The sequence below is a fragment of the Malania oleifera genome, chromosome 6 (assembly GCF_029873635.1).
Source record: "Malania oleifera isolate guangnan ecotype guangnan chromosome 6, ASM2987363v1, whole genome shotgun sequence".
In the NCBI taxonomy this organism is placed as follows: domain Eukaryota; kingdom Viridiplantae; phylum Streptophyta; class Magnoliopsida; order Santalales; family Ximeniaceae; genus Malania; species Malania oleifera.
In genome coordinates, this window is record NC_080422.1 from 45,173,909 (window position 1) to 45,318,087 (window position 144,179).

General features: G+C 37.5%; 2 protein-coding genes across 4 annotated transcripts; both read left to right on the plus strand.

The window, feature by feature from the left end:
• Window positions 1-3,602: 3,602 nt before the first annotated feature.
• LOC131158578 (serine/threonine-protein phosphatase 7 long form homolog) lies at window positions 3,603-6,563 on the plus strand. The gene is made up of 2 exons (XM_058113447.1): window positions 3,603-3,757; window positions 6,188-6,563. Exons 1-2 carry the CDS (start codon window positions 3,603-3,605, stop codon window positions 6,561-6,563), a joined length of 531 nt encoding a protein of 176 aa, XP_057969430.1.
• A 7,300-nt stretch (window positions 6,564-13,863) lies between these two features.
• LOC131158256 (cycloartenol synthase-like) lies at window positions 13,864-116,319 on the plus strand. Of its 3 annotated transcripts, none has more exons than XM_058112995.1 (18): window positions 13,864-14,445; window positions 70,934-71,119; window positions 71,312-71,401; window positions 71,684-71,878; window positions 71,973-72,057; window positions 72,667-72,833; window positions 81,731-81,919; window positions 82,293-82,406; window positions 89,878-90,000; window positions 90,098-90,220; window positions 90,294-90,392; window positions 108,010-108,066; window positions 109,442-109,488; window positions 109,744-109,887; window positions 111,222-111,399; window positions 111,710-111,790; window positions 114,915-114,998; window positions 115,878-116,319. In XM_058112995.1, the coding sequence occupies exons 1-18, from the start codon at window positions 14,236-14,238 to the stop codon at window positions 115,989-115,991; spliced, it is 2,286 nt and encodes a 761-aa protein (XP_057968978.1). In that variant the 5' UTR covers window positions 13,864-14,235; the 3' UTR covers window positions 115,992-116,319. The 3 variants fall into 3 exon arrangements, with proteins under 3 accessions (XP_057968978.1, XP_057968977.1, XP_057968979.1); XM_058112994.1 differs by lacking the exon at window positions 13,864-14,445 and adding an exon at window positions 26,747-27,187; XM_058112996.1 differs by lacking the exon at window positions 13,864-14,445 and adding an exon at window positions 26,753-27,187 and having other exon boundaries at window positions 115,778-116,319.
• Window positions 116,320-144,179: the final 27,860 nt, after the last annotated feature.

Consider the following 144,179-nt stretch of genomic DNA (forward strand, 5'->3'; position numbering starts at 1 on the left):
CGGATTATCTTTTTTTTTTAAATATATATTAAATAATACCTCTTTCTGGGAAATATTTCCTAGAATGACTCTAACGTAATCTCGCTACTCCAAGTAGCGAGATTTACTTTTGACTGAAGGGCTCGTGTCGACACGTGGAAAATCTCGCTACTTAGAGTAGCGGGATTTTCTTCGAATACTTAATGCTAGGCCACCTGCCGTTTGACACGTGGCAAATCTCGCTACTTGGAGTAGCGAGATTTGCTTCGAATTTGAATGCCCATCCACCCGGCTATCGATGGGTGGCAAATCTCGCTATTCCAAGTAGCGAGATTTGCTTCAGACTAACCTCGATCGTTCTTCCACCTTCCTTGCGCGAACAGAGCAGTTTCTTTGCAGAGGAGGAGCGCAAGTTACCTTTGAAGGACTCCGGAGCGTAGGTGACTGTTGCGGGCTTCAAACCGTTGAGGGCTATATAAACTCAAGAGGGGGTGAGTTACATTTTCAATGTTTGGTTCATAAATTTTTAAATTAATTTTATTTGATCCAAAGCCTATGATAATCGGAGAGTCTAAGTTTAGAGTGCTGAAAGATTCGTGGATAAGCGCTTTTCTTAAGGTTAGTATTTCTTTTTTTGTATTTGAATTTGATTTTTTGCCGAGAATATGTAATTTTTTCCATTCAAACTGTTATTTAATATTTTTTTTTTTTTTGGGATTGTTTTTCCCATTGTACAATGCATTGAATTTCTTGTTTTTCATCTTTCCTATTGGCAAAATTTAATTGTTTTTCTTGGTTTGCAATGTATTGATTCTCGTATCATAAATTAAAAAAAATTCTACTTAAGCTTTTGTCTTTAAAAAAAAAAAAAGGTACCCATGATTCCCCAATTTATGATTTACATTAATGTTTTTTGTTAGCGTTTTATAGTGTGTTCATCTTTATTGATGGGATAGCTAAGTAGATTTTTTCCAATCACTAAACTTTTGATCATGGAGAAATAATAATTTTACAGAATATATTTTTCTATTAGTTAAAATTTTTTCTAAAATGTGGTACATTTTCATTTCTGATGCTAAATTCAATAATCCTAAGATTCAATTCAATATTTTTTACAGAATATATTTTTCTATTAGTTAAGATAGAGAATTATAACATTATATTTCCATCCTAATTTGTTTTTTTTTTATGTATTATGAGCACTTGTCAACCTAAGCAATGAAAAATTAAGCACTTCCTTTTTTTAAGAAAAAAATGTTTAGCACTTTTCCATAAGTGGTTCTAGACTATAGTTACCAGAAAGTGTGAGTGAACCATGTACTAGAACAAACGTTATAAAACATGGTACATTTTCATTTTGGGATGCTAAATTCAACAATCCTAAGTTTTGTTTAATATTTTTGCACATAACTTATCGAGTTAAAATGAAGAATTATAACATTATAATTTAAACCTAATTTGTTATTCATGTATTTCACAAAAGAAAATCTATTATATTTTCAAACACTTCAACATCCTCCCCAAATTTATGCATTTTTCACCAATATATCGATATAAATGTACCCCTAGTGTTCACATTTTAAAGCACTTGCCATAACACGATCCCATTCCCATTTCATGAATCGAAATGTTATGCGTCTTAGGTAACATTTTTCCAAAAGATCCCTTCAACTCCTTTGAGGATGGATGTTCGGATCAGCAATGAATCCCTAAAAGGCTACTGAACAAAATTGAACTTCAAATTAAGTGGCAACCCAACCCACAATGAGGCAAAATATGAGGTACTCATCATAGAGCTAGAAATATCAAAGAAAGAATGGGAAACTTTTCTTTTAATATTCTCTATATTTTTACTTTTTATCCTATGTATCAAGCAACTTGGATATTTGATTTGGATTTGTATATATTTAAATAAAATATATTTAAAAATTTTATTCAATTTCTTTCAAAACCATACCAGACCAGACCCAATCCCAAGCTTTAAGTTCCTAGATACTATTTTATATATTCTTGTAAAAAAATTGACAAACAAGTTTTCCTCATCGTAATTTTTTTTTTCAAATCAACAGAAATATTATTTTACATAAATAAACAACTCTTTAAAATTTCTAATAAAAAATCTTGAAAAAAAAAAAAGAAGCAAGCTAGAGTTTTTATTAGTTTATAAAATTGAAAAATGAAAAATAAAAATAGTTTTCCCTTCTTGCATTGGATGTTGCAATGGACTTGTTTGAGTTGCTCCTTATCATTGCATCTTCACTCTTATGTTGTACGTAGAAATGTTATTGATAGTCATAGTGTGTTTGATAGTGGGGGTAATTAAGCAATCATATAAAGTTTTCTCTTTTCTCATTCTGCATAGGAATAGTATGCCGCGCTCCAAGTCATTCCTTTACACACAGATCGTAAAAATTTTCGTAGCATCTGCGTCATTGATTGTTCTAATTTTTTCTAGGCCATTTATCCCAGCCGCTGTAACTCTCACTTTTCCATTTATGCAAGAATCCTAAGTATATGTCATATGGGGAAAATCAATACACATTTTGGAAAAATCCTAAGTATATGTCATATGGCGAAAAGCAACAATTAATCTTTCTTTCGTAAAATTCCTTAAGAGCACCATTTCATAGTTCTTTGGATTCTAAGTTGAAGTACCATTTTGGAAAAATCTTAAGTATATGTCATATGGGGAAAATCAATACACATTAATGTTTCAATAGTTTATTCATTAGACTTTTCAATTAATCTATTTGCTTTCTTGGTGAAAATTGAAGTTAGCTCCAAACTCTAGAGTTTGTTTATTCATAGACTTTTAATTCATCTATTTATTTTCTTGGTGGGAAAGTTAGCTCCAAACTCTAAGTTCATTGATTCATTAGAATTTGTATACATCTATTTGGTTTATAGTTATTTCGTTAAGCTATAAGTAACACATACCACTTATACATACAATTTTGTCTTGCGTAGGTTTTTTTTATTTCCCGATCGCCGATCTAAATGGCAGGATGTTCAAGCAGTGCTCCGGTGACGGTATTATTATATCTAGGGGGAACATCATAACCAGATTAGATGGTGTTAGGTATAGTAGTCTTCCAGTTCGACCTATTCGAATTGGCCGTAGGTGTAAATTAAATAAATTATATACGAAGATATATAAATATTTGCATATTGATCTAGATCAATATGTATTGCTGGTGACCGCAAGATACCCTATGCGAGGGTTAAATAATACAACCTTCTACGAGGTTGTTCCCATATCAGATGATTATGGGCTATGCATTGTATTGGACGCACACTGTGTTGGTGAGACATATTTAACGGTGCAATTGTATATCGAGACCATTCCTCAAATGGGTATAATCGCGGTTAGGCAGCCAAACGCGCCCGCGGAGCAATTGGATGAAGTCGGTGAAAACACCGAACAAACACATCACCTCGATGTTGGTGTGGAGGTTCGTGCTATGTCTACCGTTGATTTTAACGAATATCTAGGATCGTCATTCTAGCCATTGGCGTACGAAGCACCTGTTCCTGATACGTTTCCATAGGGAGGTTGCGAAAACATCTTGAGTGTGGGACCAGCATCGTTGTTCGCCATTGCGAACGACGCATTGGATGAGGGCATGAACATTACGAATGATGTTCATCTTGAAGACAAACACATGCACGAGCAGGAAATGGATGAAGGGTTAAATGATGTCCCCAATGATGTGAACTTACCCCACCATGACACGTACGACACAACATTTGACGCCCAATTCATGGGCGAGCTTTCGATGTACGGTCATATTGACCTAGATGCTGCAGATTTAACTGTAGTCGATGAGCTTCCTATACGCGTGACTCGTTGGGAAGAATCCTCTGAGTTGAGTAAGGGGATGCTCTTCAGATCGAAGGATCAGTTGATCGTCGCAGTGCGAATATATCACGCTCGCACCTACCATGACTTCCACGTCGTGCGATCTACCCCTGAGTTGTGGGTTGCTAGGTGTAAGGACCATGATTGCGCGTGGAGATTGCGTGCCATGTATCGGATGATACATCGTTTATTCGAAATCACCCAATATAGTGGTCCGCACACATGTCTGAATGAACTTCTATCGCAGGACCATAACCAAATCACGTCATCCCTCATTGCTGGGGAGATAGTGAATATGATCAGGGGAGATGCATCGATGTCGATCGCTACATTGAAGGAGTTCATAGATCGTCGATTCGGGTATTCAATCTCTTATAAGAAGGTTTGGTTGGGCAAATAGAAGGCAATACCCCAAGTATTCGGTGATTGGGAGAAATCCTATGAAACGTTACCGAAGTGGATGGAAGCGATGCGCGCGTACAATCCTAGGACTATAGTCAGGTGTAGGTTGACTCCTATTCCAGGTAGCGAGAACAGCGCAACCTTTGTATCTGTATTTTGGTCATTTGTAGCATCTATTCAGGATTTTCATCACTGCCCTCCCGTTATATGTGTGGACGAAATACACTTGTATGGTAAGTACAAGGGAAAACTTCTTATTGCGATGTGCCCGGATGCAAATAGGCAAATATTTCCCCTTGCATTTGCTATTGTGCAATAGGAAAGCCTTGACACATGGAATTGGTTTCTGTGTTGTCTACGTTCCATTACCGATAGGGACGACATTTGCCTCATATTAGATCGGCATCCAGGAATTATCACTGCGGTGCAACGCAATCCTGATTGGCAACCACCACATGTGCACCACTGATTCTACCTTCGACATGTGGTGAGCAACTTTAATACAAAAGTGCGGAGTGTCAATCTGAAGCGAACGACTGAGCGAGCGGGAAGGGAGCATTAGGTGAGAAAATTTGACAAGTGGATGGAGAGAATATTCAATGAGGGTGGAGAGCCAGCCAAGTCGTTCTTCAATTAGATCCTTCCTCATATGTGGACTCAGTGCCACGACGGTGGAAAGAGGTATGGGAACATGACCACTAACCTAGTCGGATGTTTCAATGCCGTCCTAAAAGGTGCTCGTCGCCTTCCCATAACGGCCCTCGTGCAACTAACATTTTATCGCGTTGCACATTATTTTAATAACCGACAGGAGGCTGCTCGTAACGCAATATCTGGAGGAAATACGTTGACTTCGGATATATTGCTAGCGATGGAAAGAAGGAAGCTGAAGGCGACCGGACATCGAGTCACAACGTTCAACCAGCCTAGGGGTACTTTTAGCATCACGACCGCGCAGCTGGGACCCCATAAAGGAAACAATGTCCAAACTTTGAGTATCTAGAGGCGCGAATGCTCCTGCGAGAAGTGGCAATCTTTACACTATCCCTGCTCTCACCTTCTCGCAGCCTGTGCCGAGACACGGCTAAATGCAAGCCAGTATGTTGAGCCATATTGGAGCAATATCGAGCACTATGCAACATATGCAGTGAAATTTCATCCGATTATGCATGAGGCATATTGGCCAGCTTCCTCGTTGCTAAATTTGCAAGCAAATCCTGCATATGCTCGACATAAAGGTCGGTCTAGGAGCTTACATATACATAACGAGATGGATGCCCACGAAGGTAGGAAAAATTTCACTTGTATCATTTGTCATCAAGAAGAACATAACAGCACGAGATGTCTTAGAAGGACACAACCTGGGGATGTAGTTGGACCTTTGCACTGACCTATTACTTATAGGTTGAATAACGTGTCCTACACATTTGATTGCCATAAGAGGGGCGAAAGAATGAGTATAGGTGCTGCCATACTAATTCTATCACTTTGTTTCACACACGTTCCATATGCAATATATGAAGAAATTTGCCTATTCGTAGTCCTCGAGTCATGACAAGTTTTCAACTACCATACTACTTCCTCTTTCTAAACAAGGCGATTATAAATAAGTCAGCCGCATCCATTTACGCGAAGATTCATGAACTTGGGCTTGGGTAAGGAGAGCCTTATTCCTAGATTCCAAATCTAAGATCCCTAGGCCGCCTTCCTTTTTGGTGAACACATCTCCTTCCATGCTCAATTTTCCTTTGAGCAATTGAGTCACTGTGTTCATTAATGGGGAATGATGCATCTTGAGAAAAAAAGCAGGTGGGATATTTTCAGTTGTACACATTTAGGATAAAACTTGAGATTTCCGTTCAGTTCGACTGTACAAAGCAACCGTGATAGATACTCAATTCTGATGATTTTTATGTTTATGCTTTAAATATGCTGTCTTGTTTGCAGGATCGTTCCAGGGCCATCCGATCCTAGTGTACTGACTATGGGTGATTGTCACCGGTCCAGTCGAGCGTGGACCGATTCGCATGTTGACGTGTTATATTGCCGAGGGGGCAGTCAGAGCGTACACAAGAGGATAGGCGCAAACCCCCGCATTGTTGATTGGATACGGGACGCGGGCTTTTATGGGATATATCAGATTGGCCATATCCAGTTGGATTGGCATCTAGTGGCCGCGTTGGTGGAGCGATGGATGCCAGAGACACACACGTTCCACTTGCCGCACAGGGAGGCGACTATCACCCTACAAGATGTCGCGGTGTTGTTTGGGCTGCCGATTGATGGGTTGCTCGTCATTGGTCGTACTGCTGGACCAGTATAGGAGGGAGGTGCCAATCAGGGGGGAGCACTTTGCTGCATGTCCGAGAGATTGTTAGGAGTGGTGCCTCTAGATGGTGAGCTTGTTGGTGCCCGCATTCGCATGCGGTTTCTCGAGGGCGAGTTGTTTCGCCAGCTCCTGGCAGCTGCTGATGATCACATAGTAGCGTGTCACGCACGTGCCCATATGCTGCGATTGATATGTGGGATGCTGTTCTGCTACCTCTCGGGGAGTTACGCACACTTGATATTCCTTCCACTCCTCGTGGAGCGAGTAGAGATACGCCATTATAGTTGGGGCTCCGCGATGTTAGCGTGGCTGTACCAGGAGATGTGTCGCGCTTCTGATGTTTCCCACTCACAGATCGGAGGAGCACTCCACTTATAGTAGGTTTGGGTATGGGAGAGATTCACGTTGTTAGCTTCTACGCACTGCGGTCTCTGGCATCTTATTCAGAGGGACGAGGACGGACGCCCAATTGACCCAGTTCCACTTGCGTGGAGGTTAGTAACTCCACTTACAATCCTTTCCTTGTATAAGTGGTACGAATATTGAGTCGTACTACGTACTAGTCGTTACACCTTGTTAACTTATGTTTTATTTTGTACAGGTGGAGGGATCAGTTGTTGGCGCCTAATGTTGCGCAACACACGCTGCCCTGGTACAGATTTGAGATGGACATGCACCGGGAGCACAAGGTAGTCTCGGTTATGTGTATTGACAATATTTTGCATTCTTTGCAGATATCCCTACCCACCTCTTACATTTACCATATGTTTACACGCAGTTCGTATGGGCGCCATACACGGATGACATTGTAGCCGATCTACCGACTGACTATGCAGTTGGGTTGGACCTCTGGGTTGGCCGAGTGCCACTCATATGTTTTCATATTGTCGAGTGGCATCTCCTAGACCGAGTGATGCGCCAGTTTGGCTTTCGACAGGGCATCCCAGACCGCTTCTGTACTTCGGGGGTCGATGTACATGCCAAGGACCTGCACGAGATTGATGGTCGCGGTTGGGGGAACACGGATTGGGCTACCGAGCACGTTATGTACGTGAGTATGTGGGGACATAGGCGGGAGTACATCGTAGAGGGAGTGCGGGCGGACTGCCCGATGGGTCCGGAAGATCCGTATTACACGTGGTACAGGTCGATCACACATCGCTTCGTAGATAGGACCGCGGCAGTCTACATGAGCCTCGTACGCATACTCAAATGCATACCTAATTTGTTACTGTTTACATTAATAGTTCAATGTCGTAACCACTATTTTCGTATGCTGCAGGCTGATGTATTACACTAGGTCGACATACTATCATCAGACCCCGCTGTGATCGATTTAGCAAGAGTTGGTTTGGACATTGTCTACGAGGATGAACGACAGATCCCTACTCCACGCCGGCCCCTGGCACCATAAGGTGGTCGAGCAGCTCCAATACGAGGTGGTCGAGCAACTACCTCCAGCTGTCCATCGAGTCCGGCCTTCTCACCGCCCATTGTACATGAGGATTATGTATTCGGGCCGTCCGCACCGTATGCTCCATCGACAGCCGCTAATATTGCAAGACCCTCCAGTAGACCGATAGATTATCGATCTGACTCTGCCGCGACCCCGTTGATGTCGTACCTACTAGACGACCCTCTTGATGCGGAGGAGGTGGACGCACCCGAGTTGCCACCTCGGACTCGTCCAGAGACTACATATGACATAACTCCCAGTCCGCTTCACCTAGAAATAGATTATCCAGTATCTATGGGCGGAGACGACAGACATGCAGCCCATCGACGTGACCGGACGCCAGACGCGGACGAGCAGCCAGGTGAGGGCAGACATAGACAGCACCCACCCCGACACCGGAGACGACCTCCCTGCGGCACCGAGTAGGCGATATATGTATTTGTTCATTACTTTATTCTTTCATTTGTACATTAGATATATGATTACAACTTCATTTGTACATAATGTATTTGTTCATTACTTCATTTGTACATAATGTATTTATTCATTACTTCATTTGTACATAATGTATTTATTCATTACTTCATTTGTACATCATGTATTTGTTTAGAATATATCATTTGTACATAATGTATTTGTTTAGAATATATCATTTGTACATAATGTATTTCTTTGCATAGGTGCGTGGATAAATATGCTCAATTTGTAAACAGGACACTGCCAAAATTAGTATACTGTTTTGATAGGTTGAATGTATACGAATCTCGTAAATGTAACGTTGTAAACATACTGGTATCAATTGTATTTGAAGAATATTTTCTTTGATAGGTACGTGGATGGATATGCTCAATTTGTAAACAGGACTTTGCCGAATTAGTATAGTGTTTTGATAGGTTGAATGTATACGAATATCGTGAATGTAACATTGTGAACAAACTGGTTACAATAAATTTGAAGAATGTTTTCTTTGCACAGGTGCGTGGATGGATATGCTCAATTTGTAAACAGGACTTTGCCGAAATTAGTATACATTTTTTATAGGTTGAATGTATACAAATCTCGTAAATGTAACGTTGTGAACATACTAGTATCAATTGTATTTGAAGAATGTTTTCTTTGCATAGGTGCATGGATGGATATGCTCAATTTGTAAACAGGACTCTGCCGAAATTAGTATAGTGTTTTGATAGGTTGAATGTACATGAATATCGTGAATGTAACATTGTGAAATATAATTTAGTCTCTCTATTTATGCTTTTTAGGTTTTATTTCTACTTTTTATTTTCACAGTTTTGAAAGTAACACCAAACGGGCCCTGAGGAAAAAGAAAAGAATTCAATTAGGTGCAATTCAACTTGAATAGGGTGGAAATGTATACTCAGTAAAAGAGGTGTATGATATGATGATTTATCTTTAAAACTACCCAAAAAAAAAAAATTCTAAAAAGTGCATACCGAGCCATTTGTATTTCTACAACATTTGGTTTGTGGCATCATTGTGTCCTTCCACTTTGTGATGCTTGAGAATTGTGTTGCTCAAGATACAAAATTTTCATGAATATAAGAATTTTAATGTTTTGATCACAAACATATTGCTAATAGATTCTTTGGCATGGAGCATTAATCTTTTCTTGATAATAAGATTGATATGGAAAGGAGGGTATTTCTTATTTTTTGAAATATAATTTAAGATTTTTTGTAACTTCGTAATTTTTGTTAATTATTACCAAGTTGCGAATCTAGATATGAATGAATAGCTTCAATGAAAAATCTTTATTCTCGAGAATGGAATTCGAACAAAACGAGGGCAAACATTGGAATATTTTGGAATCATTGAATTCACAAACCAAATGCCAAGCAAAGGCACAATTGAACCAATCATAAAATCAGAAATCTAAAGACAATCCAAAATGTAGAAAGTTAAACTTGAGCAGGAAGGAAATAATAACCTGTGATCTGTAAAGGAGGAAGTTCTATCAACTCCTATCGATAATGGAGGAATATATGATGTAGAAATCAAAGTTAAAAAACATAAAATGTAGTACAGTGTTCTCCCAACTCTATATGCTAGAACATGTTAATAGCATAGAAGAAGAAAATAATTTAAAAATCTCTAAATTTTGTAGGATTCATTTGGTGAAAGGGTTTTAACAGCCGGAAATGTAAAGACAATCCAAGGGGGGAAGAGAAACAAGCCTTCAATTTCCCATCTCAAATTTTTAATTTCAAATTTCAAATTCGAATGCAGTCATCATCTGAAGATAGGTGTGCAAGCCTAGCCTTCTTCTTCTTGGTCTTGTCCGAAATCAGAATCATTAGAGGCCTAATCACTCTCAGAATCACTGAGAACATACTTGGCCTGTGTGCGGTTAGCTCTCTGTGGCCTAGCCCTTGCAGGCACAACATTCATTTCTTTGGTAATGTCGTTTGAAGGAGAAGCAGAATCAAAATCCATCTTCTCTCCGCCACTCGCTGCCTTCTCTTCATTACCACCTATCTTGCCCAACACTAAACTACTCTTCTTGTTAAATGGGGATGCTCTCATCTTTCTCACCTTCTTCTCTAGTGAAATCCTTGGATTCTCTACAGGCTTCAAAATGTTAGTTAGCAGCTTCTGGCCTACTAGCTGAGGCTGCTGCTTATTATCTTGTCCTCTCTTCTTTGATGCTGCTGGCGTTGCCGACTTGGCGTTTGTTGCTGCTTGTTTTCTTCTACCCCCATTCTTTCCCACTTTTGGGGCAGCACCTGCCACCTCCACCTTAACATCTTCATCGTTGAAATCATCGTTCTCATCTTCCCCATCAGATATCTCTGTTACAGTTAATGACTTTTCTATGCTGCAGCCCTTGATACTTTCTTCCTCGCTGGCACTTAGGGAATTTCATGGTAATTCCCAACATCGAGAACAATAAGTTTTGAAATGAGCAGAAGACTCGATAAGTATAATTCAAGTAGTCATTGGAGGAGTAATGAAGAAAATGTTAAGATTTAAAGGTGATGGTCAAAATTCAAAATAAATGTCACAGATCACACGATTTCAATCCTAGGCAACTTATAAATTTAGTAATTATAAGCTATTAGGAATTAATCGAACAAGTTATTTTCACCAAAACATACCATAGTAATTCTTTGGCATGGAGCATTAATCTTTTCTTGAAATAGGCCTTAAAAGCAGGCCTTAAAATGGAGTTTCTAACCTCATGAGAAGGAATAAACTAGATGTCATAGGCATTATAGAAACTTAGATGTCTATTGAAAACCTAAATGAAATGATGAGAAAAAGATCCAGGAGCTGGAAGTAGATCAACAACTTTGATCTCCATAAGGCAGGGAGAATTCTTGTGATGTGGAACCCTTAGAAAGTTATTATTCAGATGATTGACATGAACCCCCAAGTTATCCACTGTTGCATTGAATGTTTAGTAACTTCTAACAAATTCAATGTTAGCTTTGTGTATGGCTTCAATACAATCATGGCCAGATGAGCTTTGTGGCATAGCATCTATCAACTTAGTAAGCTCCCCTCCCCTTGGCTTCTACTGGGGGATTTCAATTGTGTCCTTTCAGTTGCTGAGAAGGAGAATGGTCGGCCTGTCTCTGATTATGATACTAGAGATATGGGTGATTGCTTCTTCAACTCTGGTCTATCTGATCTGAGATCATCAGGGTGTTTTCTTACTTGGACAAATGGTACGGTTTGGAGCAAATTGGACAGGGTGATTGCTAATCAGAGATGGATTCTGGAGGGTCTGAGGGCTAAGGTTGAATTCCTTTTCCCTGGGATTCTCTCTGATCACTCGGTGTGCCTCATTTCCCTGTTTGAAGAGGGGTCTCTGGGAAGGCAATCTTTAAAATTTTTCAACATGTGGACTCTAAACCATAATTTTCTGGACATTATCAAATAAGGTTGGGATGCGCAAGTCTAGGGCTTTGAGCAATTCAAATTGGTGAGGAGACTTCAGGGTCTGAAAAAACCTCTAAAGGCTCTTAATGCATCCCATTTCTCCCACATTTCGGCTAGAGCAGAGAAGGCTGGCAATGATGTGATCGAGCTACAACAGAAACTGCACGACAATCCCTTGGATGGTGACCTGCAACTACTTCTGAATGAAAAAAAAATCAGAAGCTGTTAGACTTGCATCGGTAAGAATGTTCGTCACTCAGATTGCCAAATTTAGATACTTAAAGGAAAGTGACAAAGGCACTGCTTTCTTCCATGGCCTGATGAGAAGTCGAAGGAATATGAATTACATCTCAGTAGTTACAAAATTAAATGGGGACCAGACCAGTTCCCAAGCTTAAGTAGCTGAGGAGTTCTTGAATTTTTACAACCAGCTGCTAGGAAATGAGAGGGATTGTGGAATGATAGATGGGAAAGGAGAGGGACTGTGAAATGATAGGTGGTCTGGGGGTGCCAGATCTGAAAGCTTGGAATCTTTCCTTGCTCACAAAAACCCTCTAGAATATCCATTCTAAAAAAGACTCTCTCTGGTCCAAATGGGTCAATCAAATCTACCTGAAAGGTTCAAGTCTTTGGGAGGCCAGGATAAAAAATGATGACTCCCCACTATACAAAAAGCTCATTGGAATTAAGAAACATATTATGTCAAGATGTGCCAACCACCTGGATGCAGTGCTTCAACTTTTTGAGGAATGGGACCTCGACCATTCTAGCTCTTCCATTTGCTATAACTTCTGGAGAACTAAAGGAACTACGATTCCTTGGTCCATGGTGGTTTGGAAGAGTGGAAGTACCCCTATACATGCTTTCACTCTTTGGCTGGGAATTATAAGGAAACTACCTACTTATGATAGGCTTATTGGTTTTGAAGGAGACCTGTATTGTTCCTTTTGGTTGGTAAGAGAGTTGGCCTGACCTCTAATGTTTATCTCATATGGAATGCCAGAAATAGGAAAAAGGTTTGAAGGAAAATCCATATCCCCAATGGAGCTGATTGTGACCATTCAGAAACATATATACACAGTGGTATATGACAGATTTGGGCTACACACAGATGGTGGAGTTTAACCTCATTTTGGATCTTATTGTATGAGTTTTGGATTGTAGTAATAGGTCAAAAGGCCCCTAGATTGCTCTGGCTCTCTTAAGATCCTGAGTGTTGACTTATTGCTTGTAATTTTGATGGGGCTCATTTCCCCCCTATATCTGGGTATGCCCAGTGTTCCATGTAAATACTCATTTTGATTAATACATTTACTCTTCGATCAAAAAAACAGTATGATAAATTGATGGATCATCAACTCTCTTTGTGCTAGAGATAGTGGCAATAAATGGAACATATTAATATTTAAATATTTCTTACTCAATAATAAAATATATAAAGATTTTCCTATTTAATTAAATATAATTAATGTATATTTATAGTGTATGTCTGTTATATTACATTTTTAACTAAATTACAAACTGTAAATTATAAGTGAAAATTTTAATTAATAATTGATTTTTCACTCAAATAATTCAGAAAACAATTTAATTAATAATGAAAATCTGGTGGACAGAAAATCTCACTACTCCAAGTAGCGAGATTTAACTAAATTATATAAGTGAAAATTTAAATTAATAATTAATTATTTACTAAAATAATTCAGAAAACAAAATTAGGCGTTCAACACAGAAAATCTCGCTACTCGGAGTAGCGAGATTTAAACGCCAGATCGATTTTCGGCGAGATGCGTGGCAGCCAAATCTCACTACTCCAAGTAGCGAGACTACGTCAGAGTCATATTATCTTTTTTTTTTAAATATATTAAATAATACCTCATTCGGGGAAATATGAGAAAAAACTCGCGAGAAAGGGTATGGGAGAAGGGGACTGCTGTTACTTCCCGCTATGCTCATCGTGACATTCCAATCTAATAAGAAAAAGAAAAAAAGTGCGAACGAGGACGCGAACAGGCGCGAGTTTCAATTTTAAATAAGAACCAAACAGACCTCGGTCGGTCACGAGAAGACAGTCCAATAAAATTTGGGCCATGACCAGAAATTTAAAATATTATTAACAATAAATTATTACTTGTGATAAGATCATTTTCATATTTTTTATTTCAATTATTATTTTTCAAATGAAAATGGCGCAGAGGCATGGCTAGAAAAATGCAGCGGCGGAGATGGAGGAAAGCAGTGTTCAAGCGCAGTGAATGCGAGTGATTTAGGACAGCAGTGGGTTCAGTGTAGAAGTGGGAAGTGGTAATGTGGAAGCTGAAGATCGGAGGGGAAGGAGGGAGTGGGAATGATCCATGGCTTCGAACTGTCAACAATCACGTCGGACGACAGATCTGGGAGTTCGATCCGCGCTCGGGAACTATAGAAGAGCTGGCGCAGATCGAGAAGGCTCGCGAGGATTTCTCCCTTCATCGCTTCGACAAGAAGCACAGCGCGGATTTGCTCATGCGGTATCAGGTGAGTTCTCTTGACTCTTCACTCTTGACTCTTCTTTTCTTTCCATGTTACTATCTTTCCTAGACAAAAAAAATTGTTTCTTTCCGGGGATTTTCTCGTTGAACCAAATGGGTTTTTTTATGGACTTTTAATGTTGCCTCCGTGTTTGCCTTGGGTCATGAATGTCGGTAATGGTTCTCCTCTTTGTTCTGTTTGAGTGGAAAAACTAGGTCCTCCCAGTGTCATCTGGTCAGCCCTCTCCATTGAATGAATCACTCCAAATAATGAGTCTTACCAGATTATAAGTGGAACCTAAAGAAGAAAGTAATTTGGTATATTTATTACACAATGATACATGGCTATGCATTGCTTTTTATACATCTTCATATGGATATATACACGGTAAATGTAGCATGATTGCAGCCGAGGTTCAAAGAGAGAATTGAGGCTTGATTGGAGGAGTGATTGACGGCTTGACCGGAGGAGCAATGGTAGGTGTTGATCACGAACAAAGTGGAAGTCGATGGTGATGTGTTTCATACGAGAATGGAAGACTGGATTGGCACATACATAAGTAGCACTCATGTTGTCATTGTAACTGACCGGAGTAGGGGATACAGGTACACGCAGCTCTTGAAGGAGATTCATTAGCCAATTTACTTCTGCTGCAATAGAGGCAATTGCTCGGTATTCGGCCTTTGTGGAGGAGCGAGCGATAGTCATTTGCTTTTTAGAACTCCAAGAGATGGGATTGGTACCAAGAAAAAGAATATAAGTAGAGGTTGAAGTCCGGTCATTAGGATCACCATCCCAATTAGCATCGGCAAATGCATGAAGTTTCCGAGGTGAGTTTTTGCGAAGCATGATGCCATAGTCAAGAATTCCAACCAGATAGTGGAGTAAGCATTTAATTGTCGACCAATGAAGGGTGGAAGGAGAGTGCATGAATTGAGACAACTTGTTAATGGCAAAGGACACGTGCTGGAGAGGTATTGCAACGACCCAAGAGTTTGACGATACAAGGTAGCATCAGTTGATGGAGAACCATCCGACAATGTGAGAGCTTCAATAGTTGCAAGAGGCGTAGAAACATGCTTGGCATCGTCCATGTTGGCTCGATGTAGGAGATCTTGGAAATATTTCCTTTGAGACAGAAACAAACCATTAGAGGTAAAGTGAGCTTCAACCCCAAGAAAATATGAGCAATTACCAAGATCCTTAAGAGAGAATCATTTGGAGAGAAAAGTGATGAAGGCAGTCACATAAGTAGCAAAGGATCCAGTGACGATGATGTCATCTACATAAACTAATAGATAAAGAACCGTGTTGGAAGTGTGGAGCATAAACAATGAGGTATCCGATTGAGAGTTAGTGAAGCCTTTCGAGATAAGAAAATTGCTAAGTTCATGGTACCATGCGCGAGGGGCTTGTTGAAGCCCATATACGGCCTTGCGTAAGCAACATACATGATTAGGAAGATCGGAGTTGGTGAAGCCAGGGGGCTGGCCCATGAAAACTACCTCAGATAAAGAGCCCTGCAAGAACACATTATTCACATCTAGTTGGTGAAGAGACCAACCGTTAGTCATAGCAAGAGTAAGTAATAACCGAACAGTAGCAAGTTTGACAACTGGGCTGTAGGTTTTAAAAAAATCTATCCTTGGTCATTGATGAAAACCTTTGGCCACTAAGCGAGCTTTATAACGACCTATGGACCTATCAGGATTCCTTTTAATCCTATAGACCCACCTACACCCAATAACATTTTGTGTAGGAGTATGTGGAACAAGAGACCATGTGTGATTGGAGAGTAGGGCATTGTATTCCTTGCTTATGGCTTGTCGCCATAAGAGGTGTTGCTGGGCCTGTTTGAAGGTGCCAAGGTGGAAGGTTCAATAGTGGAGGCAGTGGTGGTGGTGTGAAGGTAAAAAATGCGCTTTGGCTTTGTAATGTTATTACGTAGCTGGTATTATAAGGGTGAGGTTCTGCTGGAATTGTGGATGGAGAGGATATCGGAGATGAGATACTTACCTGGGAAGGATTGGATGCATCCGATGGTGGAGGCGTGGAGGAGGATCTCGAGAATGGAATGGCCTGGTGTAGAGATTCAGTCCTGCAAGAAGAAGACTCACTGTGCAAAGTAGAAGTAAGAGGAGATATAGACTCAACTTGAAGGGTAGAGGTAACCGGCGGGCAACTAGAAGTGAGCAGGAGAAGATGCAGGAATGGACACTTGAGTTGAATTAGATAGCCAATCGGTGGAGGAAGGTAAGATGAAAGGTGATGTAGTAAGAGATTTGTTATTTTGAAGGGGAAATGTGTGTTCCACAAATACGACATGTCTAGAGATGTGAAGTTTATTAGTGGTGGGATCAAGGCACATATAGGCATGATGTGAAATTGAGTAGCCAACGAATATACAAGGATGGGACCGTGGTTGGAGTTTGTGAGAGTTGTAGGGTCGTAACCATGGATAACAGAGATAGACAAATGTTTTTAAGGATAAATAATTAGGTGACTGCTTAAAGAGATGAGAAAAGGGAGATTGATGACTTGTTACCGAATAAGGCATTTGGTTGATGAGGTAAACGACGTCTTGAAATGCTAAGGACCAGTATTTGAGTGGGACAGACGCATGATGTAACAAGGCTAGTGTAGTTTCAACAACATGGCGATGTTTACACTCAGCTGTGCCAACATGTTCTGGGGTATGAGGAGGAAATTTGAGATGTTGAATACCAACCCAAGAGAGAAAATGTCCAAGACTAGTGGCTTCGCCACTTCCATCTGTATAAACAGTTTTAATTGTTGTAGAAAAATAAATTTCAACAAGAGATTTGAACCGTTCAAATACGGAAGTAACATCTAATTTCTTTTTGATAGGATAAAGCCAAGTATATTTGGTAAAGTAATCTACAGAAATAACGTAATAGTGAAAGTTATCAAAGGAAGAAAGAGGAGCAGGTCCCCAAACATCCATAAATAGAGTTTCCAAAGGTCTAGAACAAATTAAGGACAAAACACCAAAAGGGAGTTTGTGGCTTTTATTACATTAACATGCATTACAAGAATGAGACAAGGAACTGGACTTAGAGAAAGGTAGTTTATTAGATGCAATGATTTGATGAAGAATTTTGGAGGACGGATGACCAAGATGATTGTGCCAGAGACTGACTGTTAGGAGGGAAGGTCTGGACAAGGTTGTTGTGAGAGCTGATTGTTTTGGTGAAGAGGATGTTCTGCTAATTGAAGTCGGCCACTCATAGACATTTCCTTTATTCCGGCCTTGCACCAAGGATGCCCCCGTGGTTAGATCCTGTGCAAGAAAAAAATCAGGAAAGAATTCAATAGAGGTGTTATTGTGAGAGCAAAATTAAGAGACAGAAAGAAGATTTTTCTTAATGTTGGGTACACACAAAACATTGTTGAGTTTGAAAGTGGAATCACAGGAATTAAGAGTGGTAAATCCAATATAAGTAATAGGAGTAGTATTACCATTTCCAACCATGACATCATCATTGCCACCATACTAGTGAATAGATAGGTTATGCAAATATGATGTGATGTGATGAGATGCCCCAGAGTCAACTATCCAACCCGCTTGATTACTCGGAGTTTCGTGAGCTGTGAAATTGGCTTGCGGCCAGTTGATGGGTAAGGAACGTGATCTGCATACTTTGGCAACATGACCAAGCTTGTCACACAATTGATAGACGACTCGAGGTTGATTCCCATTGAAATTAGGCCGTCAATTCTGATTTGAGTAGTTGATGAGAGTCTTTGATTTTGGAAACTGTCGGAAAAATTTTGGTTGCCATGATTTCTATAGGAATTCTGTTGGAGCTGATTGTTGTTGTTCCCTGGGCAGCCATTATAATTTCATACGAATCGTGACTGTTTTTGAAAGGTATTGAAGTTACCGTTTCTGCCTTTCTTGTTGTGTTGCTTTTGTGAATATTGGGCAGTGATGTGAGAGTGTGTCGAGTGTAATTGCTTGATACTTGTTTCATAGTCCATAAGTTTTTCCACTAATTCTTCAAAGGAGATTGATGATTCTCGTGCACGTAAGGCAGCTTTGAGTTCTTTGTAATCATCGGTAAGACCATTGAGCGTATGTACCACTATTTCTCCATCACTCATATTGTGCCCAATCATAGCAAGATCATCAATAATAGTTTTAACAGTTTGCATAAATTCGAAAATGCTCTTTCCTGCTTGAGTAACCTTGGTGATGGAGTTAATTAGACTAACCATCCGAGTATTGGACTTATTGGCATAGGTGGTTTTGAGTTTGCGCTAGGCTTACTTAGCATTTTTACATCGAGAGGCAATCAGTCCTACTAGTCCAGTGACAACTATTTGGATAGCAAGAGGCAGTAGTCGATCTTGACGTATCCAAGTTTTGTACTTTGGATCATCGACTAGTGGGCATGGATGTGTTCCATCTACAAATCCCATGAGATCAAACCCAAGAAGAAGATTTGTTTTCTGTGAGTTCCACATTGAATAGTTTCCTCCACTGGAAAATTTGTGAGGAATAAGTGTGGATGTATTGATGGAGACAACATGAGTATTACTACCTATAGATATAACCGTGGCTTGACTTGATTTAGTCATGATTAAAAAGGGTAAAACGAGATACAGGAAGATAATTTAGCTAGTTGAGTGTTGGAGTTAGAGAAAGAGAAGTTTATTTTCAGGATACATGAGAGTGGAATTTATTAAGAGAAAAAAAAAATTCTGAATGGCAGAGAATGGGACAAATGGATGGGAATCTGTTGAAAGTGGAAGAGAAAACGGGGAAAAGATGTGTTGAGGGCTTGGGGTGTGCTGACGGGAATTAGATGTACATCACGGATCTTTTTGGATTGCAACTGGTGACCAGAGGGCCAATGCTGTCACCGGGAATAAGCGTGACAGCACGAGGAGCGCACTGTCGCCGGGTCAGGGTGGGTCTCCGGACGTCTTGCAGGGTGTCCGACTGGCAGAGGAATTGAAGCTTGGGGAATCACTGTGGCAGGGTCTGAGAAGTGGAATGAAGATCAGTAGAGGCTGATGGTGGGTCTCTTGGCGTCCATGACGGCTGCGGATGTCTTGCAGGGTGTCCGGCTGGCAGAGGAATTGAAGCCTGGGGATTATTTGAGAAAAGCAGAGGAAGATGATCTGGGTTTCGAGGAAGGGGAGGTCTCCGACTATGGCGGGGATTTGGCCAGAAAAAAAAAAAAAAATCGTGAGGGTGGTGATGCAACTGGTGTTTGGAGCGGAGACGAGAGAGAGAGGCTTAGGCAGCTTTGCGTTTGGCAATCTTTGATTGTTGATTTCAAGAATCAATAAGCTCTGATACCATAAAGAAGAAAGTAATGTGGTATATTTATTACACAATGATACATGGCTATGCATTGTTTTTTACACATGTTCAGATGGATTTATGCACGGTAAATGTAGCGTGATTGCAGCTAAGACTCAAGGAGAGTATTGAGGCTTGATTGGGGGAGTGATTGACGACTTGACCGCAGGAGCAATGGTAGGTGTTGACACCGGAGGAGAGATGGTAGGTGCTGACTTATCAGAACCTACCAGATGAGGCTCACATAAGACTTATTATATGGAGTGATTTCATTGGGCAAAAGGACTTCACCGTTGGTCCACGCTGGTCTTCCAGAAAGACCTAATTTTTTCTTGTACCTCAGGGGACATTTGGTTTGCAGCATTGAAAATAATCTCATGGAATGACATTTCCAAAAATCTCATTCTTGGGAATGGATGCCTTCCTCATGGGAATGTATTTGTATTGTTTGCATTGTAAGATTCTCAAAAGTGTATATAAGATTTTCGTGTTAATGCTTGATTAAACATGGGAATCTTAGCAAGCATTCAAGAAGATGACCATTATACCCTTAACATGGTATACCCAATATATGAAGAATTATTATTAACATAAAAAATTCTTAATAATATGTATTTAATTGAATCCATGTCATAAAATTCTCAACAATTATAAATTTTAAAAAACAACAGTTAAATAATTCAATTAATCAAAATAATTGAGGTAATATGATGTCTAAATAATAATAATAAAATTATATTATTATAACACTAATAATATTACGTTCCTTTTATTAATAATTTATTATTTTAAATATAATAATAGTGTCATAGTACTAGATTATAGGCGTATTGTGTTCAACTTTCCAAATTAACAAGGGCAATTTGGTCCAAAAAACCTATACAACATGCCTACTATGGGGGTTGGGGACTTAGGGTGGAGGGGGAGGGCGGATGTGAATGAGATGCCCATGTTTTCTGGGAATCTTTCATTCTCATGAACATAAAGATGCCTTTCACAAAGGATTCCCATGCTCAACAAATATGCGAAATAAGATGCCACGGGGCATCACATTCTGAGGAATGTCGTAAAACACTTCCTTAATTTTTTCAACTACTGCCATACTACTACCAAAAGTGCCCTTTTCAATTAGTAAGTCAAAGAAGATTTCTCTCCACCTCGCTCTCTCTCTCTCTCTTTGGGGGGGGGGGGGGAGTAAATTATGCCATAATTCCCGAAACTTTATTAAATTACTTTTGCCTTTTTGAAGCTTTAGTAATAGTTTGATTCTTAAAATTTTAAGTTTATCTTTGATAAGGTACATTATTTTGCTTGAGTATGGTATTTCAAGAACTAAATTGTTACAATTTAAATTTTAGGTAGTGAAGCCCACAAAGATTTGTGGTTGAGTGATTTACCCTTTTCTATAGACCCCTTTGTGGAATAGTGTGAAAGTATTTAAATTTTAAAGTGAATAACACAGTGTGACAAAACAAGATAGGGGAATAGATGATTGGATCACATAATGGGAACAAAAGATCTAAATTTCCAATACTAGTTGTATTACAATTTATGTTGGCATCATCATCGCTATTTAGTTTTGAGTTTGATTTTGACAAGAATACCTAGAGTCTAAAGTGTTTTTGTTTTCGTCAAAATTTATTGGACTAATCCGCAAGCTTAATTTCTTGAAAAGAGAGCTGAAAAAGCTTGGAGGACATATATTGTTCTCTAGGGGATTTATCTAATGCTTTAGTTAGGGACGGAAGAAGTAAGAGTAGAATGGCAATAGTGTTGGGATGCGCCCTCCCCATAGCTTCCCCAAGAGTCCCTTTAATAGGTGATGCACCCTTCTTGGCATTCAATGCTAAGGGCCTGTAACTCTTAGGGAGTTACATGACCTTAAAGGGTTATATCCCTTCATTTCCCTCCTTTAGTTAGGAGTTACCCTCCTTAATTCTCCTCCTTAATTAGATCTTAGGTTGCATCCTTTAATGCCAATGTGTCTTTTGCCTCCTTCATTCTAGATATTATTTTATCCCTATCAATTGTGTCAGTTCCCAATTTTTGGCACGTGATTGGTTGCGACTCCATCAAACATCTGATGGTCGCATTAAGCCTAGGCAAGAATTTGTTTCTATCATTTGAAAGCAAATTAGAAGCTAATTAGGAGTTAATACTCAAAACATAAGATACATATATTTTATAATGAAATTTTTTTTGTTTTTTTTAAACTTTCATTGGCAAGCTCTTTACATTGGGTTCTACTTTACATACAACATTTTTCAAACTCCTTAGACTAAATATGTTCACCAACATGATATATGTTAAGTATCTTTATATCTTCCTGCCAACATGTAGTACATGTCAAAATGGCAATCTTTGGGAGAACTTAATTAGTGGAGCTCTCCTTCAGTTTGAGCCTGAAATTGTCAAAGGAGTAGGGTGAGCAACCACGAGCTCAATAGACATTCTTAATTCCCTCTTATTCAAATAATGATTTTAATGCATTAAGATATGATTTTGTATGTGATGCATGAACACACTATTCTAAGCAATATGTGTGAACACACTCTTTATTCTGAGCAATCTCTTTATCGAAATTTGCCATCATAAAGCATTCAAGTAGCATGCATATCGGCATTTTTTTCAACATAGCAGTACTGTTCCAATTAAAAGATAAAAGTAAATTTGAGCTTATATACAATAATTTAGGCATAGCACCAATTGAAGACAAGATAAAGGAGGGGTGGTTTAAATGGTTTGGGCATTTGAAACGCAGACCTAGTAGAACACTTGTGAGGAGGAGTGAGTTGGTTATTATTTCTAGCATGAAAAGGGGTAGGGGTAGGCCTAAAATAACTTGGAATGAAGTAGTGAGGAAGGATTTAATAGCCCTTAATTTAATAGAGGAAAACACTGTCGATCAGGTGAATTGGTGAAAAAGGATTCATGTAGATGACCCCACATAGTGAGACTAAAGGCTTGTTGTTATTGTTGTTAGCAGTGCTGTCCCAACCAAGTGCAATTTTTATCTCAAATTAGTGCCAATTTCCAGTTATGCCATAGCAGGTAAAACCATCATCCTTATGAGATGAATATCTATTACATGAAAATTTTTCAACTAAACAAAATATGTGGTTATGATAACCAAAGGGAACATATGTAGTCATATCAAACAATTAGAGATAACAAGCTTAAATCTTCCTTATTAAGATTTAATTTAATGGAAGTTTCTACCCCTATTTCCTTTGAAACCCCAGATCCCTAGATGAATAAACAAAAATTAGGAACACCTGCCTTGATTTTCTGCATCTCCAAATTATTTTAAGTTTCTTCAGAATTTTTTGTATTTCCTCCTGATCTTCCTGAAGTTCCCTGACTTCCTACAGAGTTTTTCCTCTTCCCTTGCTTCTCTCTCTCTCTCTCTCTCTCTCTCTCTCTAGAATTAGGGTTCACAGCAGGAATTTATGTTATGGTTATTGCTGGAAACAGATGAGAACAGCACCCACTACAGCATTGCCAGCTGTGTGACATGTGTCTGCTGCTGGTGTGCGGTGCCTGCCAGGTGTTTGCTGCTGATCTGAGGTGCAACCAGGTGGCTTTTGCTGGTCTGTAGTCTGTGCGCTAAGTGTTGGCTGCTGGTCTGTAAAGCGGTTAGGTGGCTGTTACTGGTTTGCATTGTTGCCAGGTGTCATACCTGGTTTCAGCATGCCTCTTGTTTGCTTGTTTGTTTTTTTTTTTTGTCTTTTTTTTCTTGCCCCTACACTTATGTTATTTAAGCTTTAGCATGGGCCTTGCAATTTCCTGTGTACAAAAACAAAGGCGATATTGAAAACTGTAATAACTATCGTGGAATTAAGATATAGAGTCATATGATGAAATATAGGAAAAGGTAATTGAACATAGGATAAGATTATAAACGAAGATTTCAGAAAATCATTTTGGTTTTATGCCTGGGAGATCAACAACAGAAGCTATTTATCTTTTAAGAAGTTCAATGGAAAAGTTTAGGGAAAAGAAGAGGGATTTGCATATGGTTTTTATTGATCTAGAGAAAGCTTATGATAGAGTACCTTGAGAAGTTCTTTGGTGGTTTTAGAAAAGAAGGGATTTTGTAGTAGATATAAGGAGGTTATAAAGGACATGTATGATAGAGTAGTGACTAGCATTAGGACTGTAGGAGGTGAATCTAGAGATTTTTTCCAATCACAATAGGTGTACATCAAGGTTCTTCTTTGAGTCTTTATCTTTTTACTTTAGTAATTGATGAACTAACTAAGAATATCCAAAATGAGATCCCTTGGTGTATGTTGTTTGCAAATGATATCATGTTGATTGATGATAGTAGGAGCAGAGTGGAATCTAAGTTAGAACTTTGGAGAGCCACATTAGAGTCTAAAGGGTTCAGGATAAGTAGGAATAAGATAGAATATATGAAATGTAATTTTAGTAATACAAGGAGTAGCAATAGAGAGAAGATTAAACTTGATAATCAAGAGATTAGTAGCACTGATAGATTTAGATATCTTGGATCTATTTTGCAAGTTGAAGGGGAAATTGAAGATGTAGTACATAGAATTAAAACAGGTTGGGTAAAGTGGAGTAGTGTGTTATGTGTGTTGTGTGATTGTAGAATACCTTTAAATTAGAAGGAAAGTTTTATAAAACGACTATAAGGCTAGCTATGCTTTATGGTTCAGAAAGTTTAGCAACTAAGAAACAACATGTACAAAAAATAAAAGTTGCTTAGATGCTAATGTTAAGGTGGATGAGTGGTTTAACATTAAGGAGGGGCTACTTGGATGGTTTGGGCATTTAAAACATAGGCCTAGTATTACACCTATAACGAGGAGTGAGTTATTGTGTCTGACATGAAATGGGTTAGGCGTAGACCCAAACTAACTTGGAATGAGGTAGTGAGGAAGGATTTAATAGCCCTTAATCCAATAGATGAAAATGCCCTTGATCGAGTGAATTGACAGATGAGTGTTCATGTAGCTGACCCCACCTAGTGGGACTTAAGGCTTGTTGTTGTTGTAAGCCCCCCTCCTCTACCACTAATAGGTTGAATGAAATTTCCATAACTTAATTGATGAGCAATATGGCTAGTATGAACTTGTTCAATACAAAACAAAGCAAAATCATGCAAATTACTACCGTGGCCTAAATGGTTATTACAAGTTGGCCCCACTTCTAGGCCTTGTAATTATTTTCAGGCTTAGGAGTATCTTAAAAACGTAGAATAATCTTTTCACAAAGTTAAATACTAAGTTGAATGAACCCTTTTGAGATGGACAAGGTTGGCCAAAGCCGAGAAAAACTCATTGAGCCAAGGAGGGCACTACTAAGTTAAGTCATCCAACAACACTGAGTCGAGCTGATCAGCTTTAGCTGAGCCTATCTGTCCATCTGAGCCAAGCAACCCAAGTCAAGTTCACAAGACCGAGCCAATCTACACAGCCGAGCTGACCAGGTCAAGCTGCATATTTGCATTTCCAACTTTTTTTTCTAAGTTGAGTAGGCTTTCGCCATTTTTCGTTTGTCTCCTTGTAGCTGAGTCCAAAAGACCCCCTTTTTTGTATGTCTTTTTGCCTCCTTATAGCTCAGTAGTCTCCTTTTTTTTTTCTTCGTTTGGATCACCCCAACTGTCTTCAATTTTTTATATTGATGGCCAATAATTGTTTATTGCCTTGCTCACAAACCATAGCAAAATACCTTTTTTAGTTGTTACTTTGGGTAATACCTAGAACAATTAGACATATGCATAGTCTATGTATTATATGTCCTATATCTCTAGTGGCTAGTTCCTTTTTATCAATTTGTATAAGAAAAGCTTGTCTTTGCATGCATACATATATAGGTTAATCAAATTTTATGGGCAAAGCTCCTTTATCATCCTTATGAGCAAAGCTCATGCGTTAAAATGTAAGCAAAGTGTTTTTTTTTTTTTTTTTTGTCAATTTTCATTAGCAGAGCTTATTTGCTTATGAGTAGAGCTCATCTGTTTCTTTGAGTAGAGCTCATCTGTTTCTCTAAGTAGAGCTTGTTTGTTTCTATGAGTAGATCTCATCTATCAATTTGGGTAAAGCTCAATTGCTAATAGGAGAAGAGCTCATTTGTTTGTGAGTAAAGTGAGCAAAACTCATTTGTTGATATGAGCAGAGCTCATTTGTTTATATGAGTAGAGCTTCTGTGTCAATATGAGTAGAGATCATTTTTCCTTGGTCATTTTACCAAGCAGGCCTATTTGGTCTTTTGAGCTAGTTTTGTAGCCTTTTTATGCTATTCTTTGGAACATTATTTTTTTTGTGTTCATATATCACTTAAAAGAGAATGACTTATCACATTATAATTGGGCTATATGATGTACTAAATTACAAACTGTAATTTTTCCTTGGTTATATTACATTTTTAACTAAATTACAAACTGTAAATTATAAATGAAAATTTTAATTAATAATTGATTTTTCACTCAAATAATTCAGAAAACAATTTAATTAATAATGAAAACCTGGTAGACAGAAAATCTCACTACTCCAAGTAGCGAGATTTAACTAAATTATATTAGTGAAAATTTAAATTAATAATTAATTATTCACTAAAATAATTTAGAAAACAAAATTAGGTGTACAACACAGAAAATATCGCTACTCGGAGTAGCGAGATTTAAACGCCAGACTGATTCTCGGTGAGATGCGTGGCAGCCAAATCTCGCTATTTCAAGTAGCGAAATTACGTCAGAGTTATTATGGGAAATATTTCTTAGAAAGAGGTATTATTTAATATATTTAAAAAAAAAAAGATAATATGGAAAAAAACTCGTTAGAAAGGGTATGGGAGAAGGGGACTGCTGTTACTTCCCGCTATGCTCATCGCGACATTCCAATCTATTAAGAAAAAGAAAAAATGTGCGAACGAGGACGCGAACAGGCGCAATTTTCAATTTTAAATAAGAAACAAACAGACCTCGGTCGGTCACGAGAAGACAGTCCAATAAAATTTGGGCCATGACCAGAAATTTAAAATATTATTAACAATAAATTATTACTTGTGATAAGATCATTTTCATATTTTTTATTTCAATTATTATTTTTCAAATGAAAATGGCGCAGAGGCATGGCTAGAAAAATGCAGCGGCGGAGATGGAGGAAAGCAGTGTTCAAGCGCAGTGAATGCGAGTGATTTAGGACAGCAGTGGGTTCAGTGTAGAAGTGGGAAGTGGTAATGTGGAAGCTGAAGATCGGAGGGGAAGGAGGGAGTGGAAATGATCCATGGCTTCGAACTGTCAACAATCACGTCGGACGACAGATCTGGGAGTTCGATCCGCGCTCGGGAACTATAGAAGAGCTGGCGCAGATCGAGAAGGCTCGCGAGGATTTCTCCCTTCATCGCTTCGACAAGAAGCACAGCGCGGATTTGCTCATGCGGTATCAGGTGAGTTCTCTTGACTCTTCACTCTTTACTCTTCTTTTCTTTCCATGTTACTATCTTTCCTAGAAAAAAAAATTGTTTCTTTCCGGGATTTTCTCGTTGAATGAAATGGGTTTTTTTTTTGACTTTTAATGTTGCCTCCGTGTTTGCCTTGGGTCATGAATGTCGTTAATGGTTCTCATTTTTGTTCTGTTTGAGTGGAAAAACTAGGTCCTCCTAGTGTCATCCGGTCAGTCCTCTCCATTGAATAAATCACTCCAAATAATGAGTCTTACCAGATTATAAGTGGAACCTAAAGAAGAAAGTAATTTGGTATATTTATTACACAATGATACATGGTTATGTGTCACGGTCCGCCTCTTTTCGCACCGTTGTGAAGGGCCGTGCGGCGCTAGCTAAAGCACTCTTGCTTAACTAGCTAGCCTATCGTTTACCAACATTCATCCACGAAGCACTTTCATTAACATTCAATCAAATAGCAGCGGAAATAATAATCAATTCATGAAAGTCGTGGCAACCAAGCAGTAAACATTGAAGCAAACGTAATTCATTAACAAATCCTCCGTTGACATGTTGTACTTAGCGAGGGAGGTAAGTAGGCTAAGCACGTTGACAATTGCTAGTGAGTTTTACAATGACTGATGAACACTCACCCTCCCCTAAAGAGGTTTTTATGTAATTATCATCCTGACACTAGGAAACATCAAAGTGACCGAGGAGTCATACTGTCTTATTTGGCTTACAAAGACTCTACTAGCAGAAATTAACCCTACACTAGTATTGACATGATGGAAACCCATCCTAAGGACACGAGATAAGTGGTCACAGGCAAGCATAATGCCTTGAACAAGCTTAGCTCGTGACATTCTCCCCCACTTATGCGGTCGACGTCCTCGTAGACTTTTGGCGGTAGGTACACTTCAACTTTGTCCACGAATGGTTTCAAATCTTCCGCAGAAATCCAGCTGACTTCTTTGTCATCAAGGCACTTCCACTTCACTAGGAACTTCTGCCACTTCTTCCTTGAGGATATGAACTTTCTTTCTGCAAGGATCTCTTCAACTTCATGTCTGTCAAGTTGCACTATCTTCAACTCTGCGTTGTTTGACTGACTCCTGCTCAGGTTGTTGGTGTTGGCGTTGAATGGCTTGAGGCAGTTGACATGAAACTGCGGTCTTCTCTCCTGTTCTGCTCACTTCTTCATCTGCTTAGAAGCTTTCTCTAGATAGGCTTGGGCAAAGTCTGCATTCTGTCTCCCTTCACTAGTGAAGATGTATGCCCTAGGACTCTTCCGTCTGTATGGCTCGCCCACTGTGAGAGGTAACAGTGGCAGCTGGCTTGTAACAAGCTTAAAAGGGCTCTTGTTGGTTGTTGAGCGCCTTTGGGCGTTGCCACAGAATGGAGCCACGTCAAGTAGTTGCACGCCATTCTTCTGGTTGTCGATGACAAAATGGCACAAGTACTTATCTAGCAGCTCTCTGAATCTCTTCATAACTCGAAGAGATGTCAAGGTGTGACCTGAATATCCTGAAAAACTCTGTTAAGAAGTTGTCAGTGAACATTAAATCTTGGTCACAAATAATAACTTGGGGAACACCCCAATATCTCACAATAGTCACAAGGAACAATTGTGTCGTCCCCTCTGCCGAACAATACTTTGGTGCGGCCATGAAAGTACCATACTTCTTCCGCTCCCCTTTGTCTTGTTGGCAAGTGAGACAAGTTTTGGTATAATTAACCACATCATCCCGCGTGTGCGGCCAATAATACCTCCCCAGTAGTCCTGTCCTTGGAGTCATTCTCCGCGAATACCCCTCAACGAACTTCCTGTAGTATAAGGCCAAGAAAGGAACGCAACTCCTTCACTGTCCTGGGGATCTTCCATTCTTGAATCATCCTTACCTTCTCCATACCCCTCCGGATATGACCTTGTTCAACGACTTGACCAAGGAATTTGTTGCTCCGCCGAGCGAAAGAGAAATTCTCCTTCTTCACATTCAGACTGTTTCCCTTTAGTCTGTCGAACACCTTCCGTAGATGCTCTTCATGTTTCCTCTGAAACGACACCGATGCTCCCAACGGTGTTTTGGACGGGCGAACACATCCCGCTTCCACTTCATCAAGTTGCTTCCCCAACTCTACTATCTCTCTAGGCGCAATCCAACATGGCCCTTTAGCAGGTGGTTTCACTCCTGATAACAACTCGATTTCTTGCTCCACAGTCCGTCGTGAAGGCAAATTTTGAGGCAGCTTATCTGGCAACACCTCTTTATCCTCATCCAACACTACTTGGATGGTCATAGGCTCCAGCTCTTGGCCTACTTCTTTGTCTACCACCACCGTGGCTAGACGTGTCTGCTCACCCTGACCCAATCCTTCATTAAGTTGTATGGCTGAAAGGGACTTCCCGTTGTCTCCTTTCGTTGCAACGACTTGCACCATGCACGAGTGATCTCCCATCAGACACAGGGAACCAGCTGAAGGCATCAGCACTGCCCTCGTCCCCATTAGGAACTCCATTCCTAGAATGACTGGATAGTCATCCAATGGCACCGCTGTGAAATTCGCATGACCTTCCCACTGTCCAAGCTTTATAGCGACTTGCTTGGCTACTCCCAGAGTAGGTTGGGCTACAGAATTAACTGCTTTCATGCGTCCTGTATCCTTCTCTAAGGATAAGTTGAGTCTCCCTACTTCCAACTGCGAAACAAAATTATGAGTAGCTCCCGTATCCACCATAGCGCGAGTACTCTTCCCATTTATCCTCAAGTCCACAAACATTAACCCTCTTGCTCGTGTAACTTTTGGTGTTTTTGTCTGCTTTTCCAATGCGATCACCAACCACACTGAACCCACCCTCGGGGCATCATCTTCTTCCCCATTGTCTTCCACTACCTGTTCTACAATGGAAGCCTGTAAGGCATTAAGTGATGCTTTGTGAGGGCACTCAAAAACTCTATGAGGACCTCGACACAAGAAACACTCAATTTTACTTTTCCCCTTTCCATTGGGTGTGTTGAACCCTTGAGACGATGAAGCTTCCTGTGAGGTTGATGATTTAGAGTCGGTTCCCCCACTCTTGGGTTTGCCATTTTTGAAAGACTTTCCACTGTTTCCCTCTCCGCCAAACTGTTTGGACGAAGTGGTCTCATCACCAGCGTAGTCTGTCAAGCGTTCTGCAGCCGCTTGTGCAGTTGACAAGTCTTGAACCCTTTGCCTATGAAGTTCAGTTCTTGCCCACGGTTTCATCCCCTCTAGAAAATAGAACAACTTGTCCTTCTCCGACATATCCCGAATATCCAACATTAAAGCAGAAAATTGTTTCACATATTCGCTGATTGACCCCGTATGCTTGAGATCTCTCAGTTTTCTCCTTGCATTATACTCAACGTTCTCAAGAAAGAATTGGGCCTTGAGCTCTCTCCTCAAGTCTGCCCAACTATCAATTACACAGTTTCTATTTTCAATTTCTCTGTACTTGGTACGCCACCACAGTTTGGCATCACCAACCAAGTACATGGTCGTAGTATCCACCTTTGCCTGTTCTGAGGCCATCCTCACAACGCAAAAGTACTGCTCCACATCAAACAAGAAGTTCTCTAACTCCTTGGCATCTCGGGCACCCCCATACGTCCTGGGTTCTGGCACCTTGGTTTTGCTAACTCCCGGAGTGTTGGAGTTCCCCATAGCAAGAACCATCACATTCATCTTTGCATCCAGATCTGCCATCCGGGCCTGCAAAGCTTCCACTGTGTGGCGAAAGTCCTATGACAAGTCGCCTAGCAAACCTATTTGATGTTTTTGTGATCCCATCACCTCATCAACAAGTTCTTTCGCCCACCTCCGCGGCCATAGTTTTGGTCGTCTCTTCAACCTGTGCTTCCAGCACGCTGATCCTCTCAGCAGTGTTTGGTGCCATGGTCACTTACCAAAGCTTCCCAAATCCAACAACGAAGGAAATCGAATTCACATAGCAACTCAACCTTGGGTTCTCACCAAGTGTCACCGACTTGGCTCTGATACCAAATGTCACGGTCTGCCTCTTTTCACACCGTTGTGAAGGGCCGTGCGGCGCTAGCTAAAGCACTCTTGCTTAACTAGCCAGCCTATCATTTACCAACATTCATCCACGAAGCACTTTCATTAACATTCAATCAGATAGCAGCGGAAATAATAATCAATTCATGAAAGCCGTGGCAACCAAGAGTTCCAACCAGATAGCGGAGTAAGCATTTAATTGTCGACCAATGAAGGGTGGAAGGAGAGTGCATGAACTGAGACAACTTGTTAATGGCAAAGGACACGTCCTGGAGAGGTATTGCAACAACCCAAGAGTTTGACGATACAAGGTAGCATCAGTTGATGGAGAACCATCCGACAATGTGAGAGCTTCAGTAGTTGCAAGAGGAGTAGAAACATGCTTGGCATCGTCCATGTTGACTCGATGTAGGAGATCTTGGATATATTTCCTTTGAGACAGAAACAAACCATTAGAGGTAAAGTGAGCTTCAACCCCAAAAAAATATGAGAGATTACCAAGATCCTTAAGAGAGAATCGTTTGGAGAGAACAGTGATGAAGGCAGTCACAAAAGTAGCGAAGGATCCAATGACGATGATGTCATCTACATATACTAATAGATAAAGAACTATGTTGGAAGTGTGGAGCATAAAGTCATAGCAAGAGTAAGTAATAATTGAACAATAGCAGGTTTGACTTTGGGCTGTAGGTTTCAAAATAATTTATCCCTGGTCATTGATGAAAACCTTTGGCCACTAAGCGAACTTTATAACGACCTATGGACCTATCAGGATTCCTTTTAATTCTATAGACCCACCTACACCCAATAACATTTTGTGTAGGAGTACGTGGAACAAGAGACCATGTGTGATTGGAGAGTAAGGCATTGTATTCCTTGCTCATGGCTTGTCGCCATGAGAGGTGTTGCTGGGCCTGTTTGAAGGTGGAAGGTTCAATAGTGGAGGCAGTGGTGGTGGTGTGAAGGTAAAAAATGCGCTTTGGCTTTGTAATGTTATTATGTAGTTGGTATTATAAGGGTGAGGTTCTGCTAGAATTGTGGATGGAGAGGATATCGGAGATGAGATACTTACCTGGGAAGGATTGGATGCATCCGATGGTGGAGGCGTGGAGGAGGATCTCGAGAATGGAATGGCCTTGTGTAGAGATTTAGTCTTGCAAGAAGAAGACTCACCATGCAAAGTAGGAGTAAGAGGAGATATAGACTCAACTTGAAGGGTAGAGGTAACGGGCAACTGGAAGTGAGTAGGAGAAGATGCAGGAATGGACACTTGAGTTGAATTAGATAGCCAATCAGTGGAGGAAGGTAAGATGAAAGGTGATGTTGTAAGAGATTTGTTATTTTGAAGGGGAAATGTGTGTTCCACAAATACGACATGTCTAGAGATGTAAAGTTTATTAGTGGTGGGATCAAGGCACATATAGGCATGATGTGGAATTGAGTAGCCAACGAATATACAAGGATGGGACCGTGGTTGGAGTTTGTGAGAGGTGTAGGGTCGTAACCATGGATAACAGAGACAGACAAATGTTTTAAAGGATAAATAATTAGGTGACTGCTTAAAGAGATGAGAAAAGGGAGATTGATGACTTGTTACCGAAGAAGGCATTTGGTTGATGAGGTAAACGACGACTTGAAATGATAAGGACCAGTATTTGAGTGGGACAGATGCATGATGTAAGAAGGCTAGTGCAGTTTCAACAACATGGCGTGCCAACATGTTTTGGGGTATGAGGAGGAGATTTGAGATGTTGAATACCAACCCGAGAGAGAAAATGTCCAAGACTAGTGGCTTTGCCACTTCTATCTGTATAAACAGTTTTAATTGTTGTAGAAAAATAATTTTCAACAAGTGATTTGAATCGTTCAAATATGGAAGTAACATTTGATTTCTTTTTGATAGGATAAAGCTAGTATATTTGGTAAAGTAATCTACAAAAATAACGTAATAGTGAAAGTTATCAAAGGAAGGAAGAGGAGCAGGTCCCCAAACATCCATAAATAAAGTTTCCGAAAGTCTAGAACAAATTAAGGACAAAACACCAAAAGGGAGTTTGTGGCTTTTATTACATAAACATGCATTACAAGAATGAGACAAGGAACTAGACTTAAAGAAAGGTAGTTTATTAGATGCAATGATTTAATGAAGAATTTAGGAGGACGGATGACCAAGATGATTGTGCCAAAGATTGACCGTTAGGAGGGAAGGTCTGGACAAGGTTGTTGTGAGAGTTGATTGTTTTGGTGAAGTGGATGTTCTACTAAATGAAGTCGCCACTCATAGACGTTTCTTCTATTCTGACCTTGCACCAAGGATGCCCCCGTGGTTAGATCCTGCACAAGAAAAAAGTCAGGAAAAAATTCAATAGAGGTGTTATTGTGTGAGCAAAATTGAGAGACAGAAAGAAGATATTTCTTAATGTTGGGTGCACACAAAACATTGTTGAGTTTGAAAGTGGAATCACAGGAATTAAGAGTGGTAAATCCAATGTAAGTAATAGGAGTAGTATTACCATTCCCAACCATGACATCATCAGTGCCACCATACTAGTGAATAGATAGGTTATGCAAATCTAATGTGATGTGATGAGATGCCCCGAAGTTAACTATCCAACCCAATTGATTACTCGGAGTTTTGTGAGCTGTGAAGTTGGCTTGCGGCCAGTTGATGGGTAAGGAACGTGATCTGCATACTTTGGCAACATGACCAGGCTTGTCACACAATTGATAGATGATTCGAGGTTGATTCCCATTGAAATTAGGCCACCAATTTTGATTTGAGTAGTTGACGAGAGTCCTTGATTTTGGAAACTGTTAGAAAAATTTTGGTTGCCATGATTTCTATAGGAATTCTGTTGGAGCTGATTGTTGTTCCCTGGGCAGCCATTAAAATTTCCTCCAAATCGTGACTGTTTTTGAAAGGTATTGAAGTTACCGTTTTTGCCTTTCTTGCTGTGTTGCTTTTGTGAATATTGGGCAGTGATGTGAGAGTCTGTCGAGTGTAATTGCTTGATACTCGTTTCATAGTCCATAAGTTTTTCCACTAATTCTTCAAAGGAGATTGATGATTCTCGTGCACGTAAGGCAGCTTTGAGTTCTTTGTAATCATTGGTAAGACCATTGAGCGTATGTACCACTATTTCCCCATCACTCATGTTGTGCCCAATCATTGCAAGATCATCAATAATAGTTTTAACAGTTTGCATAAATTCAGAAATGCTTTTTCCTTGTTGACTAACCTTGGTGAAGGAGTTAATTAGACTAACCATTCGAGTATTGGATTTATTGGCAGAGGTGGTTTTGAGTTTGCGCTAGGCTTACTTAGCATTTTTACATCGAGAGGCAATCAGTCTTACTAGTCCAGTGACAACTATTTGGATAGCAAGCGGCAGTAGTCGATCTTGATGAATCCAAGTTTTGTACTTTGGATCATCGGCTGGTGGGCATGGATGTGTTCCATCTACAAATCCCATGAGATCAAACCCAAGAAGAAGATTTGTCATTTGTGAGTTCCACATTGAATAGTTTCCTCCACTGGAAAGTTTGTGAGGAATAAGTGTGGATGTATTGATGGAGACAACATGAGTATTGCTACCTGTAGATATAACCGTGGCTTGACTTGATTCAGTCATAATTAAAAAGGGTAAAACGAGATACAAGAAGATAATTTAGTTGGTTGAGTGTTGGATTTAGAGAAAGAGAAGTTTATTTTCAAGATACATGAGAGTGGAATTTATTAAGAGAAATTTTTTTTTTTTTGAATGGCAGAGAATGGGACAAATGGATGGGAATCTGTCGAAAGTGGAAAAGAAAACGGTAAAGAGACGTGTTGAGGGCTTGGGGTGTGCTGACGGGAATTAGTTGTACATCACGGATCTTTTTGGATTGCAACTGGTGACCAGAGGGCCAATGCCGTCACCGGGAATAAGCGTCACAGCACGGGGAGCGCTGTCGCCAGGTCGGGGTGGGTCTCCGGACGTCTTGCAGGGAGGCCGCCTGGCGGAGGAATTGAAGCTTGGAGAATCACTGTGGCAGGGTCTGAGAAGTGGAATGAAGATCAGTAGAGGCTGATGGTGGGTCTCTTGGCGTCCATGACGGCTACGGATGTCTTCGAGAGTGTTCGGTTGGCAGAGGAATTGAAGCCTGGAGATTATTTGAGAAAAGGAGGGGAAGATGATTTGGGTTTCGAGGAAGGGCAGGTCTCTGACTTCGGCAGGGATTTGGCCAGAAAAAAAAAGAAAAAAAAATTTGTGAGGGTGGTGATGTGACTAGTGTTTGGAGTGTAGATGAGAGAGAGAGGCTCAGGCAGCTTTGCGTTTGGCAATCATTGATTGTCGATTTCAAGAATCAATAGGCTCTAATACCATAAAGAAGAAAGTAATTTGGTATATTTATTACACAATGATACATGGCTATGCATTGTTTTTTATACATGTTCAAATGGATTTATACACGGTAAATGTAGCGTGATTGCAGCCAAGACTCAAGCAGAGTATTGAGGCTTGATTGGAGGAGTGATTGACGGCTTGACCGGAGGAGCAATGGTAGGTCTTGACACCGGAGGAGAGATGGTAGTTGCCGACTTACCAGAACCTACCAGATGAGGCTCACATAAGACTGATTATATGGAGTGATTTCATTGGACAAAAGGACTTCACCATTGGTCCACGCTGGTCTTCCAAAAAGACCTAATTTTTTCTTGTACCGTAGGGGACATTTGGTTTGCTGCGTTGAAAATAATCTCATGGAATGACGTTTCCAAAAATCTCATTCTTGGGAATGGATGCCTTCCTCATGGGAATGTATTTGTATTGTTTGCATTGTAAGATTCTCAAAAGTGTATATAAGATTTTCATGTTAATGCTTGATTAAACATGGGAATCTTAGCAAGCATTCAAGAAGATGACCATTATACCCTTAACATGGTATGCCCAATATATGAAGAATTATTATTAACATAAAAAATTCTTAATAATATGTATTTAATTGAATCCATGTCATAAAATTCTCAACAATTATAAATTTTAAAAAACAACAGTTAAATAATTCAATTAATCAAAATAATTGAGGTAATATGATGTCTAAATATTAATAATTAAATTATATTATTATAACACTAATAATATTATGTTCCTTTTATTAATAATTTATTATTTTAAATATAATAATAGAGTGTAATAGTACTAGATTATAGGCGTATTGTGTTCAACTTTCCAAATTAACAAGGGCAATTTGGTCCAAAAAACCTATACAACTTGCCTACTGTCGGGGGTTGAGGGTTTAGGGGGGAGGGGGAGGGGGAGAGGGAGGGCAGATGTGAATGAGATGCCTATGTTTTCTGGGAATCTCTCATTCTCATGAACATTAAGATGCCTTTCACAAAGGATTCCCATGCTCAACAAATATGCGAAATAAGATGCCACGGGCATCACATTCCGAGGAATGTTGTAAGATGCCACAAACCAAACACTTCCTTAATTTTTTCAACTACTGCCATGCTACTACCAAAAGTGTCCTTTTCAATTAGTAAGTCAAAGAAGATGTCTCTCCACCTCTCTCTCTCTCTCTCTGTCTCTCTCTCTCTTTCTTTGGGGGGGGGGGGGGGGGGGGAGTAAATTATGGCATAATTCCCGAAATTTTATTAAATTGCTTTTCCCTTTTTGAAGCTTTAGTAATAGTTTGATTCTTAAAATTTTAAGTTCATCTTTGATAAGGTACTTTATTTTGCTTGAGTATGGTATTTCAAGAACTAAATTGTTACAATTTAAATTTTAGGTAGTGAAGCCCAAAAAGATTTGTGGTTGAGTGATTTACCCTTTTCTATAGACCCCTTTGTGGAATAGTGTGAAAGTGTTTAAATTTTAAAGTGAATAATACAATGTGATAGAACAAGATAGGGAATAGATGCTTGGATCACATAATGCGAACAAAAGATTTTAATTTCCAATACTAGTTGTATTACAATTTATGTTGGCATCATCATCGCTATTTAGTTTTGAGTTTGATTTTGACAAGAATACCTAGAGTTTGAAGTGTTTTTGTTTTCGTCAAAATTTATTAGACTAATCCGCAAGCTTAATTTCTTGAAAAGAGAGCAGAAAAAGCTTTGAGGACATATATTGTTCTCTAGGGGATTTATCCAATGCTTTAGTTAGGGACGGAAGAAGTTAGAGTAGAATGGCAATAGTGTAGGGATGAGCCCTCCCCATAGCTTCCCCAAGAGTCCCTTCAATAGGTGATGCACCCTTCTTGGCATTCAATGCTAAGGGCCTTTAACTCTTAGGGAGTTACATGACCTTAAAGGGTTATATCCCTTCATTTCCCTCCTTTAGTTAGGAGTTACCCTCATTAATTCTCCTCCTTAATTAGATCTTAGGTTGCATCCTTTAATGCCAATGTGTCTTTTGCCTCCTTCATTCTAGATATTATTTTATCCCCATCAGTTGTGTCAGTTCCCAATTTTTGGCACGTGATAAGCCTAGGCAAGAATTTGTTTCTATCATTTGAAAGCAAATTAGAAGCTAATTAAGAGTTAATACTCAAAACATAAGATACATATATTTTATAAAGAATTTTTTTTTGTTTTTTTAAACTTTCACTGGCAAGCTCTTTACATTGGGTTGTACTTTACATACAACATTTTTCAAACTCCTTGAACTAAATATGTTCACCAACATGATATATGTTTAGTATCTCTATATCTTCCTGCCAACATGTAGTACATGTCAAAATGGCAATCTTTGGGAGAACTTAATTAGTGGAGCTCTCCTTCAGTTTGTGCTTGAAATTGTCAAAGGAGTAGGGTGAGCAACCACGAGCTCAGCAGACATTCTTAATTCCCTCTTATTCAAATAATGATTTTAATGCATTAAGATATGATTTTGTATGTGATGCATGAACACACTATTCTAAGCAATATGTGTGAACACACTCTTTATTCTGAGCAATCTCTTTATCGAAATTTGCCATCATAAAGCATTCAAGTAGCATGCATATTGGCCTTTTTTTAAACATAACAGTACTGTTCCAATTAAAAGATAAAGTAAATTTGAGCATATATGCAATAATTTAGGCATAGCACCAATTGAAGACAAGATAAAGGAGGGGTGGTTTAAATGGTTTGGGCATTTGAAACGCAGACCTAGTAGAACACTTGTGAGGAGGAGTGAGCTAGTTAATGTTTTTGGCATGAAAAGGGGCAGGGGTAGGCCTAAAATAACTAGGAATGAAGTAGTGAGGAAGGATTTAATAGCCCTTAATTTAATAGAGGAAAACACTATCGATAAGGTGAATTGGTGAAAAAGGATTCATGTAGATGACCCCACGTAGTGAGACTAAAGGCTTGTTGTTATTGTTGTTAGCAGTGCTGTCCCAACCAAGTGCAATTTTTATCTCAAATTAGTGCCAATTTCCAGTTATGCCATAGCAGGTAAAACCATCATCCTTATGAGATGAATATCTATTACTTGAAATTTTTCCAACTAAACAAAATATGTGGTTATGATAACCAAAGGGAACATATGTAGTCATATCAAACAATTAGAGATAACAAGCTTAAATCTTATTAAGATTTAATTTAATGCAAGTTTCTACCCCTATTTCCTTTGAAACCCCAGATCCCTAGATGAATAAACAAAAATTAGGAACACCTTCCTTGATTTTCAGCATTTCCAAATTATTTTAAGTTTCTTCAGAATTTTTTGTATTTCCTTCTGATCTTCCTGAAGTTCCCTGACTTCCTACAGAGTTTTTCCTCTTCCCTTGCTTCTCTCTCTCTCTAGAATTAGGGTTCACAGCAGGAATTTATGTTATGGTTATTGCTGGAAACAGATGAGAACAGCACCCACTACAGCGTTGCCAGCTGTGTGACATGTGTCTGCTGCTGGTGTGCGGTGCTTGCCAGGTGTTTGCTGCTGATCCGATGTGCAACCAGGTGGCTTTTTCTGGTCTGTAGTCTGTGCGCTAAGTGTTGGATGCTGGTCTGTAAAGCGGTTAGGTGGCTGTTACTGGTTTCAGCATGCCTCTTCTTTGTTTGTTTGTTTTTTTTGTTTTTGTTTTTCTTGCCCCTACACTTATGTTATTAAGTTTTAGCATGGGCCTCGCAATTTCCTGTGTACAAAAACAAAGGCGATATTGAAAACTATAATAACTATCGCGGAATTAAGATATAGAGTCATATGATGAAATTATAGGAAAGGGTAATTGAACATAGGATAAGATTATAAACGAAGATTTCAGAAAATCATTTTGGTTTTGTGCCTGGGAGATCAACAACAGAAGCTATTTATCTTTTAAGAAGTTCAATGGAAAAGTTTAGGGAAAAGAAGAGGGATTTGCATATGGTTTTTATTGATCTAGAGAAAGCTTATGATAGAGTACCTTGTGAAGTTCTTTGGTGGTCTTAGAAAAGAAGGGATTTTGTAGTAGATATAAGGAGGTTATTAAGGACATGTATGATAGAGTAGTGACTAGCGTTAGGACTGTAGGAGATGAATCTAGGGATTTTTTCCAATCACAATAGGTGTACATCAAGGTTCTACTTTGAGTCTTTATCTTTTTACTTTAGTAATTGATGAACTAACTAAGAATATCCAAAATGAGATCCCTTGGTGTATGTTGTTTGCAGATGATATCATGTTGATTGATGATAGTAGGAGCAGAGTGGAATCTAAGTAAGAACTTTGGAGAGCCACATTAGAGTCTAAAGGGTTCAGGATAAGTAGGAATAAGATAGAATATATGAAATTAAATTTTAGTAATGCAAGGATTAGCAATAAAGAGAAGATTAAACTTGATAATCAAGAGATTAGTAGCACTGATAGATTTAGATATTTTGGATCTATTTTGCAAGTTGAAGGGGAAATTGAAGATGTAGTACATAGAATTAAAATAGGTTGGGTAAAATGGAGGAGTCTGTCTGGTGTGTTGTGTGATCGTAGGATACCCTTAAAAATAGAAGGAAAGTTTTATAAAATGACTATAAGGTTAGCTATGCTTTATGGTTCAGAATGTTCAGCAACTAAGAAACAACATGTACAAAAAGTAAAAGTTGCTTAGATGCGAATGTTAAGGTGGATGAGTGGTTTAACATTAAGTAGGGGCGACTTGGATGGTTTGGGCATTTAAAACATAGGCCCAGTATTACACCTATAAGGAGGAGTGAGTTATTGTGTCTGACATGAAAAGGGTTAGGGGTAGACCCAAACTAACTTGGAATGAGGTAGTGAGGAAGGATTTAATAGCCCTTAATCCAATAGAGGAAAACGCTCTTGATCGGGTGAATTGACAGAAAATTGTTCATGTAGCTGTCCCCACCTAGTGGGACTTAAGGCTTGTTGTTGTTGTTGTTGTAAGCCCCCCTCCTCTACCACTAATAGGTTGAATGGAATTTCCATAACTTAATTGATGAGCAATATGGCTAATATGAACTTGTTCAATACAAAACAAAGCAAAATCATGCAAATTACTACTGTGGCCTAAATGGTTATTGCAAGTTGGCATCACTTCTAAGCCTTGTAATTATTTTTAGGCTTAGTAGTATCTTAAAAACGTAGGATAATCTTTTCACAAAGTTAAATTACTAAGTTGAATGAACCCTTTTGAGATGGACAAGGTTGGCCAAAGCCGAGCAAAACTCATTGAGCCAAGGAGGGCACTACTAAGTCGAGTCATCCAGCAACACTGAGTCGAGCTGATCAGCTTTAGTTGAGCCTATCTGTCCATCTGAGCCAAGCAACCCAAGTCGAGTTCACAAGACCGAGCCAATCTACACAGCCGAGCCGACTAGGTCAAGCTGCATATCTGCATTTCCAACATTTTTTTTCTAAGTTGAGTAGGCTTTCGCCATTTTTCGTTTGTCTCCTTGTAGCTGAGTCCAAAAGACCCCCTTTTTTGTTTGTCGTTTTGCCTCCTTATAGCTCAGTAGTCTCCTTTTTTTTTTTATTCGTTTGGAACCCCCCAACTGTCTTCAATTTTTTATATTGATGGCCAATAATTGTTTACTGCCATGCTCACAAACCATAGAAAAATACCTTTTTTAGTTGTTACTTTGGAAAATACGTAGAACCGTTAGATAGATGCATAGTCTATGTATTATATGTCCTATATCTCTGGTGGCTAGTTCCTTTTTATCAATTTGTATAAGTAAAGCTTGTCTTTGCATGCATACATATATAGGTCAATCAAATTTTATGAGCAAAGCTCCTTTATCATCCTTATGAGCAAAGCTCATGCGTTAAAATGTAAGCAAATTTTTTTTTTTTTTCAATTTTCATTAGCATAGCTCATTTGCCTATGAGCAGCGCTCATCTGTTTCTTTGAGTAGAGCTCATCTGTTTCTCTGAGTTGAGCTTGTTTGTTTTAATGAGCAAATTTCATCTATCAATTTGGGTAAAGCTCAATTGCTAATAGGAGAAGAGCTCATTTGTTTATATGAGTAGAGCTTCTGTGTCAATATGAGTAGAGATCGTTCGTCCTTGGTCATTTTACCAACTAGGCCTATTTGGTCTTTTGAGCTAGTTTTGCGACCTTTTTATGCTATTCTTTGAAACATTATTTTTTGTGTTCATATATCACTTAAAAGAGAATGACTTATCACATTATAATTGGGCTATATGATGTACTTTTATCAATTAACTTTTTATATTTTCTTAAGATCCGATCATGCTATTGTGGAGATTCAAGTTTGTGGTGAAAAAATATCAATTCTATGATTGAGCCATCTAGAATACTAGAAAAGACTAAGGTCCTTGATTATTTGACCTCTTTAGACCTTGGAACCAAGATGCTCTTGGATTTGTGGCTAATTAAGTCGCCCCCACTTCTGCTCTTTTGTTTTGTTTTGTTTTAAAGAACCGTGTAACCATGAAACACACTCTGGATGTGTACTGTAAGTACATCTCACCGTAGTGCAGTATTTCTTAAACCCTTTATTTCAAAATGCTTTTGTTTTATTTAGTTCCTCTTCTCTCCTTTGTTCCTCTTGGTTGTCATCATCTCATCCAGGTTGATGTATTTTTGTGCTTGAGTAATCAATTCACTCATATCCACAAAGTGTTTCTTGCCAATACCAAGAACACCCCAATCCCTAGGACGAAGAGCTTTGTTAAAGCTGACATAACCATCCCATGGTCTAGATTCCTGAAATCCTTTAATGACTTCTCCTTATCTTGGACCAAGCTTACGAGGTGAGTTGAGGTCTTGGCTGTCTTTTGATTGTTGATGAAATGTCCTATGAATTGCACTTAGGTCAAAAGTCCTTATTGACCTAAATTTTTATGCTTGATACTAAGATCTGGCATGCCCTTTCAGCATTGTTATGTTGTGCCGGGCACCCCACTTGTGCCAAACACCAATACTACAACTATTGCTATTGAATATGTAATCAAAACTAAAGCAATGCAGAAACTAATAATAAAAGACAACAATAAAGAACAACACAAGAATTTACGAGGTTCGGTACAGAATTACCTACGTTCTCATGCGTCGACGATCAATCCACTACTTCTAGAAAAATTACAACTTGGCCAAATTTCAAATTACCAATAGTAATTAGAAATACCCTAAGAGTACAAATACTATTTGTAACTCTACAAATTTGAGGTGTGATTACAAATGGTGAGGGAAGCTCTTTATATAGCTTCAACCTAAAGTTTAATAAACATTTCCCACCAATGTGGGACAAAAACCAACAAATCTCCACCTTGATGATAAATTCAACAAATTTTTCAATCACGGACACTCTTTGGAGTCCCACATCATCGGTTCCTTCCAAAAATATTCAAACTTGCAGGATATTGATCAAGTCTAAACAATGTTTGAACTTGATTGTTGTCACAATCTTGGTCAACATATCTGCGGCATTCTCAGCTATATCAATCTTCTGAAGAAGTATTTTGCCTTCATCAATTATATCCCGCATAAAGTGAAAACGAATGTCGATGTGCTTCGTTCGTGCATGGTAGACTTTGTTCTTTTCCAAATGAATCGCACTCTGGCTATCATAGAACACAGTAATGTGCTTCTGAACAACTCCCAAATTTTCAAGTAAACCGTGCAACCAAATAGCTTTCTTAATAGCTTTTGAAGATGCCATATACTCTACTTATGTCGTAGACGAGGCAATCGTAGACTATAAGGTAGACCTCCAACTCACTGGACCATTACCAAATGTAAATAAATATCCAGTAGTTGATTGAAGTTTATCCAAATCACCTACAAAATTAGAATCTACAATTTAGCAATACATTGATCAATAGTATTATTTTTCTCAAATACTATACGAACATCAATAGTATTCATAATGTATCATAAAATCCATTTCACAGCTTGCCAATGTCCTTTACTCGGATCATGCATATATCTGCTCACCATACTAACAGCTTGTGAAATATGAGGTCTTGTACAAACTTTTGCATACATCAGACTACCAACTGCACTTGCATAAGGAACTTGTGACATATACTTACGTTCCTCATCTAAATCAGGAGATAAAGATGCACTAAGTTTGAAGTGAGGAGCAAGAGGAGTGCTAACTGGTTTTGAATGCTCAGACATGCCAAAACTTTGTACTACCTTCTTCAAATACTATTTTTGAGTCAAGCTGACTCTTCCTCTCACTCCGTCTTTGTATATCTCCATGCCGAGTATCTTCTTTGCTTCACCAATATCTTTCATCTCAAACTCTTGATTTAACTAACTTTTCAGTTTGTTGATTTCTTCCATGTTCTGTGAAGCTATCAACATATCATCAACATACAAGAGTAAATATATAAAAGATCCATTTTTTAGTTTGCGACAATAAACACAATGATTATGCTTATTTTTAATGTACTTGTGACCAATCATAAATTGATGAAATTGTTTGTACCACTGTCTTGGAGACTGTCTTAAACAATACAACGATTTTCTTAGTTTGCATACCTAATTTTCTTTTTCAGCAATCTTAAATCCGTCTGACTGAGTCATATAGATTTTTTCTTCCAAATCACCATGTAAAAATGCAGTTTTTACATCGAGTTGAACTAGTTCAAGATCAAATTGTGCTACCAAAACCAACAAAATTCGAATGGAAGAATGTTTAACAATTGTAGAAAATACCTCATTATAATCAATACCTTCCTTCTGTGTGTAGCCCATTTGCTACCAATCTTGCTTTGAAGCGAACATGTTTTGCATCTAGAAATCCTTCTTTCTTTACATAAACTCATTTGCAACCAATTGCTTTCTTACCTTTGGGCAGCTAGGCTAGCTCCCAAGTCTGTTTCTAATGAAGAGACTACATTTCTTCATTCATCGCTCTTTTTCATTTGTTTGATTTAGAGTTCCTCATTGCTTCTTTGAAAGTGCAAGGACCATCATCATCTACAACTGGAAGTGCATAGCCCACCATGTCATTATACCAAGCAGGTTTTCGAACTTCTCTTCTTGGCCTCTGAGAAACAATTAATTATTGTTGCTATGAAGATTCTAGGATTGAAATCTCCTCTTCTTATACACTGTTCCCCACTGTAACTGGGGAGTTAGATCGTGTAGCTGGGTTCCCAAAATTGTCTCAAACTCCACTTGTTATTGAGTACCATTGGTTTTTTCTTCAACTAGTGACTCCTTACGTATTGTTTTCTTTATCATTGCAAGTTCATCAAAAGTCACATCCCTTCTTATAATCATTTTTTTTTTGTCTTTAGACACCAAAGACGGTATCCTTTGACTCTTGCTACTCCTGCACTAATCCCCAAGAATATTTGCTTTCCTGGCTCTAGGATCCAACTTAAATTCTTTAACATAATAATAAGCAACAGTACCAAATACATGTATAAAATAATAATCATTAGCAGGTTCACCAGACCATACCTCATAGGGTGTTTTTCCCCCAATAGTAGATGATGATAGGCGGTTGATGAGATGACATGTTGTTGGAAAGTTTCAATTCTGTTTAGTCAACTTTCTTATTTTTCTAAGAGAATCTTGGCTGTAAATGTGTGAATATCCTAGAATATTTAGTTTGCTTAGAAGTTAGCATCTTTGGTTCTTTCCTTTTATTCTTCTGTTGTACATCTATTTGTACAGACCTGTACCTATGTTATGATTAATGAGAGTTATTTCCACAAGAAGCTATCTCATTCTAGATCGTATCAGAGCTAGGTCTGGCTCTTGGCCTTGTGTAAACCCTACTTTTCCCTTGGCGGCTCCAATCTGACCCTAATCTCTATGGGGTTTTCTTCCTTGTTCAACTTTACCATAATCTCTTTTGTTACTGTAGCCATGGCTGAAACTTCAAACAAAGCTAAACTCGAAACCAAACCTAAAACCAGACCTACCCATTTTGAACCTTGCTCTGGCCAAATTACCTATATACAATTGAATGAGGCCAACTTCTTGCAGTGGTCATAATTTGACAAGATGTATATTCGTGGAAGAGGGAAGATAGGGTACTTGACTAGTGAAGCTAAGGAGCCCGAGAAGACGGACCCATCTTATGCTATATGGGATGCTGAAAATTCCATGGTGATGGCATGACTCGTGAATGCTATGGATGAAGAGATTAGTGCTAATTACATGTGCTGTTCTACTGCAAAGGAACTCTAGGACAATGTGAGTCAGATGTACTCTAACCTTGGGAATTACTCTCAAATTTATTAACTGCAGCAGAAGATCAACCATACTTATCAAGGAACCTGCAGTGTAACAAGGTATTTCAATGTTTTTAAGGGCCTATGGCAAGATCTGGATTTAATCAATGATTATGAATGGAAAAATCCTGCTGATTGCAATCACAATAAGAAGATGGTGGAGAATGCAAGAATTTTTAAATTCTTGGCTGGACTTAATGATGAGTTTGATGAAGTAAGGGGAAGAATCCTAGGGAGACGGCCTCTACCCCCACTCGGGGAAGTATTTTGTGAAGTACGACGAGAATATTGTCGAAGGTGTGTGATGATGAATAAAAAGGAGGATGAGACTGGAAAATTCTGCTCTACTTGCTGCCAATAATCCTGCTCCTCATGCTGCTGGTAACACAGATTTGGCTATTGCCAATGTTTCTGCACATCGGCCTTACTCTAATCAAAGGAGGTTGGAAGATAAACCTTGAGTATGGTGTGACTATTGCTATAAGCCACGCCACACTCGAGAAAATTGCTGGAAACTCCATGGAAAGTCAGCAAACTGGAAGAGCAACAAATCTGGACCCTCTGGCAGCACTCATGCAGTCCCTAAAGCCAATGAAGCTAGTTTCCTAAGTGTCGAATAGGTGGATCATCTTCTTCAACTGTTGAAATTTACTTCTGCCTTTGGTCTTCCTACTGGTTCATTGACCCAAACGGGTGATAACTCTAGTGCCTACCCTTGTTGCTTAAATCTTGCAACATGGATTATTGATTCAGGTGCATCTGATCACATGACCAGTACCTCACAATTGTTTCAATCTTAAGCTCCTTGTTTTGGTAATAAAAAGATTAGAATTGCAGATGGAAGTTTTTCATCCATTGTTGGAACATGTTTTGTCTGAATCTCTGAAAAAATAGAAATCAAATCTGTCCTTCTCATCCCTAAACTTGCTTGTAACCTGCTGTCTATTAGTAAACTCTCATGGGATTCTAATTGTTGTGTCATTTTCTTTGATTCCCATTGTGAATTTCAGGACCAACTCTTGGGGAGGATGATTGGCAGTGCTGGGATGATTGATGGACTCTACTACTTTGATGAGACTTTATTCAGCAATAAACAAGCTCAGGGTTTTAGTAGTAGTACTAGTTCTGTTTCTGTACGTGAACAAATAATGCTTTGGCATCTTAGACTAGGACATCCTAGTTTTCTCTATTTAAGACATTTGTTTCCTAGCTTATTTTAAAAAATCGGATTGCAATTCTCTTCATTGTGATGTTTGCCACATATCCAAAAGTCACTGAAGCACCTATCAATCAAAAGCTTATCGTTCTTCCAAACCTTTTTATTTAATTCATAGTGATGTTTGGGGTCCCTCAAAAATCACTACTACTTCTGGTAAGAAATGGTTTGTTACGTTTAGTGATGATCATACACGTTTGTGTTGGGTGTTTTTATTGAGTTAACAATTTGAGGTTGAATTTTTTTTTAGGATTTTTATAATATGGTCGAAACCCAGTTCTGAACGAAAATCAGTATCCTTAGAACTGATAATGGTACTGGATATTTTAACAAATGTTTAGGAACGTTTCTTTCAACAAAGGATATTCAACATAAATCTACTTGTCATGACACCCCACAAAAAACTAGCATTGCTGAGAGAAAAAATCGCCATTTGTTAGAGGTTGCACGGGTCCAAATTTTTTCAATGCTAGTTTCTAAATATCTATGGGGTGATGCTATTTTAACTTCATGTTATCTCATTAATAGGATTCCTACTCGAGTGCTAAAATACATCACTCCCTTAGATTGCCCAAAAAAATTGTTTCCTACATGTCGGATAACATCAGATGTGCCACTAAAAGTGTTTGGATGCACTGTTTTTCTTCATATACCTACCAATCTTTGATCCAAGCTTGATCGTAGGGCAGAAAAATGTGTTTTCCTTGGATATGCTTCTAATAAAAAAGGTACAAATGTTTTAACCCTTTGACCAGAAAAGTTCATATTCAGTATGGATGTTGTTTTTATTGAAAACTAGCCCTTTTTTGGCCATAACTATCTTCAGGGGGAGAAAAAGGAAACTGAAGATAAGTTTTGGCAAACCTCTAAGCCTCTTCCAAATGTTTTCCTTGACATTGACATCCACTCTTTAAAGGGTCAAGAAACTGATACTTTAACTTGCAAAAATAATGGAAATCCTAGTCTACCTATACAAGGCATACCTAATTCACAAACTGGGGGAGAAGTACTATCAAATATTCCCTCATTTGAGCTTCATGTTTATACCAGAAGAAGAAAGCATCAGAATAACATAGCTCTTTCTTCAAATCTAGAGCAAGGCCAATCATCATCACCTACATAGGTTGGTCCTCCTTCACATACTCTAGGTACTTTTTCTTCTCCAGATCCTTGTTTTGATAATTCTTTTGATCTTGACCTGCCCATTGCCCTTAGGAAAGGAGTTAGAACCTATACCACACATCCTATTTCCAACCATCTATCCTATCATAGACTCTCCGATTCTCATAAGGCCTTTACTTAAAATGTTTCTCATTTGTTTATTCTAGGAACCATTCAGGAAGCACTAGATCAACCGGAATAGATGAATGCACTAATTGCTAACATTACTTGCAAAATTGGTGACCTACCGGAGGGGAAGAAGACTGTTGGTTGGAAACGGGTATTTATTGTAAAATTCAAGGTTGATGGGAGTATAGAAAGGTACAAAGCAAGACTTGTGGCGAAGGGGTTCACCCAAACATATGATATTGACTAGCAGGAAACATTTGCTTTTGTAGCCAAGATGAACTCAATCCGTGTGTTGCTCTCTCTAGCAGCTCACTCTAACTGGCCCTTATATCAACTAGATGTGAAGAATGCCTTCTTAAATGGAGACTTAGAGGAGGAAGTCTTTATGGATCTACCGCCAGGATTTGAAGGGAAAGGTGGCAAAGGCAAGGTGTGCAGATTGAGTAAATCATTGAATGGACTGAAACAATCTCCTAGAGCTTGGTTTGAACACTTTGGGAACGTAGAAAAGAGTCATGGCATCATGGCTAAAGCCAAGGTCAAGCTGATCATACTATGTTCTATAGACACACGAGTGAAGGCAAAATGGCTATCCTTATTGTCTATGCAGATGATATAATTCTGACAGGTGATGATAGCAATGAGCTAGAGAGGTTAAAGAAGATCCTTGCTCAGGAATTTGAGATCAAATACTTAGGCAACTTGAAGTATTTTCTTGGTATGGAATTTGCAAGGTCAAAGAAAGGAATTTTTTTTTCCTAACGTAAGTATGTGCTTGATTTACTTTGAGAAATAGGTCTGCTAGGATGCAAAGCAACAAAAACACCTATAGAGCCAAACATAAAACTCCAACCAGCTAAGGTTGAAGAAGTGATCAATAGAATACCAAAGATTGGTAGGAAAACTCCTTTATCTCTCTCATACACGTCTTGACATAGCCTTTGCAACAAACATGGTACGTCAATTTATGCACTCACCAGGACCTGAGCATTTTGACACTGTGTACAGGATTCTAAGGTACCTAAAAGGGACTCCAGGTAAAGGTTTATTATTTGGAGGATGTGAGAATTTATAGGTTGAAGTATACATTGATGTAGATTGGTATGGAAGTATTACTGATAGAAGATCAACTTTTGGCTATTGCACCTTTGTTGGAGGAAGACTAGTAACATGGCGCAGCAAGAAACAAAATGCGGTGGCAAGGAGTAGTGCAGAGGCATAATTTACGGCTATTGCTCGTGGAATTTGTGTAGCACTATGGATCAAAAGGTTGCTGGAAGAATTAAAGATTAATAATTCACTACCAATGAAACTGTATTGTGACAATAAAGCCAATAGCTATTGCTTACAATCCAATTCTTCATGATAGAACTAAACATGTGGAGGTAGACAAGGATTTTATCAAGGAATAAATAGATGGGGGAGTAATCTGTCTGGCATATATCTCGACAACTTAGCAAGTAGCAGACATATTGACAGGGACTGTCGAAGAAACAGTTTGAAAACTTCATTAGCAAGTTGGCCATGGAAGATATCTTCAAGCTAGCTTGAGGGGGAGTGTTGAAAAGTTTCAAATCTGTTTAGTGTAGTTTCCTATTTTTCTAAGAGAATCTTAGCTGTAAATGTGTGCATATCCTAGAATATTTAGTTTCCTTAGAAGTTAGCATCTTTGGTTCTTTCCTTCTAATTCTTCTGTACATCTATTTATATAGACCTGTACCTATATTACGTTTAATGAGAATTATTTCCACAAGAAGCTATCTCATTCTAAACACGCATACCTAACAGTCTCAACCCAAAACCTTTTGTCCAACCTAGTATTAGACAATATACATCGAACTTTCTCCAGCAAAGTCCAATTTATGCGCTTTACCAGCCCATTCGGTTTTGGTGTATTTCTAACAATAAAGTGTCAAGAAATACTTTCATCTTGACATACTTTTACAAATTGATCACTCGTGTATTCACCACCATTATTTGATCTAAAGCCGTTTGATCTTTCTGCTAGTTTGAGTTTCAACCAATTTTTTTCACTAAGGAAAATACCACACACTTCATTTTTATTCTTTGTAGTATCCACCCAAACTCTTGTGGAAAAATCATCAACAAAAGTGACAAAATAATGCATACTGCCCAATGAAGCAGTTTTGGTAGGCCCCCATACATCTGTGTGGATGTAGTCTAAAATACCTTTAGTCCGGTGGGTTGTAGTGCCAAATTTCACTTTTGTGTGTTTTCCCAGAGTACAATGTTCACAAAACTCAAGCTTACCGACCTTTGCACCCTCTAATAAACCTTGCTTATCCAATTGTTGCAAAGATTTTTCACCCGCATGTGCCAATCGCATATCCCATAACCTGTTTGTATCTAAACCTGCATCTTTCTCAGAAACAATAGCTGTTTAGCCAATAATTGTACTACCTTGAAAATAATATAAGTTATTTTTCCTAGTACCTTTCATCACCACAAGCGCACCTGATTTAACCTTTAAGGTTCCATCTTTCAAAATAATAGTGAATCCTTTAGATTTTAAAGCACCCAATGAGATCATATTTTTCTTAGGCTTGGAACATATCTAACATGAGTCAAGGTTTTAACAGTTTCATCTTGACATTTCAATTGTATTGAACTTATTCCAGTAGTTTTACATGTATTATCATTTCCCATAAAAACAACCCCACCATCTAATTTTTCAAAATTTGAAAACCATGCCCTATTGGGACACATATGATAGGAACAACTAGAATCCAAAATCCACTCACCACAGTAATGTGTCAAAGATGTTCCAACAAAAGAAAAATCTAACTCACTTCCATCACGTTTGGCTATATTGACATTAGAATGTACTTTTACCTTATTCTTTTGCTGCAATTTAGGGCAATCTTTCTTCCAATGTCCTTTCTCATGACAAAAGGTGCATTCATCTTTAGCAGGTCTCCCTCGAGATTAATTCCTTTAAGGTTTACGACGCTGAGAACGTCCGCTTATTGTCAGTGCTTCTGCTACTGTTTCCTTATGGACCCTTTGATCTTTTTTTCTGCATTCAGTATTAATCAATGTGGTACAATTCAGTTACTATAAGGCCTTTTCCTTATCTTTGACCTTTTCATCCAAATTCAACAAATTAGCCAAAATTTTATTGAAAACATTTATGTGGTCACTTATAGAAATTCCTGGTTCATACTGGAGCGAAACAATTTCTTTGTCAAATAGAGCTGATTTTCTAGACTCTTGGTCATAAATGTATCTTCCAATGTCTTCCACAATTTCTTTGTAGATGTCTCCCTCATAACACAATATTTTTGATTTTTAGCGAAACACAAATGAATTGTACCACATGCCTAACAATTGATCTTTTCCCAATCTTTGTCGCCCATGTCCTCTGGTTTATCATCCAGAGCGATATCTAATTCTTGCTGGTATCGGATGTCCATCACCTCACATTGCCACATACCAAAATTATTGGTACCATCAAATTTTTCTACCTCAAACCGAGCATTAGCTATCGTGTTTGAAGATGATGATGAAGCTGTTGGGGTTGTAGTTTCTGCCATATTCCAAACTATATATCCCAATAGCAAACCAACATAATATAAGGCCTAGGATGAATAGTACCCCACTTATCCCAACTATGTCTACTCATTATAACCTATGAAATTCCACTTTGAATAGGCCGACCTCTAGGGAGCGACTGAGCCGCAATGACCTCTGAGCACTCGCTTAGATAAGGTCTTTCTTAGACATAAAAATGGAATCAAGGATCATAATAGAGAAACACCTCCGTATCGACACTATTCAACTTGGCTCTGATACCAATTGTTGTGCCGGGCATCCCACTTGTGCCAAACACCAATACTACAATTATTGCTATTGAATATATAATCAAAACTAAAGCAATGCAAAAACTAATATTAAAAGACAACAATAAAGAATAACACAAGAATTTATGAGGTTTGGTACAAAATGACCTATGTCCTCGGGCGCCGACGATCAATCCACTACTAGTAATTGGAAATATCTTAGAGTACAAATACGATTTGTAACTCTACAAATTTGAGGTGTAAGTACAAATGGTGAGGGAAGCTCTTTATTTGGCTTCAACCTAGTTCAATAAGCATTTCCCACCAATGTGGGACAAATCCAACAGTTATGAATGTCTACACATAACAGCATCAGATTTTCCTTGTAGCTGCATTAGCATTTTACTGGATCCGAGGTATCATTGTACTTTTCAAAACTTTGCATCTTGAACTTTGAAGGTAATGGAACCTCCATTGTTTCCTTAGTGAAGAAAGGGTCTAAAATCTTGAAGGATTGCATACCCTTTGATAATTGATCTCGGACTTCATCATCTGCTCTGGTCAATCATCAATGCTTTTAAACTTCTCTTTATATGCTAGGGGACAATATTTGTCAACATCCAGTGATGTGGCCAAAGGAGGTGATGCTTGGTTCTTCTTTTGCGGAAAAATCTCCCCAAGATGGCCCGATCCTCCTCTGAAAAGCTAGAAACTGCTCCACTAGAACCATTCCATTTTGTGGTGAAATTCTAGGCTATGATGATTAGCTTGACAAGGGAGAATTGTTTCCATTTTAATGAATGGAATTGGAATTATGTGAGGTCGGCATGATCTTGTGTTAGCCATACTTCTTTTGGACCCACACTGGGTTTCAGATTGTTGCTGCTAAATTTGTTGGACCCATCTGCAAGCTCAACTCCCTAAAAAGAGAGTAAAAAAAGCTTGGAGGATCTGGGGTGTACTCTAGGGAATCTCTTTGATGCTTTAGTCAGGGATGGAATAAGTGACAACAGTGTAAGGATAATTCATTGAGTCCTCCTTACTTTCCTCAGGAATTCCTTTTATAAGTGAGGCATGCTTCTTGGCATTCAATGTTATGGGCCTTTAATTCTTAGGGAGTTACATGCCCTTAAAGGGTCATGTCCTTTCCCTTCCCCCCTTTAGTTAGGAGTAAGCTCCTTTACTTCTCCCATGTATTTAGATCTTAGGTTACATCCTTTAATGCCAAGGTAGTCTATTGGTCTCCCTTGTTCTAGATACTATTTTATCCCCATCAGTTTCAATTAAATATTTTTAATCTATAATATCGAAACTTCACTGAACTTTGATATAATATTTGAAAATAAGCTTGGTGAATCTATTTTGTGGGTGAATAAATCTATATCTTGTACATGACTATTTGTGGTAACACTTGCATGTAATTATCTTGAGTATTGGACATACTGATTGATCTTCTAAGATCATCTACTTGTGAAAATGAACCATTAATGCTCAAAAACATCTATCTAATTAATTTATGGGTTCTGCTTAGAATAGGAATGGGCATGAGAATTTGAATTAAGAGATATTGTCTCATTGGCTTCCATATTCTTTCCTATGACCATTTCATACTATCATGCAATCAAACAACCATTTTGCCAATTAAAGTTTGCTTTCTGTTTTTCTATTTTTTTTAATAAACAAAGAAATTATTAGAAGACAGAAGAATATGCAGCAGAAAAAGAAAGATAGGAAGAAGGAAAAAGATAAAAACAAGGAAAATGAAAATCCTCCCTTTACGTCTAGAGAAACTAGTTAAAATATTATAGTCTAAACCCAAGAACCAAACTCATTGTGGCAGAGCCAACCAATCCCTTTGCAAGTTTTCCAAAGAAACATGATGAAAAAGTCCATTTTCCAACACCCACAACGACACAAGATAAACCACTTTACTCCAAAGAAAATTGTTAGCAGAAGCCACACTTTGAATATTCTAGTGTTCTTTCCAGCCACACACATCAAATAATAGCCATAACAATGCATAGCCATAAAGCTGTCCTATACTTTCCTTTGTAGAGCTCCTAAACATAATGGTACAAAATGCCGTCAATGTGGAGGAACAAACCCAGTTTTCACCAAATATACCAAATAATCTATTCCAAATAGCAACATGAAAGGATAATGAAGAAAAAGATGTGTGCAAGTCTCTCCACTCCTTTAACAAAGGACACAAACACAGGTGGCAGAGCATTATTAGGTCTTCCCTTCCAAAGCAAATCATTGGTGTTGATTCTTTCAACTATGGCAATCCAAATAAAAGGTTTTATTCTTGAGAGAGCTTTAGCTTTCCAAATCAATGGATACAAATTAGAAGTATCAGTAGTAGAGTCACAAGTCAAGTAGGAGACAAAAGATTTACAAGAGAATTCCTAGAAGGAGCTAAGCTCTAAACCTTTTTATCACTCTCCACATGAACATGAAAAGAATTGATCAATCTAGTCAACAGAGCCAACTCATTAATCTATGTCACTAAGGGCCCATTTAGTTGTGGAAGACATTTTTTATTTTCCAATTTCTAGTTTTCCAAAGAATTATAAAAATTTTAGATTATTTAAAATTTTTTTTTTTTACGATTAAAGTGTAGAAAATAAAGGGTTTGTTTAAATGTGCAAAATAATTTTTCATTTTTTATTTTTAGTTTTTAAAATAATCACATAAAAGACGACTTGTTTTCCAATTTTCCAAATTTTACCATATTTGGAATCATGGATTTTGGGGGTTTAATTTGGATTTGTGTTTAGAAGAAACTATATACATAATCTGCACAAATTGAAGTCCTAGATCCAAATTCCATGCTCTCATATGCAAAGTTAGAAAAGTGGAAAACAAGGTGGCATTTTTTTAATTGTTTAAAAAATTAGAAATGAAAAAAAAAATTATTTTCACAAACAAATAGTGTCCGAATTGTCTATTGTTGTTCATTTATTTCATACAAATTTAGTGAAAATGAAAAATTAGCTAACTTTTTTATAATTTTTTGAAAAACTAAAATGAAAATTGTAATGTTTTCCAAAACTAAATGTGCCCTAAGATCTCTCCTGAAATGGAAGTTTGAAGAATGCCTATCCTCTTGCAGAAGAAAAAAAAGGGCTTCCCCAAACCACTAGGCTCCCCACCTTGTGACAGTAGGGGAGGGTTGTCAGATTGTATGCAGCCTTATACTTTTATATAGAGAGGTTGTTTCCTTGGACTCGAACCCATGACCAACCAGTCATAAAGAAGCAACCTTACCATTGATCCAAGGTTCGCCCTCCTACTTGCGAAAGAAGAAAATTAGAAATAGGGGCATCATGAATCTTAGATAACTAAAAATAATGAGGAAATGTAATAGACAAAGGCATCTCCCCACCCAATGGTCTTCCTAAAAGTCTATTTGCTCCTTGTTACCCACTGAGTACTGGAATTCAGGAGGGAAATAGTCATAAATCATAAATCTAAGATACAAACTTCCAAGTACTCAAATATCTTTTTACATGTATAAATATCTTTAATTTAATTTTATTTAAATTTAAATTATTTTGACCAGCATTTTCCTATATTCACATGCAATTTGTTCATTTGTAGGGTATATCTATAATTTAACAAGTGATACCCATGAAATTAATGTTATTAAATATTTTTAAAAAGCCATCATGCAGTGATGGTGCTGCCTACAGTGATGGTACTGCCTAGGGTGCTCCAGGTGAGGCTGATCTGGCTATGGTCTTAGCATTTTTACCTTGTTTGAAATGGATGTTCAAAGCAGTTTTCCCCTATATTTATTTATTTGGACAGCCAAAGTCCCCCCAAAAATTAAGGCTTTCATTTGGTTGACTGTGCTTAATAAAATCAATACTAATAACCTGTGTCAGATCAGGAGACCTTTGAAAGCCCTATCTTTAGATATTTGCATGCTCTTTTGTTTGAATTCTGAAACAGCACCTCATCTGTTTTTACACTGAGTATGCTTGGAGAATCTGGAATAAATTATTTGGTGTGATGGGAGAATCTTGGGTTTGTCCCATGTCGGTGGAAGAATTGTTGTCTATTTCTTTTGAGGGGTTTGGAAGAAGGAAGGAGAGGGCTGCACTTTGGAAATGCAGCATTTTTGCAGTGTTGTGGGGATTATGGTTGGAGCTTAATGCACGTAGTTTTTCAGGGAGAAAATTGCATTGACAGCTGGTCTGGGAGAAGTTTTATTACTTGGCCTCTTTATGGTTTGTTGGCTTTGGTTGCTTCAAGTTAGTTAGTTTTTTGGAGGTTCAGCAAGAATGGAGTAATCTTTTGCTCTGATTTTGGCTTCTTCCGATTTTTTGTTTTATTAATTTATTGTTTTCTGGATTAGTCCCGAATTTTGAAGGGAGAAGTCTATTTCTCCTTCGTGTAAATTCTTCTCTTATCAATGAAATCTCTTATTTTGCTATAAGAAAAAAATGAGCCAAGGCCTGAACTTGTGCCTTTGCATCAGTGCCACTGGCAGCTAATATTAAAGGATCATTCTAAACTGATGCTTTCTAAAATGTGAAAAATCAACACCGTGTTGTCGTTTATTGACACGAGTGCAAGAGGCATAAAAAAGGTGGTTTTAGAAAATTCATTCTTTTTTGGGTTTTAAAAGGAAGTGTAAGTGACATGAAAGGATGTTTTTTGAAATGAAAAAGTGATGAAAATTCAAGGTTTGAGAGCAGAAGATTTGAAAAGTTCAAGAGGCTGTTTTGATGTATACAGAAAAGGTTAAGTAGGGGTGTCCTTGTTATTAGTTTTGTGATCGATCATAATTATAATTTTATTGATCACTTATTGGTACATGCACCACATGATCACATGGGTTCCACCAGGAAGATTTTAGGCCAAAATTCTATCGTGGTTGAGTTGTTGAGTTTTCATCCTCTTTTCTAAAATTTAGTGATGCAAACCATTTACTGAAACTTTTATGAAAAAGTTCTGAATTTAATAAGGTTTATAATAAGTTTTGAAAGCCGTGTGAGGTTGATTGTGTCTAAAAGTGCTGATTAAATAAGTGGTGTTTGGATATTGACTTTTATTATGAGCATTGTAAGATCCTAGAAAAAGGCAAAAGTTCAGATTCTTCAAAAAGAAGTTTCGACAAGGACATGATAAGTCTCCTTGCTGTTTCATTTGCAAGAGAAAAGGCCACTATGCAAAGTGTCACGGTCCGCCTTTTTCACACCGTTGTGAAGGGCCGTGCGGCGCTAGCTAAAGCACTCTTGCTTAACTAGCCAGCCTTTTGTTTACCAACATTCATCCACGAAGCACTTTCATTAACATTCAATCAGATAGCAGCGGAAATTATAATCAATTCATGAAAGCCGTGGCAACCAAGCAGTAAATATTGAAGCAAAGGTAATTCATTAACAAATCCTCCGTTGACATGTTGTACTTAGCGAGGGAGGCAAGTAGGCTAAGCACGTTGACAATTGCTAGTGAGTTTTACAATGATTGATGAACACTCACCCTCCCCTAAAGAGCTTTCTAGGCCATTCTCACTCTAGCACTAGGAAACATCAAAGTGACCGAGGAGTCATACTGCCTTATTTGGCTTACCATGAAAGAAATACTAGAAAATAACCCTACACTAGTATTTACATGATGGAAACCCATCCCAAACACACGAGATAAGCGGTCATAGGCAAGCATAATGCCCTGAACAAGCTTAGCCCGTGACATTCTCCCCCACTTATGCGGTCAACGTCCTCGTAGACTTTTGGCGGTAGGTACACTTCAAATTTGTCCACGAACAGTTGAATATCTTCCGCAGAAATCCAGCTGATTTCTTTGTCATCAAGGCGCTTCCACTTCACTAGGAACTTCTTCCGCTTCTTCCTTGAGGATATGAACTTTCTGCCTGCAAGGATCTCTTCAACATCATGTTTGTCAGGTTGCACTGTCTTCAACTCTGCGCAGTTTGACTGACTTCTGCTCAGGTCGTTGGTGTTGGCGTTGAATGGCTTGAGGCAATTGACATGAAATTGCGGTTTTCTCTGTTGATCTGCCCCCTTCTTCATCTGCTTAGAAGCTTTCTCCAGATAGGCTTGGGCAAAGTCTGCATTCTGTCTCCCTTCACCGGTGAAGATGTATGCCTTAGGACTCTTTCGTCTGTACGGCTCGCCCACTGTGTGAGGTAACAGCGGCAGCTGGCCTGTAACAAGCGCAAAAGGACTCTTGTTGGTTGTTGAGCGCCTTTGGGCATTGCCACAGAATGGAGCCACATCAAGTAGTTGCACGCCATTCTTCTGGTTGTCATTGACAAAATGGCACAAGTACTCATCTAGCAGCTCTCTGAATCTCTTCATCTGTTCGTCTGTCTGTCGATGATAACTCGAAGAGATGTCAAGGTGTGACCTGAATATCCTGAAAAATTCTGTTAAGAAGTTGTCAGTGAACATTAAATCTTGGTCACAAATAATAACTTGGGGAAAACCCCAATGTTTCACAACAGTCACAAGGAACAATTGTGTCGTCCCCTCTGCCGAACAGTACTTTGGTGCGGCCATGAAAGTACCATACTTCTTCCGCTCCCCCTTGTCTTGTTGGCAAGTGAGACAAGTTTTGGTATAATCAACCACATCATCCCGCGTGTGCGGCCAATAATACCTTCCCAGTAGTCCTGTCATTGGAGTCATTCTCCGCGAATACCCCTTAACGAACTTCCTGCAGTAACTAGTAAGGCCAAGAAAGGAACGCAACTCCTTCACTGTTGTGGGGATCTTCCGTTCTTGAACCATCCTTACCTTCTCCATACCCCTCCGGATACGACCTTGTTCAACGACTTGACCAAGGAATTTGTTGCTCCGCCGAGCGAAAGAGAAATTCTCCTTCTTCAAAGTCAGACTGTTTCCCTTCAGCCTGTCGAACACCTTCCGTAGATGCTCTTCATGTTTCCTCTGAAACAACACCGATACTCCCAACGGTGTTTTGGAAGGGCAAACACATCCCGCTTCCACTTCATCAAGCTGTTTCCCCAACTCTACTATCTCTCTAGGCGCAATCCAACATGGCCTTTTAGCAGGTGGTTTCACTCCTGATAACAACTTGATCTCTTGCTTCACAGTCCGTCGTGAAGGCAAATTTTGAGGCAGCTTATCCGGCAACACCTCCTTATCCTCATCCAACACCGCTTGGATGGGCGTAGGCTCCAGCTCTTGGCCTACTTCTTTGTCTACCACCACCGTGGCTAGACGTGTCTGCTCACCCTGACCCAATCCTTCATTGAGTTGTATGGCTGAAAGGGACTTCCCTTCGTCTCCTTTCGTTGCAACGACTTGCACCATGCACGAGTGATCTCCCATCAGACACAGGGAACCAGCCGAAGGCATCAGCACTGCCCTCGTCCCCATTAGGAACTCCATTCCAAGAATGACTGGATAGTCATCCAATGGCACCACTGTGAAATTCGCATGACCTTCCCACTGTCCAAGCTTTATAGCCACTTGCTTGGCTACTCCCAGAGTAGGCTGGGCTACAGAGTTAACTGCTTTCACGCGTCCTGTATCCTTCTCTAAGGATAAGTTGAGTCTTCCTGCTTCCAACTGCGAAACAAAATTATGAGTAGCCCCCGTATCCACCATAGCGCGAGTACTCTTCCCATTTATCCTCAAGTCCACAAACATTAACCCTTTTGCTCGTGTAACTTTCGGTATTTTGGCCTGCTTTTCCAATGCGTTCACTAACCGCACTGAACCCACCCTCGGGGCTTCATCCTCTTCCCCATCGTCTTCCACTGCCTGTTCTACAATAGAAGCCTGTAAGGCATTAAGTGATGCTTTGTGAGGGCACTCAAAAACTCTATGAGGACCTCGACACAAGAAACACTCAATTTTACTCTTCCCCTTTCCATTGGGTGTGTTGAACCCTCGAGACGACGAAGCTTCCTGTGAGGTTGATGAATTAGGGTCGGCTCCCCCACTCTTGGGTTTGCCATTCTTGAAAGACTTTCCACCGTTTCCCTCTCCGCCAAACCATTTGGACGAAGTGGTCTCATCACCAGCGTAGTCTGTCAAGCGTTCTGCAGCCGCTTGTGCAGTTGACAAGTCTTGAACCCTTTGTCTATGAAGTTCAGTTCTTGCCCACGGTTTCATCCCCTCTAGAAAATAGAACAACTTGTCCTTCTCCGACATATCCCGAATATCCAACATTAAAGCAGAAAATTGTTTCACATATTCACTGATTGACCCCGTATGCTTGAGATCTCTCAGTTTTCTCCTTGCATTATACTCAACGTTCTCAGGAAAGAATTGGGCCTTGAGCTCTCTCCTCAAGTCTGCCCAACTATCAATCACACAGCTTCCATTTTCAATTTCTCTGTACTTGGTACGCCACCACAGTTTGGCATCTCCAACCAAGTACATGGTCGCAGTATCCACCTTTGCCTGTTCTGAGGCCATCCTCACAACGCGAAAGTACTGCTCCACATCAAACAAGAAGTTCTCCAACTCCTTGGCATCTCGGGCACCCCCATACGTCCTGGGTTCTGGCACCTTGGTCTTGCTAACTCCCGGAGTGTTGGAGTTCCCCATAGCAAGAACCATCACATTTACCTTTGCATCCGGATCTGCCATCCGGGCTTGCAAAGTTTCCACAGTGTGGCGAAAGTCCTCTGACATGTCGCCTATCAAACCTGCTTGATGTTTTTGTGATCCCCTCACTTCATCAACAAGTTCTCTCATCTGGGCCACCTCCGCGGCCATAGTGTTGGTTGACTCTTCAACCTGTGCTTCCAGCACGCTGATCCTCTCAGCATTGTTTGGTGCCATGGTCACTTACCAAAGCTTTCCAAACCCAACAACGAAGGCAATCGAATTCACGTAGCAACTCAACCTTGGGCTTTCACCAAGTGTCACCGACTTGGGCTCTGATACCAAATGTCACGGTCCGCCTTTTTCACACCGTTGTGAAGGGCCGTGCGGCGCTAGCTAAAGCACTCTTGCTTAACTAGCCAGCCTTTTGTTTACCAACATTCATCCACGAAGCACTTTCATTAACATTCAATCAGATAGCAGCGGAAATTATAATCAATTCATGAAAGCCGTGGCAACCAAGCAGTAAATATTGAAGCAAAGGTAATTCATTAACAAATCCTCCGTTGACATGTTGTACTTAGCGAGGGAGGCAAGTAGGCTAAGCACGTTGACAATTGCTAGTGAGTTTTACAATGATTGATGAACACTCACCCTCCCCTAAAGAGCTTTCTAGGCCATTCTCACTCTAGCACTAGGAAACATCAAAGTGACCGAGGAGTCATACTGCCTTATTTGGCTTACCATGAAAGAAATACTAGAAAATAACCCTACACTAGTATTTACATGATGGAAACCCATCCCAAACACACGAGATAAGCGGTCATAGGCAAGCATAATGCCCTGAACAAGCTTAGCCCGTGACACAAAGCAATGCCCGATGAACAGGACAAAATCTGCAAAGCTTGCCCAGCAGTTACAGAATGAAGAACTCGATGCAGATACTGAATTTGTTCTTTTAGAACAAGAAGAGATGACCGAAGAAACTATTCTCGTCCTTATTGATTCGGAAAATTCTGACTTAGAAGATGACTATCATTCAGATGAAACTCTTCAAGTCCAACCTATTCTCTCTTCTCAAGATTCTCAGATAAGTCCTCATGTTCAAATTCAGCTCCTCCCTGAAAAATATGGTAAACCCATTCCTGTTGTTGCATTCATTGATACGGGATCCCATAAGACCATGATTAATCCAAAAGTTCTACCATCAAATTGTTGGTCTTCCCATACTCAATTCTTTAGAGTCGCCAATGATCAGATTTTTACTACCACTTTGATTTCCAAAAAGAAAATTGGAATTAAACTCCTTCCTAATTGCATCATTTGGACTTATGTCATCGGCAGTCCACTGCCTCAAAAAGATGTTTTATTAGGATGGGATGTTTATTGTCTTTCAAAATCCTTGAGGATTCTTCCCACTGGAATTAAGTACAAAAGAGAATTCAAGCCTTTTACCCAGACAAACAAGATCTATTCTGTTTCATATTCTCCTCCAGATTTCCAGCCCATTCAAAACAAACTCCTCAAGTTGTGTGCAGAAAGTCATGATCAGTTCATCCATGATCATCCACTCTGGAAAACCCAGACTTTTTCATTCACATTCCCTTCAAGCTTAATGAAGATGTTAGTCCGACCAAGGCTACCCATCCGGGAATGTCTCCATTAGACCTTAAGTTAGCCAGAGAAGAATGTTATTTTTTATTAAAGCAAGGTCTAATCGAACCAAGCAATTCCTCTTGGGCATGTCAAGCATTTTATGTTGAAAAAAGATCAGAGAAAATTAGAGGAAAGAAGAGATTAGTTATTGACTACAAGCCATTGAATGTGTTCATCAGGGATGATAAGTTTCCTATTCCAAAAGTCAGAACACAATTTATCCATCTTGTCGAAGCAGAAATATTTTTCAAATTTGACCTGAAAGGTGCTTTTTGGCAACTCGGAATTTATCCAAATGACAGATACAAGACAGCTTTCTGTATTCTGAATGAACAGTTCCAATGGACTGTTTTGCCCTTCGGTTTAAAGATCGCGCCATCACTGTTTCAAAAGGCGATGACTAGGATTTTCAATCCTATCCTGCACAGTACCCTGATTTATATTGATGATATTTTATTATTCTCAAAGAGTCTTGCAGATCATCATCACCTTCTTGAACATTTCCACCAGCTGGCATCACAGTACGGGATAATGCTGTCAGAAAAGAAAAGCATGATTGGACAACAAGAAATTGATTTTCTAGGGATGAAAATATCCTATGGAACTATCTGTCCAGGTCCTCATCTTGCAGAACAATTATTACAGTTTCCTGATGATAATCTTTCTGTCAAAGAAATACAGCAATTTCTTGGCATTATTAATTACATCAGAGACTTTATCCCACACGCAAGTCACTACACTAGTGCCCTGTCACAGCTGTTGAAGAAAAAACCACCTCCATGGGGCCCTAATCAGACACAGGCTGTCAAATATCTCAAAAAAGCTGCAAAGGATCCACCGCCTCTGACTATTCCATCCACAGGAAATCTTATCCTCCAGTCAGACGCAAGTGACCATTATTGGGGTGCCTTACTGCTTGAAGATGAGGATAATAAGAGGTCCTATTGTGGACACGCTAGTGGAGAATTCAAAGATTCTCAAAAGCACTATCACATTGTGTTCAAGGAAATTATTGCAGTAAAAAAATGGAATTCAGAAATTTGACTTCTACGTCAGATCAAAGCACTTCACTGTTGAAATGGACAACTCATCTTTCCCAAAGATGCTTGAATTCCGGAACAAGATTCTCCCTGATCCACAGATTCTCAGACTGAAAGACTGGTTTTCTAGATATGACTTCTTCGTGAAGCATATAAAAGGTGATCACAATATCCTCGTTGATATGTTATCTCGCCCTCGGAAAACATCCTTCCTCATATCCAAACACCGAGCCATGCCATTCCATTAATCCTCATGGCCTCATCCTCTTCCTCACCTCCAGATATCCTCTACCTTGGTGCCTTTACCCAGATACATTTCCTGCCAGAATTACCTCCAGAAACCACTGATGTCTCCAAAATCAAATTCTATGCAAAACCCTTCTGTTACCACTATGCTAACCTGATAGGCCATCACCAAACTTTCTTAGCATACCCTTTCCTCAATCCTTAAGTCATCAAGCCATCCTCCTTTAATACTCATGTATTATGGTATCTATGGTATCTCTCTGTTTTGCAGGTACATGCTGTATTCCTCCCTCTCCAAGAGACATACACCCATCTTAATGATCCAGCCAACCAGAAATCCCTGCTTTGGACCTTCCTCTAGCTTTTTGATCCGCTGAGAAAGAAGCTGACTACTCTCATAGGTAATCACAATCTTTGGAAGATGGACCCAGCTAATGTAGCCGTAGTACACAGTATCTTCATTCTGCATAGACTGTATTTCTACAATCCAAATAGGAACCTCCTATGGTCCTAGAATCAAGTCTACGAATGGGATACGCTGTACAACTTTCCCAGTACATGGCCAAGCTACAAACCTTCACTTCTGAATCACCTCTGTGAAATGAATGACCTGAAGTTCTGTTCTGAGCTCGTCAAGGCCGTTCCAGACGAGATTCTTGCTCCCAAGCCACTTGACAAGCCACCCGACAATGACCCTCCTGATCAAGATCCAATGGATACAGATGAAGACAATCCTTGGAAGCAAAAGACTTACTACCATCCGATCCATGGAGAGATCACGGATGAGGATTATGTCAACCTCAACCTCTCGCCATCTCACCGAAGTCCATAATGGCAGGCCACGTCTACTTTATGTATTATTGTCACCAAAGTCCACAATGGTGGGCCGTCTTATGTCTGCTTGTATGATAAGTTTGTATGTAGAGTCAAGAGTTGTTACATGATTAAAGGTGGTGGGTCACTCCCGCACAAATGCAGCCGCCCATGTGCTGTCACCTTTTAATTATGTCTGTTGTCAGTTGTTAGGTCGTCTTTGTCAATAGTCAGTCGACGCGACAAAAGTCTTCACTCACTTTACTTTATGTCGTCGTCTACTATTGTGTTTACTTTATGTCCCTTTCAATGTTGGCTTAGCGTGTAAGCTTTGGGGTCTCAGACCTCTATATAAGGGACTGCGTTCCCTTTTGTAAGGCAGAGCTAGAACGGAGTTAGACGAAAACTAAATAAAATTCCTCCTAGTGTTCTTCCATGGCTTTCTAAATTCTCTCTTCCCCTAAATACTATTTGTCCAAAGGGCTTCTATCTTCTACTTCTATGAGCTTGTAATGTCTTTATGCAATGAGGTTGCCAAACTTTTAATTTATGCGCATGGGTCACTCCCCTTACCAAAATGTTACGATCTACCTTTTTTCTGTCCAGGAGTAACAAGCCTTTGATAGAAATGCTTATGTGGAAGGTCCTTTTTTGTGTGCGTGGCTGTTAGGGTCCCACCTTGGTTGATGCCGCTAACTTTCCATCCAAAAACATGTTCCCCATGATTCCTATAATTGTAGAGTCAGGTGGAAGGTTGTTTGTAAACCTCTAAATGAAGGAGGTCCTGGCATTAAATTACTTAGTGAATGGAGTGTTGTTGCTGCTGTAAAGTTGCTATGATATATTTGTTCCTCCAAATATTTTCTAAGGATTGTACGGGTTCATACTTTAAGTTGAAAGGGAGTATCTGGGCTATAAAAGGTCTTCAGGGAATTCTTGGATTTAGAAGAGTATTCATAGGGTAAGGTAGTTGGCTTATCCTCGTATTAAATACAAAATTGGAGATGGTAAAATGGTAAATCTTTGTTATGATAATTGGCATGTCAATTTTCCTATTATAGAGCATTATGGCCCTCATTTTCCCTTTGACTTGGGAGTTCATAATAATTCTAAGGTATTTGATTTCATTGCTGATAATTCTTGGAAATGGCCATGAAGACTGACAGTTATGTTTCTGTTTTTAAGGCCTCTTTGCATTTCTTACCAAGCAGCAGCACAGCTGATTTAGTGTTTCGGGACTTAACCGCAAATAGCTCATTCTCTTTCCGTTCAGCCTGGGATCACATTAGACAAAGAAAGAGTCCATTGCTGTTGACTAAAGTTGTTTGGCAGAAGATCAGTATCTTAAAACATTCATTTGTTACATGGCTGGCAGTGTTGAACAGATTGAACATGAAATAGAATTTTTGTCTTGGGGCAAATGTAGTGATACTAAATGCATTCTGTGTGGAGATGGTATTGAGCAAAGATACCATGTATTCTTTGAATGCTCTGTTGAACTGGAATGATAACCTGAGACATTCTGAATAGACTTTTAGTTATGGGTGATTTGAAGCTGGAAATAGTTGGTAAAATGATATGGTTTGCAACAATCTATCATTTTTGGAGAGGTAGGGATCAGTTAATTTTTGAAGGAATACCAGTTTATCCTGATTTGATTGTGAGCTAGGTTGTTTATGATGTTAAAACTGTATGTGCTGGTCTGAAAGGCTATGCATTTTAGTAGATGAGGGTGGTCTTTGATTATCTGTTGGAAGTTTTCTGAGTTCTGGTCTATTGGCAGGTTGAAGGTGGCCTTGGTCCTTGCTGGAAGTTCTTTATTCTGATGTGTAAGTGTTCTTTGAAGCTGAGAGCAGTTTTGTTCTTTTGCTGGGGTGTTCAGACCTTTATCCCTTGTATCAGTTGAACTTTTGTATTAGCCAGTTAATCAGCTTAATTAATAAATGAACTTATTCTTCCCAAAAGAACAACTCTTTCATGTACATGTTTTAGGGCTTGCTATGTTACAGTTTTGAAACTTTGCAGAAGAATAAAAAAATTGCTTTCTATTTGAGCTACCCAATGGCCATCATGAGCTCCAATGCAGCTTTTGTTTCGTGCTACTGTAACTTAGCAGCACAATTGAGGATATCTTGGATGGAGGCCAACCTTGTTTGGTTGTCAAACGTCCAACCCAGGTAGGTTGTCAAAAGTATGTGGTAAGATATTTTGATCACTGCTGCTCAGTCGAATGCATGTGGATTCTGATGGTTAGAAACTCCTCCCTCCACACCCCCCCAGCGTGTGTGGTGCTAAATTGTTCCCAGTTTGTGATTGATGGATTGCTGAGAAAACACAGAAGGCTGGAGAGGAATCAGAGGCTAAGGGGGGTTTCTATGTTTTTGTTTGGGATATTGTGTATTAAAGTCATCTTCATAGTGTGGTACTTCAGGAATGATTTGTGGAATTTCAATGGAAGGAAATTCTGCACTTTAGTGGGATCTCTTATTGTGCCCTTCCCGCCCAAACACTGTGCATGTCATCTTTACTCCATGCTTTGACTGATTCCTTGCATTCTGCAACTCATATTTCTCCTCTTTGTTTTCTTCCTTTCTGCAAGTTGTGTCAACGTGGGGCTGCGGTGAGTTCAAAGTTGTCGGTGGCCACAAGTTTGCCCATTGACTGGGTTTATTACATGCCCATAAATTCTCAAAGGTATCAACCCTGTAGCAGTTGATAACAAATGATTCACATGATTCGTACAAGAGATTGCATGAAGAGAGGGGATACCAGTGAGGTCCCACTTCCTGCAACTGCATGTGTTGGGTTCTAGGTCAACAGAAAACTGTCCAACTACTGAAGTGGAGCCCCACCTAATCATTCTGGAATGTATCTTGTTGATGCCTCCTTACCCTTATCCAACTTTTTTTGCACTTTATGGAAAAATATCGCACCAAACTTCATTGCATCTCTCCTTACATGCAATCTTCTCACAAAACCAGAACACCTGACCATCTCCAACAATGTGAGTATAGGCTTCTCTCTAGCATCCAATATACATAATTAAATCACTCACAGAAGTTGTGGTCCGCCCCTTCCCCGGACCCCGCATACGTGGAAGCTTTGTGCACCAGGCTGCCTTTTTTTTTTTTTTTAATCCAACCTTGACATTAAGAAAAAAACATTAAAATGAAAACACTAGCTAAAATCACTTACAAAGTCGGCGTATTCAATCATGTATCAAAAAATAAATCAAAGTACTCACACATGTATCAAAACATTCTCATCAATTCAATGTAATAACCAACATAGAGTGCGATAGTCACTTAAGAAGCCATGGCAGTCACTCATGCATCACAAAATAATTAGCCCAAAGGCTGCGCACTCAATTAAAAAATAGATCAAAGACTTAAAAAAATTGGACACCAACTTAAAAATTTGTCCCATGACCTATCTTTCTTCCCTCGAAGTACTCATTTATAGAAACCCTATACCTAATTGTTGAGATTCACGTACCATAGTTGGGTGGATCATTGTTGGCCCTCTTAATAAGTTTAGAGTCATCGCTCCTTGCCTTTGTTCTAAACAATCTTTCTCCCTCTTCTACCCTACCCCTTGTATCGCTACTAACATGAACTAGCTCACTTCTCCTCATGGATGCATTATGTGGCCTGCGTTGTAGTTGCCCAAACCATCTCAGCCACCCCTCGCTTATATCATCTTTTATCTGCCTAACTTGTCATGTCCCTATTTTTGGCTTGTGACCGGCTATCACTCCATCTAAAAATTAATGGAGTCACTAGGCTTAGGCAAAAATTTCTTTTGCAAAATCATCATTTGAAAACAAGTTAGAAACTAAATAATAGTGCATATTTTTGAAAACACAAGATACATACATATATTTCATAAATCAACTAAAAATGTTTACTTTCAGTGACAAGCTTTTTACATTGGTTTGTACTTTACATACAACTTTTTTCATACTTCTTAGTCTACATACGTGACTGCCAACCGATTACATTCTTAGTATCCCTATCATCTTCCTGCCAACTTGTAGTACATGTCAAGAATGACAATCTCTTGGAGAACTTAATAAGTGGGGCTCTCCTTTAGTTCGAACCTAAAATTATTCAGGAATAGGGTGAGCAACCACGAGCTTAGTAGACATTCTCAATTCCCTCTTATTCAAATAAGGATTTCAAAACTTTTAACATATGATTTCTTATATGCATGCATAATCATAAGGTGCATGAACACACTTTATTTTGAGCAATATGCATGAATACATTTTTTATTCTAAGCAACATCTTCATCTAAAGTTGCCATCACAAAACATCCAAATAGCATGCATTTTCACATTTTTTTTTAACATAGCAGCGCTGCCCCTAGTAAGTGCACATTTTATGTTAAGCAAGTGCCAAATTCCTGCTTGGCCAACCACTGCTTAATGCGGATTTGTCAACAAGTGCCAAATTCCAGCTTGGCTAACAACCGCTTAACATGTAAATACCCTCCAAAGATTAGGGCCTTTCATCCAAGGGAGACACAATACCTGCTTGCTCAAATCCCACAAAATCTCAGCCATAAAACCATACACAAAGTGCCAGCTATTTTACATAATAGCAATTAGCGATTCAATTCCATGCAAGACTCCACCTCTATTTACCATCATCCTTATGAGATGAATGTTTATCACATGAAAATTTTCCAATTAAACAAAATCTGAATCTACGAAAACCAAAAGGAACGTACATGTAGCCATATCAAGTAATTAGAAATAACAAATTTAAATCTTTTTAACTAGTGATCCAATTCCATGCAAGATTTTACCTCTATTTCCTTTGAATACCCAAAATCCCTAGCTGAATAAATGAAAATTAGGAACGCCAACCTTGATTTTCAGCCTCTTCAACTTAATTTAAGTTTCCCTCTGCTTTTCCTTTATTTTCTCCTGATTTTCTCTGAATTTCCATGATTTTCTGCAGAGTTCTCTCTCTCTCTCTCTCTCTCTCTAGAACTAGGGTTTACAGCAAGAGCTTGCGGTATTCTTTTCTGTGATGAGTCTGCTTTTGCAGGGCTGGAAAGGTCAAGACAGCAGCTACTTGCTGCCAGCTGCTTGGCCCGAGTGTTTCTTGCTAGACTGGAAACATTGCAGGACTGCAGCAGCTGGTGGCAACAAGGGTCCTACAGTGCTGCCATCTGTGCGCTAGGTGCCGGCTGCTGGTTTGTTGTGCTGCCAGGCGTCACACTTGGTTTCAGCATGCCCCATCCTCTTCTCTCTCTCTCAGCCCCAACTCTTATGTTGTTTATGTTTTAGCATATCCCTCATAATTTGTTTTCATCTAAGCCCCTCCTACCAATTTACCACTAATAAGTCCAATGGAATTCCCAATATTAATTAGCAGAGCTCAATTAATGAATTAACATGGATAGTATGAACTTGTTTAATGCAATACAAAGCAAATCATGCTAATTTGTCAAAGTAGTTTCAATTTACGGTGGCCTAAAGGGTATGGTTATCACATAGCTTGCCCTGAATGTATTCATTCCTTAATTTATCTTTTGCAATTGTATCATTGATCCACCTTAGCATTTGATAAGGAGTCATATCATAGAGATTTAACAAGATTTACTCCGGCTGTTAGCTACCTAATGCAAGTCTCCTCCTTTACCCTTGGAACATGCCAAACACCACTATTTTGTAATTAACTACCAAGCAATATCTTAGTTAACTAGTTTCTTGTTATTTAATCTTAGTGGTGGGACCTATTTGTGGCCTTCAATATATGTCATGTTCTTACTTTAAGATGCTATGCAAGAACTGTATTTAACAGAAGGGAGATGTCATGCCTTGTGTTTTAGTTATCGTAGTGGGAAAAAAATAGAAATAGAGTGAGTATTTTGTATAGTCATACACATGTCTTGAATTCTTTTTAGAATCTGATATTAAAATTGAAGTATCACTTTTACTGTTGATTTTTACATGAAGAAATCATATAATCCTTTTAGTCCATTTTTAATTTATTCAAGCCAACTGCTGCTGTTGTCCTATCGGGTTGTTTGGAAAGTCCTGTAATGCTTCAAGCTCAGGGATACTATTAACTGGTTATAAAGTTTCAAGTTTATGGTGTCTTTGTGTGTGGGTGTGTATGCATATGGAAGCATGGAAATTTCTTTTGGCAAATTGCATTGAAAAGTCCATGAAGTTAAATCAGAATTACCTTGTTCTTTCTCATTCTAAACAGTGGGATTGCAGATAAAATAATTCATAACTTTTGAGAGAATAATATTGTGTTGCTTTTCATATATGCCCACATTATTTTTTTGACAGTGTTCATTCACAGAGAAAAGTATTTTTATAATTTCTTTTTGGTTTACAGCTAACAATGTGATGAATTGATTATAATTTTTCAATTTTCATTGACTAAAATTAGTCAACAATTCAGATTATGCTTTGAAGTTTGTGGCTTCTTTTTATAAACGTAGCTCACCAAGGAAAACCCATGTGCTGTGGACTTAAAACAAGTCAAAGTTAGAGATATAGAAGATGTGACAGAGGAGGCAGTAACAACTACCCTACGAAGAGCTATCAGTTTCTATTCCACCATCCAGGCACATGATGGCCATTGGCCAGGTGATTATGGGGGTCCTATGTTTCTACTTCCAGGTTTGGTAAGAGCTAAAATTGTGAAAAAGTATGTTATTCAATTTTTCTATAATAATAAACATGAATTCTGTATACTATGGTGTATTCATGTTGAAGCTTCCAGAATATAATTTAATAATTCATTTTGATTTTTAAGGCAGTTGCAAGAATAAACTGTGATAGTCCTGTTATTGCTATCATCTTATAACCTGCAACAGGTCATCACTCTATCTATTACTGGAGCTCTAAATTCTGTGCTATCAAGAGAACATAAACATGAGATGTGCAGATATATTTACAATCACCAGGCAAGTCTCTTATTTGAGATGTTGGCACTTTTTATCTTTTGGGCTCTTTTTCCACCTTTGTGTTCTTGCACACCTGCAGTGTGCATGTGTCCTGTGTGTGCCCATGTGATTCTAGTTATCCACGTATTAAGAATAGATAGTTGTGTTTAGAAAATTTGTTCTATTGATATGTTTTTGAGGGGGCATGTGTTTCCTCAATTATTTGCATTCCAAAATCCGTAGCATAAACCTCTCATTCTGGATAGAAAACCAAAGAACCTGAAGTCACATGTTTTATTGCAGAATGAAGATGGAGGTTGGGGTCTTCATATTGAAGGTCCAAGCACCATGTTTGGTACAGCCCTAAATTATGTTACCCTTAGGTTGCTTGATGAGAAGCCTGAGGATGGACAAGGGGCAATTGAAAAAGGGCGTGTATGGATCTTAGACCATGGTGGTGCAACTGCAATAACTTCATGGGGCAAAATGTGGCTTACAGTATGATTCAGCCTTTATTTTGCAGCCTTAAACCAGAAAAATTAATGTTCTCTGAATAACAGTTAACATTTGATTAATATTTTGGTGTTGATAGGTACTTGGAGTTTTTGAGTGGTCTGGGAATAATCCACTGCCCCCAGAAGTATGGCTGTGTCCTTACCTTTTTCCATGTCATCCAGGTCTAACTAATAATTTGATCTTATCTTGTATTTATTCCAAAACTTGACATTTTGTTGAGAAGAAAAAAATGTGAAGAAACCTATATTTGTTCTATTTTCCAACTATATAAATTTTATTACTTTTTTCCTTACCAATAAAAAGGAGGGGGGAAGGGGGATGGGATAGTCTTTATAAGGATATAATGGGGCATGATCAGCATCGAAACAAATCAATCATTTAATTTAAGGTATTGCTAGATTCAGGTTCAGCATTGGAGATTGTGATTGGAGTTTCTAAATAAATATGAGAGGGAAGGGGTATGATTTATTATGGCAGAACAGAAAATTACAATTGGATTCAAAAGCTAGAACAAGAATTTTATGTCAAGAGGAAGCAAAAATCTTTTTGTTATAAAAAAAGAAAGTGATGCAATGGGAATTCCTTTAAGCAGATTTCTGATTGTTGTTTTAGATCTTTCCATTGAAGAAATTTACTTCTTTTATTTCCTTATCACCAATGTTTAACTGTTTGCTCATTCTGTTGAAAATTTTCCTTCTTGATTCTGTTAACAGGAGTCCTTAGTGCCCCCTTAACTGCCTTTAATATTCTTTTTAATTTCTTATTCATAGGAAGGATGTGGTGTCACTGCCGGATGGTTTATTTGCCCATGTCATATTTATATGCGAAGAGGTTTGTTGGTCCAATTACTCCGATAATTCTTTCTTTGAGAAAGGAGCTTTATACAGTCCCGTATCATGAAATAAATTGGAATCTAGCTCGCAACCAATGTGCAAAGGTTAGCAGGACATCTACCACGCTTGGTTCTTGCAATGTTTATGCAATTAGTTATTTTTTCTCATTGTTTTTTGTTTCTGCATTAAATGCTGTTCCTGTAATCAATATCCTGCATATGAATAATATCTAAATATTCCTTTATATAGGTAGTAATTACCAGTATGAAATTAACTTATGCAGAAACACTTGGTAATATATAAGATGATAAAATTCTTGCAGAAACTAGGCGTTATTTTTTGAATTGCATCTAATTTCACTGTCTTGTTACTTATCCCCAAGTTCGGGTGAATTATTACCCAGTATTAGAAAAGAATGTTGATTTCTTACAACAACCCAGGTTAGGATTGTTTTAAATACACTGTCATATATATGATGCAGAACTTATGTAATTATGGAATGTTGATGTGTTTTTGTGTCAGCTTTATGTCCAAGTCCGCTTTTTTTTTTTCTTTTCCTTCCTGTTGTTTACTGTTCCTCTTTTATTAGTTAGTCAATCAAATTCTTTTTTCTTTTGCATGCCCTCGTTATATGACATACATAAGCACATGCATATGCATTTTCATATCAAATGGGGCATTTTCCTTTTATTTGTACAGGATAATAATCATGCCCACGTATAGACAACAAAATTATTGTTTTTGGGACTTTGATAATTGTTTGGCTGGAGAAGGGCAATATTGGAAGACTTCCACAAAAAGCCAAACCATCTATAAGCTCTGTTTTGCCTTAGATGTATCACTCTTCCTCTCTTTTCTTTTCGTCCTTCTCCCTCCTCCATCCTTCGTATAAAATCATCCAGGGCAAGAGAGAGTGAGGTTCCAACCCCTTGATTTGGCCACTGCAAAGTCACGAGTTCTCAGTTCTCTTGTCTCATGCTCCCATTTTTGAAAGCTTGGAGTCTGGACCTTGGATTTGAATGTGTTGATTTGGATAAAATATAATACAAAATTATACTTGTCTAAGCACACAAAAATCCAGAGGTATTGTCACTCCCAGTAATATGCTTTGGAGCAGAATGATCTTCTTGGTGTCCCTTTGGTGTTCAGCAAATGGATTCTCCCGACGTTGTTTCTTTGGAAGACATGCAGCAGGATTGGTTGGCTTTACTTTATTTATTTGTCTTGTATTTAGTTTTTCTTAGCTGCTTTTCTTTTGTAATGGGAGGACATCTTTGTTTCCCTGGTTTTTCTTTTTTCTTTCTGTCTTTTTCATGATTGTACTCCTTTCTTACTTTAATACAGTTTTTGTTTATCAAAAAGAATTTTGGTTCCAAACACAGCCTAGGGACATTTTGTTCACTAGACATTTATTTTAAGTCACGAAACTGTTTAAGGGTGTTTTAGTCATTTTCATGTTTTAGTTTCTGTTATGCAGATTTACGGCCCTTATATTAAGTTTAAAGAGGGGCTTAGATGTTTTTTTTGTTTTTGCTAGGCGCCTAACAATCTTTCAAAATAATTCTTCCAAATATGTTCAGCAGTTCTTGGATGAGTTAAATTGTACTTTCAGCCTGTTACCACTGGTTTCTTGCTCTCCTTTTCTTTTAGTGATTGAGGTGGCGATGTTCTACTTCTAGATCTCTTTCCTTTTTATTTTCTTGGCATGTGTATAATGAGGCTGCATGAAGAGAGCAGTCCACATTATATAAATTATTCAAAACTTAATGTTTCATGCATGATACATCTGATGGAGTAGACCGTCTACACCCTACAGGCTGCCCATTTGGCATACCTATTTTAGGTGTAGATTTAGAAAATTATGCTTGTATTATGATCTCTTTTTTATTGTTTATTGACTTTCTTTGGCGTTTTGAAATTATGTGTTTAGTTGGGGTTCTTTTGTAAATATGTGTTAGTAGTACTTGTGGGTATAAGCTGGACATGCAAGTTAATGTTCAATTATCATTTGAAATCAGAATTTCTTTGATACCATGTTATAAATCTGAAATTGTTGGAAAGTTTCAAATCTGTTTAGTCAACTTTCCTATTTTTTTAATAGAATCTCGGCTGTAAATGTGTGAATATCCTATAATATTTAGTTTCCTTAGAAGTTAGCATCTTTGGTTCTTTCCTTCTATTCTTTTGTTGTACCCCTATTATACAGACCTGTACCTATGTTACGATTAATGAGAATTATTTCCACAAGAAGCTATCTCATTCTAGATGGTATCAGAGCTACGTCTGGCTCTTGGCCTCATGTAAACCCTAGTTTGCCTTGGCGGCTCCAATCTGACCCGAATCTCTATAGGGTTTTCTTCCTTGTTCAACTCTACCCGAATCTCTTCTATTGCTGTAGCCATGGCTGAAACTTCAAATGATGAGTTTGATGAAGTAAGGGGAAGAATCCTATGGAGACAGCCTCTACTCCCACTTGGGGAAGTTTTTTTTGAAGTACGACGAGAAGATTGTCGAAGGTGTGTGATGATGAATAAAAAGGAGGATGAGACTGGAAAATTCTGCTCTACTTGCTGCCAATAATCATGCTCCTCATACTGCTGGTAACATAGATTTGGCTACTGCCAATATTTCTGCACAACGGCCTTACTCTAATCAAAGGAGGTTGGAATATAAGCCTCGAGTATGGTGTGACTATTGCAATAAGCCACACCACACTCGAGAAACTTGTTGGAAACTCCATGGAAAGCCAGAAAACTGGAAGAATAACAAATCTAGACACTCTGGTAGCAATCATGCAGTCCCCTAAAGCCAATGAAGCTAATTTCCTAAGTGCAGAGCAGGTGGATCATCTTCTTCAACTGCTGAAATCTACTTCTGCCTTTAGTCTTCCTACTAGTTCATTGGCCCAAACAGGTGATAACTCTAGTGCCTACCCTTGTTGCTTAAATCTTGCACCTTGGATTATTGATTCTGGTGCATTTGATCACATGACCAGTACCTCACAATTGTTTCAATCTTATTCTCCTTGTTTTGGTAATAAAAAAATTAGAATTGCAGATGGAAGTCTTTCATCCATTGCTGGAATAGGTTCTGTCCAAATCTCTGAAAAAATAAGACTCAGATCTGCCCTTCATGTCCCTAAACTTGCTTATAACCTGCTATCTATTAGTAAACTCTCATGGGATTCTAATTGTTGTGTCATTTTCTTTGATTCCCATTGTGAATTTCAGGACCAACTCTCTGGGAGGATGATTGGCATTGCTAGGATGATTGATGGACTCAACTACTTCGATGAGACTTTATTCAACAATAAACAAGCTCAGGGATTGAGTAGTAGTACTAGTTCCATTTCAGTACGTGAACAAATAATGCTTTGGCATCTTAGACTAGGACATCCTAGTTGTCTCTATTTAAGACATTTGTTTCCTAGCTTATTTTAAAAATTGGATTGCAATTCTCTTCATGTGATGTTTGCCACATATCCAAAACTCACCGAAGCACCTATCAATCAAAAGCTTATCATTCTTCCAAACCTTTTTATTTAATTCATAGTGATGTTTGGGGTCCCTAAAAAATCACTACTACTTCTAGTAAGAAATGGTTTGTTACGTTTATTGATGATCATACACGTTTGTGTTGGATGTACTTATTGAGTTAACAATTTGAGGTTGAAAATTTTTTTTAGGATTTTTATACTATGGTTGAAACCCAGTTCCAAACGAAAATCAGTATCCTTAGAACTAATAATGGTACTAAATATTTTAAGAAATGTTTAGGAACGTTTCTTTCAACAAAGGGTATTCAACATCAATCTACTTGTTGTGACACCCCGCAACAAAATGGTATTCCTGAGAGAAAAAATCGCCATTTGTTAGAGGTTGCACGGGCCCTAATGTTTTCAATGCAAGTTCCTAAATATCTATGGGGTGATGCTATTTTAACTGCATGTTATCTCATTAGTAGGATGCCCACTCGAGTGCAAAAATACATCACTCCCCTAGATTGCCTAAAAAAATTGTTTCCTTTATGTCAGATAACACCAGATGTGCCACTAAGAGTGTTTGGATGTGATGAGTCCCTAAAATGCATGATTTTAGGCCCTCATTTACCTTTGTTTTGTCTTCTTTTATTATGTATATGCCCTTTGTTATCATATTTCAGAGTTATACAAGGTTTGCTCGTGTTTAAGGAAAAATAGGTTAAAACCGAGGAGTTAAGCAATATGAGAAGTGAAGGGAGTATTTGGGATACTTAAAGCTCAAATCAGCTGTCTAGCCAAACTCCTAATGTCTCAACACACATAAAAAAGAAAAAGACTCTGTTCGATCATGTGGTGCGATCAACTATTGCAAGGGGCGACCAGGGCAAAAGCTGTAGACTCTAAGGTTTAGATTGAAGAAGAAATGCTGCAAGGTTCAACCAAGTGTTCGATCATGTGACCCTCAAGGGCGACCAAGTCGAGATACGGAAGCTTATTGAGCCCAAAAATACCGAAAGTCTCGACCATGAAGACCTTGAGGGGCGACCAGGTCGAGTTCCTGAGCTGAATTGAAAATTGAAATACTGAGAGTCTCGACCAAGTGCTCAACCAACAGGACCTTAAAGGGCGACAAGGTATAGATCTCGACCAGCAGCTTGACTAGAAAAAATAGGGGTGCAACCTGGTCTCCAGCGACGATCTTCTGCGCGAGATTTTGTGCTAAACTTTCCTATTTCAAAATTCAAACCTTGTAAACTCTAATGGGTATAAATTTTAGCTACAAATATGTTCTAGGGGTTCCTCTTTGGCTGATTTTAGGTTAGTGATAGACCTAGAACACCATTAAGAGCCAATGTACTTTAGTTAGATTAGATTTCAATTTCAGTTCTGGATTGTGCAAAAAGTGTTCGATGGCTTGTGAAAATTGGCGGTGCTCTCGTATTTTCCGAGTAGATTAGATGGTCATTCCGTTGCAAGGACAGTTGTTTGTGAGAGACAATTCAAATACCAAGGGATGATTTTTACATGCTTTCAATTTTCTGCTATCATTTATATGCTTTTTTTTAATCACTTTCATTTAATGCTTTCAATTTACTGCTTTGATTCTAATGAAAGATTGCAGATAAGGATAAGCACTACTACAGTCTCTACCAGATAAAAGTAGTTGGCTACAGAACCACGGAGGTGTTCGTGATCGTTGAGAAAGGGTATACTCCGGTTCTCGACCGTGCTCCGGATGGTTGGTGCACCCTTGAATGACCCTCTCCCGCTTGGCCTGAGATTCTCTGATTAGTACTTTTATGGATAGTTGGTGCAGTGTAGTCAGAGGCAAGGCGTCCAACATCTGATTCAAGTCGAAGCATCGCTTTGTAGGAGTAGGGTACTTTAGATTTTACATGCTTTCCATTAGTTGTTAGAGACATCACAAAAATCCCGCCTTTAACACTTCTTTTTATACAAAGCTTTAATAAACTAATCTGGAAAAGGTTGAAAATTGCACTCTAATCCCCGTGGATCGATACCCGACTTACCCACCTTCTATTGAACTTGGGAATAGTTAGGTTTTATAAATATTATTTTTGGTAATTAAGAACCCAAGCCTCGGCGAGCCTATCGGGATGCACTGTTTTTGTTTATATACCTACCAATCTTCGATCCAAGCTTGATCCTAGGGTAGAAAAATGTGTTTTCCTTGGATATGCTTCTAATAAAAAAGGGTACTAATGTTTTAACCCTCTGACTAGAAAAATTCATATGAGTATGGATGTTGTTTTTATTGAAAACCAGCCCTTTTTTGGCCATAACTATCTTCAGGGGGGAGAAGAAGGAAATTGAAGATGAGTTCTGGAAAACCTCTAAGCCTCGTCCAAATGTTTTCCTTGACATTGACATCCACTCTTTAAAGGGTCAGGAAACCGATACTTTAACTAACGAAAATAGTGGAAATCCTAGTCTACCTATACAAGGCATACCTAATTCACAAACAGGGGGAAAAGTACAATCAAATATTCCCTCATTTGAGCTTCGTGTTTGTACCAGAAGAAGAAATCATCAGAATAATAAAGCTCTTTCTTCACATCTAGAGCAAAGGCCAATCATCATCACCTACACACGTTGGTCCTCCTTCACATACTCCAGGTACTTTTTCTTCTCTAGATCCTTGTTTTGATAATTCTTCTGATCTTGACCTGCCCATTGCCCTTAGGAAAGGAGTTAGAACCTGTACCACACATCCTATTTCCAAGCATCTATCCTATTATAGACTCTCTGATTCTCATAAGGCCTTTACTTCAAATGTTTCTCATCTGTTTATCCCAAGAACCATTCAGGAAGCACTAGATCACCCGAAGTGGAGATTGACGGTTCAAGAAGAGATGAATGCACTAATTGCTAACGACACTTGGGAAATTGGTGACCTATCGGAGGGGAAGAAGATTGTTGGCTGTAAATGGGTATTTACAGTAAAATTCAAGGCTGATGGGAGTATAGAAAGGTACAAAGCAAGACTTGTGGCGAATGGGTTCACTCAGACATATGGAATTGACTACCAGGAAACATTTGCTTTTGTAGCCAAGATGAACTCAATCCGTGTGTTGCTCTCTCTAGCAGCTCACTCTATTTGGCTTATATATCAACTAGATGTGAAGAATGCCTTCTTAAATGGAGACTTAGAGGAGGAAGTCTTTATGAATCTACCGCCAGGATTTGAAGGGAAAGGTGGCAAAGGCAAGGTGTGCAGATTGAGGAAATCATATTATGGACTCAAACAATCTCCTAGAGCTTGGTTTGAATGCTTTGGGAAGGTAGTAAAGAGTCATGGCTACAGCTAAGGTCAAGCTGATCATACTATGTTCTATAGACACATGAGTGAAGGTAAAATGGCTGTCCTTATTGTCTACGTAGATGATATAATTCAGACGGGTGATGACAACAATGAGCTAGAGAGGTTAAAGAAGATCCTTGCTCAGGAATTTGAGATCAAAAGCTTAGGCAACTTGAAGTATTTTCTTGGTATGGAATTTACAAGGTCAAAGAAAGGAATTCTATTTTCCCAATGCAAGTATGTGCTTGATTTACTTGGCGAAATAGGTCTGCTTGGGTGCAAAGCAGCAGAAACACCTATAGAGCCGAACATAAAACTCCAACCAGCTAAGGTTGAAGAAGTGATCAACAGAGAGCAATACCAAAGATTGGTAGGGAAACTCTTTTATCTTTCTCATACATGTCCTGACATAGCCTTTGCAACAAGCATGGTAAGTCAATTTATGCACTCACTAGGACCTGAGCATTTTAATGCTGTGTACAGGATTCTAAGGTACCTAAAAGGGACTCCAGGTAAAGGTTTATTATTTGGAGGACATGGGAATTTACAGGTTGAAGCATACACTGATGCCGCTTGGGCTAGAAGTATCACTGATAGAAGATCAACTTTTGGCTATTGCACCTTTATTCAAGGAAACCTAGTAACATGACGCAGCAAGAAACAAAATGCGGTGGTGAGGAGTAGTGTAGAGGCAGAATTTAGGGCTGTTGCTCATGGAATTTGTGAATCGCTATGGATCAAAAGGTTGCTGGAAGAATAAAAAATTACTAATTCACTACCAATGAAACTGTATTGTGACAATAAAGCTGCAATAGCTATTGCTCACAATCCAGTTCTTCATGATAGAACTAAACATGTGGAGGTAGACAAGCATTTTATCATGGAGAAAATAGATGAGGGAGTAATCTGTCTGCCATATATCTCGACAACTTAGCAAGTAGCAGACATACTGACAAAGGGACTGCCGAAGAAGCGGTTTGAAAACTTCATTAGCAAGCTGGCCATGGAAGATATCTTCAAGTCAGCTTGAGGGGGAGTGTTGGAAAGTTTCAAATCTGTTTAGTTAACTTTCCTATTTTTCTAAGAGAATCTCAGCTGTAAATTTGTGAATATCCTAGAATATTTTGTTTCCTTAAAAGTTAGCATCTTTGGTTCTTTCCTTCTATTCTTCTGCTGTACATCTATTTATACAGACTTGTACCTATGTTATGATTAATGGGAATTATTTCCACAAGAAGCTATCTCATTCCAAAGAAATAAATTGAAGAATCAAAGAATAAAATATATCATTTACGGTTAGAGATGAAGAGAAGAAGAGGAGAAGAAAAAACCAGTCGGCAGTTTTCCTGGAGCCTTACATACAGCTCTAGGTCTGTCCTCTTATTTATTAATAATAAAAAGAAAATTATGGACAAAAAGACTCCCATTCATAGAACCTAATTGCTGAAATAACATATTTTCTTCGAACATAACTATTTGAAATCTTTAGGTGGGTTTCTTCTCAGAAAAAGTGGTGTGGTTAGTGCCTTCTACTGTTTTTGTCAAAAATGAGTTTTTTAGGGTGATCTATATTTATAAAATAGTATAATAATTGTGGGCATCTTTACTGCTTGGACATGATTTTAAATTGGTGATGTAATTTTAACTCTCTTTTGTTCTCTTATGGGGGCTGAAGCAGGTAATGTTCACAAAAGTCCTGGGGCTGTTAAAAGAATGAACAGGGAAATTTGTTTCCAAGCATTAAAGTTCTTGGAGAGCTGTCCCTCTTGTATAATTTAAGCATTGCAAAGAATGTAATAGGACAATTGAGAATGTGGAAATACTCGCATGTGCTTAACTTCTTCTTGTCTACTTCATTTAGATGGGTCTTTTCTTCCATTTTTTTCCCCTCTTATGGTCTTTTGTAGATATTCTGGAGCATCTTGATTTTGGCCCCTGATCTGGTTTTTATTGAACCATTTATGTGCATTAGTTGAGTTCTCTCCGGCTGCTTTCAATGTATGTTTTAAATTCCCAAAAATAATTTTTATTTTTACCCTCTTCATTCCTTTTGTTTTCATTGGTGATGGCGGCCTCATTAAGAGCTTGGCGAGATTTGAAACTTACATACAAAAATAATTATCTGTCATGCTTTGGACCCCTACCCCTTGCTTCTTTCCTGATGTTGACGTGACATTTTTTCAAAACACAATTGCCAGGAAGATCTGTACTACCCACACCCGCTGGTTCAGGATGTTCTCTGGGCATTTCTTCATAAGATACTTGAGCCTGTTCTAATGTACTGGCCTGGAAAAAGATTGAGAGAGAAGGCTATGCTCACTGTTATGCAGCATATACACTATGAAGATGAGAACACTCGATATTTATGCATAGGACCTGTGAACAAGGTACGCATGGGAAATTGTCATGATGTTTGTTCTCATTTATTATAGGATAATGTCATGTTTGTTTCTTTCTGGTCTTCCCTAGTAAGTTATAGGCTGACAGGTGATTTTTTAAGATTGTCTTTAACTCGCATGCAATGGGACTGGAAGGCTTTATTTTTCTGTTTACTTTTCCTTGTGTCCTTTCTTTGTTGTACTTCCTTCCTTTTTATTGTACTCAGCATTTGTTCCTTCCTTCACTAAATTTTCTTCTTCTATATAAAATGCTGAGGTGAGGTTACTTTCTTAACACTGCAACTATGCTTGAGTTCGCTCAGCATATTTTCTGTTCGTATCTCAACAGTGCTCTTGATCACCTCATTCCTGAATTATGCAGGTGCTAAATATGCTTTGTTGTTGGGTGGAGGAGCCAAACTCAGAGGCATTCAAATTGCACCTCCCTAGAATATTTGATTATTTGTGGATTGCTGAAGATGGCATGAAAATGCAGGTCTCAATTTTCTCTGTTAATCTAACAATTGTATTTTCTTTCCTTTTCTCTGCTGTGCAATGCTTTTATGCTTTTTGGAGCCTATTAATATGAAATGGCATGCAGTGTAACCTACAATTGTGTTATTGTCCCTGTCAAAGCAAATTGTATAATTAACCTGTAATGTGCCTAAACCAAAGCATGACTAATTGTGAACCCATCCAAGCTAGGGGTGGAGACTTGAGGTTTACGAGGTGCATGAGCCCTACTCCATGCTCTAAATTTCAAACTAAACTTTATTTGGTGAAATCGTTCATTCAGTTAAGTTTTGTTTTTAATAGAAAAAAATTTCATTAATAAGGATGGGAAAAAATTACAGAGAAAGGAGGAGAAGATATCCTCCTAAATAAAATCAAAATCAAAGAAACAAAAAAAAAAAATTTACATCAAAGCACCTTTCCAGTTCCTCTGAAGATCCAACAGCAAAATTCCTCGAATGAAAATCAAAGAGCAAGCCCAAAAAGAATCCAAGGAAGTAACTGTATCCCAATAAAATGCAAGGAGTTAGTTTTGCCATTGAAAATCCTTGCATTCCTATCAATCTACAAGGTCAAAAAAATTCCAAAAACTGCACATCTCCATAAATCTATTCCCCTCTTACTCCTCCCAAAACTTTTGTACTACTGCACCCGCACAAAAACATTAGCAGTCTGGGGAGCACCAAGGCCTCCTCAAAAACCGAGAAAAGAAAAACCTGAAGCTGCCTAGCCACCTCAAGATGGAGAAACAAATGATCACTGGTCTCACTCACTCCAGACACATGATATGTATATCTGGACTTATGGCCTTGTAAGGTCTCCTCATTTGTGAAAAATCATTAGTATTTAAGCCTATTACAAACCAGAGTCTGCATAAAATCCTTTTTCTTAAAAGGAACATTGGCTTTCCAAATAAAATGGTCCAAAGCAAAAACTGAATGGCTCACCCTTTTCAACAGCTGGACAAGAAAATATTTTGTGGAAATGAACAAGAAGAGTCCCCAATGCAAATCCTCGAATCACCACCCATTTAAGGAGCAAAAGAATCCAACACTTGCAACAACATGGTCATATCCTTGTCCTCTCTCTCATTAAGGTTCCTAAGCAAATGAAAATCCCAAGAAAGAGAGCTCCCTTAAGAAGAATAAAAAGCATTAATGGAGGCATTGTGCAAGAGAGACAATGTGGAAAGATGAGGAAACAAAAATTCCAATGAAACCTCACCCACCCAACATTCTTTGTCACGCCCTGATTTTCCTACCATTTTTTTTTTTAAATACAATAATAAACAATAATAATCGATCATCTAATAAACATCTCTGATACCATATATCAACATGACCCGACCCGAAGTGGGGTACCGGGAAATCTGTCCATCAAAACATACTATCCATGCAGCGGAATACATAAAGTGTCTGAGTCCCATATACAATACCAGAGTGCTATACCCTCCACACATATGCATATATATCCCTAGAAATCCATAAAATACTCTAGGGCTATACAGAACATATTCCCAACTCTAAAACACTTACCCTAAATACTAGGGTACTATATCTCCACTATCTCGGAGCTCGCTCCACGTTCTTGTCCTGATTTCCTGAAATGTTTAAATTCTGGGTGAGACACCTCTCAGTAAGACGAAATAAATTATTGACAGTGTGTGACAACATGAGTTTTGATATATCATAACACATTCATTTAAATAATTATATCAATTGAGAAAAACATACAGATATGTACTCATAATCACACACACACACACACACACACACACACACACATATATATATATATATATAAACATAGTTTCATAAGCTTTCATTTCCCATATTCAAGTTCTTACTCTTGAGTATCCACTAGTATACAACACTACGTGTTTGTAACTCATGGCTGTTCATATTTTATTTAATTTATATATATATATATATATATATATATATATATATATATATATATATAAACATAGTTTCATAAGCTTTCATTTCCCATATTCAAGTTCTAGCTTATGAGTATCCACCAGTATACAACACTACGCGTTTGTAACTCATGACTGTTCATCTTTCATTTCATTTCTCATTGTCATATTCTAGCCTGTGGGTATCCACCAGCATATAGCACAACACGTCTGTAACTTATGTCTGTTCATCATATTGTAATACATAATTATCGTGTCTGTAATGAGAAAGTCATCCTGAGGATGTTCATGTCACATCGTCATGTATTCACCTCACATGACTGGGTTGTGTGGCCCAAAGGCGGGACCTAACCATAGTTGGCCTACCAGGTTAAATCAAAACTAAACGCGTGTATAGTACGATTGGCCTACACAATCCTGGTTTGGACTCCAGGGGGTAACTCTACTCTTCACAGGCCCAATTGATTGTCTTTGCCGCACTCTATCCAAGACGTGTGGTTGCACTAACACATATGCTAGCAACAGTACCATGCTCTCTGTATATCTCTGGTCCATCAAGGTTCTCATTTCCACATTTCTTTATTCATTTTTCATCATGTCTGTATATCTTATCATATTTATATAATTCTCATCATATTTGTATATATCTCATTTCATGTCTATATATATCTCATTTCATCATTTCTGTATAAAACATCTCTGTGTATATCACATATCATCATTTCTATATAAACACATCTGTGTATATCACGTATCATCATTTCAATATAAAACATATATATATATTTCTCATATCATCATATCTACATAAAACATATCAGTATATCTCATATTATCATATCTGTATAAAAACATATTTGTATATCTCATAATTTCATTATTGTATAAAATCATATTTGTGGTTTTCATAACATCATTTCTTAGTGCAAATCATATATTTTAGTATCAATCACATTCCCAGTATAAAACTATTATTTCATATTCCTCATGCCGCACAATTTTAGACTGATAATCATATTATAATAATCACAGGGAAAGTATCCATATCATAGTTTTTCCAAAACCATATACAGTATTCTCAATTTCACATATTTTAAGTCAACCAGTTAATTTTCCAAAAATATCTGTTATAATTTATTCCCCTTACCTGCTTACTGAGAGGGTGCCTGCTAAGATCTCTAAACCAACGCCCATGGTGTTCGGAGTTCAAAACCCTGAAATCATATTTTCCTAGTTTAATCAGCTCAACCCCAGAATTACAATTATCTTAATATTCCTAGGCTCACATGCTCTCATTAACCGGTTAAATTCTAAAAAAAACGTGGGTATGATCCACTTCCTATATTTAAATTTAATTTCTAACATATTATCAAAAACCTAATCTGATCAAATCTCTGCAGTTTAATTTTACTCCAAAGATACTCCCAAAAATCTGTTATAATTAATCCCTGCAGTTTAATTTAATTCCAAAGTATTCCCAAAAATCTAATTTAATCTAATCCCTGCAATTTAACTTAATTCCAAAATATTCCCAAAAATTTTATTTATTCGAATAATACAATTTAATAAATAAACCGTAATTTTCATACCCATAAAATTACTCAGAAATCCATATACAATATTCCAATAATTATATACCATGATTTTATCGGGTGAATTTATTAAATAACTGACATAATTTGTACTTCTCACCTTGGCCCTGGAGTGGTGCCTAGGGTTTCCAAATCAAAAATCTGCTCCGATTAACTTGCTAAGAATCGAAGCTGGGACCCCGCGGTGGTGTTCGTTTTTTGATTTGGCCGAATACCGCCGCAAAATCTAGAGAGAAAGAAAGGCGGAGGAGAGAGAGAGAGAATTGGCGTGAGGGGGGGGAGTTCTCTGGATGTGTTGAAATCCTGAAGCTTCTTTTTGAAGCTTCAGGTTGTAATCTTATATATATATATATATATATTATTATAATATTATATTATATTATATTATTGTATTAATATTAATTAATTTAATTTAATTTTAATTTTTAAATTGTAAATTTTTTTAATTTGGGAATCACTTCATTCTCCCCTCCTTATAAAAATTTTGTCGTTAAGATTTGTACTAGTGATAGATAGCAAATTTCGTCCTTGAAATTTGCTATCTATCACTAGTACCAATCTTAACGAAAAACATTATAATTTTATTAACTACCCTCACTTACGGCGGAGGAATACCGTAGTTACAAGGAAGGATCTTGGGAGATTATATTCAATCACATAAAAGAAAACTCTCCCAAAACCATTCATAACCAAAACTAAAAACACTCACTACCCTACGCTGTACAAGCCCATAAACAAAACCATCAATCTTAACTTTGAGCCCCGTTGAACAGGTATGCATATCTCTGGCACATCTTAGCCTCCAATTCCTATGAAGCTTCTTCAACTGCGTGATTGCGCCAGAGTACTTTTACTAGGGGAATCCTTTTAGTGTGTAATTCCTGTTCATTTTGATTCAGAATCTGTGCTAGCACTTCTTCATATGTCAGGGTATCTCTAAGTTCTAGTGCCTTATAACTGATCACATGAGAGGGATCTGGGACGTACTTCCTCAACATAGATACATGGAATATGTCATGGATTTTGGACAGTACCGGTGACAATGCTAACCTGTAAGCAACTGGACCCACTCTTTTCAATATCTCAAATGGTCTAATGAATCTAGGGCTTAGCTTATCCTTTTTCCTAAGTCTCATAATTCCTTTCATCGGTGCAACTTTCAAGAACACATGGTCCCTCACACCAAACTCTAGCTCTCATCGGCGAGTGTCTGCATAACTTTTCTAGTCGACTTTGAGTAGTTTTGATTCGGTCTTGGATTAGTCTGATTTTCTCTGAAGTCTGCTGAACCATCTCTGGCCCCAAAACTTGCCTTTCACCAATTTCATCCCAATATAACGGAGATCGGCGCCTCCTACCATACAATGCTTCATATGGTGCAATCCCAATACTAGTCTGGTAGCTATTATTATAAGCAAATTCAATCAATGGCAAAAATTGTATCCAAATATCCCGAAGTCTAGCACACAAGTTCGTAACATATCCTCCAGTATCTGTATGCTCTTCTCTGTTTGTCCATCAGTCTGAGGATGAAATGCTGTGCTGAATGTCAGCTATGAACCCATGACTCTTTTGCAAACTCTTCCAAAATTGAGATGTGAACCGTGGGTCTTGGTCCAATACAATGGACACTGGCATGCCATGCAGTCTAACTATCTCCTGTATGTACAACTTTGCCCATCTACTGATGGAGTAGTTAACTCTGATTGGAAGGGAATGGGCAGTCTTCGTCAATTGGTCAACGACTACCTTGATGGCGTCTTGTCGATGAAGTGCCAGCAGTAATCCTGTGACGAAATCTATCGAAATGTGCTTCCTACTCCCATTCGGGGATGTGAAATGGCTGCAACGATTCCATCAGTCTCTGATACTCAGCTTTCACCTGCTGGCATGTCAAACATTGCTCCACATATTCAGCGATTTCTCTTTTCATATTACTCCACCAAAAAGACTCACGTAGATCCCTATACATCTTAGTGCTTCCAGGGTGCACTGTATAAAGAGATCGATTTGCTTCCTCCAGGATAATCCTTTTAATTTCAGCATTAGCAGGCACACAAAGTATGGTACAGAACCTCAAAGTTCCATTATCTGAGATATTAACCTTTGCTCCTTGATCATTCTGCACTTTATCCATAATTTTCATTAATTCCACATCTTTCATCTGAGTAGCTTTAATTCTTTCTTGTAAGGTGGGCTGAAGTACCAGATTAGCAATGAGTGCCTAGTGATTTCCCTTTACTAATTTCACACCAAGCCTTTCTAAATCTATCTGGATTGGATGTTGAGTCACCACTGTTGATACTGTTGATTCCACTGATTTCTGGCTCAAAGCATCAACTACCACATTAGCTTTTCCTAGGTGGTAACTGATGGTGCAGTCGTAATCTCTAATAAGCTCTAACCACCTCTTCTGCCTCATATTTAATTCCTTCTGTGTGAAAAAGTACTTCAAACTCTTGTGATTTGTGAAGATCTCGCACCTACCCCCATACAAATAATGTCTCCAAATTTTCAAAGCATAAACCACCGCTGCTAACTCCAGATCATGGGTAGGATAATTCTTTTCATATTTTTTGAGCTGCCGTGAAGCATAAACTACAACTCTCCCCCGCTACATCAGAACACACCTGAGTCAGAAATGAGTAAGAAACAGCTGAACTACTAAAACAATACTGCTTTCCAATTCCATCGAATGTCAACCAATGACAATCATCTAGCAACTCCTAAAGCTGAAGACCATAGAGAAGACAATAAAACATTGTTCTGCATGAATATTATGGGCTAAGATTGATATTCAAAAATTCTAGTATTCCTGTATCCAAATACACCAATCTGCTCTATTGTGCTCCTCCTAAGGATCTTACCTTTCTTCTCTCTTTCAAAGTCCCTGAAATAGGTCAAAAACATAACCTCCATAGTTCTAGAACAAACTTAAGGCCGAGTTCAGGTGTGGGAAACAGTTTTTTATTTTCCATTCCTAGTTTTTCAAATAATTACATGAATGCACCTTGTTTTAGAATTCTCCAAATTTGCGTAGAAAAGTTGGGGAACATTCTTTTTGTTGTTTTCTAGATTTCCTGTATTATTTTTGCAAAGCTGGAAAAGAAGGTGGCGTTTTGGTTATTACTTGAAAATCTGAAAGTGGAAAATGAAAACTGTTTTCAGCTAAACAGGCCCAAAAATACTAAAAAGACATTATTGATGATTCCATGAGAGTATAGAGTAAAAAAATGGTGGCTAGTTGCTCCATTTCTATCGTAACATAAAACACAAATTCTTAGGTCTATGAATCTGAAATAGGCTAATGGTGTTAAATTTACTAATGTCTGGCTGCACGACAAAATCATTAAACTTGGAACTCACTTTAGCCTTTCAAATGTTGTTGGGCAAGGAATTATTTGAATTAGGACCCTAAACTTGAAAATTATAAAAGGAGTAACAAGATAAAACACTAGATATTCAAAAACTGAATTTTTTGTGCCAAACCTGAAGGGAGGTGTCGTTTGAACAGAATTATGGATGTCAAACAGAATCATGGACATCAGTCAAAGAGATAACATCCGTTGGCTCCCTGTAATTAGGATTCCTGAAAAAAAATGTAGATTCTAATTTTGAAGACACCAACCAGCCATCAGTATGCTGGAAGCTACAAACACAAGCATTATGAAGATTAGAGACCATAAAAAAAAGGAAATACTCAAAAAAAAAAAAAAAAAATTCTGCTTCGTACTTCTGTTCATTCAAGCCCCTCCTACCTCATTTGAAATTAAATCACATGCTTTGGTTATTAGTTTGAGGAATACACAATAATTTTTTCTTAAAAGAAATACCAGAAAAGGAAGTAGTTTTAACCATATGGAGGATGCAATTTAAATTGGATTAGCTTTAATTTTTATCTTGGCCATCAGTTAACTTGTTGCCCCTGTATAAGCTTACTGCAGGGCTATAATGGAAGTCAATTATGGGACACTGCTTTTGCTGTTCAAGCAATTGTTTCAACTAACCTTGGAGATGAATACGGTCCAACGTTAAGGAAGGCACATGAATACATAAAAAATTCCCAGGTTCTCCTTACTGCAGAATCCTCCTGAGTTGACTATTAGATCTTAAATAGACATCCTTATTGTTCATATTTGACTAATTCTAGTGGCATTTTTGAAGGTCTTGGAAGACTGTCCCGGAGACCTAAATTTATGGTATCGTCACATTTCTAAAGGCGCTTGGCCATTCTCCACGGCAGATCATGGATGGCCCATCTCTGACTGCTCAGCAGAAGGATTGAAGGTAACGGATGCATGTACCAAAGAGCCTGTTGAAGACTGTAATGCTTGATAGTGATTTTATTGTTCTTGGGCAGGCTATTCTACTGTTGTCTAAATTTTCATCAGACAATGTCGGCGAACCATTAGAGACGAAGGGGTTGTATGATGCTGTAAATGTTCTCCTTTCTTTGCAGGTAATTGCTGGCCATATTGAATTTGTATAAGATATGTTTTAGAATTTATGGAGGAAATATTTTCTGGATAGAAAAAAAAAATTTAAAGGATTAGTGGACACTATAGATGTCAATATATTTCAATCATATGGTAGCTTAAACAACTAATGTGCATTCACACATGTGCATATATGTAGTAATGATTAAATAACATACATATGTGATAATAATTCATTTTTATATTGCACCTTTTATTTGTGGGAAATCTCTTTATGATCATATTGTTTACATGGAACTCTAAAAACAAACAAATATTGTTCATGTTTGATTAGTGATTGCAAATTATGCAAGGCTTTTGGGAGTCTAAAAAACAACTAACATTATTCATGTATTTAATGCAAATAATTCAAGGGCTTTTGAAAAAGTTTATGATTTTCTTATTAGCGTCAGAATCAAACAGTTCAGTACTGAAGTTAGCACAGCGAGAACTTCCTGTGCAATGGCAAGCTTCAAGGTTTCATTTTTGTGGTCATTTTTGGTTGTTTTATGAATTAATATGTTTCCAAAATTCTCTATACATGGAAAAAGGGAGGGGGGGGGGGGGGAATATCAGTAATTTTAGAACTTAACATTGCATGTTTAATTGTGGTCTTAATTCTCAAGTTATAGTAATGGGAAAACAACATAATGTATTTCAGAAGGCCCTGCTTTTAAAGAGACGACACCTGGAGCAAACAAGACTATTAAGGCTGAAATGAGAAAGTTGAAGTGGTTGAGCAGCAATCAAGACAATTATAAAATATTCTACAAAAGACCCCACTCACATGAAGTGTAGCTGAATGAGAATGTTGAAATAAAATGAGAAAAATCAATCATGTTTACTAGGATGAATGTTGTTAGGTCAATACATGTACTAGTAAGAATAAGTGACATGAGTCATATGGCCGGGCAATCCTTCAGGCTAAGAGGAAGACTAAGAAGAACAGCAGCAATAAAAGAAGTAAAATTGGAACATATGGCGCAGAAGTTGGGGGTTTGGGGAGGCATGGTGTATTCAACCTTCCATTTTTTTAAGGAACGATAAAAAAGATGTTCATTAGAATCTATTGGTAAGGAAGGCAACTATGATAAGTTCAGGAGCCAAAAGGTTTATGCTTATCAGAAGGAGGTGCTTAAGGGAATTGAAATGAGGAAATGATTTAAAGAGAAATAAGATTATTCTGGTAGGATAAAAACAAAAAATTTAAGGAGAGATACAATTGGTACTTTACATATTATGGAAGATCCAAATGTTTAGGAGGGCGCTACAAGTGAGAGGGTAAGGAAAAGAGATAGGGAGATGTCTTGGACAATGATGTGCAGTAAATAGTGAGTTTTATTGTGATGGGGGATTGCCTTTGGGTGATATTTTGGAATAATATGGATATGTGTTTGACTCATCTGATTTGCTTAGGGGATAAACCAAATGTGCCACCATCTCCGTTGGAAGGATTGGAGGGGTCTATTCTTGAGCACGAGGAGCTAGATAAAAAGAAAACATGAAAGGATCTGCGCACCCCTGTTGAGGAGATTATTAGAAGGATTTTGAATATCAACAATTGATGCATAAGATGGGTTAGGGTTGTTGATCTTGGAGCAGATGGTGTTGTTCTAGATGGCGGTATAAGTAAGGTGAAGAAGGGCTAGAAATAAGTAGCAAATTTGAAGTGCTTGGTGAACTACAATAAAAAGGGTTTAAAGAGGGGTTTTTGTGGCTAATTCTTTTTCATTTTATTTAATTATTTTTACTTTTTTTTTCACTGTTTTTTATTTTTATTTTTATTTATTTATTTATTTTCATTAAATCTTGATATGCATGGTTGGCCAATAGTTTAACAACTTAAGTATTTAGTAAAGTGGTAGTCAAACAATTTTCTTTTGAGGACGACCCACAACTCAATGCTCTCCTCCCGGCGGTCCCATTCTTGGCCCGTGTCTCCTTCCTCGATTCATCTCCTAGACCCCTTTTCCATAGTAAAGTCTACTTTCCTCCATTGTATTTGTACCTGCATCCTTATTGTCACCCTTGCCTTGAGTTCAAGCCTCACCCGACACCCAACCCTATATGACTTTCCTCTTCTTTCTCTGGGAAAGATCGAAATTTAAAATTGACTGCAGAGGATGTCATGGTGATCGTAACTTCATCCTTGACTCTTAGAAGGGTCACGAAACTCGCGAAACCTATATTCACGTCAGTCATTGATTCGAAACTTCATCTTTGCTAACCAGAGCAGTCATCCTTTATTACCCTGTGTCACCCTCTTCTCCCCAATCCATTCCCTTTCCGTTGATACCCTAATACAGATTCGAACCACAATATTAACAAGCAACTGAATCATTTATTCATCTCTCTAGTCACTTGTGCTCATTTTGGAAATCCTCCTTGGCTATTGGAATCGCACACAAGCAATGCCCTAGCTATTCCCGTATCCTTCTTGCCTCACATTTGAGCTTCCTTTGCTTTTTCCTCTCGTTGTCTTCAGTCAATCCTGAGGCTTGGGGCTCAAAGATGGTTGAGTTTTCCTCTGTTAAAATTGATAGGAAGGTGTTTAGCTTGATTTGGATAGACTCTTCAACTTTTTGAATAACGAAATATGTTGGGTGGCATACTTCTTACATTGTACTGAAGAAACAAGACTTTATTTGGGTATGGAAGGTGGTGGGAGTTCTTTGCGAAGGGCTGGGAGGAGTAGATATGGCTAGAGGAGTTCGATCCTTCTCCGAGAAAGAAAGGGAAATCACTTTTTAGGCCTCTTGCAAATGAGAGGGGCAATTTTATCCTGCTAAAGAAGGAGACTAGAAGAGGGAGATGGTCAGACATTAGAATTCCAAATGGGGGAATGTGTATGGGTTGGAAATCCTTTCTTGTAGCTTTTCTGGATTTATGAAGGTGAACAGGATTGAAGCAGATAGTTTTGAGGGGAAACTAGATGTCTAGACTGCAGGTTGCTAAATGTATGAAGAGAAAGGCATACATATAGGAGGTTGGATGAAGCCTCGGTAAGCCCGTCTTTCACCGACATTATTAGGGTTGTTCAGCAAAGGACACCAAGGAAGAAAATGATGAAGTCTGGGATCACAAGCATTCAAAGAGTTTTTTCCCGTTTTATCCCTCCTTTTTTTAAATATATTAAATAATACCTTTTCTAGGAAAATATTTTCCGGAATAAACCTGACGTAATCTCGCTACTTGGAGTAGCGAGATTTAAGCAAATCTCGCTACTTCAAGTAGCAAGATTTGCTATGTGTCATTTCCATAAAAAAAAAATTATTTAATATATTTTTTAAAAAAATAATAAATCGGGAAATAAATTATTCTGCGTAATAAATTATTTCCCGATTTATTACGCAAAAGAATTTTTTTAAAAAATATATTTTTATATTAAATATAAAGATAAATATATATATTTTTGAACAAATCTCAAAATTTTAATATATATATTTTTATATTTTTCACTAAATCTCAAAAATACTATCTTTTGTTTAAAATTTTAAATTAAAGCAATTTACATATTATTTTGATACCACAATTTAATTTTTAAAAGTTGCTAACAAATGATCCTAGTTTAAATGTCTTGTTGATAATTAGGCGGAATTATATTTAATAAATAATAAATTAACAAAATGTAAAGAGAATTATTTAGAGCATGGTTTTAAATAAAGGCCGCGACCGTTACGTAACGCCGTTACGTAAAGGTTTTTTGGGTTATCGATACTGTTACACACCGCGAAATCGGTGGGAAGAAAAATCACCGTCGTAGCGGCCGTTACAGATTGCGACCGTTACGTAAAGGCCGCTACAGGCGTTACGTAACCGCTACAAGACTGTTACACCAAAAAAATATTTCATTTTTTACTTTTTCCTCTCACTTTTTCTCTCTTTCATATATAATTCTCAATATACCAAGTGGCAAGAGGTAGGAAAAGATTATAATGAGGATGACAATGATACAAAATTTACTATTTCTTTAAATACTCACAATAGATGCATTAATTATCAATTTCAATCTTGTTAGGAATTTTTTTTTTTTTAATAATATTAGTAATGTGATATTTATGTTCTTTATTTTTCAACTTCAACCTTCTTTCTTTTCTAGCTATTTTATGTTTATATTATTCATATGTCTTATGTGTCTAATAGATTAATGGAGTGTATAATGTATTTTATTTTATTAATTCATTTAGCACACATAAGAATTTATCACAAATAAGAACAATAAGAAGTATAAATACGCGCACACACGTAATTTTCTATCAATGATGGTTTAAAACAAATGTAAACTTGTTGCCCTTACCAAATAACTTAGTTACTCGAACTAAAGGGTCCAAAATACACTAAAACCCTTTCTAAGAATGGCCAAAAGCTTAAAACATGCAAGTACGCTAATATGCACGAGGTTGTGCGTGCTTCAAAAAAACTCACGACCGTTACACCCGCTTCCCATTATGTAACATCTGCTACTCCTGCTTCCCGTTACACCTGTTACCGTTACGTTACGGTACCCGTTACCGCAATTTAAAACCATGATTTAGAGTTTGAAATGATTTTTATTTACCGTCCCGCGACAAATCCCCAAAACTGTCACCGATTTTCTCTCCTCTCTAGAAAATCGTCGCCGATTTTTCTCCTTTCTCAGCCAAAAATCTATTGTTTCCAATTTCTTTTATTTATTATATTTTCTAGGTATTTACACCCAATTTTATACCTTTTTTATATGTATATTCAAAATATTTTTTAAAAAAAGCTAAATTTTATAGCTTTTTAAAATTTTAAATATTAGAAATAAAAAATATCTTCCACAACTAAACGAGTCTTTAACATTTTTTTTTTCTCATCTCTTATAATAAAGATAATCCATCTTTACTTTGAATAGTAAATGCATACATAATTATCATATCTTAATCTTCTCTCATTTATTTTTATTAATTGAACAAAACAATAAGTGGAAACACCTAAGTAGTCTTAGAAAGTGTATCCCACATAATTAGAATCCACAAATAAATACATTAATTACACAAATCTTTGACTTAAGAATATTTAACCCCAAAAAAGCTAACACACTTTTTTTTTTTTGTCTCTTAAAAAGAATCAACTTTTTACTTTGATTTTTTCTATTCATCGATCATAAAAAATCAGTTAATAATTAAAATAAAAAATTATATTTGGGAATTTGAATTCGAGAGTCAAATTTAAATTTGGGTAAAATTATAAAAAAAATATTTATTTTTTGTACAAATACATAAAAATCATATTCATAATTTAAATTTCAAACTCTAAATATATATTATTATTTTTAAACATTTTTAAAAATAAATAATATTTTTGAATGTTATAATTTCTGTCCCTTTAACAAACTGTCAGTGCATATATATAGATATGTTGTGTCAAACTCTAAATAATATTTGTTGTGTCAATATATATATATATATATATATATATATAAATTTTAGGTACAATTAAAATTGACAATTTAAAATAAAGTTCAAAATTTTAATTTATTATACAATAAATTTTTTAATATATTTAAAAAAAAAAGAAGATAAATTGGGAAATAAATTATTCTGCGTATTAAATTATTTCCTGATTTATTACGCAGAATAATTTATTTCCCGATTTATCATTTTTAAAAAATATATATTAAATAAATTTTTATGGAAATGACACGTGGCAAATCTTGCTACTTCAAATAGCGAGATTTGTTTAAATCTCGCTACTCCAAGTAGCGAGATTACGTCAGGGTTATTCCGGGAAATATTTTCCCAGAAAAGGTATTATTTAATATATTTAAAAAAAAGAGTGATAAAACAGGAAAAAACTCGGGATTCAAAGGTGTTATCTCCTAGTGGGGGATTGTTCAAAATCTATAAAGCAGAATGGGTTTAAAGGGCTGGTTATGAGGGAGCCTAATATCTAGAGGACCAAGTCAGACGGGCCTAATAATTCAAAATTAATGTGGGTTGAGAAAACGGGGGCCTCTCACCTTAATGAGGCCAGTAGGTTTGCTTCAACTGTCAACATGGAGCTTATTAGACTTGAAGATGGAGAGAAAGGCAAGCAAGATCTCGATAGGCTGATTTGTAATGTCGGGCAGAAGGATGCAACAAACAATAAGGAAGTGGGTCAAATGGGAATTGCTTAGAGATTGTTGGTACCTCCCATAGTAGGGAGGAAAATCCACACTCTATTAGATACTCTCGGACTTTATTGTAGGAACCCAATCATGATTTGAATCTTCAATATTCTCTTGAAAAATCAGTTTCAAAGGAAACTCTAGAGACTAATTTTGAATTGACCCTTTGTTTGATGAGGAGGATGATTTGAGCAGCATTTGTGATCTGAGAAGGAACTTTTGGTTGATCAGCTAAGAGTTGAGTTCGATCTTGTAGAGGAGAGTAATTTATTTCAACTATTTTAAGGAGAGTTTGAAAATTATGAAACTAATGGATTGGCACAGAATGAACACAATGGGAATGCCTCGCAGTAAATGTAGCTAATATGCCAATATCGGAATCCTGAGTGTACACAGGGAGGTAAAGATTGTGTTAATCATTTTTCAAACCATTTGATTGCTTTAAATGGAAAAGGATCTTTTCCTTCCTCCCCTGAGTTTGATTCCTCTTGTTGATAATTTGAATGCTCTTTATGCCAAAGTGAGGTTCCTTGTAGAGGAAAGGGTTGTGGGCTTAGCTGCGAGGAAGGTAAGAGACACTAACAAGACTCTCACAAACTCCTAGAAGATTTAGGCCTGAAACTAGTGGATCCCTTAGGGAAGGTGAGGGTGGGTCTAAGTCCCAGAACCTATGAGAGGGGAAAAAAAAGAAGAAAATAAAGTTAAGATAGAATTGAAAATTTTGGTCTCTTATGTTAATTATGGGGGTGATAAGGGGCTTGGGAAACATGGTAAGTGTGTTAAATTTTGAAGATTATCAGTTGGAATGTGAGAGGTTTAGAGGGAGTTAGGAGGAGTCGTCTTATAAAAGAAGTTTTGTCTAAGTAATCCTTGAACATTGTGTTGATTCAAGAAACTAAACTGGAGATGATTGATCGAGGGATCATTAGGAGTATTTAGAGTGGTCAGTGTAGGGAGTGAGACTTCTTACCATCTCGTGGTGCTTTCGGGCGTGTTCTTATCATGTGTTACTCTCAATCTAGTTCTAAAGTGGACAGTTTAGTGGGTTTCTTTTTCCTTTTGGTTCTTGTCGAAGTGAAAAAGAGGGGTTAGTGATAGGTCTCCTCGGTGTATGGTCCACCTAGGCCTACTCTTAGGAGTGCGTTTTGGGATGAGCTTTATTTCTTTTTTGGGATTTGTTTCCTTAGGCGGGTAGTGGGTGGGGATTTTATTGTGGGGATTTTCTGGGGGAGAAGAAAAGGGAGTGGGAGAGGGGAGTTACTACTAGTATGCAGCATTTTGGCTTGTTGATCAAGGAGTGTGGCCTTGGAGATCTTCCTTTGAGCAATGCTACCAATCCTTGGTTTATTGGCTTAGTGTAGTGGTTTTTATACTGGAAAGGTTCCTATCTTGTAGTGATTTGGAGGATGAATTCTCTAATCCCTCCCAAACTATTCTTCATAGACCTATTGTTGATCACTTTCCCATTCTACTAGAATCTAGTATGGTAGCTTGGGGTCCCACTCCTTTTAGGTTTGAGAATGTGTGATTGGATCATGCTTTATTTAACCCCTTAGTGAGAAGCACTTGGGGAGAGGATATTTTGGAGGGTTTGGAAGGTTTTATGTTTGTGAAGAAGTTGAAACATCTTAAGGAGAAGCTTAAATCTTGGAATAAGGAGGTGTTTGGTGATAATAGAGTTAGAAAATCCAAAATCCTAGGAGTTGAATCCTTGGGTAGAAAGGAAGAGTAGACAAATTTTTTCGAGAATGAAGAAGCTAGAAGGATCTTCTCTAAAGAAGGAGTTGGAAGAGATATTTTTGAGGAAATGAGAAGTTGGAGGCAAAAAAAACCTAATTCAAATGGGTCAGGGAAGGTGATTGTAATAGCGGTTTCTTCCATAGGGAGATAGGCTTGCTAAAGATATGATGAGGAAATTTTTATTAGGAAGCTGGAGGTGGGGGGAGGGACTATTACTAATGATCCTAATAGGATTGTTTTTGAGATCTCTAATTTCTTTGAAAATCCCTATTCTGAGGAGGAGGCTTGGAGACCGATGGTTGAGCGGTTAGGGTGGAATCCCATTTCTAGAGATCATTAGCTTTGGTTAGAGAGACCATTTAAGGAGGACGTGAGGGGGTAGTTTTTGGGATAGACAGGGATCAAGCTTCAATCTTCAGGTTCGAATGCTTTTAATTAGGTTTTCTTTCAAAAATTCTAGGATATTATTAAGGATGACTAATTTAAGGTTTTTGCTGAATCTTACAGGAATGGGAGGCTGAGTAAGAGCATTAATTCTATTTTTATTATCCTTATGCCTAAGAAATCTACTTCCATTAAGGTAAAGGATTTCAGACCTATAAGTCTAGTCTCTAGTGTCTTTAAGATCATCACCAAAGTTCAAGCTAATAGGCTGAGTACAGTGCTGGAAAAGTCTATATCTGCAACTCAGAGGGCCTTGTGTTAGGTGGGGGGGGGGGGGGGGGGGGGGGGGCGGGGAGGACACAAATTGTGGATGCTATTTTGGTGGCTAACGAGGTAATGGAGGATATTCATAGATGGAAGAAGAGAGGTTTTATTTTTAAATTGGAATTTTCGATGGCCTATGATAGAATTAGTTGGAGTTTTCTAATAAAATTTTTATGAGAATGGGTTTGTTTTTTTTATTGTTGGTGCAGGTGGGTAGGGGTTTGTTTTTCTCATGTTTGATCCTTGGTAGTAGTGACTAGGGAACCTAAGTCCTTGTGGGGTACTTGGTAGAATCACCCTTATACATACTTGTCTGGTTGGAAATTTGGAGTCTAAAAATATCGCCCTTTTAGCTAAGCGGTTAAGGTTTTTTCTCTTAGCCTTTGGCATAGTGTAATTAGAAGCAAGAATGGGATGGGTGAGTACCAATGTTAGTTTGCAATTTTCATCGAAGAGCCCTTGGAGATCTATTTCTCAAATTCATCCCTTGTTTACACCTCACATTAAATTTGTGGTGGGGATGAGTTTTCAGGTTGGATTTTGGAAAGATATATGGTTAGGGAATGATATTCTAGCCACATCTTTTCCATGTCTCTTTTGTTTGAGCTCAGGGCGAGATTGTTTAATTTCTTTCTTTGTGGCCGACTCATGTGGCCCTTTGGTTTCTTAGAATTTTCAATTTAGAAGACCTCTTAAAGATAGAGAACTGTTTGAACTTTCATTCGTGTTGTCATTATTGAACAATTGTTATCTTTCTTCAGCTAGAGATACTTGGTCTTGGGTTTTGGATCATTTGAGGGTATATTTTGTAAATATTTTTTTGAGTTTTTAACTTGTTCCGATTCTTGTTTTGCCCTATATTCATCTATTTACAGGCACAAGCTCCCTCAAAAATAATACTTTCATATGGTTGTTTGTGCTTAATAAAATCAACACTAATAACTTGTTGTAGGTCAAGAGACCTTTGAAGGCCTTATCTCCAGATGTATGCATGTGTCACGCGCCAAATATTTCACACCTTTGTGAATGGACCGTGCGGCACTAGCTAAAGCCCTTTTGTTTAACTAGTCAGCCTATCGTTTACCACAATTCATCCGCAAAACACTATCATTGTCATTCAATCAAACATAAGCGGAAGCCGTAAGCAATTTATGAAGGCAGTGGCACTTAAGCAATAAACATTGAAGCAACGTAATTCATTAACACCTCCGTTAATATTGTGTGTCTAGCAAGGGAGGCAAGTAGGCTAAACACGTTGAAAATAGCTAGTGAGTTTTACAAGTTGATGAACACTCACCTTTCCCTAAAGAGCTTTCTGTGCTATTCTCACTCTGGCACTAGGAAACATCAAAGTGATTGAGAGTCATACTGCCTTTTTTAGCATAGGGAGAAACTACTATTGGAAAATAAACCTACACTAGTATTTACATAATGGAAACCCATCCCAAACGCACGAGACAAGTAGTCACAAGCAAGCATAATGCCCTGAACAAGCTCGGCTTGTGATACTCCCCCACTTATGAGGTCGACCGTCCTCGTAGACTTTGACGCTAGGTACGCCTCAACTTTGTGCATGAACGGTTGCATATCTTCGTCAGAAACCCAATTGATTTTTTGTCACCAAGGCCTTTCCACTTCACTAAGAACTCCCACCGCTTCTTCCTTGAGGATGTGAACTCTTTGTCTACAAGGATGTCTTCAACTGCACGTCTGTTAGGTTGCACTGTCTTCAAATTTGCTTTGGTTGACCGACTTCTACTCGGATCATTAGTGTTGGCATTGAACGGCTTGAGGTAGCTGACATGAAACACAAGATTAACTTTCATCCAAGCCGGAGGATCAATTTTGTAAGAGGCCTTCCTGACTTTGGCCAAGATGGGGACTAGTCCTTCATATTTATGAAGTAGTCTCCTATCTCGTCCTAGTAGTGATCTGATCTATTCAAGATTGAGCTTAACAAGCACTAAGTCACCTACGTTAAGTGCTGTGGTCTTCTCCCCTAATCTACTGACTTCTTCATCTACTTAGAAGCTTTCTTTGGGTACGCTTGGGAAATCTCTGCATTCTGTCTCCGTTCTCTAGTGAAGATGTATGCCCTGAGACTCTTTCCTTTGTACGGCTTGTCCACTGTGTGAGGTAACAACGGTTGTTGGCCTGTAACAAGCTCAAAAAGGCTTTTGTTGGTTGTTGAGCTCCTTTGGTCATTGAAACATAATTGAGCCACATCAAGTTGTTGCACCCAATTCTTTTGGTTGACATTGACAAAATGGCGCAAGTATTCTTCTAGTAGCCCATTGAATCTCTCTATCTGTCCGTCTGTTTATGGATGGTAACTCGAAGAGATGTCAAGCTGTGAACCAAGGATTTTGAGAAGTTTTGTCTAGAAGTTGCCGATGAATCTTGAGTCTCGGTCACTAACAGTATCTTGGGGAGTACCCTAATACTTCACAATATTCGTAAAGAATAGTTGTGTTGTCTCCTCTGCTGAACAATACTTTGGTGCGGGTATAAACGTACCATCATGGTTTTAAATCGCGGTAGCGGGTAGCGTAACGTAACAATAACGGGTGTAATGGGAAGCGGGAGTAGCGGATGTTACATAATGCGAAGTGGGTGTAATGGCCGTGAATTTTTTTGAAGCACGCACAACCTTGTGCATATTAGCGTACTTGCATGTTTTAAGCTTTTAGCCCTTCTTAGAAAGAGTTTTAGTGTATTTTTGATCCTTTAGTTCGAGTAACTAAGTTATTTGGTAGGGGCAACAAGTTTACATTTGTTTTAAATAACCATTGATAGAAAAATTACTTATGTGTGCGTATTTATAATTCTCATTGTTTTTATCTGTGGTAAATTCTTATGTGTGCTAAATTAATTAATAAAACAAAATACATTAGACACTTCATTAATCTATTAGACACATAAGACATACGAATAATACAAATATAAAATAGCTAGAAAAGAAAGAAGGTTGAAGTTGAAAAATATAATACATAAATATTGCATTACTAATATTATCAAAATAAAATATTTTCCTAACAAGTTAGTATTTTCAAATTGTTAATTCATGCATCTATTGTGAGTATTTAAAGAAATAATAAATTTGTATCATTGTCATTCTCTTTATAATCTTTTCCCCCTCTTGCCACTTGGTATATTGAGAATGATATATGAAAGAGAGAGAAAAAGTGAGAAGAAAAAGTAAAAAATTAAATAATTTTTTGGTGTAATAGTCCTATAGCGGTTACGTAGCAATCGTAGCGGCCTTTACGTAATGGTCGCGGTCCGTAACGACCGCTATGGCCGTGATTTTTCTTCCCACCGATTTCGCGGTGTGTAATGGTATCGGTAATCGAAAAAACCGTTACGTAACGGTTATGTAATGGTCGCGGCCTTTATTTAAAACCATGCGTACCATATTTCGAAAACATGTCTATAACCACAAGTATAGACCTTGCGCCTCCCACTCTGAGCAAGTTGGTGATGAAGTCTAGTGAGACACTTTCCCATAGTTTGGATGGTACTGGTAGGGGTTTCAACAGCCCTGCAATCTTCTTCTGCTCTACCTTGTCTTGTGGGCAGGTGAGACAAGTACGGGTATAATCAACCACATCATCATGCACGTGCGGCCAATAATACCCTTGCTTTAGTAACGCCAAAGCTGCCATCTTGGATGTCCGGTGCACATGGTATCATGACACTCTCTCAGTAGTGTCTTCCTCAGATTTGTAGCTTTGGCACAAAGATCTAGATACCATGGGTCATCAGCAATCCGTCTTCCATCCATAACTAACGTGCTTTCCCCTCTTCGGTCAACTTCATGAGAATCTGTGCAACTGGATCTTTGGCTAAGTTTTTTTTTATGCGCTCTCGCATCATCATGGCAACTGTAGTAAGAGTCAAGTGTGCTACCATTTGCAAGGCCACCAACTCGGCCTTCCTACTCAATGCATCAACAACTTGATTCAAGCGCCCTGCCTTGTACTCAAATGAGAAATCAAATTCTGTCAAGAATTCTTGCCATTGGCCGTGCTTGGGTGTCAACTTCGGCTGTGCGAGGGAGTGGCTAACACTCAAGTTATCCGTTTTCACCACAAACCTTGACCCAAGTATGTAATTCCGCCACATGCTGAGACAATGTATCACCACGAGCATCTCCTTCTCTTGAGCTGCATATTTCCATTCCGTTTCACTAAGCTTACGACTCTCATACGCAACAAGATGTCCCTCCTGTAATAAGACTCCTCCAAGGGCAAAGTCTGATGCTTTTGTTTGCACTTCGAAGGGTGTTTCATGATGTCCGAAAGAGCAAGTACTAGACTCTCATCATGGCATCCTTCAAGTCATCAAAGGCTCCTTGGCACTTCTTTCTCCAGTTCCATGACCCTTCTTCAGTAGTTCTGTCATAGGAGTAGTTCTCTGCAAGTACCCCTTTACGAACTTCTTGTAATAGTTGGCGAGACCAAGAAAGGAACGCAACTCCTTCGTTGGGATCTTCCATTCTTGAATTGCTCTCACCTTCTCCATATCCATCCTGATATGACCTTGCTTAATCACATGACCAAGGAATATGATGCTCCGCTGAGCGAAAGAGAACTTTTCTTCACATACAAACTATTCCCCTTTAGCTTGTCGAACACCTTCCATAGATGCTATTTATGTTCTTCCAGAGTGGAACTATAGACAACAATATCATCCAGGTACACCACGACAAACTTGTCAAGATACTCACACGATACCTGGTTCATCAAGGTACAAAATGTTGCAGGTGCATCCGTAAACTCAAATGGCATCACCAAGAACTCATATGTCTCATACCGCGTCACACAAGTTGTCTTCGACTCATCCTCATCAACAATTCTCACCTGATAGTAGCCTGACCTCAAGCCAAGTTTAGTGAAGTACTTGGCATGACTCGGCTGATCCAACAAATCAACAATCAATGGAATAGGATACTTGTTGTGCACTATCACCTTGTTGTGCGTGTGGAAGTTTACACACATCTGCATGCTCTCGTCATGTTTCCTCTGAAACAACACCGTTGCTCCGAAGGTGCTTTGGAATGGCGAATATATCCCGCTTCTAATAAATCATAAAGTTGTTTTCTCAACTTTGCTAGCTCTGGAGGCGCCATCTGATATGGCCCCTTAGCAGGTGGTTTCACTCCTGGTAATAATTCGATCTAATGCTCCACACCCTGTCATGGAGGCAAGCCATGAGGCAGCTTATTCGGCATCACCTCCTTGTACTCATCCATCATAGCTTGGATGGTCGTAGGCACCGGCTCTTGGCCTACTTATTCATCTACCACCATTGTGGCTAGATATGTTTGCTCACCCCTTCTCAACCCATTCTTGAGTTGCATGGCTGAAAGGAATTTCTCGTCTTCTTCTTTTTTGCAACGGCTTGCACCATGCATGGGTGATCTCCCATCAAACATAGGGAACCAGCAAAAGGCATCAGCACTACCTTAGTCTTCCTTAGGAATTCCATTCCCAAAATGACTTGGAAGTCATCCAACGGCACTGCTGTAAAATTCGCATGATTTGCCCACTGTCCAAGCTTCATAGTCACTTGCTTGGCTACTCCCAGAGTAGGCTAGGCTATAGAATTCACTGCTTTCATGTGTCATGAATCCTTCTCCAAGGATAAGTTGAGTCTCCTTGCTTCTGCCTTTGAAACAAAATTATGGGTAGCCCCAGTATCCACCAAAGCATTGGTACTCTTCCCATTGATCCTAGAGTCCACAAACATCAGTCCTTTCACTTGTGTAACTTTCGGTGCTTTTGCTTGCTTTTCCAATGCATTCACCAGCCGCATTGCACCCATCCTCAGGGTATCCTCCTCTTCCCCATCACTTTCCATTACCTGTTTTGCAGTGGAAGCTTGCAAGGCATTGAGTGATGCCTTGTGAGGGCACTCAACAACTCTGTGAGGGCCTCGATACAAGTAGCATGAAATTCTACTCTTTCCAATGGGTGTGTTGAACCCTTAAGATGATGAAGCTTCTTTTGAAGTTGATGCCTTATAGTCGGCTCCCCCACTTTTGGGTTTGTCCTTCTTTAAAGACTTTCCGCTATTTCCCCAAATGCCAAATTTTTTGGACAAAGCGGTATTGTCACCAGCGTAGTTAGTCAAACATTCTGTTGCAACTTGTGTGGTAGACAAATCTTGAACTCTTTGCCTATGAAGTTCTATTCTTGTCCATAGTTTCAACCCCTCAAGAAAATAGAATAGCTTGTCCTTTTCCAGCATGTCCCCGATATCTATAATCAAAGCAGAAAATTGTTTCACGCATTCCCTGATTGACCCAGTATTCTTGAGGTCTTTCGGCTTTTTCCTAGCATTGTACTCAACATTCTCAGGAAAGAATTGGGCCTTGAGCTCTCTCTTCAAGTCTGTCCAACAATCCACAACATAACATCCATTTTCAGTCTCATTGTACTTAGTACACCACCATAGTTTGGTGTCACCAACAAAGTACATAGGCGCAGTATACTTTCACCTGTTCTGAGTCTATCCTCAAAGCATGAAAGTACTGCTCCATATCAAACAAGAAGTTCTCCAACTCCTTGGCATCACGGGCACCTCATATGTTCTGGGTTTCGGTGCCTTGGTCTTGCTAAACCCCAGAGTGTTAGAGTTTTCCATAGCAAGAACTATCACATTCACCTTTGCAGTCAGATAAGCCATCTAGGCTTGCAAGGTTTCCTCAGTATGGTGAAAGTCCTCTAACATTTCCCCCATCGAACTTTGTTCATGCTTTTGTGATCCCTCCAATTCATCAACATGTTTCGTCCGTCAGGCCATCTTTATGGCCACATTGTTGGCTGCCGTCTCAGCTTGTGCTTCTAGCATACTAATTCTCTCAGCATTGGTTGGCATGGTCATTTACCAAAGCTTTACCAATCCCATAACAAAGGCAATTGAATTCACGTAGCAACTAATTGAGCTCTGATACCAGGTGTCACGAGCCGAATATTTCACACCTTTGTGAATGGACCGTACGGTGCTAGCTAAAGCCCTTTTGTTTGACTAGCCAGACTTGTTTACCACAATTCATTCACAAAACACTTTCATTGTCATTCAATCAAACATAAGCGAAAGTAGTAAGCAATTTATGAAAGCAGTGACACTTAAGCAGCAATCATTGAAGCAATGTATTTCATTAACAACACCTCTGTTAGCATTGTGTGTCTAGCGAGGGAGGCAAGTAGGCTAAACACGTTGACAATAGGTAGTGAGTTTTACAAGTTGATGAACACTCACCCTCCCCTAAAGAGCTTTTTGTGCTATTCTCACTCTAGCACTAGGAAACATCAAAGTGATCGAGGAGTCCTACTGCCTTTTTTAGCATAGGGAGAAACTACTACTAGAAAATAAATCTACATTAGTATTTACATGATGGAAACTCATTCCTAACGCACGATACAAGTGATAACAGACAAACATAATGCCCTGAACAAGCTTGGCTTGTGATGCTATGCTATTTGAATTCTGAAACAACACCTCATCTATTTTTAGACTGAATAAGCTTGGAGAACTTTGGATAATGGGTCTGTCTGCATCAGTGGAGGAATTGTTGTTTGTTTCTTTTGAGGGGTTTGGTAGAAGGAAGGAGAGAATGACATTATAACAATATGCTATTTTTTTAGAGTTGTGGGGATTATGGTTGAAGCGTAATGCAAGGATTTTTTTAGGGAGAAAATTGAATTGGCAGCTGGTTTGGGAGAAGATTCATTACCTTGCTTCTTCATGTTGTGCTGGGTTGCTTTAAGGGAGCTGGTTATTCAGATATTCAGTGAGATTGGAGGAATCTTCTGTTCCAAATTTTATGTTTTTTTTTTTTCCCAGAATTTTGATGGGAGAAGTCTCTATCTCCTTTTTGTAAATTCTCATCTTATCAATGAAATCTCTTCTTTTGTTATCAATTTAAAAAATAAATAAATAAAATTTGAGGGCTTCATGTACTTGCCTAGGTATCTCTCTTCTTTCTTTATTAATACATCTTCTTTTAGAAACCTAATTGAACCAAAAAAAAAAAAAAAAAAAAAACCTCAAGCTGAATGGAGACCAGAGGTTCTCGCAGCAGGGTTCAATGGTTGGGACCAGAACTTAGTTGATATTGTTGCTCCTGTTTTGTAGACTCTAAATGCAGTAAAACAACAATGAATTTCATTGTTCTAATTAATTTAATTGAACTAGCTAGGAGAAGCCTTTCAAGTAAATTGAAATCCGTTAATTCATGATACTAAAATCTGCTTTATTCCAAAATCATATTATGAAATCAAATTAAACAAAGAATTTCAAAAGTAAAATACAACTGATCTTAAGTCTCCATGCTGCTGAATATTAATTTATTTATTTTATCTTTTAATTTAATTTAGTAAAAACATTTAAGTTCAATTTTCTTCCCCTTTTATGAGGTCACTGTGTTATTTTTTTTCTTTGCTTTTGTTGAATATTTCTTCTCTCTATGTTGGAAACTCCACAGAACTAAAAGATTAAATAAAAATATCTCATAACTAAAACATTAGGACTTTTTCTTTTTTTCTTTATTTTGGATAGAGAATAAAAGAACTTTAAGGTCAAGACTCGAGAACAATCAGTTTTGCCTGAAGACAGAGCTTGGTTCTTTCATCTATGCTTCTGTAAACTTAATGAATCTAGGGTCCCAAAGTTAGACCACACTCAAAAGTAAAAAATTGTTATAAACATAAACTTTCATGATAAAAAAGTTATAACAATCTTTTTAAACTTTTTTTCTGGTTTGCTGAAGCTCAGCTCTGAGGTTCAACTCAAATTAAAAACTAGTGCTGCTCACAAGACCAAAGAGTTTTATTAGAAAATGTTTCTCCATAGTTATGCACTCCATTTTTACTCTTGTTGACAATGCATAATTCCTTGCCAGCCTGCTTTCCTGTATTAATTTTTGGGTGGACCATATTTGAGATCCCTGTTTTCTGGCCCCTGGGTTGTATTGTACTGCTTGCCTAATGCTTTTTTGTTTTCAACTACCACAGAATGATGATGGTGGCTTTGCAAGCTACGAATTAACAAGATCCTATCGGTGGTTAGAGGTAACATTCCTAAGTCTTTAAAAAAACTTTTTTTTAAGTATTTTTTACTGTAGTTGAAAAGCTTCAATTGCTTCCTGCTTCCTTAGATTCTGTGGCTTTGTTATATATTTTGCAGATTATAGATTACTGAGTTTCAGTGGATTATTATTCATATATTTCTTTTGAAGGATATTCATTAGCGGGAATGTACTATTGAAATAGTAGCATTGTTTTTACACACAGTTTGTATGCTAAGGGACAGCATATGACTTATTAGTGTTAGCTGTCTTAAGATATGATCTAGGATTTGATTTAGTTTAGGTTACCTAATATATGAATACTTTGTGATTATTAATATGCAATTATGCATCTATAAGGTATGCAGTGGCAGGAACCTTAGGAATATCAACCCTATGGTTGTTCTGCAAATGAAATGTGAAGGGGGATTAGTAAAAGAGCTAATGACAGGCTTTTGAAGGTAATTAGGTGCTGAAACTTTGAGAAACTATGTTACTGACAAAGTGGGATAGCATTTTTTAAAAAACATAATAAGTTGCTAAATTGAGTACCTAATTTGGGATTTTAACTAATGTTAATGGAAAAATGTAGGGTTGAGGTCTGGACTGATAAGAACATGGTTTTACAGTTAAAGTAGAGCTATGAGTGAGTTGGAAGAAGGTTAAAGGCTTTCAAAGAAAAAAAAAAGTGCTGTAGATAAGAGAAAGAAGAAGGCTAGAGAGCATATAGAAAAGAGGCTACAAAGCATACAGAAGAGGAAGGGAATAAGGGAAGACAGCCAGGCTGACAAAATAATAGCTTAAGCATTTAGATCAAGTGGTAATAACCAAAAACCAATAAAAATCGTTTTCCCAATTGACTTTTAGTGTTAATATTGAGCTAATCTCATTCTTAGATTATCAAACCACTTGCATGGGTCATGGAAAACCCCATCCAAAGAATTTCACAAATGTACCAAACACTTAGGTTTTTCGCTGCTTTTGTATCTTATTGATGAAAGGTCTGTGTCCTGTTTGTGGCATGATTTGAGTTAGGAGTCCCTGGAACAAAATTATTTTTTACAGGAAAACTGCATTTGTATTGTGTGTCCATATGTTTGGGGGACAGGAGATACAATTGTGAAGATTGTGGCAAATAACCTCTGCTGTTTCACTTTTTCTTCGCAGCTTTTAAAATTATCTTTAGATGTCAGGTCTGTTAGGTTTGTGAATATGAGAATGCCAAAGTTCTTTGCTGAGCAACTTTTGTGCAAATATCATTATTCTTGTCATTTCAATCAAACTTGTTCAAATATTGTCCTTGTTGAATGAGATATGTTTCAAATAATATTTTAATATTTTAAACTGCTATGTTTTTTTTTTTTTTTAATATTTTCCAGTTAATCAACCCTGCTGAAACTTTTGGTGATATCGTCATTGATTACCCGTAAGATTTCAGGACATTCACATAATCCCATTTCCCATCTTTACCTTTTAAAAAATGGGTACGCTTTTTGAAATTAAGTGCAAAATGGGGGAATTCACTAGTAAATTTTGAGATGTTGACTGGTCAGTGTGCATCCCTGACTGGTAATATTTCCTGATCTTGCGATTAATTTCAAATAGCTCACCACTTTTGTTGTTCTTCCTATTTTTTCATCATGGAACTAGCTGACATGATTTCAATTGTCTGGCACTGTAGGTATGTAGAGTGTACATCAGCAGCCATTCAAGCACTGACATCATTTAAAAAGTTACATCCCCAGCACAGGGGGGAAGAAATAGAAAACTGTATTGCTAAAGCAGCTGAGTTCATTAAAAGGATACAGGCCCCAGATGGATCTTGGTTTGTATTTATTTTTTTATTTCAGTCATGATATATTCTATTGAAGTTTGAGTGTGGTAATTGGAGGCTTTCATATTTCCTTATTGTCTAAACAGTATAGCATCTTACTCATGAAAAAAGAATGCGAGTGTTTATTTTTAAAAAACATACTAAAAAATACTCATTCAGGGAAAGAAATTATTATTATTATTATTATTTTTAGAGCACAGAGTAAATTTTGCATGAAAAAGTGCTTTCTTAGTGCAACATGAGTTTTATGCCAAAAAAATCATTTAACATATAATTACATCTTTGCCCTTCTAAGCAAGGCCTTAAATTTCGAAGCTCCAAAAGTACGGAAATTTCAAAAGAAATTTTGATTTTGATGTCAATTTCGATTTCAGTTTGAAAGAACAACAGAAATCATTAATAAAGCATGGAATCTTTTATGAAATTTCAGAAATGGTTAATAGACATGATAATGTAAGATTTATGACTAATATATTACAAGTTAAATACATCTATGTTGTGTATGAGGTGGAAAAGTTGTAATATAATGTGTATCAACTATCAAACATATTTGTAAGATAATCTGCAATAAACATATTCAATTATTCAAATAAAATTGATAAATCATTTAAATAATATTTATTATACAAATAATGATAATTTAGACATGAATGGTTAATAAAATGTTGTTTTAAGTTTATTTTCAAAAGCTCTCATAATAATATTTTGTTTCAATAAAAAAAATAAATTAATTAAGAGACTCACTCCTAAATCTCTCATTTGAATTTTGCGGAAATTTCATTCCATAGATAAAATTTCGACAAGTTTTGCCAAAATTTTGAGATTTTGATAAATTGTGGACAATTCTTTGAGATTTCGATGGAAATTATGTAATATGGAAATCAATTGCCATTTGAATTTTGAGGGTGATAGAAACTGGAAATTTCAACAATTTTGTGGAAATTTAAGACCATGCTTGTATGAAAATGGTAGTACATGTGTTAAAGTGGGGGCATGTTAGTCATTTCCTTTATGTTTGCTGTCTGACCATCCATTGACTGACAAAAAGTACTCTGCTCAAATTATTTCTAAAGCTTGTATGTTGAAGCTTTGCAGTCTTAGAACTTATATTTTGCACTTATAGGAGCACTTATGGAGTTATGGTGTATACACTGCCAAACAAGTACCATATCACTTATCAAAAAGTTTATTTATTTATTTATTTATAATTATAAGCCCCATCAATTCTTGTTTTAATCTATGTCAAATGCAATCTTAACCTTTTTTATACTTAAGCTGTCTTTATGAAACTAAGAGCCCTTGTTGATGTAGATGATTTTGCACAGGTATGGTTCCTGGGGAGTTTGCTTCACCTATGCAGGATGGTTTGGAATAATGGGGTTGGCAGCTGCTGGATACACATACAAAAATTGCTGTAGCATTCGTAAAGCTTGTGATTATCTGTTGTCCAATGAACTTCCTTCAGGTGGTTGGGGAGAGAGTTACCTATCATGTCGGAACAAGGTAGTGTTTTCCATCCTATATGGAATATGGTGCCATGCCTCTGCATAGTGTTTTTATTAATGTGCTAATTTGGAGGTAAGAAGATTGCTTACCACATTGAGAGTAGTTCGAGACAGATTTTTTGGTGAGTGGGTTGCCATGCTTCTGTAGGAACTGATCACTATTCTTTGATTCATGAGCTTTCTTGGGCACCTCTTGTCTTTATTATTAATGGCTCGGGTGAAAGAACATTGAAATGCTGTTTATATGTTTTATATTTTTATGATTACATTTCTTGTGAGAAAAGCATTTTAATATGTCTTTTAAACAGGTCTACACAAATCTGAAGGGTAATAAGGCACATGTTGTCAATACTGGATGGGCTATGTTGGCTCTCATTGAAGCTGGCCAGGTACATTTGAAGATCTGTTATGCTGCTATTTGTTTTGATAACTGTAACTATTAAATTAGGATCCTAAAGCTTTTCTAATTATATAGTGAATTTCTTAGGATTTGTTGCCAAGAGAGATGCAGAATAGAGGGGAAGAAGAGGAGAAGCAAATAGAGTGAATGAGACACATGGGAAACACGCATTCAACTTCTTCAAGTCAAATATATAAAAACTGATTTTATATGATTTCCACACACTAATTTACAGGAAAAACAAATAAAAGAAATTAGAAATAAGCCTCTAAAATAAGACACTTATATTACAAATAAACCCCAAATACACACAAGCCTGCTCCAAATTAATCTGATCATGCATAATAACTACTACTTAACTAAACACATTTGGGTTTTCTGCCCAACAATCCCTTGATTCAATTCCTGCCTTCAACAATGGTCCACCCATGGTCTGGCTTCTTGTTCTACATCAGTTCTACCAGTTGGAAAAGATTTGTCCTTGAATTTCAAATATATGGGAGGATCAGAAAATAGAAGCAATGAACTTGGACTCTTTGATAGTTGGTGCTTGATCGATGCAAGAAACCTTGTTCCTTTGGTACTACCTGAGATAAAAATTAGTTGAATTGAGAACTGTTATCAATGAGCACATTGGGAATGACAAACTCAACAATGGGAATGTTTTGAAGACTTTAGATGTCCTCAAAAAAGTTTTTTATTGGTTGGTTGGTATAACAAGTTTCAAAATAATCTTCTTTCCACTATAGTGAAAGAAATATGTATTCTCATGCCCTTGAGTTGCACTCAAATCATGCAACCAAGGACAACCAAGGAGCATATAGCCAATATTCATGGGTGTGATATCACACCAAAAATTACAAAATAATCACCTATTTGGATAGAAGCTGAACCCCTTTCACTAACATGTAAAATAGTGTTATCAACTCCACATATCTTATAGGGCTGTGAATGGGGTTCATTATGAAGCTACATTCAAGTAAAACCATTTTTAGAAGCCACATTCACAGGGCAGCTTCCATCAATGGTGATTTTGCAAACAGTTTCTCCACACTTAAGTGTGGATATTGTGCCTAAAGTATGGCAAAAAAGGACTTTTTTTAATTCCAATAATTTATCCCCATGTTGTCGATTTTTGTTTTCCTGCTTCAACATAGTCCCTATTTCATACAAGGCCTAGCCCATTAAAGAAAGCCTAGTTTTAAATAAATAAATAAATAATAGAGATAGAAAAACCTGAATAACACTATTTAATAACGGATCCAGCCAGCGTACCAACCCCCCTGCCCGAAAAAAAGAGTAACCTAGGCCCTCTTTGCAACCCTGTTTCAAAACCAAACTCAGCCCTGAGCAGCAGTAAGGATTTTTGGCCAAGAGAGAAACAGAGAAGACAGCAACAAGAGGAAGGGAAGAGAGGGAAGATGGAGATAAAAGGGAAGTGTGCATTCAACTTCTCTGATTCAAATTGCAAAAACTGAGATTGCATGATGTTCACACACTAACTAAAATACAAGAAATTACAATTAAACCTCTAAAAGACACATCTATTAAAAATAAACCCCAAACACACATAAGCCTACTACAAATGAAATTGAACATGCATAATAATTATGAAATGACTATTTGAGTGTAGGGTGGGATGATCCCTTGATCCAATTCTTCTGAATCAGTTGCAAACAATGGCCTACCCATGGTCCAGCTTTGTATTCTACATCAGAATGTTTTAGTTCCTTTTGTTTTAGATAAATAAAGGAACATTATATGGTAAAACATCCCAAATGGAATCAGTTATATGAGCAGGGTTATCTTGGTAGTTTCATCAAGAAAGGTCTTGTGTGAGAATAACCTTTAGTGCTTTTTCCAATCAACTGAAACTCCAAAATAAATTATGCAATTGGATTTATCATGTCTGGTGCATAGGGACTGGCTTATTTAGTTCGTTCAAATGCAATGTGATCATTTTGTCTTCTTCCTGTCTGAAATGTCTCATTGTAGTTACTTTGAACATCTGAGGCTAGAACTGTATATCCCTAAAATGAAGGAGAATATTTGAGTAGGTTGAGAGGCATAATTACTTGAATTAAAAACAATATCTGTTTGGAGTTTTTTCTTTCATATAATGTGCATGAGCGAGTAAAAGGAAAGGAAATAAATGAAGAAAGTGAGGGTTAGACTCAGGTCTCAGGTGCCTCAATCATGTCTTGGTTTGTGCCCCTGTTAATCAAGGTTTTCAAAACTTATTAAGGCTCACCACATTATGAGAACACTCTTAAAAGCCTTGAGCCTTCAAAGTTAAGTTGGGTTCTCGTTATATATCTCAACCAGTCAAGTTTGTCCTCTTGTTTCAAATACTGTCAAATTTTGCTTGATCTGTCATCTTGATAAGCACACATGAATTGTATGCAAAAATTGAAGTCAAGAAGATGGAGTATAAACCAAGATGGAGAACAATTGTTACTAAATGTTTTTGATTAACATTAAAGTTGCATTCAGCTTTTAACAATGAGATGGACGTTTATTTGCTTCTATGTTTAGTATAGATAGATGTGGAAAACTGTCGTGGATTTTATTTAAATTTTTCTCACTGTTCTCATTTTCCCTGCTCAAATTAGCACCAGAAGTGCATATTAAAGTAGAGTGGGTTTCTTTTGTGCATTTTAATGCTTCGCACTTTCTTCTTCTTCTTAATGGCTCCCATTTTCTTGAAAGATCAGGTGAATTTATTCCTGCACTTTTTGGTTTTTTGAACTTCAAAGCATTGCTTTGCTGCATTTTACTTTTAAATTCTCCCATATTTGACTTTGTGAGAACCATACATATATGTTTTGCATGTGTAGTAATTCTCACTAACAAGAGTTGTACGGTATTTCTTATGACAACACTTAGAGGACTATGTTTGAACATGCCCATTCTGGAATTTTTTTGTGCTGGGTTTTTGAGTGTTGTGACACTGCCAACTTTTATGCTAAGTTAAAATTGAGCACTGCGTGTGCATGTCGATTCAATAGATTCATCAAGCAGTTCAGTCTGGTGATGCTTCATATATCAATAGCTTCTAATCTAGATGCTGACCTCAGTAATGCTTATGTTTTTGTTGTTTTCCTTTTTGAAAGGCTGAGAGGGATCCAACACCATTGCATCGTGCTGCAAGGTTATTAATTAATTCACAATTGGAGAATGGAGATTTTCCTCAGGAGGTAGTTCTAATGCACTGCTTTTAATTTTGTATGAGTATGATCTTGATTGTTACCAAATTTCTCATTTGCCAGACAACAATAATGCACTAAAACAAATCTAGACCTGATACCATGCTTCAATTCTTGATGTTAAACATCATAAAAAATTTCATCTTCTATACTACAATGCACTTTTGGGCCATTTGGATACCAGGATTTGCATTAGGGATTTGCATTTGGCCAAGTGGCCAAATTTACTGTTTAGATTAGTAAAAATATAAATTATAATTTGCTTAAAATCCGAAGGAAATTTTGGGCCTAAAAAGTAGTGGATTTTATACAACTGTTCTCACTCATTTAAAATGTAATTTGAAATTCATAATTTGACATCTCAAACATCCATGAACCCAAATGCATGCCTAGAAAATCTTAGCATGCATTTGGGAGCATGAAATTCGGCCCTTGCATTTGGATTTATATGGACTTGGACAAAATACAGTATAAAATTATGTTGTGTTTTGTCTAAATCCACATAAATTCAAATCCAAGGTGGAAATTTATGTTCTTAGTCATAACTTTATATCGTAATCATGCCTTTAGGAGTTTAGATTTTTTGGACCTTAGATTTTGATTTGTGTAGGTATAAAATGATACAAAATTGTATTAGATTTCATTTAAATCCATACAATTCTAAATCCATGGTCTGAAATCCATGTTCACTAAACACAACCCAAGTGCCTTTCAAACAACCTTTGTCTCTCTTCAAGTATTTGATTATTTATTGTTTTACATAAATTTAGTGTTGAAGCTTCCACGTTCAACTTTGATTGTTTCTGGAGTGAAAGTTGATTCTCAGTCTATGTAAGCCAGCTTTTTTCCCTATGTTTGTGGTCACTTCAGGAGATCATGGGAGTCTTCAACAAGAACTGCATGATCAGTTACTCTGCATATCGAAATATTTTCCCAATATGGGCCCTTGGAGAGTATCGTTGTCGAGTATTGGAAGCCTTCTGAAAAATATATGTATTACTAAATATTACTCTCAACACCTATCCCTGTATCCTCTATTTTACCTATTTGACTTGCATTGCATATTTTGATGGTGGGGTTTTTGGCATGTATCTTAGGCTGAGGAATAATTTAGGGAATTTTTTCTTCCTCGTAATGTATTTTGTAATTTGAGTAACTTGGGGATTTCTCTTAATTTTCTTACGTGCCATCTTTGGGGGGAAAAACATTACTAGACTTCATCATGGGTTTGGGATTCGGACTAGACTGTTTGAGAATTGAAAACCCTAATATTTGTTTTATTTATTTATTTATCTATTTGTTTATTGCTTTTTAGTCATTTTGTTCTGCTGATCATTCTTGCTTTCATGCATCTTGATTCAGCATTATGGCCTCTAGGACTTCTGCGTATATTTTTTTCTTCAAAATTAGTTGATGACCTAAGATCTTATTTAAAGATTCTTATGTTTGTTTGTTTGTTTTTTTTTAATTGTGTTATGCCTATTTTGCATGCAAAAAGTTTGAATAATTCCCAAAAATGAAAATAGTGAATGAATGGAAATTTCCTCTTGGCTGGACTGGTTGTGGCTAATGGGAGCACATGGGTTGCACGTGGAAGATTTTGGCTTGTTAAAAATTTGATTTACAATCATAATTTTCAAGCAAGAGGTAATGTAACATGGGATTAGGGGGTTTATGGGCTGCTACATTTATCCTGAGAATAATGTGAGAATAAGTCTTATAAGATGGAGACTGGATTTATGGACAGCATTAGAGTCATTGAATTTTGAATTCCAGCATTCGAGTGATCCTTGAGCCAATCAATTTCAAGTTAACAATATAAACTTTAATACATAAAGTGGAATAAGTAAATCAAATCAACTTGTGAGAAGTTGTATATGGTAAATCAGCAAACCATTTGATAGAAGTTGTTCACTGTATGTAATCCTATTGATATTACTGAAGTTTTTTGTTTGTCGCTATTATATAGATTGCAATTCAATTATAGCTATGCAATTACAAGTTAGTAAGTATTACTGAAAAAAGTTATTGTCCCCATAGGATTTGAGCATATAGGAATGAATCCAAATACATCGCTTTTTGGCAAAGAGTAATCTACTAACAAATAATACTCACCTCGATTTGCATTGAATAAATAAACCCTTTAGAAATCTATATCAGTATTCATTGTCAAATGAACTGCATCCTTGATAAGTACATAATTTCATTATTTTCATTGAGGCTCTAAAAATATAATTGCATCATAAATAAAACTCCAACACCAAGTAACAAGCAGCTCAAAAAATCAATAGATCGTTTTTGTACTGTTCAAACTTGAGCATACAAGAATAGATTTAAATACATCACCTTTTGATGTTGTGAAGGGTATTGGGAGAAGCAGGTACCCTAAGAGGTCTTCACATGTTGCTAAGGTTAAGATCTTAATCACCTCATTTGTCAAAGCAAAGCCTTCTATGCAAAATCTTCATCAAATCTCAAGCACTAGACAAGTAAAGTAGCAAATAGTTTTAGGTCTAACTTGTATATGCTGTATTAAATATAAATGAACATTAAATATGGAGACACACCATGAGATGGTGCATTCTGAAGGAGCAACAAGGAAGCATTGTAATAATCAAACAAATATTACTCTTCCAAATGAAATTATATGGTGTTTCCTCACTTGTTTCAAAAAAGAATAATGGTGAAGAAAAATATATACTTCAACAGTGCCAACAATACTGAGGACAAGGACTTTTAATTAGTACTTCTTCTTCCCTTGAAATACTGCATAGTTTATAGTCATTGTCTTTTGTTTCTCTCACCATAAATAGGCTATTTCAAAATTATCCCTATAAAAATTTGTGTTATTCTTGTCCCCTTAGGGCTCCCTCATGTGCTTGATTATGAATGACAAGATTGAATTAATGCAAAGGACCTTACATTTATAATTTACCTTTTATATGATCCTACATTATATCTTAGTTGCTTTCTGGTTTATGTATCTAATTGTATAAATACATGATATACTAATATTTATATATCAAATCTTTAGATAATATATTTTATAATGAGTATAGCAATTTTTATTGTTCAAAAATCAATTACATGATCTAAAAAATTGCACGTAATTCAATCATTCAATAAATAATCATTTTTTGCACAATTGTAGTGTGTATGAGCATGTGCGTATCAAAAATCTCATATTTGTTAAAGAGGAGCCTAAAATAAATGGTTATAATTAATTATTGTTGAATTGCTTTCCCAAGTATTTCTAAAAATTCTTAAGATTTGAGCATCAATGAATATTAAATGTATAGGTAAATAAATAATTAATTATATTTGAGAAGCTACAATTGAATTGCAATAGTTTTGACTTTGTTCATTGCAATATTGCTTCTACTTTAGTTAGACATATTCCTACGTCGATATTATTTTTTAACTTAACAATTATATTTTAAAGTATGAAGTTGAAACCAAAAACAGAAGTTGGAGTAAAAAAGAGGAAGATAAATGAAGAATAGAAAGAATATTTGAAACATAGGCATGTTTGCTTGGAGAATTGAAAAAACAATATGGCTTTTTCGAAAATTATTTGAAAATTTAGAAATAAAAAATAGGGCTATTTCAATGAGGAAATAGTGCCGGATTTATTTATTTATTCATTTAAATGTTGTAAAAATTAAAAATTAGCTAACTTAATATTTTGTAATTTAAAAAAAAAGTGAAGTAAAAAATATTTTTCACAACTAAACGAGCCTTTAATCTTTTTAAAAATTTTTAACATGTTCATGTATATTATGTAGTCAAAGAATAAATTATGTAAAGTGTTTTTTTGTCTATATATAATAGCAAATTGAGCATAAGCTACACAATAGGAGGTAATCCATCTTTCATCTCTCAACTCTGTCCACCTTTAATCAAAGTTAGAACATAAAACTTCCAACATGGAAGTTCCAAACCTTTTTACTTAGTCTATATATATGGTTTATTGTCATTTACTTGGCAAATCCTCTCATTCAACTTGTTTGTAAATCTATTGTGATTTCCTTACAAGTTTGTAGGTTCAAATGCACTTAGCCATAACCTCGGAATTTTTTTATTTTTTATTTCAATGAGATAGTTCAATTAGTTCACCTAGTTAGGTTAGATAATTTGGTTTGCTTGAGTTTACCATGGTTTGTATTCGTAAAATTTTCTATTACAACCTTGAACCATTGGCAACAAGGCTAGTTATAGTCTAACTTAATTGGACTTTTTGATTCAATTTAAGTTTAAAAACCATATAAAACGCTGTCAAGAATACCCAAAATTTTTTCCAAGATTAGAGATTTTAAAATTAACCAAAATTTTTAGAAAATGTATTATACTTTCAACTATTTTCATACTCCATCAATAACTATTGAACATAGTGTATAGTTTTAAGTCCCACATTAGAATGTTAGGATAACCTCACTCTCTTGTATAACTATATATATATATATCTCAAAATTGTAAGCTAAACACACAAAGTGATATTCATTTCCTTTTATATAGTTGTCTCTCTTTTATTTTCTTCTTGGTATCAAAGCAAGGTTGGGTTCCTTGTTTAAGGTCCATGTTCTCAATTGAGCGGTATGCTCTACACTCGCCACGTATGTTGAGCTTGTGCATCTGAAAACTTTATTGGTAGTAGGTTGAGTTGTATGCTCTATACTTGCCACTTTTAGTGGATCTTGTACATCAGAAAACTCAGTCAACTATTTTCCTAGTGAGCTTTTTCCAGTGAGTTTCGGCAACTTTTCCGGAACTTTCTCAATGACTTTGTCAACTTGTCCAGTGACTTTCGGCGCCCCTTTTCAGCGATTTCTAGCGCCTTCCCCGGTGCCTTCTAGTGACTTTGGCAACTTTTCCAATGACTTTCCTGGTGACTTCGGCGACTCTCGGCTTCCTTCCAAGAGAATTTCAATAACCTTTCTAGAGACTTCCCTACTATTTGCACAGTGCATCATTTCATACAGTCACTTTTTAGTGACCTTTCTCGGGGGACTTTCTTGGTGACTTCGTCAACTTTTCCGGCGACTTGCTTTGCTTTGCTGCGTTGATACTTTTGCAACCTATTCCTCTTCTTTACAATGGCTACCAAGGACGGTGATATGCCTACCAAGGACAATAAATCCACCTTTTCTTCTCTAAACCTTCCACGTCGTGACTTATCTCTAACTTAGACTACTCCTTTTCAGAAGGTCACTAGCATTCTTCTGAATGACGGCAACGTTCGTGCCTGGTCACAGTTCCTTCGCTTATATCTTTGGGTCCGTGGCAAGGCTGAGTGGTTTTTAGGATTGGAGTTTAGCCTTGCTAATACTGATCCGGCTCACCGACAGTGATCCATTGACAATTGTGTCATCCTGGGTTGGATATTTGCTTTTATGGAAGACCGCCTGTATAGGATGTTCATGTTTCATGATATTGTTCATAGCCTTTGGTCTGCCTTGACCAAAATGTTCGCCCACACAAGGTGTGAGGCTCAGATTTTTTAGCTTTATCAGGAGCTCCACCAGGCGACCCATGCTTCTTTGGGTTTATCTGTGACTAACTTCTTTGGCTATGTCCAGTCTTGGTGGGAGAAGCTCACCCAGTATGAGCCTCTTTCTGAGTTTCTTAATGACGCAGCAACTATTGAGGCAAAGCGCCAGGATCATCAGCATACCTATCAATTCTTGATGGGTTTAAAACCTGAGTTCAAATCACTCTGGAATCTGATTTCGAACACATCCCTGGTGCTTGTACGAGGCATTTGCAATGATTGATGGTGATGATCGGCGACGATGTCTTCTGCTTGGATTTACTATTTCTAGTGTGCCCGAATAGGTTGCCCTTGCAGCCCCTACTAGTGCTAGGTCTGTTGACCGCAAGACTCAATTATGCTAGCACTGCCAATGGAATAATCACACTATTGTGCACTGCTTCATTTTCCACCCTTTGCTGCAGTAGCATTACTCCAAATAGGTCTCTCATGGTCTTGGCCGTGGCAAAGGTCGGGGACCTTCTAACATTGGAGATGTTGCAGAATCTATTTTTGCACCTCCAACTTCTTTTACTCCTATACCTGTTGCTGCTCCAGATTTATCTCAGTTCCAAGCTCAGCTTACTCAGCTTGAGTCTTATATTTGCCTCCTTGCCTCTGCTACACTGACTGCATCATACTCTACACCCACCTTTGCTGCAGGTAACCCTACTGCCCTTTTAAGTAAGTCTGGCACTCCTAGTGGCACACCCATTTGGATATTGGACTCAAGGGCGAACAACCATTTAACTGGTGAGGCATCTTTCATTACATCCCCCATCCCTTTGTTGATTCATACTGTACGCATTGCCGATGGTACCTATCGTTCCATTCATACCCAAGGCACTACCTGTTTATCCTTGACTCTATCTTTATTCCTTGTTTATTATGTTCCATAATTTTCTTATAACTTGTTATCTATTAGCCGTATTGCCAAACAGTATAACTGTGCTGTGGTTTTCTTACCCAACTCTTGTTACTTGGAGGACCTGAGTTCGAGGAAGATTTTTGGCAGGGGCCTTGAAAGGGATGGACTCTACTACTTAGGTGATCCGCCTTTCTGTCCTACATCCTTTTTTAGCTTTCAAGCATCTATTTTGCCTTATGATGTTCCCTCAATTTTCTTTTTGAAAACCTTGGATTTGTGGCATGCCCGTTTGGGACATGCAAATTTTAAATAATTGTGTTGGCCATTTCCATAATTTAATAAAGCTTGCAAGAATTTTAAATGTTAGTGTGCTACTTGCGAATTATCTAAGCATGTTCGTTCATCTTATCTGTCTCATATGCACTGTTCTCTTACAGCTTTTGATATTGTTCATAGTGATGCCTAGGATCCCTCCCTATCTCCTCACTCACTCAACATCGATATTATGTCACCTTTATTGATGATTACTCCCGTTGTACCTGGGTCTACCTCATGAAAAATAAATCCAAAGATTTTACTCATTTTTTCGGCTTTCCTGCGAATGATTAAGACTCAATACAATACTGTGGTTCGTATCTTAAGGTCTGACAATAGCTGTGAGTACCTTAGTAATGAGTTTCGTGCTGAGTTGTTTCAACAGGGTATTCTCCAACAGTTGACATGTCCCTACACTCCTAAATAGAATGGTGTGGCTGAACGCAAAAATTGTCATATCATGTCCATTGTTCATTATATTCTTTAGGGCATGCAAGTCCTTAAGTCTTATTGGCCTCACGACATTCTCACTGCAACCTATCTTCTCAATCATACCCCAAGTTGTGCTTTGCAGAATTCTGCTCCACTTCATCTTTTGCATCCTAACAAGTCCTTTTTCTCCCTTCTTCCTAGAGTGTTTAGATGCACTTGCTTTGTTCATGACCGAAGTCCTTCTCGGATCAAGCTTGATGATAAGGCCATCCAGTGTATTTTTCTAGGGTATTCCTCTATGTATAAGGGATATCGCTATTATGATCCTATTGGTTGGCACACTTATCACTCTCTCGATGTCATATTCCATGATTCTACCCCCTTCTACACTGACTCCTCTCCTTCCATATCTCCGCCAGTGCCATCTCCACTTCCTTGACTTGAGCCTATCTTTCTCCTATCTGTACTAGTGCCCTCTTCTCTAGTGTTGTCTTCATATTCTGAGCCTCCTACCTCTGCCCCCATTGGGTCGGATCATATCTCTTTCATTCCACAGGTTTACACTCGCTGATCGTGCCCTTTGGAGCCTCTACCAGCATCTTCACCGAGCTCAGGTATATCTCCTATTGTCCCTGATCCCCCTGCTCCCTCCTCATGATATCCTTCTCGAATCCGTCAACCTTCTGATAGACTTTCTTTAGCCTGTTCTACTTACTACCCTATCTCCCAATATCTTTCTTATTAGGATATTTCCTCGAGTTATCAAGCCTTTTTGAGATTGGTTGATGCTATTATCATACCTTGCTCAGCTCATGAGGCCCTTTAGGACTCCAAATGGGTTGCAACCATGCATACTGAGATGGAAGATCTACAGCAGCAACATACTTGGGATCTTGTTCCCCTTCCTTTAGGTGCACGCACGGGGGAGCTATAAATGGGTGTTCATAGTTAAGCACCTTGCAGATGGTACTGTTGATAGGTATAAGCCCACTTAGTGGCCAAGGGTTTTACATAGATTCTAGGTCAATATTTTTATGCTACATTTGCTCTTGTGTGAAGCTTACTACTGTTCACTTCTTGATCTCTTTGGCGGCTTCTTTCACTTGGCGTTTATATCAGCTTGATGTCAAGAACGCCTTCTTGAATGGTGATCTTACTGATACTATTTACATGGACCCCCTCCCAATTTTTCTACTCATGGGGAGTATTCTGGAAAGGTGTGTAAATTTCGTAAGTCCTTTTATAGGCTTAAGCATTCGCATCGTGCATGGTTTAGAAGATTCAGTGATGTGGTTCTCTCTATGGGATTTATTCAGTGCCAGTCAAACCACACTTTCTTTGTTAGGCGTCTCTCTTATGGTCCTTGCACCATTATTTCTATCTATGTGGATGATATTATTGTCATGGGTAATGACTTGTCTGGAATTGCTCAGATTAGAAAGGACTTGGGGGACACCTTTGACATCAAGGATCTGGGACCCCTTAAGTATTTCTTGGGCATTGAGATAGCATGCTCCCACAAGGGCATTTCCCTCTCTTAGCAAAAATATACCCTAGATCTCCTAATGGACACTGGTATGTTGGGATGTCGGCCTGCTTCTATGCCCCTGGATCCTAATATTTCTCTTTCTGCAGAGTCTAGTGATCTATTGATAGGCCCTTTGGTGTATCAGAGACTTTTTGGTTGCCTTATCTATTTGACCAAGACTTGGCCTGATTTGGCCTATGCAGTGAGCCTAGTAAGTCAGTTCATGCATTCTCCTCGGACTTCACATCTTGATGTCCTCTATCACATCTTATGGTATGTGAAGACCTCACTTGGCCTGGGATTATTCTATTCATCTAGAATACAACTAGGTCTTTCCCTGTTTACTGTGTTGACTATGTTGGGTCCAAGACCGACATACGATCTACCTCGGGTATTTGTACTTTCAAGGGTGATCATCTTTGTTGGCCTCACAAGGCTTAGAATCTTATTTTGATGATAAAAAATCAAAGGGACTTAACATATTTAGTTAAGAGAAGTTTCAGGACTCAAGTGTGTTGATAAAAGATCAAGACCAAGTGCTTGAAAAGTCTATTGAAAGCCTATAGTTGAAGTTAGAAGACCTTGATGAAGTATGTACTTAAGTCAATGAGCTATGAAGGAAGTCAAAGCAAATACATGAAGACATTGAAAGCAAAGCAAATGCATGAAGACATTGAAAGCAAAACAAATACATGAAGACTTAGTGATTAGAAAGTCATAGTCCTTAAGAAGTCTCATGCAAGTACTTCAAACAATTTAATATTGATGCATGAAGCTCTTAGGAATTAATATTGACTTAGAAACCTATGTTTGAAAACCTCGGAAAATATTTTCAAAAGTCTCAATTCAATATGACAAGTATAAAAGCTAAAAAGAGTTTTGGAAACAAAGTTTTTAAAAGCCTATGTTTTGCACGATCAGGTGACTGATGCTTCACCATTAGGCGACTGACATTTTATGATAATGAAAATTAAACAGACATAATAGAATCAGGTGACTGACCTCTCATGATCAAGAGAATGACCCCATTCTATGTTTGAAAATATGATGTACTTAAAAGGCACAGGCGACTGACCCCAATATTTCAGTCGAATGACCTTTGTGATTTTAATTATAATACCAAGGGAAATTTTCAAAATTTGATTGTTGGCCCCCAAACTTTTAGAAAACTTGTGAAATACTCCAAGTAACTTGGGCAACACAAAAATTTACTTTATTACTCTATAAATACATCTTATTTACATGAATTAATCACAACTAGCAAGCACATACGAATTGAAAATATAGTCTACTACTGCTGAAATTCTGCTAAAGCGTTGCTATGCTATTGCTGAAAAAGCCAGAGTTTTTCTGATTGTTTTCTACTCAGAAATTCAAATTTAAATCAGAATTCCAGTAACAACCATTTAAGCTTCATCTTTCTATATTGATTATTGATTGAAGTATATTGTTCGTAAAGTGTACTAATCTGCTCTTGTTAAGAGTTTACTTGTACGCAAGTTGTTTCTCTTGTTATTATTTGACGATTAAGGATTGTTGAATCATTGGCTAATGAGATGGGGTATTCTTATTAGAGAGAGATTTTTTTTTTTTTTTTTTTACGGTTTAGGGTTGTTGAATCGTTGGCTAACGAGAAGGGGTATTCTTGTTAGAGAGGGATTTCCACCTGATGCAGAGAGGTTGTAATTTGGCCTGTAAAGAAGTTGGAAAGAAAATCCTCATAGCGGTTGATTGAGGCAAGGACATAGGTTGTTGGCCAAACCTTGTAAAAATCTAGTGTCTATCCTCTTCCTAAATCTCTTTAAATTTTTGCAAATATATTAAATGTGTGGATGTTTTAATAGTTGCTGGAAGTTGGAATATTATTGAACACTGATTTAAAACAAGGAGTTTATGATTGAATTAAATTGAAATCTTAAAAGCTGAAATTGTTGAATATACAACTAATTATCTCATCTATTTTACAAGATACTTTAGATTGGTAAATTGAAACTATTCATTGAAGTTATTCTTATTCATTTTTTAGAAAAAAATCAAATTTGAAATTGTTAGTATTGAAAATTGAATTGGTAGCATCATCTTTATATTACAATAATTATTAAATTAGGTGGTTGATAAAGAGTTGAGTTGTTGATTGTAAAAGTGTAATTAAAATCAACTCAAGATTTAAAAAGGTTTAGATTTTTCTAAAGAAGTTTTAAAAACCCAATTCACCCCCCTCTTGGGAGCACACCTTACTTTTCAATTCTTTGTTGGAAGGGTAAGAAGAAGGCAGTGGTTTCACGTTCTTCTGCTGAGGCTGAGTATCGTGCTATGGCACAAGGTACCTGTGAGATCCTGTGGCTACACTCTCTCCTATTTAAGATTGGCTTTCTTGTGACAAACTCTTCTTTGTTGTTTTGTGACAAAAATTCTGCTATATCTCTCTCTTCTGATTCAGTTCTGCATGAGAGGACCAAGCATATTGAGGTGGATATTCACTTCATTAGGGAAATAGTTTGTTCTGGGATTATCTCTCTCCACTTTATCTCCTCCAAAGGCCAGGTTGTTGATGTCTTCACCAAGTTTGTTGGCCCAAGTTTATTACAGGCTGCTCTCTAGGCTTTGAATTACATGTGTGCATTTCAGCGAATGAATTATATGTGTAAATTTTATATAACTTGTGGTTTTATATGTATAGGGCTGTTAATCCAAATTGTGAATTGATTATGATTGGCTGGATTGGGGGATGACAGTACGAAACACCTTAATCTTAGCAAATGATTTATATATGTGTACAGATAATGTAACTTGTAATTTATATGTATAGGGCTTTTGAGTTGAGTTATGAACTGGGAAAAAAAAAAAAAGAATATGTGCTATGAAATTGCATAGGTATGAGTATAGTTTAAATTGCTATTTCATTCAAGTTAATTAAGATATGAATCATACGTATATAAATATAAACTCATTTCCACACACTAGCACTAATTTATTCCATCTTACTTAGAGGTGTCTCACCCCATTAATATTTCAATATTTTAGGATCACCAGGTACCTAGACTTAGGAGCTCAAAGATGTGGAGTATATATTATAGATAGGGTAAGTGTTAGTATGGATTTGTGTATATAAATGCTTAGAGTTTTGGATTATAGTTATGTCTGAGGAGATGGTATAGTAATGGTTGAGAGGTAGTACTCTAGTATGTACAGTTATAGATAGGTCTATTTTTGCTTCTACAGTTAGTGAATAGGCAGATGTAATATTTATGTTATCATATATATATATATATATATGTATGTATATATGTATGTATGTATGTATATATATATATATATATGTGTGTGTGTGTGTGTGTGTGTGTGTGTGTGTGTGTGTGTGTGTGTGTGTGTTGTGATTAAAAATGAAAGAAAAGAAAAATGGGAATGTAAAAGTATGGTATCAGAGATGTTATGATGGTGAATTATTATGAATATTATCATTATATCAGCAGAGATTTTTGGGGCATTACAATTATGGTATCAGAGCGTAGGTTGCTAGGTTTTGTAGACTTCAATGGATAATACTACCAGAGTATAGGAATGAGTGGTGATGGGAATTGAAATGGAATAGGTAATGTGTTGTATGGTGGATTTGGCTAAGGATGTATAGCGAAATGGAGTATCCTAAGTAAGTTGAAATTTTAGGTTTTGACTCGCAGCCAGGAGGCAGAAATCTAGTGACGGTCTTCCGTGATTTTCTCGAGACGACGATTTTAGGAAAATTACGGCAAACCATTGACAGTTTTTGTTTTTGAGCAGAGGGACTGGAACTTGAGACGTTAGTTGGTTGGATAGTGACTCACTCGAAAAATGAGCAGCTCGAAAGCTATCCCAAGTATAGGAGTTCTGTCGTGTAATATTAAGCCCAAGGGCTAGATCGTCTCCTCAGGGAATGCGTTTAATCTCAGATTTTACGTTCTTCCAATCGAAATTAAAAATGCACTGAACTCAGTTCAGATTCGGGTTTTTCAAGATTGTTCAATTTCGTTCTTAACAAATTAAATGACACGCGATTTAAAGTCCTAAAACTAGCACGCACAAAATTAAATAACAATAAAGGAAACCCTAGGCTACTCAAGGAAATACCAAAGCATATTAACTAAAAATGGAAACTTTAAACATGGAATTAAAATTACGCTATGGAAACTTAATCGGATCTAACACACACACACACACTAAAAATTGGATCTTTAACCAAAATAATAGCTCAAACCACAATCACAATTTAAACACGAAACAAGCAAAAATTTAACACATAAACGATAACAAAGAAAATAATGGAAACACAAGAAACCAAACTAGACTTAATTAAAAAAACTAAATTAAAACTCTCACTAATTAGATAAACATATAAATAAATTTGACAAGAAATAAACACTTGACAATGTCCAACTTAAAAAGAAATTTCAAATAACATTTTAAAAAAAACTGAACTTTATTTAGTAATTAAAGACTAAACAAAAATAAATAAAAGTGTGAGAGAGAGAGAGTAAAATAGAGGGAGGCTCTCGGGTCTGCTGTAAATTGGCCGGGAAGGCTGCTGTGGAGGAAGGGTGCTCGGGATGGTGGCTTTGTAGTGCTGCTGCTGCTGTGTTCTCGGGTTGGAAACTGTTGCAGGGACTGTTTTGTGGAGTTTCTGCTGGTTGTCACAGCCGGAGAAGATGCTGGCCTGGGCTGAGCTGCTGTGTGTGCTGTGTTGCAGAGAAATTTCGGCTGATGAGGACTGCTATGGTGGTGTTTCACAGCTGCGGGAAGAGGAGAGGAGGCCGGCCATGTACAGAGGGATTTCAGCAGGAAAACAGAGGATGAAAAAAAAGGGAAAGGAGAAGAAGAAACGAGAAGGAGAAAGGTAGAGAGAGAGCTGAAAAGAAAGACAAGACAAGGAAAGATTAAAGAAGAAGAAGAAAAATAATAAGGAGAAGAGAAGAAGAAGAAGAAGAAGAAGAAGAAGAAGAAGGGGAAGAAGAAGAAGAGAAGAGGAGAGCAGAGGAGAGCCCTCCGGGCTGCCTTCCCAAAAGAAGAAGGAGGAAGAGAAGATTTAAAGGGGATGGGGAAAAGCCCTATGACCCGAATTACCCAACCCGACCCGTTTGCAACGGGTTGACCCGGCAACTTGATTTTTTCATTTTTTTAATTCTATGTTTGTTGCAAATTCTGCTCTTTTGGAGCCCATATCTCACAAAACTTAAAACACGAAAGTTGTAGATAATCCTTTCTTCTTTCTCTAGAAATTTGAATCGTCTCGATCGGAGCTTGGACGGAAAAGTTATACATGAAATATGAACAGGTGTCGGTTTTGATTCCCGGGAATTTTTCCTGTGACAAAAAATTACCAAAATTTCATAAATAATGCAATAAAATTCAAGAATAATAATTTTGGCACTTTGTTAAAATATTGAACAAATTTGGACATTTAATTAAAAATATAAATCGTAAAGCCCAGGTTGAGATGCCCAATTACGTAGTTTTGACGCGTAATCACACCCCCCAACTAACGTTTTGCTAGTCTCTAGCAAATGACGTGAATGAATTTCAGGGTGGTGCCTATAACTACAAACTCCAATAATCATGAAATCAATGCACATGCGACAATATTATACCACTTCACATACAAACATAACTGAATTTCACACAAACTCGTTCATATTCAATGCACACGACTCCAAAGCACGTCACTCATGCAAGTTTCATCATTTATATGTAATTTGAAAGCAGTATACTCACATGAAGTTAATCAGTGGCACATTCAGAGTTAATGCAATCATATAAGTTCGAGTATAAAGAGGTAAACTCTCGAGGTGTGTGTGATGTGTGTGACTCAGTACACCTAGGACGCCAGTGGACACCTACAGAACGGTCGCTTTGACTCGGCCTAACTGGTATACCCTCAAAATCACTCAAAGAAAATGGGTTCACTCATCATATGTGAGGAGGAGTGTCGTGATCAAACATCCCACATATTAAAAGGAACAACGCTAAGTATATGGAGTGGACTAGTCAGGAAAGGATCTAGCCTATCTATGAGGTGTCGGGTCCTTCACCCTAGCATCTTCTCACCTACTCGCCATATCCAACCGAAACCACCCTAGATCAACTCATTCACAAACTTGTCGTGAATACATCTGAGGCATTAATCGGTTGAAGAATCTTCATACGTGGAAAATATGTGTCGTCCTTGACTTTTTGTGATATGTATTTGGGCCGGCATTGACATTTCATTTCATGCGCATATGTGTTGCTTATTCTTTTTTTCTGCTCATTCTTCATTTTCTGTCTTTTCTTGATCAATAAGGACATTATAACACTTCTTTTGTAATCTTCATACCATCAATGGGAATTGAGCTCGAATAGGGGTCCATGAATTAAGTTTATCTCTAGGGGTGGCTCAGCCTTCACATTTTGAGTAGGCTACAAGACCTAGGTTTCTATCTCCCCACTAGGTGTCACCTCTAGGCTAGCAAATCAAAAATAAAGACTAGTGTACAAGGAATCATCCAGAAAAAGAGAATTGAGTTCTATGAACTCTGGTTTGATATTAACGCTCAAAAGGACGATAAATAGCTCAAGAATATCTCACAAAGGTGTCATAGTCTCCACGAGTGCTCTCTCAGTGCTCATATGAAACCCTAAGTGCAATGAATCACGTGAATGTGTTTATTCAGCCTCGTGAGATGCCATATAAATACAGGAAATTATATAGTCAAATTAACACGAATGTACTACCAATCGATTCTTCATGGAGTCCTAAGATCATATAGAGAGAACTATGCATGATTGACTCAAGTGTGTCATTCTTAAGTTATATGCAAATATGCGAAGGGTATACAAAGTGTTAAGCATGACATAGTGCAATGTAATTCCTCAGTGCTCCTCCTTTATTTCTCTTTTTTTTCTTTTTGTTTTATCTTTTTGTTTTGTTTTTTTTTTAAAAAAAACCCGGTACGTGTACGTGCACAGTGTCACATGCGAATGTTCATCCCCCCCAACTAAAGTGGAACATTGTCCTCAATGTGAAAGCATAAGGGAAATAGAAAATACTGTGCACGGAAAAAGTAAGGCGTACCTGAGTAGCGAAATAATGGAAAACAAAGATCGAACTACGAGAAAATAGACCTGAAAACTAACTAAAAATAAAATAAGATAAAATAAAAGGAAAATAAGGGAAAGAAAAACATCACAATTGTCTTGCCGGAGGCTCTGGAGGAATTTCGTCTGGTGGCCGCAGGTCTATAAATTGCATCGGCAGTTCTCCAAATTTGAGCCGCCACAATTGATCAGTCGTCATACCTGCACGAAAATCAACCTCAAATGAATTAATGCATGTCAAAATACCAAACAATTTGTGTGCAAGTCGACCCTTTTGTGTTGAAAAGAATGGGTCTTTATTCAACATCATTTCCAGGAAATTTGCTTCTTTCCGAACTAACGGTTGAGAGAAAGTGATCGGAATAATTACCTGCAGTTCTTCAGAAGCATTAACATTAAAGGTTTTACCTGATTCCTTGAAAAATATATGCTCACCAGACTGGTCACCCTCTTTATCGGGTGTACATACCATCATACCACTGCAAGAGTCTGCCTCCACATTAGGCTCCTTAACATCTGATTCAGGCGAGAGTGACGGTTTCATGGTTTCTGAGCTCGGAGTATGAGGTACCACAGGTTGGTACTCCGTATGAGTATCAGTCTCCTCATCAACTAACTGCTCCGCTTGTGGCCCTGTTTCCTCTGATTTTTCTTTTACCTCTTCTAGTTCAGCCATGACTTCTAGTACTGGGACAACTGGTTGTTCGACGATGAGCATCTCAGGTTGGAAAAATTCTTTCTCGCTTCTCGAAGTAGTGGTGGCCTCTACTGTCTCAAGAGAAACATCGTGTATTTGTTGTTGTGGTTGCTGGTACTCTTGAGGACTAGGCTGAGGTTTTGCGAGCAATTCTTTGTTTTCTAAGATATCCAACTGCGTGCCTATCGCATTAATGGTGTCCCGCAATTCATTATTATGATCGACTTGAGTTTGCATGAACTGCTGGAGCATGTTCGCCATCTGAGTTATGCTATCCTCCAGAAATTCCGACGGCGTACAGCTCTGAGGGATTTGTGGTGGCTGGTATTGAGGCGGAGGAATATCCGAGCAGTTTAGTGGTTCATATGCATCACCACCACTAATTGTGCTGATAGGATGTGCAGTCATGGGTGCTTGAGTGTATCGTGTGTTGCACTGTGGGACATTGTTAGCTAAGTAATCAAAGAATGATAATACCTGATCTGGATCCTCGCTGACGGGCTCTCCATTAGACATAATCTGGACAAAACACTTGCAATCAGGGGTAAGAGCAGTATAAAAATAATCAGCTAACCTCCATGAGTCAAACCCGTGATGTGGACAAGTGCGTAGTAGATCCTTGAATCGCTCCCAGCAAGCCCTAAATGTCTCGTCATCCTGTTGCACAAAATTAAGAATTTGTTCCTGCAAAAATTGAGTTTTTTGTGAGGGACAAAATGCATGCAGAAATTCACGCTCCATATCAGTCCAATTAGTGATAGAGTGAGGTCTCAAGGAATGAAACCAAATCAGTGCCCTATCCTGCAAAGTAGCAAGAAATAAATTTAGTCTAGTAGATTCGTCAGCTCTAGCATGAGAGAAAAACATGTTGCAGGTTAATTCAAACTCTACTAAGTGCTGATATGGGCACTCAGATTCCGTCCCATAGAACTCGGGTAGCAGTGACGTCCTCCCGCGCTGCATCATGAAATTAAGCTCATCATAAGGCAAAATAGTAGAAGAGGATGCAGTGGCATATTCAAGCTGCATAAAATCCATTATCGTGCGCGGTGCAGGTGCAGCCATTTTTCAAAACTCGAAATTTTTTTCTTTTTTTGTTTTCTAATTTTTTTTTTCTTTTTCTTAAAACTAATAAAGATGACAGGAAAAACGCAAATTTGAGACTAAGAACAAAATTCCCCGGCAACGGCGCCAAAAACTTGACTCACTCGAAAAATGAGCAGCTCGAAAGCTATCCCAAGTATAGGAGTTCTGTCGTGTAATATTAAGCCCAAGGGCTAGATCGTCTCCTCAGGGAATGCGTTTAATCTCAGATTTTACGTTCTTCCAATCGAAATTAAAAATGCACTGAACTCAGTTCAGATTCGGGTTTTTCAAGATTGTTCAATTTCGTTCTTAACAAATTAAATGACACGCGATTTAAAGTCCTAAAACTAGCACGCACAAAATTAAATAACAATAAAGGAAACCCTAGGCTACTCAAGGAAATACCAAAGCATATTAACTAAAAATGGAAACTTTAAACATGGAATTAAAATTACGCTATGGAAACTTAATCGGATCTAACACACACACACACACTAAAAATTGGATCTTTAACCAAAATAATAGCTCAAACCACAATCACAATTTAAACACGAAACAAGCAAAAATTTAACACATAAACGATAACAAAGAAAATAATGGAAACACAAGAAACCAAACTAGACTTAATTAAAAAAACTAAATTAAAACTCTCACTAATTAGATAAACATATAAATAAATTTGACAAGAAATAAACACTTGACAATGTCCAACTTAAAAAGAAATTTCAAATAACATTTTAAAAAAAACTGAACTTTATTTAGTAATTAAAGACTAAACAAAAATAAATAAAAGTGTGAGAGAGAGAGTAAAACAGAGGGAGGCTCTCGGGTCTGCTGTAAATTGGCCGGGAAGGCTGCTGTGGAGGAAGGGTGCTCGGGATGGTGGCTTTGTAGTGCTGCTGCTGCTGTGTTCTCGGGTTGGAAACTGTTGCAGGGACTGTTTTGTGGAGTTTCTGCTGGTTGTCACAGCCGGAGAAGATGCTGGCCTGGGCTGAGCTGCTGTGTGTGCTGTGTTGCAGAGAAATTTCGGCTGATGAGGACTGCTATGGTGGTGTTTCACAGCTGCGGGAAGAGGAGAGGAGGCCGGCCATGTACAGAGGGATTTCAGCAGGAAAACAGAGGATGAAAAAAAAGGGAAAGGAGAAGAAGAAACGAGAAGGAGAAAGGTAGAGAGAGAGCTGAAAAGAAAGACAAGACAAGGAAAGATTAAAGAAGAAGAAGAAAAATAATAAGGAGAAGAGAAGAAGAAGAAGAAGAAGAAGAAGAAGAAGAAGAAGAAGGGGAAGAAGAAGAAGGGGAAGAAGAAGAAGAGAAGAGGAGAGCAGAGGAGAGCCCTCCGGGCTACCTTCCCAAAAGAAGAAGGAGGAAGAGAAGATTTAAAGGGGATGGGGAAAAGCCCTATGACCCGAATTACCCAACCCGACCCGTTTGCAACGGGTTGACCCGGCAACTTGATTTTTTCATTTTTTTAATTCTCTGTTCGTTGCAAATTCTGCTCTTCTGGAGCCCATATCTCACAAAACTCAAAACATGAAAGTTGTAGATAATCCTTTCCTCTTTCTCCAGAAATTTGAATCGTCTCGATCAGAGCTCGGACGGAAAAGTTATACATAAAATACGAACAGGTGTCGGTTTTGATTCCCGGGAATTTTTCCTGCGACAAAAAATTACCAAAACTTCATAAATAATGCAATAAAATTCAAGAATAATAATTTTGGCACTTTGTTAAAATATTGAACAAATTTGGACATTTAATTAAAAATATAAATAGTAAAGCCCAGGTTAAGATGCCCAATTACGTAGTTTTGACACGTAATCAGATAGGTCATAATTTCTGTGGATTCAGGGTTTGGTCCTTAAAATGACTAAAGCTATATGAGAAAGAGGATAGTGAGGGTATTTATGTGATAGGTACGAACCGTCGATGGTTTTGTGACTGAGTTGTGTGTTAAGGCTTGCTTACCTTGGAAACATGGATGTTTAAATTTTTTCTTAGTTGGATAATTGTGTCAATTACGTTAAGGTATTGAAATTCTAAGATTACTTTCTATTTTTAGTTTCAAGATGGACCCAGGGAATAACGATGCCAATGTTGGTAGTTAGTGGTAATGTGGGGGCATCTAGCAGGGGTGGTAGTGATTTAGATTTAGTACTGTGTAGTGTTGTGCAGCAAGTCATGACGAAAATTGCACGAAACTTTAGGGGACAAGGTTTCCCACTTTCTGATAAGGGCTGCACCATAGAGTAGTTTACTCAGATGAATCCTCCAACTTTTTCAAGAAGTGTCAACCCAATTATTGCATAAAATTGGGTATGGGAGATTGAGAAGATATTAGTAGTGCTACGCTACACTGATGAAAAAAAAGTTCTTTATGCTACATTCAAATTGACGGGTGAGGCCGAATGATGGTGGTTAGCAGTGAAACTCTTGGAGGAACAGAGGCCAGTACCCGTAGCATTGACTTGGGGCCGTTTTAAAGAGATTTTCTTTGACTGATACTTTCCCGCCTCTGTCAGAATTTTCAATAATTTTTAGTAATCATATCATTACTTAAAAAATCTAACCCCCCTGAATGAAATGTATTTCATATTCAATAAATTCATAATTTCATTCTTGAAGGACAAACTATGTATCTATGAATAGTATGAGTGTAAATATCATGTGAAGTTATCATCTTCATCAATCATCATTAGCAATTATCATTATTAAGCATGCTTTTAAATTTATCAAGTCATTGCTCATGCTTAGTTTGCTCAGATAAAGTTTTGCTAAATTTTATCCACTATTTTTTATTAATAAAAGGATAAACCGCAAGAAATATTACGTAAAAGTACTAAGGAAAAAATAAACTTTCGCATTTAGATCACAATAACAAGGTCCATAAGCTAGCATATATTTCAATCAAAGCATGATCATCCATCATTTAGCAAAAGAAAATTTATTATCAATATCATATCATGCTCATGGATACAAATATGCTATCATGCTCAAATATCAATTAACATGCTCATGGATACCAATATATTTCATAGATACCAATACTAATATCATATCATGCGCTACTCATGGATATCAATTTATTTCATAGATACCAATTTATAGCATACAATTTATATACCAATTTATTTCATACTCAATTTTTCAACTCAAATCTCTCTCCCTATTTTTGACATTAATAAAAGAAAGAAGGTTATCAATAAGCATATGCATTCTAATGCAAGGAGCAGCACAAGACAAATAAGCCTTGGAAAATTCATCCATTGATTGTGGCTAACAATGCCTTGTTTTATATTCATGATTTTCACACTAATGTCTTCAATATTAAACTTCAAGAAAGATATATTCCATTTCAGCTTTGTTCAATTTCTATCTTATTGGCTTCTTCTAAAATGATCAAGGAGTTAAGGCTTTCATCTTGGTACCCATACTTTCTTGGGTCCTAATGGTTTAATAGGTGATGTTTCTTTTATTCTCTAAACTTGTCTGATTTTTACACCATTTCTTTTTAATGGATATTCAAACTTAATGTGTCCTTTTTCCTTACGTAGAAAACATGTGATATGAGTGTAAGCATTTGAGGTCGTGCTAGCATAATCTTTGGAGGCTTTTTCAAAGTACCCCATATAAAGGTTCTTTTTCCTTATATTCTCAACTCCATTGAATCCTATGCCTTCTTTATTCAAGGACATTCTTTGTGCGCCAATCATTTTATTAAGATTTTCTATTCCTTTAGTGAAGTTGTAGATGATTTTGGCTTCATCCTCAATTTTTATCTTAAGATCTCAGATTTTTGAGTTTTGTATATTTTTACCCTTTTCTTGCAGCATTACTTGATCTTGAGACATCTTGCTGATTTTGTTTTCTAGTTCATAAATACATAGATTTTTCTCATTATCAACGGAAGTTTAGGATCTTAGATTTTCTAATTCTTTTATCACCTTTTCATTATTGCTTTCTAATATGTTAAATTTCAAATCTTTTTCTCTTTTAGCGAGTTTTTGATATTCCAATTCTTTCATTACACTTTCATTCTTATTTTTCAATGATGTGTATCGTTTAGTCATATTAACTAGAATCTTATGAACCTTGAATAGTTCCTTTTGTAGTTCTTCATAGGATGTCATACTCTCATCATTGGATTCAATAGATGAATTATCACTATAATCATTAAAAGATTTGGATGAGGAGTCTGGTTCTTTATCATCGTCCCATGCCAAAAAGCAAGCGACCTCTTGGTCACTTGATTCACTATCTGAACTACTTGTACTAATATTATCCCATGTAGTGGCTTTCAATGCCCTTTTCTTTTTCTTTGTAGAATCTTTCCTAAGTTATGGACAATCCGGTTTTATGTGTCCAACTTTCTTACAATTATAACATATTCGAAGTTCAGCCTTTGTTTTCTTCTTACTGATTTCCTTTTCTTCATCTTCATCTTATTTTGAGTTCCAAATTTTTCTTGTAAATTTATTCTTTTTTCAAAGGATTTTTGCAAGTTTCTTGGTTATGAAAGCTATTTCATTTACATCCATCTCTTCATCATCTTCATCTCCAGAGCTTTCATTTGAGACTTTAAATGCAATGGATTCCTGGACTTTAGATTTTCCACTTCTTTCATTTATTGTCATCTCATAGGTAAGAAGATATCCAATTAGTTCATCTAGTGAGGTATTCTTAAGGTTTCTTCCTTCCATTATAGCTGTGACTTTGGATTCCCAAATGGGTGGAAGACTTCTAAGAATCTTTTAGATCATCTCATAAGTAGAGTAGGTTTTCCCTAAGGCATTAAGGGAGTTTATGATATGAGTGAACCTAGTGTACATATTTGTAATAGATTCATCCAGATTCATCCTAAAAGCTTCATATTCGCTAGTAAGCATGTCAATTCTATTATCTCACACATCAACGGTACCTTCATAGGTTACCTCTAGTTTGTCCTATATCTTTTTTGCCGTTTTACATGCAACCTATTGAATTCATTTATGTCAAGAGCACAGTATAAGACATTTATAGCACTTGAGTTAACTTGCAACATCTTATGGTTGTTTTCAGTCATGTATTTTTCTTCTTTAGGTATTTTTTTTTATCCATCTACAAGTTTGGTAGGGATAAGATCACCATGTGTGACAACCCTCCATGCTTTCTAGTCCATGGTTTGAAGGTAGATTCTCATTCTTTGTTTCCAAAAAGTATAGCTAAGACCACAAAAGATCGGAGGTCTAGTTGAGGATTGACCCTCTCCAAAGGGAGCTACACCTATGTGTGCCATTTAGATCTTTATATAGCTTCTAATTAAGATTTGCTATAACCTCGCCCTAACATCAATTGAAAACTAAGGTGTAGTCCCAAGAAGGGGGAGTGAATTGGGTTTTTAAAATTTTCTTTTAAATCATTTTTACAAATTCACAACCTTTTGTAAGTTTCTTAATCACACAAGAATGATTTGATTTTCAATGCTTAATTAAGCCAATCACAAACCACACTCAATCAATGAATTGATCAAATACAAGCCAATGATTTTTAATGTGATACTTTCAACAATGTCAATAAATACCCAATCAACCAACCAATTAATCAATCACAAGTTACTTAACCAATATAAGAGTTTCAGCAGCACTTCCTTGATTCAGTGTTTGTATAACTCAACGTAAAGTTTGATAAAAGCCCTATATTTATGAATTTTATGCAGTTCATTTGAACCAAGGTTTGCGTAAACGATTAATCAACATAATCCCTTTAAGGATTCCGCAAAAGATCCATCAACGTACTTCCTTACATTAAAAGTTTTCTCAATCTCAATATTTCAGCTTCCTACACTTAGATACACAACCACACAATTTATATATGCACAAAAATTAAAGAGTAAGGGTAGAGAGTGAGACCAAGGTTTTTGCGAGGTTCAATTATACCCACCTATGTCTTTGCCTTAGGAAAGACCACCTAAAGATTCCACTATGATGCTTCTTTATAGGCGAAGGAAACCGTTACAATCCCTCCTTCAATTAGGGTGGAGCCCCCTCTCCAAGTGATACCCCACGCTCGGTACAACGATTCAACCAACCTTGAACCGCAAAAACTACAAGAGAAACAAGAAACAATTTGGTGTACAATGACACTCTCAAAAGTGTAGATTAGTACAATTGAAATCTATATACTTTAATCAAAATCACAATATATAAAGATGAAGCTTAAGAAGATATCACCGGGGTTCTTTCTTAGATTGTAAAACTCAGTTAAAAACACAAGAACCATGGCCTTTAAATTAGCAAAATCTCAGCAAAAGTATGTGCAAGGGTATTCAATGAGAAAGCTTTGAAAATAATGGAATTGAGATTGATTTTCTTGTTGGGTGATTTTAATTAATGAAATCAACATATATTTATAGAGTTAAAAAGTATGTTTTCGTGTTGTCCAAGTTGCTTGGAGTGTTTCCCAAGTATTGAAAGAGTTTGGAGCTCAAGAAATCCATTTTGGAAACATTCCCTTGCTGTTTTAAATTTTAAAAATTGAAGGTCAGTCGCCTGAGGGGTTGGGTTAGTCCACTGAGCCTTTAATTCAGCGTATTTTTGCAACTTTGTATAGGGTCAGTTGCCTGACCTTGAGAGGTCTGTCGCTTGATAGCTTCGACCACCGTTCAGTATTTTGATCATAACATTTTCTATGCAACTCCAAATTAGACATTCTTGGTATCAACAGAAAACTAAGATAAAATCCCACAATTTTTGTGTTGAACACTCTTTAAGATAAAGAGAGTTTGATAGAGAAAAATTCACATCAATGTGGAAATAGAAAAAATAACTAAATTTGGAAAATCCTATTTTGGTGCTTTTCATTCCAAAAATAATTTTAACATTTTTGAAATAAAAGAATGTTAAGTTGTTATCCCGAGAGGGGGGGGGGGGGAGGGGGGGGAATCGGGTTTATAAAAATTCTTTTAAGTGTTATTACACATTTTCAGATTTTTGTATATTTAAGCAAACATACAAGAATGACTTAATTTTAAATCAACCACAATCCAAACATAAATCAAATATCAATCACGAACACAAATAGTAACCAATCAATCAACCACAATATCTAACCAAGATTTGAGAAAGCTTGCTACACTTTCTTTATTTTCAGCACTTATCAATTTTCAGCTTATAGCCCTATATGTATGATTTTTTATGCGCTCATTTTAAATAAGATTTCCACAAGCGGTAATCAATGTACTCCCTTATAGGTTTCACCAAAATATTAACCAACGTATTTTCTAGATTTAAAAGGTCTTCTTCAATCTCAATTTCAGCAACCCTACACTTTAAAACACAATTTGTATGTATGCTGAAATTTAAATAGAAAAGGGTAGAGAGAGTAAAACCAAGATTTTTTACGAGGTTCGGCTTATCCCCAGCCTACATCCTCGCCTTAGGCAAGATCACCTAAAGATTCCACTAACTCATTCCTTTGCAGGCGGAACAAACCGATTACAATCCTCTTTTAGGGTAGAGCCCCCTCTCTAAGCGATATCCCACGTTTGGTTACAATGATCCAATAGCTCTGAACCATTAAAAAAACAAGAGACAAGAAAGAAATCTTGTGTACAAGAAGCACTCTCAGAAAGAGCAAGTTAGTACATGTAACGACCTGCCTATTTTTCCATTTTGTTCCATATAATAACATACGTAATATCCAGCTAAGCTGTCATAGTCATGGTCAACCTGGACCCATGGGTACCAGGGATACATCTGTCATAAAACTCTGATACCTAAGCAACGGAAAACATAAAATCATATACATGCCATAAATACCAGAAATCATACCAGAGTTCTACTAAATTTGTCATATACATATACATATACATACAGTCATTCACCAAAAAGACCAAAAAGTACTCCTAGGGTTTCCATCCAAAAATCAATCTGACCCTAGCTCATCAACTTACCCTACAGATAGAGTAGCTCAATCCACTCCTACTGCTGCAGGGCTCTATCCGCCCTCCTACTTGGATTTCTTGAAATACTCCTACTGCTGCAGGGCTCTATCCACCCTCCTACTTGGATTTCCTGAAATATTTGTAATGTTGGGGTAAAACACCTCTCACTAAGGGAGACAAATTAATATCAGTATGTGGCAATATGAGCATTTTTCGTGGTATACATGTAAATAGTACATAATTCATAACTAGTATAACAGTTGTATCACATTGCATAAAACATGGTTTATCATAACATAGCGTATCATACTAAATTTATGTACTGAGAAATCATCTAATATAACCATATCATACGTAACTTATTACCCAGGATAGATAGTTAGTTAGCTATTATCATGTCTTACCCCCCACATGATAGGTTTGTACAGCCCAAAGGCGAGACCTAGTAATGGCTGGCTGATCAGGCTAAGTCAAACATAGGTCTGTAAGTATGATGGGCCTGTTCCACCTGGGCCGGTCTACCAGGGGAACTATGAAACTCTCATAAAGCCACATCAACTATCATCTCCCACACTCTACATAAGATGTGTGGTAGCACTAACATATTCATAATCATAAACATATAGCTACGATACTGTGCTTCATAAAATTGAACTAAACTATCTGGGTTTTGATAACATATTGTACATTCCATTTTAAAACATAGATGTTTCGTAATTCAGAGTAATATCTGACATAGACATATTCTATAATTTCTTACATATCATACATAATCACGACTTCAGCGTTGACATAATTCGTAACGTAAAATCACGGCATTTTCGTCGGCATAATTCATAATGTAAAATCACGACATTTTCGCCAGCATAATTCATAACGTAAAAATCACGGCATTTTTGTCAGCATAATTTATAACATAAGATTCACGACATTTATGCTGGCATAATTCATAACATAATAAACATAATTCTTGCATTATTTAACATAATCTTAAAATATAGTTCCTGTACTATTTTAGGGTTTTCCTGAAAACTGTCATAACATACTTATCTGGAAAAACTCATAGTATTTCAACATAACATAATTTTCATGAAAATATTGTACTCATGCAATACAAAGGTACATAACCTTATAAACTCATAATCAATTCTGAAATTATATTTCCATATAAAATGTATTAAAATAATTTCTCTGTTCAATAGCAGTATTCCCAAATATAGTTCTAAATCATACATATTTTCCTAAAAATAAATACTGTTTAATTCATAATAATTTCATGGAAAATACTGACTTAATTTATCCCCTTACGTGACTTACTGAGAAGCCCACAAAATACTCCAAACTTACACTCGTGTGTTCCCTAGGTCAACACCCTGAAATTGCATTTTCCCCAACCAAACTTCAGTATAATACTATTTAAAGCATTTTTCTCAATCCAAAACATCAAATAACTTATAAAGCCTAAAATAACTAACTTACCCAGATTTTGGGACGGTGCCCAAATTGGCCTAACCAACAAATTACTCCAGCAGATTTGTAGGGAATCTCCCCAAGAGTAACGTGGTGGCTTGTGATCGTCGAACCGGTATGTAACAAGGCCAAAATTCTAGACAGAAGGAGGAGAAGATGAATTAGAAAGAGAGAAATGGTCCAGCTTGCAATTTTCTCGTAAAAAAATGATTTTTTGGCTTTTTATAGAGTGCTTGTCCACGTAGCCTCATCGACGAGCCACGTAACCTTGTCGAGGAGTCTATGAAGAGAGTTTGTCGATGAACACCTTCTCCTTGTCAATGAGTTTCAGGCCCTAAAATTAGCCCTCTTAGTGATTTCTCGTCGATGAGACACGCCGACTAGCCCAAAAGGCCTGCTTGTCGACGAGTACTCTGCACTCATTGACTAGACCCTGTTGAAACCCCTTTTTAAAATTCCTTTTCTCTCATTTCTTTTATTATTTAATTATTATAATTCTCCGGGTCTCTACAGTACAAGTTTAAGTACAAAGTATACTTCAAAGTAAATATCAATATGCAATGAAATTGAAGCTCAAAGTAAACTTATCACCGGTATGATCTTTCTATGATTGAAAGATTCAAAATTTATGCTCAATTTCGGTGTGATAATTTCAGAAAAAACTCAGTAGAGAATATCAGCAAGATGTGAGCAAGATGTGATCAAGATAGCCTTTGAGAATTGAGAGCACTTGAGAGTATTTAATTGCTAAATAATTTCTTGGTGTTTTAAAATATTTTCCTTGGGGGTTATATATAGAGTTTAAAAAGTGTATTCCTTGTTCCCAAGTTTACTTGGAGTGTTTCCTAAGTTTGCACAAAGTTTGGAGCCTAAGAAACCAAATTTAGAAACTTTCCCGTAATGAACTTTTAAAAAGTTTCGAATGTCAATCGTCTGTCTAAAAAGTGTTAGGCACCTGTCTTGTTCAAATCCAGTTTAAAAAGTCAGTGTGCAATTAGTTGCCTGACAAAACTAGGTCAATCGCCTCAATTGTCAAGGTCAAGCGCCTGCCAGGGTAAGTTGAGGTGCCTGACACCCTTCTGTTTGCCAATCTTAAAAAATATAAAAAGGTTAGTCGCCTGTTTGTTTTAGGTCAGGTGCTTGAGCATTTGAAAAACTTATTTTTTTTAAGACTTTTATTTCAAAAACTCTTTTTGATCCTTGGGCCTTTTAATTTATAACTTTGAAAAACATTTTTGAAGGTCTTAAAAATAGGTCTCTAGGTCTTTATTATTCCTAAAGAGCTTCAATACATTCATATTGAACTTTAAATTGAAGTACTTACATAAGACTTCCTTAAAACTATAAAACTTTCAATTCTTGAAGTCTTCATGTATGTCCTTGCTTCGAGTTTATCTTATCTTGAGCTTCAACATTCTTTGAGCTTTCATAATATTTCTCAAACTTTGATCTGAACTTTGTCAAACTTTGATATGAGCTCTCTTTGAATCACTTGTTTGTAGGTTTACAATCTACTCTTGTGATTACTTGATCTTGAACTTTCTAATACTTGATTCCTAAAACATCGCCACTTTAAAAGCATATTAAATTCCCTTGATTTTTTATTGTCAAAATAAGAATCGTAAGTCTTGTTAGGCCAACAATAACTTTTGACCTTGGAAAAATATTTTTCAAGTATTTTAAAAGGTATCTAGGTCCAAGTATTTCACATAAGAGCTTTATGTATCCATATTGAAATTGCTTGAAGTATTTACATAAATACTTCTTAAGACTTTGACATTTTAAGCACTTAAGTCTTCATGTTTTCCCATCTCTTGAGTCTATCTTAACTTCCAACTTCAATTCACTTTAAACTTCAACAAATCATCTTTGAATCCATGCTTTAATAGTATAAGCTTTATGAGATCTTCTTTCTTTGGAGTATAAGCTTTCAATAGTCCTTGTGTGCACTTGATATTGTACTCACATACTTGAGTCTTGAAATATCATCACTTAACCAAATATGTTAAGTTCCTCTGATTTGTTATCATCAAAACAAGATTTTAAGCCTTGTAAGGCCAACAATCTCCCCCTTGATGATGACAAACAAGGAGCAAAAATGAGTAAGCCTTAAAAAGGCTTCCCTTTACAATAAGCATCAACTTAACAATATTTGCAATATCAATTTATTATCAATATCATATCATGCTCATGGATACAAATATGCTATCATGCTCAAATATCAAT

What these genes read in the sequence shown, in the direction of transcription:
- LOC131158256 (XM_058112995.1), top strand. Translation starts at nt 14,236, where the DNA reads ATGTGGAAGCTGAAGATCGGAGGGGAAGGAGGGAGTGGGAATGATCCA. An exon ending in TGTTTCTACTTCCAGGTTTG is followed by an intron (nt 71,120 to 71,311) that starts GTAAGAGCTAAA and finishes AACCTGCAACAG; the next exon opens with GTCATCACTCTATCTATTAC. An exon ending in ACCTATCATGTCGGAACAAG is followed by an intron (nt 111,400 to 111,709) that starts GTAGTGTTTTCC and finishes TCTTTTAAACAG; the next exon opens with GTCTACACAAATCTGAAGGG.
- LOC131158578 (XM_058113447.1), top strand. Translation starts at nt 3,603, where the DNA reads ATGAACATTACGAATGATGTTCATCTTGAAGACAAACACATGCACGAG. An exon ending in TTCATGGGCGAGCTTTCGAT is followed by an intron (nt 3,758 to 6,187) that starts GTACGGTCATAT and finishes TCTTGTTTGCAG; the next exon opens with GATCGTTCCAGGGCCATCCG.